The sequence below is a fragment of the Brachyistius frenatus genome, unplaced genomic scaffold, assembly GCF_029030835.1.
Source record: "Brachyistius frenatus isolate BFR_SWC_R1_liver_20210118 unplaced genomic scaffold, ASM2903083v1 Contig_24, whole genome shotgun sequence".
NCBI lineage: Eukaryota > Metazoa > Chordata > Actinopteri > Embiotocidae > Brachyistius > Brachyistius frenatus.
The window spans coordinates 3321614-3465792 of record NW_027210623.1 but is presented as its reverse complement, the minus strand read 5'-3'; the positions used below and the strand labels follow the sequence as shown (position 1 = coordinate 3465792).

At 39.4% G+C, this 144179-nt stretch overlaps 1 protein-coding gene across 2 annotated transcripts; it reads right to left on the bottom strand.

The window, feature by feature from the left end:
* Positions 1 to 47593: 47593 nt before the first annotated feature.
* Positions 47594 to 107850, bottom strand: pcdh17 (protocadherin 17). 2 transcript variants are annotated; one of them, XM_069697794.1, is made up of 5 exons: positions 107146 to 107850; positions 103565 to 106360; positions 84103 to 84161; positions 83457 to 83629; positions 47594 to 54483 (listed from the first exon to the last, which is right to left on the bottom strand). In XM_069697794.1, exons 2-5 carry the CDS (start codon positions 106058 to 106060, stop codon positions 53786 to 53788), a joined length of 3426 nt encoding a protein of 1141 aa, XP_069553895.1. In that variant the 5' UTR covers positions 106061 to 106360; positions 107146 to 107850; the 3' UTR covers positions 47594 to 53785. The 2 variants fall into 2 exon arrangements, with proteins under 2 accessions (XP_069553895.1, XP_069553897.1); XM_069697796.1 differs by having other exon boundaries at positions 103775 to 106360.
* Positions 107851 to 144179: the final 36329 nt, after the last annotated feature.

The window sequence follows — 144179 nt, the reverse complement described above, 5'->3', positions numbered from 1 at the left end:
CTGAGGCAGCACTGTTGTACTGTACAATAAAAACATCTAGGCAAATCAAACTTCAGAAAAACTGGCAGTGACAAATTTTATTTTTAAACTCTGACACCAAATTTTAACTTCCCAATTGAATTGTGTCACAAAACAGGGCTTGCTGAGATGGGACTTTTCTCCCCTGGATGACGACAGCTGTTAACCAGTCAGACATCTCGGCTACGAGTTTCTGAGATGACCTACTGTGCTCTCCCAGCAGGTGAGTCCTCACATCTCCTAAACACTGAAGCAATTTTTGAATTGCCATTAGTTTGGATAAACTAAGCACATATTCAAAATCTAAATGTTTACTTTCTGACTTTTCATAACAGAAGTCCTAGAACAAAAATTATATAACAGCTTTAAATATGGGGTCAAATCTCAGACATTACTGCAAGTTGGTAGAAAATGCAGTCTTGATACTTAGCTCGCCCAAGTCCACACAAGTCAGCCATCAAAACATTCTCAGTAAAACAGGTGAAGCAAAAACACTTCTGGTCATCTGGTCTGTATTTGGCTAAGGGCAAACTTTAAATTGGAACAGTACTTACCTCTATACTGATGTTTTACAAGTCTCCAAGAACAAAAGTACAAAATCATTGTCAGTGCAACAAACTACTGATCCGGCCAGGCCTAATGCTCCCAACATGCTCCACCATAGCTACAAGTTGTTAAATACAAGAAGTCTTCTCACTAAAAAAAAAAACTGTTTTTATTTTATGTGCACTGGAGGCTTTGAGCTTTAAATCAAACTTGTATAAGATGCATATTGGACCACAGTTGGCTTTCAAACTGTAATTTCACAAAATCATACTGATGCATATATATAAATAATAACTAGACCCTCAAATTCTGCTCTTTTAATTCAATTCAATTTCAATTCAATTTTATTTATATAGCACCAAATCACAACATAGGTTATTTCATGTCACTTAACACATTAAAGTCCTTGCAGCAGTACTTTACAACATTATACAGAGAAACCCAACAATTCAACAATTCCCACATAAGCTAGGATGGAAAAAAACTCCTCTTTAAGGGAGAAAGACCTCCAACAGAGGGAAGAAAAAACTCCCTCTGAACAGGAAGAAACCTCCAACAGAACCAGGCTCAGAGGTGGGCGGCCATTTGCCTCCACCGGCTGGGGTGAGAGGAGAGCAGAGAAAGAAAAGGACATAATAGAAATCCAAAACATGAACTGTTGGTGGAGATGACAATCACAGAGCAGAGACGTGCAGCTCAATGGCCGGGACATCTGCAAAAGAAAGAACAGAAACTAACGGAGCCAGGGAACTGAATGGAGAGGCAATAGACAAAAGCAAAAACTATGGGAGAGTATATTTGTGAGTTAAAGAGTGAGGAAAGAAGTTCAGTGCATAACGAGGTCCCCCAGCAGCCTTGGCCTATAACAACATAACTAAGGGATGGTTCAGGTCCACCTGAGCAGTTCTAACTATAAGCTTTATCAAAAAGGAAAGTTTTCAGTCTAATCTTAAAGCTAGAGAGGGTTTCTGCTCCTGAACACAAACTGGGAGCTGCTTCCACAGGAGAGGAGCCTGAAAACTGAAGACTCAGCCTCCCATTCTACTTTTGGAAACTCTGGAAACCACAGGCATTCTGAGAGAGAAGATCTCTGTTTCAGGATGATTTGGTTTTATAAGATCTGTCAGGATGATGTGGTTCTATAAGATCTCTGAGATATGATGGAGCCTGGTCATGAAGAGCTTTGTAAATCAGCAGGAGAATTTTAAATTCTATTCTTGATTTAACAGGAAGCCAATGAAAAGAAGCTAAAACAGGAGAAATATGATCTCTCTTGCTAAATCCCGTCAGTACTCTTTCTACAGCATTTTGGATCAACTGAAGGGTTTTTAACAAGTAATTTGGACATCCTAACAACAAGGAATTACAATAATCCAGCCTGGAAGTAACAAATGCATGAATAAACTTTTCTGCATCACGCTGAGGAAGGATTTTCCTGATTTTATTGATATTATTTAGATGGAAGAAGGCGGTCCTGGAGACTTGCTTTATATTGTGTTAAAAGGATAAAGTCTCATCAAAGATGACTCCAAGGTTCCTCACAGTGGTGCTGGAGGCCAAGGTTCCTCACAGTGGTGCTGGAAGCCAAGAACAATGTCATCTAGAGTGCAGCATTCGACACGGTCAACCATGACATACTACTAGACAGACTAAAAATCTGGGTGGGACTTTCTGGCACAGCACTAAACTAGTTTGAATCCTACTTGAAGGACCGATAATATTTTGTGTCTGTAGCTAATTACACATCAGAGCGGACTAAAATGGCATGTGGTGTTCCCCAAGGTTCAATTCTGGGGCCTCTTCTGTTCAACATCTACATGCTTCCACTAGCGCAGATTATGGAAAGAAACAAAGTGTGTTATCATAATTATGTAGATGACACAAATCTACATAACTATATCGCCAGGGGACTATAATCCCATATAAGGGCTGTAAATGCATTGAACAAATCAACAACTGGATGTGCCAGAAGTTCCGTCAACTAAAAAAAGATAAAACAGAAGTAATTGTTTTTGGGGCCAAGGATGAAATATTGAAAGTCAGCGCTCAGCATCAATCGCTGATGTTAAAAACCACAAACCAAGCCAGAAATCTAGTTGTAGTTATGGATTCAGACCTCAATCTGAACAGACATATCAAGACAATTACAAAATCAGCCTACTATCACCTGAAGAATATATCAAGGATTAGAGGATTTATGTCTCAACAGGATTTGGAAAAACTTGTCCATGCATTCATCTTCAGTAGACTGGACTACTGTAACGGTGTGTTCACAGGTCTCTGTAAAAAGTCAGTCAGACAGCTGCAGCTGATTCAGAATGCTGCAGCTTGAGTCCTCACTAAGACCAAGAAAGTGGATCACATCACTCCAGTTCTGAAGTCTTTACTCTGGCTTCCTGTCCAACAAAGAATCCACTTTAAAATCCTGCTGTTGGATAATAAAGCACTGAATGGTTTAGGACCAAAATACACTTCTGATCTGCTGCGACCTTATGAACCCTCCAGACCCCTCAGGTCGTCTGGGACGGGTCTCCTTTCTGTCCCCAGAGTCAGAACTAAACATGGAGAAGCAGTGTTCAGTTTTTATGCTCCACATATCTGGAACAAAGTCCCAGAAAGCTGCAGGTCTGCTGAGACTCTCAGCTGCTTCAAATCAAGATTGAAGACTTTTCTGTTTGCTGCTGCCTTTAATTGAACCAGACTCAAGGATGTTGATCAATTTCCTGCATTGTATTACTGTATTTTATTTATTAAACTGCTCTGCAACTTTTATTCTATTTTTAACTTGTTTAATATTTTAATGACTGTTTTTATTGTTTTAATCACCGTTCTTAATTGTTTTTAAATGTCCTTTTCTTTTGCCTTATGTTTTGATGCTTTTAATGGTTTTATGCAAAGCACCTTGAATTGCCTTGTTGTTGAAATGTGCTATACAAATAAACTTGCCTTGCCTAGAGTAACTATGTGATTAGAGAAAGAGTTTCTGAGGTGTTTAGAACCAAGTACAATAACTTCCATTTTGTCTGAATTTAGAAGCAGAAAATTGTTGGTCATCCAGGTCTTTATGTCTTTTAGACATTCTTTGAGTTTTATTAACTGATTTGTTTCGTATGGTTTTATAGAAAGATATAGCTGCGTGTCATCTGCATAACAATGGAAGTTGATGCAGTGCTTCCTGATGATATCTCCTTATGGAAGAATGTACAAAGTGAAAATAATTTTGCCGAACACTGAGCTTTGTGGAACTCCATAGCTAACTTATGTTTGTCTGGAAGACTCATTGTTGATATGAACAAACTGAAATCAATCTGATAAGTACGATTTGAACCAGTCTAATACAGGTCCTGTGATCCTCACAACACCTTCCAGTCTCTGTAATAATGTATTGTGTAACCTAGTTTGGCTATACTATGCCAAAATCTCCCGACCAGCCCAGTGCCCTTCCTGTTGGTCTGTCCTGTGTCCGCTGACCCTGTGTGTGAAAACACTATCCAGCCACAAGGTCCCACCTCGGACAGTTGTTGCTCCCTCACTCCTCTGTTGTATGCTGCTGTTAGTCAACTACTGAAGGGAAAAATGTCTCTGTGCTCTTCTCGAAGGTCAACTAAACCGTCAAATTCAACTAGAACTCTGTGTAGCTACGCATACATCATTCTGCTCAGCAAGGTTGAACATCTAACTGAGTTAACTAAGGAAAAACACATTTTGAGAGGAGGGGGACTTCAAAATACTACTCATTAAAACTTATATCAGTGTAAAATAGGTTTTGAAAATAAAATGAATTGACAATAACGATTAGATATTAGAAAGAAATAGCGCATAACTTGATTTGCAAATTTAGCTCTGTAGTGTGAGAATCTCTTAGCAGCACCTATTTTCGATGAGTATGTCTGTCAATCTATCCATCCATCAGTAACAGCCACATGTGTGAGTACATTCTGGTGACTTTTTTAAACCAAACCATCAGTAGTCTTCACATTATTCTGACACCGTTGGAGCCACATGCTGTCTACTAATCAAAGACAACAAAGACAGATGGCAGGTGGAAGGAAGCCCCAGGGAAAAGGCCTTATGTCTCAGTTTCACTGCAACAATGGAGCACGTGCTCTCGGTGTTGTTGCTATTGTTCGCTCACACAGTGTGCATCAGCTGACCAGAAAACTACATCACATCCTGCCTCAGAGCCATTGCTCTTGAGTTACAGGGCCTCACAGTATTTTAACGGATGAAGGGATTTCCCTGGCAGTCATCTGCTGTGAGAGGGGCCCCAGCAACCCAGGCATCTGGCAGCTGCATCATTCAAACAGAAACAGGAAAGTGATGCTTGCCTTTCCACCAATCGCATCATGACATTTCACAGTATTTTGCTGTTTCAGCCAATCAGATATCTGTGCATCAATTAACTTAGATTTTTTTTTTCCTCCCTTTCTTTTTTCCCTTAATGACATACAACCCTTTCTATCGTTAACTGCCTGAAAATGATGCTTTTAGGAAATAACGTTGAAATGGAGGGGGAGATGGGATGAGGTGGGACGGTAGGTGATTTGTAGTGAAATTTGATTAAAGAGAATTCTCCAACAAACGGGAAATACACAGCCTATATTTACACACACACACACACACACACACACACACACACACACACACACACACACACACACACACACACACACACACACACACACACACACACACACACACACACACACACACACACACACACACACAAAAGCCTACATGTTGCTTCACTAAATTGAAAATGTCATCTATCAAAGCATCAAAATCTCAGTATAAAGCATTAATTTGACCAAGGCTGCTTGTTTGCATTTCAAAATCTAGTTTTCATTTATAATACTCGCTCCCCTCTTTTTGATGTCTTAGGTGATGGTCAAGGCAGTTAGTTTTTAATTTCTCAATTGAAATTGTATAGGTGGTTTCAAAAGGCAGACAGCTGAGTTAAATAACAAAAAAGAAGTAGCTTGGGTATTGAGGAAGCTAATGAAGGAACTCCCTCTGAATAGGAGGGGTTGGACAGACTTCTGGAGTGTTGTTCAAACAAAAACACAGGCACGGGCCAGAGGGTGGTGTCAATAGACTTATTGGGGGATGGGCCGTTTCCACTCTTACATTTTCAACGGCAATTACTTTCTGAAAGGGTTGTCACATGTACTTCTTTCAAAGAGGGGGTTGGGTGTTCATTAAATTGAGTTAATTTCCGTTGGTTGAAGGGAAAGTTTCATTGGAATTTGACATGTGGGCTGAAAATCTTTTTGGAACAACAAATAACAATGAACAGTGGAATTTGGATTTCACCTCGAATATGGGGAAAAACTAACATGTTGTATTTGTCATAAGTCCAAAAACAGTAACAGTCCAACAAAATGACTGAGCAGCTGTGTGTGTGTGTGTCTGTCTGTAAATAAATACATCTGTCTGTGAAGTATTTAACAACTTTCTTTTCAAAAAGATTTCTGTTTAAAATGTAATATTTGTGACTAATAAATCTAAGGTATCAAAAGTCGATAGTAACACTAACAAAAGGCCATCCAAAATGCATTCGATTTGAATTCAAATAATGCTAGATCCTGATTGGTGCTCGGAAGTTACATCACCTTTCCCCCTACTGAGGACCACCTACTTCAAACGAATGAGACCAAGCACAAAGCTCTCCCACACTGTTAGTGTAGCACCATCCTCAGGAGCTGTGTTAGACAAGCCCACTGAATGACCCATCCGAGATATAGGTGCCCATTCCCTTTAGCCATAAATACATACATATATACATACACACATACACACATCAGTGTACTTAAAGTGCCTTCCACATCAAGGCAGTTAGCTGATTGCACTCGCAATGTTCCAAAAAGACATGCACATGTTTAGAATGGACTTGATGGCTTTTCTTGGGAACCAAAAATTAGAAGAGAGCCTTTTCTTCCTGTGCCCATCAGGAACTACTGAACATGTTGACTTGAATCCAGAAAGATTCAGAAACTGCAGCTCTTCTCCACAGTGGAGTCAGGTCAATCAGCCTCGTTCATGCAACAGAGTGCCTGTCAATGTTTTAACCAGTTAACTGTATTTGTAGCCAACATTACTATGTATAACTGACCTAGCGAGCAGCACAACAGTTCGCTGGGACAATAACGACTGATATGCTTAGAGCGTAATATTTGGAAATATATTATTTGTTATATTATTGTATATTTGGAAAGAAGTGAGTGATTTAAGCCACATGTTTCAGTATGGATTGTTTTTATTATAGCCATATGCAGTCATAATTCTGGTGTAATTCTGGATCACTCAGGAGTCCAGAGCTGCCACAACCCATGGCACCCCCTGGAATTTAGCGGTGCTCCTGCCTGGAGTTGTTTGTTGTTCTTGAAAGAAAAGAGAATTGTAATGTCTGCAGGAGGGCTTTAGAGGCAACACAATGGCAAAATGTATGTCCACCAAAATACTTCGAATAAAATGATTTCACTTCATCGTGAATTGCATCAAACATAAATTGAAGAGCTTGTGGTGGAGAAGCTGTTTGGGGATTCTGTCCTTGTGTCCGTGCGATGGCGTTTACTTGTTGCTTTGGATGTCTGTTTTCATGGGGGAATAAAATGAACATCTGAGTGTGTTATGCCCTTCAAGTGAAGGTTCTTGCTGGCAGGAGAAATGGAGCAGCTGGCAGCATAATGCACATCAGAGAACATACTGTATCCTATATTCCAGCTGCAGTGAAGAACTGAACACTTCAAAAGTATAATTAAAGTGGAGGGTAAATCAATGAAATGAATATCTTTAATTGAATTGTGTGAACAGTGCTCACTGCCATGTTGACTGGCCTTCACAGGAAACTTTTTTTTTTTTTTTTTTTTTTTTATGAGAAACTAATAACTAATGATACAATTTGTTTGTGTTGGTTACATTTGGTTTCATTTTTTAAAAAGGTGTTGTAAGCAATACATTTTTGTTGAAGTTTTAAATAGCTTTCCATTTCGACAGCCTTCACTGAGATAATATTTGGTTAGGAACACTGGTCTTCCAGTCACTCCCCTTTGCAGTGAACAGAATAAAATGTTCTGGTATTCTGTTCACACTTTATCCAATCAGGACAGATAAAAGTCCTCTTTTCATGTTCTCGTACAAGTGTCAGAATTTCAATGTGTACTAACCATGGCGGAACAAGGGAAGCTGCTTATTCCACAGCTCCAATGAACGGCTTATGAAACCAAATACACAAAGCAAATGAAGACGGCTAGATAAAAAAAGAGTCATGCAAGACTAGCAATTATGTTGGTGCAACCTTCGATTGGTGGAAAAGCCAAAAAGTTATGAAAGGTTTGAAAAGCATCCAAAACTAGCATTTCTGCTTACGGACAGGTAAAAGCTGAATAATAGTCAAATAGTTCTGAGTGATTACTGAACAGTATTTTTGCTTGAAATGCCCATTGCTAGTAGAAAGGGTCAGTCTTGGTTTTATAACATCCATGTAAGTACTGTCCTGCTCCTACTAATGAGAGCTGATAACTGCGGCTTATCAAGGACAGATGACTGCAGCTGCACCGCTCTCTGTAGGCTGATATTTCGAGCATGTTCCAGTTCTGGACACACCCGAATCAGTGATGTCAAAGCTGTTAAAAGCTGATTGAAAACACCTGCATGCATTATCAGCCATTATGCTAGTGGGCTTGCGCACTAAATGGGCTGAATCTGAGGCTATTGCAATAGGCTAATTGTTATTATACAAATTTCTCTGCAAAATTCAGATGGCCAAGTAAACCAGGAGCAACCCAGTAGATTTCAAAGCCATTAGCCACCCTGCTCAATAATCAGCTTCATTTGCTAAGAAAACAAACTGGTGCCAGATGGCGGAGCTGATGAGTGTTCATCGATCTGGGCTCCCTCTTGCATACTTGCTTAATTTTGGAAATGGAGGGGATGGACCTCTGAAGGGTGAGGAGAGAAACTCTGGGGCAGATGTGACTTCCCTCCTCAATGAGCACAACACTCAATATGTGAGTGCTATAAGAGCTTTCGAGCAGTCCTTGAAGTTTTAAACAGATCAACAAGTGAGCCTAAGTTCACTTATAACTATCTTGTTGTTTTTTTTACCCGCTGCCAGTTGGATGGCTAAGTCGGTGTGAAATAAGACTTCTTATCAGAATATGAAATGAACATTTTAAGAATAACCTATGCTTTAGTGCACTTTGAGATTATTAAAACATTATGTTTTAATAGTCTCAATGACATATTTGATAAGGCACACCTGCTAATTAAAATAGTGTTTGATGAGCTCTTATATTTTAGGTAGAGGAGACTGATCCTTCATCTAATCTGATAGTGTGATCATTCAAGTAACATTTAACCTACAGTTTGTGGTAATCTTACCCCTGGAACTCTAATGTTTGCATTTTATAAAATAAATGTGCAGCCTGTTAAATAGTGTTAAAAGTAAATATTTCAACCCTAATACAAGTTTAATTTGAGCAAAAAGTGTGTTTCATAATATAGTCATTACCTTGGTACTGTAATACCACAGAAAAGGTCTTAATATTTAAATCTTTTTTTTCCCCTTTCATGTTTCAATAGATACTGAAGATTTCCGAATTAAAAGTGAGCAGCAATTTCATCTGAATTTGACCTATGTGACCCTCCTACTTAGGCTGAGATATTAGTCCCACATTCTTGAGAGAGGCAGCTTATTAAAAACAACCCTTCATTACCATAAGACATAGCAAAGCAGTTGGCTTGCTAATCTTTGGAAGCTCCAGATGAATATCTTTCCATGACCCAAAAGCTGTTATGGACAGTGAGGCAGAATGCAGCATTTGCCTGACAGAAAAAAACTGGTGGTTGCTGTTGATTTTTAGCTGTTGTGGCCAAATAGCTGTTGTCTCTGTGAAATCTTGTTTAGTCATGCTATCATTGTCCCTTATTGGCAGGGACATGGTTGTTGCATATTGGTGACTGTGAGTGGAAGAGGCAAAGCAGAAAGCGGAGACAAACAGATGGCGGCAGGATCAGGAATGCACACATTTAGTTCAAGTTAACACAGACACTAGCACAGAAATGCTTTGGAGACAGAGGAGGGAACATTAAGTTGTTCCTTAAGCTAATTTTAAAGGATGAAACAGATATTAAGAATCTGATTATGACCAGATGACCAAATGACCAAGGGCAAGGGAGAAGCTGAATCAATGCCAGGGTTTGACAAATGCAGGAAGGCAATGGGAGATGCTTGGTGGAATACTAATTGATCTGGATACAATGATGGCGAGTGCCATCTAGAAAAGCTGGCAAGCGTGGCCTCAACTCTACCGGTAGCAAAGGACTATGAAATAGATTGAGATCATTATGCTGCTGATTATGTCAGCAGGAAAAGAGACAAGCAGCACTGATGGCAATAGAGGGAGACAACTGACTTATGTCATAACTAAATCCAATGCTTGTCCAGAAAAGGAGTCTGAAATCTGATTATGCACCTCATTTAATTTTGGTAAAATAACAGACTAAACATTGTGGATTAATCTGAGGATATTGTTTTATATATTTTCACACTTATATTTTTTCATATATTGTGATATATATATTCTACCTTGTTGCTTTTGTAAACTTTTTTTTAATATACCATGGAACAATTTATTTACACTAACCCCCACCCAACTATATTTTGCTATTTATTTGTTGTTTTTCAATTATCTATAGACACCACTTTGTACTTTCAAGTATTGATCTCAACATATCCTGTAATGTGAGATTTACGTATAATTTGCAATGTGATACAGAATAGCCACTGAGTCATTAAAGATAGCCTGACGCCAAAAGTACATCAGCCAGCAAAAATGACAGTCTTAAAAAGTCATTGAGTTGTGGTCTTTGCAAATGGGGTGTGTAGGCCAACTCGGTTTTAGTGTTAAAAGCTCATGTCTTTTAATAGTTAGGTGCAATTTTCTTCTAAATTAACAGATTTATCACTAAGCACAAACATAATCCTTGCCATCAAGTCTTCCATTCACAAGCACATAACTATGAGGGTAAAGTAGCATAAAGAAGCCTATTCATTCTTTTATGTGTCTTCATTAATCTACCAGTGGCGCCAAATAAAACCAAACACAATGTAAGTATCCATTAACTGCATGCTGCATAACTACAAAGACAACGTGTGCATACTGTGGGTGTATAAATATATTTGAAAAACATTTGGTAATTGTCTAAAACAAATAATTTGAGAAATGCGAATTATTTCAGGGTTCCAATGAATAAAATGATGGAATTAAATAAGTTGCATTATGATCCTGTGTCTCCATAGAACCAATATATCCATTTCAGTGTAAAGCAGTCCAATGAACAGTTCAATTTGGCATCTTAGTGTCATCATTCTGCAGTAACACTGGGTGAACAGAAGTCACAAGGCTCTTTTTTTCCCCTCCAAACATTTTGTTTTGAATTGATTTGATGAGCCTTTGTCACACTGCAGAACACCTCAAAGTAGTATGAAAGACTTTCATTAAGTAAAGAAGAGAGGAGAAGTCATCTGAGCAATGTTGGCCTGGTATTTTTTTTTTTTTTCAATGGATTCAGTCATTTACAGCTAGTCTTTTGTATACCACAGCAGACCGTCTTTTGAGGGGAAACTGAATTGTTCCTGTGACAGTTTTCTGCTGTATTGAATGTTTTCAGGCAGACTTTCCTTATCTCCCCATCACTTCACAATTTGGCAGTAGATTAAGATAACTGGCAAATCTGTTCAATTTATATTTATCATAAAATGCACCTACACCTACTACAGCCCACCCATGAGTGAGTTTCTGAAAAAGAAACACTTATGAAATTGCTTGGTTTCCCTTACAGAGCTGTTACAGAGAACTGAAATGGGGTTATTTTGCCAAGTTTTCCTGAATGTAAATGATGTGGAAATTTAGCTTCATGAAATTGTGTTGACAATGTCTTTGAGAAGGAGACTGTTCAGAAGCACATGCTCTAATGAGATGCTGTTTTGCTTTCTTTAAAGTCCTCAACAATGTCAACCTGACTACATTCGGATTATGATCAGAGTTAATGTGAAATATACACATCTATTTGTAGTTTCAGCTTCATCAATTTGCATTAAAAACAAAATGGATACGCCGAACACTGAGTGAACAAAGCTCCGACATCTGGCCTTGTGTGAAGGGGGGGAAACAAAAACAATGCCTCCCATTTCACAGTCTTGTTTTCTTGTGTTCAGTCTCTCTTTACACAGAGCACAGTATGTAAGTTGGCCACCATACGAGTTGTGAGCTGCTTTTAATCCATTTCTTCTAGGTGTGCTGGTGTGGATTGCTGCTAAATCAGAGGTGGGCAATAGAAAGGCTAAGGCTTCAACAGAGAACACAGGGTTTTTCCTGTTCTTCTTCTCCCAGCATTAATGGCTGGAGCATTCCTATTACCTGCTCTCAGCCCTGAAGATGGGATTCCTGTGGCGCAGGCCGGGAGCTGCTCTGCTGCACTGCATTGTGATGAGTTCTCCACTGATGTTTTCCTGCTCTCACTCCTTTCAACTCTGCCAGTTCTACTTTTCTCTCCTACCTGTCTTCAACCATGGTGTAGTTTCTCAATATGTCTAGTCCTTTTGTGCTTCTTTTTTTCTCTCCTCTTGCTGAATTTATGTGCACTCTTTTTGTACTTCTTTTCTTACTATGCTGCATCTGATCTTACTGTTCCTGTGACCAAGCTCTGGATGTCAGTATAATAATATCACATTTACCATTTTCAGGTGGCCTATGAATACAGGTAACATGTTTTAGGGTGTCAACCTCTGATCTGGCCAAAAAACAGACATAATGTAATCATTACAATCAAGACATCATGTAATTTATGGTAACAACTTAATCTTTGTTGTACAATTTGATAATATAATGTATCTAATTTAATTTGAAACTATATACAGAATAATGTAATATAATTATTTCTTAGTAAAAAGTATATGACCTGCTAGTGGCTATTAAGCTATCCGTTGTCATTGACTTCTTAGAAAAAAAGGACTAATATTTATTTTTCTGCATGTTTTATTTAAATGTATCCCTGTGTACATATGTATAATCTCCAAAAGCAGATGCAAAATATTCCTATTTTAAGATGAACCACAGCTTTAGGATCATCCGTGGTCCTGCATTTTATTCAGCTGGTTAACAATCTCATTTTCTGTATCGATATTCAATGTAACCAATAATGTAATACTAATACCTTGCAGCAGACTCTGTCTGCAAAAGTTCAATCTTAAATATGTAAAATGCCTCATGGATTTTTTTTGTTTTTGTTTTTTAACAGTTGAATTCTAAGTTCATATTTAAACCCAACCCAAGCCAGTGCCAGCTTCAATTGTATAAACTGTATCATCAAAGAAAGAAATGATAAGTAACATTGTTTCTCTTAATAAGGGGATATTTTATAATGATGGATTATGCTTTAAATCAGCAGACTATTTGAAGCAAATTTACAGTCATTATGTAGCTAAAAGCAACAGAAGATATAAATCCATACATTATATTTGCCACATGTGCAGTGACAAAGATGGTGATTTTATTCTCAGAGAAAGGGACAGAAATTGCAGTCTCTTCGGCACATACTGTCAGTTTCTTGCCTTATTTGAAACTTCTGTCCTCTTCCCCATTTCCCTCTTTCTACTAATGCTTCTCTGTGTTGTCACTTCACGTCCTGCTATCAGACACCATCATTGTCTCATCTGTTCATACTCTCTTGGGAGCCCTGTTTGTCTCCTTATTCCCTCTACATCCTCCTCTTCTACCCTCCTACTTTCTCTTTCTTCCCCAGGAGTCTCTTGTCACTTTCTGTGCTCCCAATGGTACATCTTGGAACAAACAATCCAGAGACAGAAATGTAATATGGACAGAGTTAAAAGGAATATAGACACTGGAGGATCAAGAAATGTTGCATTGACAATGAAGTGCTTCAGTAGTATGTGCAGGGATGCATCTCCAATACTCTTCTAATTAAAACCCAGTGCAGTAGCAACGAGGAACATGCACGTACACGCTTGTGTGTGTCTGAATGTGTCTCTGCGCATTTAAAATATCTGTTCACAGATGGACTTGATAAAGCAGATATGAAATTTATAATCCCCCGACAACCTCTCACCATTTCTCCAGGCTCCTGCCCCTCCTACTTCCCCACCCGTCTTCAGGGTAGTTCTGACATGGGACCCCCTTTTGCTATGGGGTTGACAGGAACCAACATCTTCCCCATCTGAGCCTGCACAAAGTCTGGGTCTCTCGTCACAGAACTGGCTGCCTGACAGCTCATCCATTCAGCCCGGCCCCACTAGGCTTTGCCCCAGTGCGCACTGCTTTGACTGGGGCTCCATAACAAACCTCTTCGCCGTGTGAACGGTGGAACGCATAGGGCCATGGAGCTGAAACTGGGCAGCCCGTATGGTGCTCAGGTCTCAGGGGCTGTGAGGTGGTTGAAATGGAAGGGGTGGAGGAAGAAGGGCTCAGGGAGGGACACAAGTAAAATTAAGTAAGGCAGAATGAAGAGAGATGTTACAGTCAATAAGTAACTTAATACAGCAGTGGTGGGCAGACCAGGCATTTCTCTCCTCAGTCCCTTGTGGTTAGCAATGTGAGCAATTTTTCAAGTTAAAAGAAGGATTTGGGTTAGATGGGAAGGCCCAAGAGAGTCAATGTGGCATTTGCACTATGTATTGGGTACCAGCTGAAGGAACACTGTAGAGCAAATAACAATTTGTCAGTGTTCTGGACAGAACAAGACAACAACAAAAATCCCCAAAAGAAAACCTCTTTAATGAGTGAAAATAGTTTTTAGAGTTTCATAAAAGACAAAAGAATGTCAAGTAACAATTTAAAAACACCTTCATTGAGAAGAATATGGGCGTATGCCACTGTTTTAATCACTTAGACCTAGATACTGAAGAGCTCAACCAAAATAGCTCTGTGTTCCGCCCCGCTTATTCCCTCACGTCTGAGTGGGTGCACCATTGCTGAATAACCTCCTCCACACTCTGATGGTGGCCAGCTTCTACTACAGATGGAGGGAAATTGGATGGATAGAAAAAGAAATAGAAATAGGACAAGCTAAGCCTGAAGCAAATAAAACAGAAGTGAGTATCAATTTTATCATCCAATTATCATTTTGGCATGACCCCTGTGCACTCAATATTACTAGTTTCAGTAATGGATTTAAAAGTGCTTTATCTAGTTTTTAATTAGAGTTAGTATATAAAGTACAGATGGACATCTTATTAAGTCACTGAACATTACGCTGCATGTGTTTATAAAGGTTGTCACATACTGAAATTGGACGCACACATATCCACATGTTCATGAAAGTTAATATTAACAGTAATTCTTTTTTTAACCGCTCAGAATCTACATATTTTATTTCTTAAAAATGAAATATAACAACGAACTCAACGTAAAGCCAACCAGTGAGCCAGAATTATTAATCACGCTGAGAAATTGTTCAACTGTCCTTGGCTACTGTTGGGAAAGATTTATTTTGTCTGAATGTGCAGACAGTATCGTGCCAAAAGAGTTGATCTTCACACAGCAATTTGCATAACGTGTTAGTTTAAATGCTACCTGACATCATAGAGCATCCCCAGCTAGATATTTCCATTTGACTTATTTTAATCTCTAGATGCAAGAAGTGATTAGGGGGGAAATGTAGGGTAGCATTTATCAAACTGTCAGAGAATCAAACTTTAAAAAAATAATTTGGAGAAGTGCTGGCACAGCTTCACAAGTCCAATAGGAATTAATTGTACAGATATAACTAATGTAGTATATGTTCTTGGTGGGCATAAGTTACGTGAAATGATATAATATTTTCCAGGTTTAAATCAAATCAGTGACAATAGATAGTATTTTATGCATATTTCCCTGTTATCTGATATGGGTGCAGCTTTGCAGTTTGGGCTGTTAATTTGACACCTTCCTCCTTTTTAATGTGTTGGCAAATTCCTAAAAAGAATTAGCTAATACAATCATTTGATTGGGGTCATTTTAGCATATTGATACTTACTAGATATTTAAACATGTTCTTTAAACTGCTAAGGACAACAACAATATAGGTAAACTCTTCTGTTTATGATTTGTTGCATTGTTTTGGTGAGCAACTGCATGTGAAAAATGCATGCTGAAGATATTAGTATGGTTTTGGTATATACTGTGAGGTGTCGTTTCAATGCTTTTATAATTTCTTATCACCAATAATGGAAAGTTTCCACACAATTTATTCATCTTTTTTGTTTTTTACTGCAGGCTTTCTTCTTGACAGTGGCTTGTTGCCAGATTGTCATAGGTAAACACTAAGGGATACTGGATTCTTCATGAGTATATTAATCGTCACAGCTTATAGTTAACTATAAATATTACTTCATTCTAGAGTTAAGATAATTTTAACCGTTATAGGAGGTTAGAATTAAATGGACACTTTATTTTGTGATGGCAGTCCGACATCAAATTTGCAGATACTTTAACTAGTCATTAACTAATCAGAAACAAACTCCAACCACACAAATATATATATTGTATTTCAGTATTATATTTTCCATCAGGGATTTTGAGAAAACAGGAGTAGAGGCAAGACAGAGGAAAACTTTCACATCCCCCCAAAAAAAAAAATCCCTCAGAGGACATTTAAAACAACAGATATATACAAAAGTACTTCAGTTCCCTGTAGCAGAATGTGCAGACACCAAGCGTATTTGTTGAAAAGCACGAGTCACTGACCTTTAGCCCATATGAACTATTGGGTGCTGTGAAGGCCTGTTTATGTGCCCTGTGTTTGCGTCCATCACCCCTGCACACTCCAGTGGCAGCCAACAATGACCTCTGCCAGCATGTCACAGACCTGAGCTGCTCTCGGGATAATAGACAAATTATGCAAGGAGCTGAACAAATAGAATGAACAATAAGCCTCTTCTTAGCCCATACTTTGCCCCATTCACGTTGCAGATGTTATTCCAGTTCAAAACTGAGAAAATGTGACTTTTCGAATTTTAAGTCTCATGTCTGTATTTCTCATACAAGAGTTTAAATTTGGAAAATGGCACTTTGATTAAATGCATATTAAGACCTTTAGTGCGTCGAAGGGTGAACTCAACCCTCTAGTCTCAAACTTCTGAGACATGCAAAGCAAAGCATGCTTACAGTGCAAACACCATAGCAATGAGACCCATCACTATATGAACAATGTTGTAAGATACATTTTATTATCACCCACTCAATCAGAAGAAGAAAACGTAAAGTCATGCATTTACAGACCGTAAAGTTGAATCCAAATGCACTTTGTATTTTTACTGATACAATGTGTCATTATCAAACAACTGCATGAAGAAATAAATATGGCCATGAAAGAAATCCTAACATGAAAGACACAACAAATATAATTGTAATAATGAGTCTATTTAGTTCAATAAACTGTTTTATTTTGTAACAAAAAATAAAATAAAAAAGGTTATTTCTTTCTAAGGACTTTAATTTTATAATTCCATATTTCATTATTTTGGGGGACTTTTATTTCATAATGCCCCCATTTATTGCCCCATTATTTCCTTATGTCCGTCTGTTATTTTCAAATGTGTAGGAAAATAAGAAGAAAAGGAAAATAAGAAAATAAAGAGCTGGGACATATGTATATGTAGAGTCCCCTGAAATAAATCAAAGTAGCGATACTTGTACCTCTCGGATGGCATTTATTAATTTAGCTAAATTGATTATAGTCGAGGCCCTCAAGTAAATAAGGGACTCTCAGCCACTTCTTTTACTTATATTGGATATATTGCATCTGTTTGTTTCGATGGTGACATTGCCACTACTAAAATTGATGTAATTATCTTAAGTGTGCCAGAGGAGACACTGTGCACAGATGCAGGCCAACATAATGTGGCTGAGGTTAGTAATAAAACTCAAAGTAATTGCAGTAGTTGCCGTAGAGACTGATAGTAATCCGTATGGGAACCTTGCAGAGATTAAAGCTTTTGACCTTAAGGCCAACAAAGTTTAATTTAGCTGGATAAATGACACTGGAAAGAAGCTGATTCAACTAAAAGTGATGTCTCACTTAAAAAGACAAAAAAAAAAGAAGAAAAAAGCCACCTTATTTTTGCAAAGAATGGATTCATTGTGCTTGAGATTGTTTGAGATGCTTGTCTCAAGATGTCTACTTCTGAAAAAGTCCCTCAATGCACGGAAGGCTTCGTGTTTTTGTTCCATAATACACTTAAGGTGACTAGACTAGAAGATAACTTTGGCCAAGTACAGTCGAACATGTTGGTCAGTTAAAGAAAACAGCAAACAAAAAACCAACTGATGTGTTGCGAAGGCCAAACATTCTGCAACATTCTGGAGGCCAAATCACGCAGGCGCCAAGCTGCACCACATGGCATGTGTCAAAACAGGCGCTCATATTATTCTCTATCTGAATCCCCACACCAGCAGCAGCTACACGCGTGATGCCCAGCGAAACCAGGGGGCTTTTTTTTTTGTACTCCGGGGCCCCCACAGCATTTCATCTTCACTACAAATCTTCTGATACATGCAACTATTGCTCTGCAGCTGGGCTGCTTCCGTATCAGTTTATCTTCTACTCTGTTCCTGTTGCAGCTTGATTTCCTCAACTGTCTCTGTTGCAGTCTCACAGTGGATGATGTGAGAAGAGTTAAAAAGGTTGAGAAATACGTACATACGACCTGCAATGCGGCCGTTATCATGACAACGGGCAATTTATCCATCATATTGAGCCTCATTCACTAACAAATCTATGCTTAAACCGTGCGTATGAACATTTGATGCACAAATCTGGGATCCATCAATATTTTCGCAGAGTGTGAACAAGTTCAGGATGACTTCAGACCATGCGTACAAACAAATGATGACTGCCTGGCTGTCTTAGAAAATGAAAACACACACCTTTTAGCATATCAAAACTTCATTCATTAAAAAATGATTTAATAAATGACAATATTGAAAACCATTAATTTATTAATGCACTGACCAAATGGATTAAATAGGCTAACTATTAAATTGACGGCGTTTAATCTGTATCAATTATTCTCTTAATTACAATATTCATATAATCACAGATAATTGCAAATATCCTATTCATTCTGAAATAAATTACCTGTGGCTACTCTTGCTGGATGTCATCACTTTCACCCTCATTTCTCGGACATATTCCACTTATGTTGGATGTTAATATAATGTTTAATGATTGCTGCCACTGTCTCATCCTGGTCCGTCAGATCAAGTGGTTCTGGTCCTGCACCTGTTTTTTTCTTTTGGTCTGTGATGCATGTCTTTGCGTCAACTACTTTTTCAGGGTAATTGCACTACCTTCACTTTTAAGCTCATCTATTGGTCATTGTTGGGGCTAATCATTCAGCATACGCTCCTGTGATATTGGCTAATACATCAGTTGTAGTGTAGGGCCATGAATACGTTGTTATTATTATTTTCTTTCAGACAAAGTGGGATGTAATTTCAGCCCTACGCTATATCGGATATCAGCTTTATCTCTCAATGATGAATACTCGCTGTGCTATTGCATTCTCCGGGTTCTTCGGCTTCACCTGTGCCACGATGCACACAGAGGGCACAGCAGCCTCAGTAACAGCAGCCTACGCCTCATTTTTTTTTTTTTTTTTTTAACCAGTTACTCTTGAGGAAACACTTTTGAAACGCGTGCCTCTTCTCTCTTCCATCTCAGAAACTATTGTTTCAATTTCCGCTGTTGTGGAATTTTTAAACTTTTTAATTTTTGTTGCCATCTCTGTCAACTTCTCTTCACTCACTTCACCGCTTTCTTCATGAAGCTACAGACAAACCGGTGTCCTTATATGGAGAAATGGGGGCGTGTCAGTACGCTAATTGAAGAGTGCGGACACTCGGCTGTCAATTTAGAAGGATTGTGATTCACTAACGTACGCAAGGTGATGAGAACAAAATTGGCCGGTACGCACGTGTCGTGAATCACACGATTTTGCGTGCGCTCTAAATTTGTGCGCAAAGTAAGAACATTTCTACGCACATATTAGTGAATGAGGCCTAATGTTTCTTCTGTGCTGTATGTGGCTCTCATGCGTTGCTGCATGCTGCATCCTTTTAGTGCGAGCGGTGGCAGTTAACGTGCGACGCTGCTGCGCCTGTGTGTTTTAAGCTTGACTTTCCCACGTTGGATTTTTTTTTTTACCTTTATTTTCCAACATTTTCCACCTGTGCACCAGAGGCTCTTCTCCTTCCAGGCCTGTTTACCTGACTCCTTACAAATTGCTTGCTCACCTGTTTCTCATTCCGCTCTCAGCTTCACCACTGCTCTCCCTCACCCCCTCTCTCTTTGTAGGATTGTCTTGTTTGCCATGTTGCCTTTGTTTTGTTCTTGAGCTCTCAACATCCTGTCAGCTATTTGTTCCCATGTCCTTGTATGTGCCTGCCTGCTGTCATTTTCATCTAACCTAAGAGACAAAGGCTGCGTCCTAAATCGTGTACTCACCCTTGCAATTCTCGATGCATTTAAGTGTGTGCATGCTGTCAAGATTGGAAACCTGCCGTGTACTATGAGGACCCAGATGGTACGCATACTGGTCCAAAAACGTGAAGGAAAAAAAAAGGGAAACGGTGGACACTGTTCACCCTTAATGGTCACATCATAATTTATAGCTGAAAGGGAAGGGCAAACCTATGTTTAAACTGTGGCAGCGGAACGCTGCACTATATAAATTAAATTGTACTATGAAAGAACAAACAAATAAAGTGCCACAAACTATTGAAATGCATCAGAGTCAGTGAGGTGGTTGGGGTGGATGGTGGGCATACAATGCTCTCACAGACTGAAGTTAATCCAGACTTTCATTTGTGGTTAGGTTTAGGCAACAAAATAACTTTCACTAAGTTTAGGAAAATATTTTCATATATATTAAAGGTAATTTGATGTTTTCACAAGCCAACTGTCTTTTTTTTTTTTTTTTTTTTTTTTTTAAGATGCCAAAAGCTTTCTCTAACCTGTTAGTAGTTTCAGTGCTTCAAGCAAAACCATGAATTCTAGATTAGTTGATTTGACAGATTATGTCACTCAGAGGCTGATCCCTAGAAACTGTTTTTTACCATCTAGATCACCGCTTCATTTTTCCTTTTTGACATGCATGAATTGTCTTAATGAATTCTTGAGTAATGGCCATTTCTTTTTGTGAGGTCACAGTAACTTTGACCTTTGACCGCCAAATTTTAAAATCAGTTCAGTTTTAGTCCAAGCGAAAACGTCTGTGCCACATTTGAAGAAAATCCCTCATGGGGTTCCTAAAATGCCGTATCGACAAGAATTGAAAAGATGAACGTAAATTTGGAAATTAAAAACACAAAACAATCCCCCCCACCACACCACACACATACTCCTATATGTTCTTTTGCAAATAGGAGTACATACTTTGCTATTTTAGAAAAATTAATATACATGCACAATACACTTGTGCTTGATTACTTAATGTTGTGTAAATGTTTGTGTGTAAATATCAGTCCGGTCATCTGGCACTTGAAATAGCCAGAAAGTGGTCAACTCAAAGAAAGCCAATATATAAAGAGACCAAGAAACAGGGAGAGATTGATAGACAGAGCAAGTGCAGCATGCATCCATCACTCCAGACAAAAAGATAATGTCTGAGACAATAAATATACCCTTTCCAACTGAGGAACATGCTCTGGAAGTCCACACAATTCTTATTTAGTGACATCATTTTTGATGCAGAATTTTTGTGTTCTGCATCAAAGAAATATTAATTCATATTTACACCAGAAGTAAGTACCTAAAAAAAAAATCCTACTATGGTATGGCAGCAAATATCAACATATAGAATCCGGGAGGGGGGGGGGGCACAGACTGCACTGCCGATATGTCTTCAGTCAGTGAGTGCTAATTGATTCATTCAATGGCTCTGAACCCATTTTGTTTACGCTCAAGATACTAAAGTCCGGCAGCAGCGCTCACGACCCAGTCTGATGTCTTGATGACAGAGTTTTCAGTCCCCAGTATAAAACAATCACTCCCACACAGGTTCTGCCGGGAAACTTGAGGTAAGGCCTCGTGAGTGAAAAGAGAAATTGAAAAAAGAAGCAGAAATAACATTTCCAACCTTTGACAGGCTGAGATGTAGTTTTGCATTCATAATTAACAGCAGGATTTCTTTTGAGTTCACAAAAGGGACTTAAATGTCAAGAAATTACTCCTTTGATATGTGGTTCTTTTTTGTAAAGTTTTGAAGGATTTACTGTTAAAGACCTGTCTTTTTGTTACTGTATCACAATAGTGAAAGAATAATTTTAGCTGAGACGGGTCTGAAATAAAAACCTTGGGAAGAATTTTTATTTTGTTCATTTTCAATGTTCCTCTTACAACAAAATGTTTTTCCTAAGTGTTTTGTGCAAAAATGTTGTAGTGCAGTAATAGGAAATTAAAACATTGCCTCAGAGCATGGAGATGAGTAAGAATTCCTGTTTGAAGTTTCTGTTTCAAGGATGAGAGCAGTTGTGTATTATATAGTGAGCTCCAAAAATATTTAAACGGTGATGCACTTAAACTCCATACTCATATTTTAAGTGTGAAACAAAGAAAACAGTATTAGGGTGCTTTTTATGTGTTGTCACAACCTGGCTCAAGACTAGACAAATAAGGGAAACCCACACACGAGTTGTTACTAGAAGGGAAATAAACATGCAGCCAACCTAAACACAACCAAACATGGCAGAAACCAGTGGAGAGAGTAGGACTGGCTCACTGCCAGCGCTCTTTTGGAGCCAGACTAGGTGAACTAAATCTCCCTGATGACCCAGCTCCGCTCACCAGGCTCCTGCAGGGAGATGCTTGCTTTATTGAAACAGTGTCAATCAGCAAATATATAACTCAAAAGAATTATCATTTTAATATGTTGCTAATCCCAAATGATGAAATGAATGATCTCAAATCAAATTGTGTAAAGTTTGAGAATTAGTTACCAAAATTGCCAGTGTATTCAATCTGATTTTAAACATGTTTCAATCTTATAAAACATTAAATTATTAATCATCAACCGACTGTTGGTGTAGACAGGCTTTGAACTTTTGGAAGAAATGTGGCTCAGCATGGCAAAACAATGACCCTGGCATAACCAGAATGAAAAAAGCTTGAAGGTGAGAAAACATTATCAGCACACAGATTTAGAGAGGTTCAGTAATGGCCCATCACACATGCTCCTCCTAAAAGAGTCAGACAATTTCTAATGGGCATGAAAAATAGTCTTGGCCAGCTTCTTGTGAAATAAAACTAAGCTAACAAGGCACGAAGATACAAGTCTTCAAAATGTTGCCAGGGGCAGATGAGGTCCTTTTTCAAGCCAAATTTATGAGCTCTGCTCTAACCCCCTGTTACTATGATGCCTGTGTTTAATCTGTATTTTAAAGCACCCTTGCTTTTAGTTTTAAAATCAGAATTGTGTAGCTTTGTATTAGAGGTTAAACAACACAGAAATGTAACATGGGTTCAGTTATATGAATGGCCCATACAGTAACCAACATAATCTAAATCATTTCTCTAGGCAAAGGTAAAATGCGTCCAGTAACAGAGTGCTGTCTCCCTTTCCCTCTACTACACTTAATACCAGTGTGAGCATTATATCACTTTCCTCTTGGTCAATTCCAGGCATTGACGGGAGATCAATAAGACATGCTGTTCTCCTCTCATGGTGTTTGGAGATCATGTCAGGGTGGAGTGATGAATGGCAGAAGAACACGCTCAGCAGTGGAGAAAAATGAGCTGGACAGGGAACAAGGGGTCAAGCAGGTTAATGATGTTGGCCGTGATTATTTGCAGGTGTGAATGATCTGAGATTAATCATTTAGGAGAAAAGCATGAATGACAGGAGATGAGAAATATCAGTGAGGTTGAACAACAAGATGAAGCAAGGGCAAATAATGCAGCTGTCCACTCTCCGCTGTGTTTGTCAGGACAAATGCTGAAGTCCGGGACACATACTGTCGAATGTCTATCGTAGCTTAACATAGCACACACAAATAGCCCTGAAATCTGTCAGAAATAATGTCAAACATAAATGTTTTGTAGTGACTAAGAGTTGTCGTCTAGAGTAGTGGTCTCCAACCTTTTTTCCTCTGAGAGCTACTTTGACAAAATGAATAAGGACTCAAAAACGGGTGCTACACTAAACGCGAGCTACATGTTTGAGACCCTTGGTCTGGAGAGTATTGGTTGTGAACAAAAAGCAATTCAATTGTGTCTGTAACACAGGTCACAACATTATTTGACGTCAGTACCCCTGTAGTTGCAAAACAAGGAACTACCTAAGATTTACATTAGAATTTGTAATAACCAACAATATCTTTGAAATTCTTTGCATCCACTAGCCGGTGGTTTATCCAAAAAAACACGTTACAATTCCTCCATTTTATTTGTAACAGATCTACTGCATGCAAAATTATGATTTACAATTTTTTTTTACAATGAACCAAAGACATGACTTTCAGGGGCATTTGTTGAGCCAGTTTCATGGCACAAACAGATGTATCCGCATATTTTCCATGCCCCCAAATACACTGACACACATCAGCTGCAGTCACACGGCACTACACTCTCAGTAACATGTCAAACACGTGCTCAATTGCCAGCCCGGACCAAAGCAGATTACCTGAGGCTCTGTCAAGAGGAGATACATATATGTTTTTAAGACACACTTGAGAGCCCCAGAAAGCAGCTGATATAGATTTATTTGCTCTGTTTAAAATGCATCGGCACGTACATCTACACCAGCTGTCTGTGTGGTGCAATCAGCAGCACAGTTCTGGGAATACTGTTGCAACAAGGAGAATGTGTGGGTACAGTTCCAGAAGGGAAGACTCTGATATTGCAATATATATCTGAATATGTATATTTATATAATAAATGTGTGAGTGTCAATGCTCTTTTTGCATTTCTCTATTTGACAACACTAAAGTTGAAACACTGAGAGAAAGGACATGTTAGGAAAAACAGCACTTGAGTTTAAATTATCTCTTTAAAAGTTGTCACTTTCACAGTTTCATGTGCTCTGGACCAAGGAAGACAATAAAGACACATGGTTGCCTTTTTTATTCTGATCCATTTTATGCTCACATTGTTTAATTAGGATAAATATTTATTGATAAGGGATGTCAGTGGTTTTTTTAGTATCAAAATACAATCATTGAAGTGCATGTAAACAGCAAGAGAAGGAAGAAGGTCAGAGATTGAGTGTTTATGTAAGGAAACAAGCATGTATACACACCCACTCATATGTAGAACCATATGGTATGCTGCCATAATTTGAACATGCGCAAACATACATGTTTCCCATAATAGCACTTGAAAGTTGCGTTGTAATATGCTGTGTAAAGCAACATCTGGCATTTAATCTAATGGAGATTATTCACGACTAGTGGACCAAAAGTCCATTACAGTCAAAAGGTAAGTATGTATACTACTTAAGCAATACATTCATTTTGCTAGACTTATTTATTTATTTTTTTAAATAACACAATTTGTCACGAGTATTGTAGGTGGTCTTCTACTGTGCAGAAAGAGAGGCATACTTTTTCTGCCAATACCCTGTCAATGGGGTAGAAGCACACAGCATGAGTCTTGAACTAATCAATGAAGTGACCTCCCACTGAGCTGTTTATGTCTTACGCATCTGACACATAATCGATTGATAAAAGTGGAATTATGAAGTTAAACCAGTCAAATGTTTCATTCAGAGTCGCGAGCAGTTCCTACATGAGCTGCATGACTGAGCAACATACTGGTGGGTAGGAAACTGAATCAGGTGACAGCATGAAGGCCACATCCAGTTTAAAGCTGTGAAGGCACTGGTGTACATGTAGACATGTAAATGTTGGAGATGAAGAAATTATTCACTAACTATAACAGTATTAAATGGCTCTCATCATATATTATTTCATAGACAGTCTAGACGTAATGTTTTGGTCTCAATGGCAATGTTGAATTGATTGGCTAGTTGTTAATCTCCACAGTTTGGACACTGAGCTTCACTGACTCATGGCATTTAGGAAACCGGTAGCATTGATAAATAGAACTTTAAGCAGTGGTTTAGTATATCGTTAAAAGTGTGGCTGGGCTCAGACGACCTCTGACAGTGCCCACTGCCAGGATGTGATCCAACAGTGGACAGTTGTCTGCAACAAAATGTTCATCTCATTCCTGATGATGATAAGGTGTCAGAGTTTAGATTACTTTCCCACTTGATTTGTCAGTGCAGCTGAAATTAACGAGGTGACATTCTGAATATAACACTTTTTTTTTTACACTGTAACAAAGTATGTTCATACTGTAGATGACATTTCAATAATAATAATAATAATAATAATAATAATAAAAAAACATACACACTGCTTATTAGATCAAAGCACTTTATAACTGGAAAATCAATCCATATAGCCCTTATCAGTTATGTCTAGATAGAGATAGATAGATAGATAGATAGATAGATAGATAGATAGATAGATAGATAGATAGATAGATAGATAGATAGATAGATAGATAGATAGATAGATAGATAGATAGATAGATAGATAGATAGATAGATAGATAGATAGATAGATAGATAGATAGATAGATAGATAGATAGATAGATAGACAGACAGACAGACAGACAGACAGACAGACAGATAGATAGATAGATAGATAGATAGATAGATAGATAGATAGATAGATAGATCGATAGATTCATTAATTGATAGATACTTTATTAATCCCGCAAGAGGACATTTTTTTAATGTCTCCATCCTATGTCTACAGTCCATCAGAGAAGTGCCTGATGTGGTCTGGTCTATAAACATTGACTTTTTATGATGGAATCCTAAAAAATATGACAGAGACTTGTGTGCTGTCATGGTTCTGCCTTTTAGTTTTTTGTATTGTGTTGTGGTTCACTTAATTTCCTGCCCTCATGTGTTTCCCACTTGTGTAATTGTCTGCTCCGCCCTGATTGGGTTTATCTGTGCCTCGTTGTTGTCCTCTCCTTGATGTATTTAGTATGTGTTCCCTTCTTTTGTTGTCAGTTTATCTGGTCAGTCTCCTCATCCATGTCTGCTCACTTGTCTGTTCCTGTGCCGTTTCAGTCCCAAACTTGTTTTTGAGCTTTGCTCCTGCTTCGAGTATTTTCTCTCCTCCATTTTTGGACATGCTTGTAATTAATCCTGTTCCAGTGTTTTGATTGAGCAGAGCATCTAAATTAGCCTGTTTTGCCACCCTGCTTCAGTTCTTTCATGAAGGCTTTTGTTTGGTTAACACCTCCTTTCTCCATTTGTGTTGCATGCCGTTCCCCTCACTGTGTTCTCTGTTGCCTCTGAATAGTAAAATACTGTATGCTTTCGACTCATACAACCCTGTTACCAAAAAAAGTTCCAACCAAGCAGCAACTAACAGTGATGTCCCCCATTGGTTTGTGGAAGGTCGTTATGAAGCCTCAAGTTCGGATTTTGGCCGGCGCCATCTTGCTGAGTTCGAGTGGTCTGGAAAACGTATAAACTGGAGTGTCCTTAGCTACCAAAACTGAAGTAACTCGTGGAAATTTATTTTTAAAATGGAGCCGGTGGCTTTTTGGAGCCAACCTCCAGTGGCACCCGGTGGTATTGCAGCTTAAGGCATTCCTGCATCTGCCTAATTTTTCAGACCTGGAAGCTACGTCCACTTTTATATACAGTCAATGGTTGGGACACTGTAAAATGTAAATAAAAACTGAATGTGATGATTGGCAATTCATTTGAACCAGAGTTTAATTGAAAATAAAACAAAAAAGAACATTGTAATATTCAGAGTATTCATTTAAATATTGAAACTGCAAAATTGAATACATGCTCATTTTGAAATTGATGCTGGTAACGCATTTCAAAAAAGTTGGGACAGGGGTAGCAAAAGACTAGAAAAGTTATGTAATGCTAAAAAAAAAAAAAACACCTGGTGGAATGTCTCAACTAATTCGGCTAATTGGCATCAGATCAGTATGATGATAATGGAGAGGGGTTCACCAGCACTTCTGAAAACAATTTTCTGTGAACACAGTTCGTCTCTGCTTTCACAAATGCAGGTCAAAACCCTACCTCGCAAACAACACACCATATACATAAACATGATCCAGAAATGCAGCCGCCTTCTCTGGGCATGAGTTAATTTAAGATGGACTGAGGTAAAGTGGAAAACTGTCCTGTTGTCTGCTCCATAAAATTTTGAAATTCTTTTCGGAAATCATGGGTGTTGTGTCCTCCAGGCTAAAGATGAGAGGGACCGTCCAGCTTTCAATCAGCACAGAGTTCAAAGGACATCATCCGTGATGGTATAGGGATGCATTAGTGCACATGGTGTGGGTACTTTGCACATCTGAGAAGGCACCATTAATGCTGAACAATACAGGGTTTGGAGCAACATATGCTGCTATCCAGATTACATATTTTTCAGGGAAGGCCTTGCTTATTTCAGCAAAACAATGCCAAACCACATTCTGCACGTATCACAAAAGCATGGCTCGGTAGAAGAAGAGACCGGGTGCAAAACTGGCCTGCCTGCACTCCAGACCTGTCACCCATTTAACAAATTTGGCATATTATGAAATAAAAGATTTGACAAGGAAGATCCCAAACTGTCTAGCAGCTAAAATCCTATATCTAACAATAATCTTCTGAGTTCCCAGATGTTTATAGAGTTGTTTTAAATAAAGAAATGCTAAACTTGTGTTGCTGGCATCAAATTGAAAATAAGCATACATTTTCCCCAAAAACAAGAACATTCAAAATGTTCAACATCTGATATATTTTCTTATTTTCTAGTTTCAATTTAATGTGGGTTTAAATGATGTGCAAATTTTTTTTTTTTTTTTTTTTTTACACTGTGCCAACTTTTAAAATAAAACGGGGTTCTACAATTGACCTTTTATATAAATCATAAGTTGCATAACACTTGTGATGACTATTAGAGAGCCCTTCTAGTTTTAAAATAGATTCCGGTCTGAAAGCTTCAACCCCCAAAATGTAAAAGCATCATCACCCACACACCCATGGCTTTGGTTTGAAACAATATTGAGGTAACAGGTAGTCTCATTAATTTCAGTGCAGGTTACATGTGCTTTGAAACACTACATCCCTCAGAGGACCAGAGATATTTCAGAACTGTACTGAGACAAGGTCAAAAAGTTATCTTGTGAAATGAGAACTGGCTTCTTTGAAAATGCATCTGTCCTGAGAATCCAACATCTCAGGTATCGGTTGCCCTGAATAAATTTTGCAGGCAGATGCACACTGGTTGTGTTTCTGAGAGTTCCAGGATCAGAGGCACAGTTTAACACTGGGTGGAGATTAGGAGGAATACATTATTAGTGGGTGTAGAAGACTGACATCAGCATTCACCTAATTCACCTGTTTTCATTCCCAATGAAATCAGAGAGCAGAGTGATTCCATTACAGACGGTTTTCTCAATACATGTGAACATGCCCTGACTGAATATACTGCAACTTGATTAATGAGCTTGCAAGGGTGACCACGCATTTGGTTCATCTGTTTATATTGTCCATAGTGAAGCCTATCTCGAACACTGTTTACTGCTGTGAAGTGGCTCTAAAGTAATGATTGGCACTAGCCTGCTGAACATTTTGTTCCATCAGAGCACACCACAAGTAGAAGTGAATGAGGGTTGATGCAAAAACAATTTGGAGCTGCATGAGACAAACCATCGTCCAATTAATGGCAAAGTAAAAAAAACTAAAAACAAACAGGATGTCTATGTGCAAGGGGTCGTGTCTGCACGCTCCACATTTTTCATCTCCTGTTTCATTTGATGCATTCATTCATTTATCTCCTTCTGTCTCTTCCATAATCTCTGTGTCTGAAACGCCCCAACACAGACTTCCTCAAATGGCCACTTGAGATTGGCTCCAGAAGTGAGTGAATATTTATAGACCCACATGTTAAAAAGCCAAGTTTACAGACTGGTACAAAACATGGTTTTAGTCTCCTCAGTTTATCTATCCCTTCATGACAACTGTAGATGAGGTTAATTTTTATATTATTTAATATTTACTTTATTAAGGCTTGAAGTTATCCATAGTTAGGGGCTATGCTGCTTTTAGTGACAGGATGGTGCTGTGACAGTTGGCGAGCTGCCTGCAGGTTTCAGCAACCAGGCTTCATTCGGCCGTCTCAGCTCCGCCCACGTAGCATGTTTTTGCCCATTTTATGATTAGCCGGGAGCAAGGCAGAGTCAGGCAGTGCCAAGACGATGGCCAGAGCCCCTGGAATTGAGCTTTAAAACTACTTATTAGGAAACCTCCGTGTGACATGAAGGAGGCTACACCCATTTTATTTTATATCCACTCTATGGTCATTTCACAGTCCGCAGTTCCTACCTTTTGTGTATTTCCCACCATTGTGATTGCCTGCCACGCCCTGATTTGTTCCACTGTTGTTACATTGGCTCTCCTCCTTCAGTGTATTTAGTCTCAAACTGATTCTTAGTGTTGGACTTCATAGTTGTTTTTATTTGTTTTATTTTCCTGCTCAGTTTCCCTGGATTTGGCCTCTGCCTGTTCTTTTTTGGATTGTTTGCTTGTCGCTGCCTCAAGACCTGTGCATTGAACTCATCAATAAAGACTACTGTTTTATGTGGCCTCTCTGCTTTCCAGTCATGTAGTCCAGTCAGTTCCTCTACCCTTGTCACATTTACAAAGCCTCCACTTCATCAAAAAACGCTTATAGGTAAACAATTAAACTGTTGGTTTGATTCATTAGTCCCAGGAAAAGAGCTTCAGTCAAGGAAGTTAAGCCTCTGTACCTGTCTCTGAAACAAACAAACAAACAAAAAAAACAACAAAAATCAAAAAAGATATACAGTCTGTGATGGTACGGTATAAATGGTGAACAACATCAATCCTAACATGTCAGGACAAATTGTTTTTGTGTTATTTGGTTTGTCAAATGCTCTTAAGTAGCAGATACACACTACAAAATGTTTCTGAGTAATTATTATGGTGCAAAACAGGACACTGTTGTTTTTGTATTATGCTTTCTTTATCTTAAATTCTTAAAGCTAAAATTGGCTATCACACAAAACCTTGTATAACAAATATATTAAAAAGCCATTTTTCTTTTCAGATATTACGTAAAGTGCATCATGCTCAGAAAATTATAATAACATTGCTCATAATTATAATTGGTCTAAATTCTAAAAGACAATTCAAGTGATTTGTGGAAAAATAAACACTCCACACAAAGCTCCAAAGAGCTGCTATCAATTAGTGTTTGTTCAATCTCTTTTTGGCTTACCAACAAAGTCCTTGATACCAAACAATCCGAATGGTTTCTGTGCTACCTTTTGGGACTTTGGTTATCCCACACTGAGAGAGAAATAAAAGTAAATTGTTGAAAAAGATGGTGCAACCAACCAACCAAACTGGTTCTGAATGAAAATAGAATGTGCTCCTGAAATGGTAAAAACAGTACATGTTAAGTTCATAAATCAACGATAAGCTGAAAAACCAAAAAATGCTACTGTGGTTTTCTGCAGTTGTTGAAAATGACTTGAAATGTCTTCCTGCCTTGGTGTCACCAGCTGAATTAGTAAAGATAAACCCTGACCTCTCACCTAACTTGAATCCTCTCCTCTCATAGTCACCACTTCCTCCTATTGTACAAAACTGAGACATTTTGGCCTTACTTCAGGGGAGCTGTCATGACTTCCGTCTTTATATATAGTCTATGGTTCTTCTGTGTAATTAAATGTAAAGCTAATGGTAACAAAACCCAATCCTTGCAAATTTGAATACTCTTGCAGACTATACATCTCCTTGACAACAAGCTTCACACAAATACTTTATAAAGCTTTAGCAAAAGATGATAACATTTGTTGCAGCGTGGGTATTCCTAAGATCTCTTTCCTCCTGAATAGCTTTAAAGGTATACAATTTCCAGACTGATGTTTTGTTTTTAGCAGAGCTCTTTGACAAATCATGAAAAGTTTTCCATAAGAAAGCTTTCATAAAATGGTAAGTGCCCTTTGCTCCCACAGAATAGAGATAAACAATTTTCTAAAGTGCTCTTTTAAAGGCTATTTAGCACAGAACAAAAATGGACAGTAACAGAATGAAAGTTTGCCCAGCTGGTCTCAAAGAAGAAGCTTTGAGAACAGGCAAGTCGCAAGGACATTTTCCAAAGGACAAACAATTGAACGTTCCTCAATAATGTTCAGTATGAATAACAATGAGGCTGATTGATGGACATTTAAAAAGTCTGAAAACCTCTACATCTGTCCATGAAAATCTGGCGGTCATGGAAGCTCTAAAATAAAATATTACCTTAAGGAGCAACACAATATAAAACCTACTAATTCATTCCAGAGGGAGTGCCAGGGTTATGGGCAGGCTCACACTCCCTCCCCTCCTCCTCCCCACTCTAACTAATGAGAAGCTGTAAATGAGGAGGTTTGGATAGTGTTTATCTATGTGGCACTGAGGGGGCCAAGGTGCCCTCACACACAGCAGTGTGTAGAGAGGGCGACTGCTGGGCATAATACTTCACACATCAGCTGCCTCTCACATATGGCTGTCCTCGTCTGGCCCTGGCTCCTGCCCCATCTGGCCTCCCACCTCAGTCCCCAAAGTTTGTTTTTCCAACCAAGTGATTGGCTGCCTCTGAGTCCTTATTGTGTTGCCACATCGCCCCTGAAGCCAGACGTTGTAGATTTCAGTGCCCTCTTCTTGACTGTCAAGTGCACATAACAAATTTGCCCTTCTCCACTCAACAAAAGCCCATGTTACCCTCCTACCTCTATAACCTTCCCTCCATCCATCCCCTTCCTGAATCAACGCCTTCATCCTGCCAAGCTTGGCGCAGAGTCACATCTGGAATGGATAATTATTGCCGCCCCATCCCGGCCCTCCCTTCCATCTACTCACAGATGGCCTGTTGATTTTAAGTTCTCTACTGTACAGTGACCGCAGCATGTTGGCATACAGATGATGAGTAATGTGGAGGGAAGCCTGTTGAGGACTGCAATGCTTAAGTTGTTTGTGAAAAACAGATGCAGGGATTAACACCAAACATTTCACACTTGCAATTTAGACCAAATTAATGACGTGCTTAGATGGCCATGGGAAGTGGCCTGGTGCTTAGTGAGGCCAGGCAGTAACACGCTGATATGTTAGATAACTGAACAGGACCAATCTACGATGGTTTGGACTGAAGCAGAATACAACCTGTTACAGCAGAGCTGCATGAGTTTAAACCCGTTGACTTTCTCAAATAATAATGATTCACTGCAATTTACTTTGAATACTTATGAAAATGTTTATTTGGATTTTCACATTGCACTGTACAGAAGTAGCTATCTTTAAATTAGGTGTTGTATAACAGAAATGCGGCATTGATCCCCATATGTTACTCTGCAGTTAATGTTGACTGTGGTATGGAATAAATACTACTTATACAAATGAACGTATGCACCAGTAGTGTTTGCAGATAATCTCTGCACTAAAGGGTGGGGGACGTTATCAATTAATCTACAGGGTTTTGTGTAAATGCTCATGTAAATATTGTTTTACATTCATTATCTGCGCTAAATTAATGTAAACAGTGTATTCTATCAATTCTGTTAGTTTTGCCTTTATGTTGAAAGACCCCGGGGCTGTTATTTTGAAGCCAGTCATGTGCACAGTAATCTATGAACAGCTGCTGGATGCGTTCAGTTGAGGAAGGTGTTGGTGTGTACACTGGTGTGGTATTTGATTAAAAACAAAAGCCACAAGTAGATTGGTATCTTTGTTTCATGCCTCTTTAACAGTGGATTTTCATTTACTAAAGATTAGATTAGACACTGATTCTATTATTTAAAATATCAGCGTTTCTGATACAATTTATAAAAAGAGTTTAATTGTGTTTGCAATCAATAGTTATGTATTATACTTTACTGTACAAATGTTCTAGGAGAGAAAACAGCATTTGTCTTTGTTATTTGATATGTTCTGTATTTTTTTTTTTAATAGAAATTATAGATTTTCCAACATTCCTTTGACAAACTGGGAATATTCCAGAGAGACATTTGTATGCTGTTAAAGAAAGTAACAGAGCAATTTTCAAATACAAAATTTTAGGAATTCAGGAATGTAGCCCAGTGAATGAGTAAACACTTTGACCTAACAGATGCCAATGCACAACAGAAATGCTGTGGTACGCCAAGGAAACTGAGTGCAGTAGATAAAACACACACACACACACACACACACACACACACACACACACACACACACACACACACACACACACACACACACACACACACACACACACACACAAATAGTATACCTACAGTCTGGCCAAGCCGGGTAAAAAAAACCAAAAAGGCATTTCTGGAAAACTTGCAGGCAAAAAGCCATCTCTCCCAAAACAAGAAATAGGATGCAGGAAAATGTCTGCAGGCGCTCTGGAATCATGCGTTACAATTTGAAATATTTGGCTTCAACAGTGCAGTTTTTTCACTGAAGGGTTGGATCGGACTACCACTATTAGCTTCTGCAGGCAACAGTGATTCATGGCACACGTGCCTCACAGGTTTGTGCAAAAAGAGATGCAAATTTAGTCATAATTAAGGGTTTCCTCAATTCTGAGAGGTACAGACAGATTCTTGTCCATCCGGCAGTACCACAAGGGAGGCATCTGTTATCTGATTGGTCTGGTTGTTTACTGAACATAATGTTCTGAAGTTAATTGATTAATACAATCTATTGATGGATGGATTTTCAGATGGATAAAACTGGGAAACGAAACACAATATTGTTTTTCTTGCTATAGTTTTAAAATATGATATTACAATATCCAAAGCATGTGTGAAGTATTATTTTACAGAATATACATTTTAACAGTTTGTGTTTATTATACAGTGCTGTTGTGCTATATGCTCCTCATAAATTGCAACATAAATGTTATTTAGGATTTTGACATAATTTGTCATTGTCTTGCTGTGGCATGTGCCCATAAATATGAGAGAAATCCATCTGAAAATGTACCTGCACCATATGCCCCTTTACACATCTGTAGCCAAAAACCTATTACTTTGAAACGTCTTACAGCTGTTCTTTCTCAGGAGTTTGGCAAATGCACCCTGTCAACACCAACACACCATCTAAACCCAGAGGGGTAATAGTGAAGCCAAATAATCACTTCCAAAATTTGGGCAGTCTTTCTATCAGCTCCTTATCTGCTTGGCCAACACAGTAAAGGAAGATTTCTTTATCTGAGAGAACTCCAACTTTCACAAAGTGATAGACTATCGCTGTTCAGCCAAATAAACAAACCAAAGTCACTGCTGTGACGTAAACTGGGCGACACAGTTTGTCAATCTGGAAATATTAATTGCAGATCTAGAAGTTGAATACAGACAACAAATATATTCAGCGCAACCTCCATTAATAGGCTTGATGAATAATATAATCCTAAACAATATAAGTCTGCTCCAATACTAATCTCTTGTGATGCTGATAATTCAAACTATGTAATGTGTACCATCATACCATTATCCAGATTGAAAGAAAGAACAGCTTGTTGTCTGTCAGCATTACAAGGTTGTCTTATGTTTCAGCACAGCTTGGTTTTACTTAACATAACTATGTCACTTGCTGTGCTTTCCCACAGAGACCGGCAACATTGTCCTCATGCTAGTTAAAAACACAGTTAGTTCAGTATTGTGTAATGACTTTGTAGATTCAGACTTAAAGTAGAACATGGGAACGCTGGGAATAAGCCTCAACAACAAAGGTAAAAATACAGTTATACAAGGAATGTTGGTTGTTTATAGTGTTAAAATAGTAAAAAAAAAAAAAAAAAAAAAAAAAATCATACATGGACACAAAGAGACAGGCTAGTTATTCTGTTACTTCCCATCCAAACAGAGGCAACGTGGCACACAGGAGGTACAGTACATTAATAATAGATTTAAAAACACAAGATGTCAAATGAAGGGAAATATTGCAAAGTGGAGGGCAGTTCAGCGTTTCCATTAAGCCATTGCAACTTGATTCATCTGCTGCAGCCTTTTGTGCACTTTAAATCCAAACAGTTGGCCTAGTGTATTTCCGTCTGAAATCGCATTTGGCAAGCTTCCCTTAAACACCTCTTTCCCCTGATAGCTCTCTGCTGGTAGAAACAGCACAAATCTATCTATATTTAGCATCAGTGATTATCTTAGTATTACCGGCAGATGCTTTATGATGCAACATGTGTAATATATTCAAAAGATACGAAAATAGAGGGTAATCTTTTAACATTGACTTGTACCTTGTTTTGCCCTCCCATCAGGCTTAGTTAACTGCAGTGCAGATGGTAGAAGGTGATTATAATGGCAAACATGCAGGTTTATGGCAAACATGCAGGTTTATGGTGACTCCTATTCGTATACTTAGACTGACTGTATACAATCTCAAAAGTGGAATATTTATTCAATCTCCATCCAATACGATCTTATTTTTTGTCATTTTTGTCATATTTTACGAATGTCAGAGAGAAGAGAAAATCTTTTTTTCCCTGTTTTTCTGCTTTAGGCGTGTCAGAGGAGCCGGTATGGTCTTTGAGCATGACACCATAGTACCTCAAAGACGTTTAAACAAGTTGGATTTGAGTGGCTTCCAGTCACAGGGTCCTGAAACTAGGCCCTGCAGTTGAAGGATGGTGTCCCCGCTTACCCCAGCCTGCTGCTTATTTAATGGGATCTACTGACAGGGAAGGCAGCAGTGTGCTGTGTTTGTCATGTTTTGGGGCCCATTCCTGACCAGACGTAGCCTTGTGGTATGTGACATTATCATGCTATAAAAATGAGAGATGGATTCATTACTGCAGTTAAGGAATGCACCAGCATGGCAGTGATTGCAATCCCTGCTTACCACAGTCACCATAGAGACCTTAGCCTGGACTCAATGGAACTATTTTAGGATCTCCATCCTTTTCTCCTCTAAAACAAATCAGCCGCAAATTGTTTTATAAAATGATTATTTATATGGATTTAAATGAAATAAATACAATAATATTGCCTTTCAATCTTAAAATGACATGGCTTGAAGTACAATCAGTTGTTCTTTCAGATTCTTCCTTAGTTATCATTTCACTGTCAGTTACAGGCAGTATATTGTAAGCTGTCCTTGTTTCACAAAGACCCCATTTCCTGCAAATGGCTGTGGTTGTTGTATTCTGCAGCAGGAAGCGTTTTGAGTGGGCACATGAAATTTTGGCGTTAAACAACTAAAAAATTTATTTTTATTTACGTTTATTTTTAACAGCTAATTGGAAAAAAAATTGAAATTGTAAAAGTAGGACTCTGTTTGATTCCCAGAGGAATTTTCTCTGTTTGATGATTGATATTCTTTAAAGAATTTAATAATTTATATGTCATTATAAATTGTTAATATTAGGAAGGTTGCAAATGTTTGCAGACGCCAGTGCTGCTGAAACATTAGAGACTAAAATGGGCCTTTTGTTTCAGTGATTTTTCACAGCCCTGCTTGACAGACAAGTCAGTCTGGGAGGATGTTGCAGGGGAAACATGTGACAAGAATAGAAGCACAAGAGGAAAAAAAATCTAATTATATCAAATGCAATAACAATACGGTGCCAGCGAACAGATCTGTTGGGCAGGGTTTCTCTACACCAGCAGTGGGTGAACTAATCTGGCATTACTCTGCATCCTGCCTCCAAACAAAGGGAAACATTTTCAAAACAGGCTTTGATGGTTTTCTAGGATTGTGCACACTTGACTCCTGTCGTAGTCTAGAGGTTAGAGAAGCAGCATTCTGACAGAAAATTTGCCAGATCTGGACCGACTACAAATAACTGAGTGAATACCACTCTTACACTCAACAGCTACCATCAAAGTGCAGTTGAGCAAGGCACTGAATCATCAGTTGTTCCAGGGATGCTGCACAGTTGCCAAACGAGAAAAAAAAAAACCATGATGATCCTGGGCAAGTGTGAGAGTAAAACCCTGAGTGGGTGTCAGGCTCTCCATCTTTTAGCTGCCTGCTGTAGCAGTTACATCAACTTCAAATCAGTTAAACAAAACAACAACACTATGCTCTCCTTAGGTAATACACTGTATGAAAGTACATTTTATTATTCATAGCATCACCTCTCCTGATTTATTTTTTTTGCATCATTGTGAGAATGGCAGAAGATGTGAGCAGACTACTGATTTGCCTTCATTTTGCATTTGAAAGTCACAGCGATTTGTGTTATTACTGACTCTGTCAGGCTGATGGAGGCGGGATTGATGGGACCGCTGAGCTGTTGCCGAATGCTCATACGAGAATAGAGGTTACAGTCTTTTTCTCATCAACACCTATGACACTGTGATGAGTGGAGGCTTGTAGTTTTGACTGACAACTAAATACGGAGGCCTGCTACATACTTATATTTGGATAAGAGGCAGCATGTGACTGTAATTTCAGCAAAACACTGCAATACGTGGAGCACAGCAAGATGTGGCTATGGAGTTGTATGAAGAAGAGAAATATGAAGGAAGAGGGAGGTGAGAGAAATAAGAGAGGAGTGAAAAGTTCACAGGAGTTTCAAATCAAGAGGGGTAGAGGAAAAGATAATGAAAAGGGGAGCAAAAATAGGAAGGAAGGAAACTGGGATCTGCTTGTAGCATCAGCAGTATGGCGCATAACTTTATTAGCTTACTGGTGTATGGCCTGCCTCATTTCATACAACAGCAGCCAGAGGTCTAGACAGAGACAAACAAAAACCTGTTCGGCAAAAGCAGGCACGGAAAAACGCTCATAAAACTCGTAGGATTGACCCTAAACAATAGAAGAGGTGAACAAAACCAGGTGCAGGAAAAGGTTTTGTCTGTAAGAACTGAGAAGTGACGACTGGCACAGCAGTTGGCACCAGGTAGGGGAAATTGGACTTTAGCTGCACAAAGGGGAGCTTAATTTGGTCCAAGTACAGAACCAGAGGTTGTTTTTCCTGTTTTTCCTTTCTCCTACAGACAAAAAAGAAAACATTCAATCTACAAATAAAAACAATAATGACAAATTACAATGTAAATCACTACATTGGCAGTTAGCCTTGCTGGTCAAAAGTTATTGCCAAAAAGGGGCCAACATAAATTGACCTATTGAATGTCATGTTGTTCATCTGCTCTAGCATCTGTTCATGAGCAAAACAACAAATAGAGGAACAAGAATTAGGACTTGCGAGGATGACTGGTTGATTATCTGCCATCTCTCTCCTTCCCCCGCCGCTTGGTTTACATGGTGGGTTCATGCTGACCTCTAGGATTTTGGTAGAGTGATAAGCTCCTGGCTAGAGGCAGAGGTTACAACAAAAGGCGAGAGGACATATGGTCAACATGATCCTGCCATACATCTCCCCCCTTTAATCCCTTTGCCCATCTCTCATTCGAGTTCAGTCTCTTTTGCATGAGTGCGTGTATCACAGATCCCAGTGCCATCTAAAGCAGACGTCAGTGGGTAGTTTATCTAACTACTTCTTCACAACAGACTTCCAGCTGTCACAGTAGCATCCATCCAGCCAGCACACTGAGGGGAGAAGAGCTGGAGTCCAACAGCGCTGCGCAGGTTCCTCTCCAACATATCAAGCCCTTCTAGGAAGTAGGAACCAGGAGCAAAGGGAGCTTTTTCTCTGTCCTGTGGCTCACAGTGTGCTAAGATAGTTATTATCAGTAGGAGGAGGCGAGGGAGCACCTTATGAGGCAATGAGGTGCTGAATGGATGGATCTCTTTCTTCTTTTTTCCTTTGTATCTACTCAGCGCTGCTTCTTCCTTGCTGTGCTGCTCTTTCACCTTTCCTCTCCCCAGGCTCCTGTGCTGTTCCTATTCCTCACTACTGACACCAACACAGGTAATTCTGACTAATGTGACAAATAAACTCTTCTAATCTTAACAAAGCGGCTGTTGCGTTCTCCTGTGCATTCATCTGTGTTAAATCAAAGGTTTTATGCAAATAAAGGTTTTTATGGGGAACTTTTCTTCCACATAAGCAGCTATATCAGGTTGTAAGCTGGACAGGTTTGAATTTACTCTGTAAACAAGTGTCAGGCTTCGTGCTGAAATGCAAACCTCCCCAACATTCACCTGTCAAAAGCAGAGTTTTTTTCCCCCCTAAATTACACCTTTTCTAACGAAGAAACATCTCCTGCAGAGAGGTTTAAGTTTTTAATCAGGTGTGTCTGGTGTGTGATTCACCTTCTCTGCAATTTGAAACTGCTGTGACCTTAAAGAGCTTAGCACAACATCACCACGTCCACCACAGAGCCGCACTGTATATGCAAAGCTTTACACTGTCAGCTGTGCAAACTAGATAAATAATGTCGGTAAATGCTGCAATTCCCCAAGTAAAGACGTCAGATTTGTAGGTCTGTGCAGTCTGATCAGTCACATTCCAACTTGTATCTCCAAAAGCTTCATCCACCCAATTTCTTTTTCATTTCTACATCTCATGCTTGTAGGGAAGTACATTACTGTGTTTTTCTTTTTTTTTTCTTGCCACGGCAGTAAAAGCATTTAAACATTAACAACAATACATCAGAAATATATGGGAGCTGTCAGGCTGTATGCCGTGTATGGCTGGGAAGCGCATTGCCAAAGCACAGCTGCCTTGTAAGTAAGGGTAGGTTCAGTGCAGCAGAAAGACAAAGTGTCACCCTGCAGTATTTATGAACAGTTTTTAGGGGGAGGTGCTGAGTGCTCTCCTTTGTACTCGCCAGTCTACATATCCTGGCCCGCATAGCCTATGTGTGACAACAAGCAGTCGTCTGTTAAGTGCTGTCTGCTCTCCAAGGGAAAGCCTTGTGTTCCTCACACACTTGTACCCTGTTTAACGTGCCAAACAACCAATTCTTTGGAATACAGGTGCAAGCGGCGACTAATGTCAGCTCACCTGCATCACAAATAAACATATTTCTCCACCTTTTCCAAATGCTATCTAGCCATGCAGATAGTTGTGGCTGTGTTTGCCAAGTCTTTGTGATCTCTGCCAGGTCGAATTATGCTGTCAACCCAAAACAATTGAGGTCAGTGGGATTTTGTTTTAGCTCAAAACACTGGGAGTTAACATTTCAAAAAATAAACAAGCACATGGCTTTCCAGACAGCGAAGATTTTTCTAAGTAGCGATGTATGTCTGACTGATGTGTTTATGCTGTTCTTAAGTACCACAGTAGGATGTTTATACACTCTACTGAACGTACAGATGCATATATAAACAGTAGAATATCCGACTTCTAACATAACATTGAGCCAAATTAGGTTTACTGCATGTCTTGCAATATTCTTGGATTTACAAAATAATAATAATAATACAAATTAAATTACTTTCCTTTCTGTTAGACATTTTGTGGGTATAGGACGGTTCTTCTGTTTACTCTGTCAGTCGTCATTGGGCATCAATCTGTGCCCCTGTGGTCCTGGAAGATGCCATCAGGAATGGATGTGGTCTGGATACCACACAGGCTTCTCAGTACCATGCCAGATGCAGCTTGGCCACCCGTGGCACCATCTCAACCTTTTGAAATTTAACGGTTCATATACGTCGGGCTGAACCATCTGGCCCTCCAAAGCGGTTTTGCATGTCAAAATGACTTTGGAGGGGATGAATGGACAACCTGATATGTGCAAAATATGTAATTTTTTTCACTTATATTTTATGCTATGTAACCAGATGGTTAGGTTTGTTTAGTCATACACTTCAAGACCATTTACAACTCGTTCTCATTACAGTGTCTCAAATATTACCGTTTTGTCACAGCTCATTGGCACAAAATGCCTTCGGGTTATTTACCAAAACCACAAAAATCATCATGTTTGGGTTGAAATAAGCAGTTATTGTACATAAGAAATGTTATATACATCGCTTTAGTCGCATTAATCACATTACGTTAAATACATAAAGTTACGTAAGAACCCTAGTTACACTACTTAAAAAAAAAAAACACGTGTTGACTTTTGTTTTCTGACACATACACTATCCACTTTCTCTCAAATGTGTAATGTGTATTCCATCCAATACATCAATCAATTGAGATCTACACATGTATTCCAGAAATGAATTCAATCATTTGATCAGATTAATTTGCCAAAGTTCACATCCTTTGATGTGCAATGTGAAACCTTATTACAAACTAGTGTCAGGTACATTGTATTACACTGTGGATTTGAGACAGCACTGTCACTGTCCTTCTGCCACTCAACTGCCACTTGGAAACAGGGTGTTCAGATGTGCACTGGGCTGTGATCTGAGCTGTAATACTAGCCCAGCTGCACGACACATGCAGTTACACACCCACGTCACTCGCTGTGATAGCCTGGGTGGTCCGGAGGAAGAGACAGACAAAAGAGAAAAAGAGCACTATATCTGAACGGTGAAACATTAGAAGGGCATCTCTAATGTTTTCCATTAAGGTAACGGAGATGTGATGCCAGGGATGTTTGACCAGATAAGAACAGAAAGAGACATAAATGGAAATGGACCGCTGTTGTTTCCTGGATAATTTAAGGCTAGCATGATTTAACTGTGACTCCAAATGCTTATCCTGTAGCAGCGCGTCAGTTCTCTTTCAACATAAAGTTATATTACTGCCTCCGATACAGGTAAACTATGCAAATGTGCATAATGTGCAGTGTATTCTAACTGAATATATGCAGCACAGATCTGTGCATTGGCACCTCAAATAGAGACGGGCAGTTGGAAGCTGCAACCATTGTTGAGCCCAAATGACAATCCTTAAAGATAATTTCCCTGCAGTTGGCTAAGTAAATGTCAGATAGCATTCAAACAAATCAAACACCAAAAACCAGGGAGTCTTTGTGTTATGTGGCACACATCTCTAGGGACTGCCTGTTATTTACACCCTCTCATCCTGTCTAGGTCGGCGCTGTGTGGATGCATCACATTCTCACTTTGTTGTAGATCAGCTTTAGACTGCTTTAACTGTCAGCCGCAGCCCTTTAAATCCCTCAAGGCCCATTCTATTTGCACTAGCCATTAGCCGAGGAAAAGGCCTCTGTCTGTCGCCCCGCTTATTTAGCAACTCTTTGTTTGTTTTTCCCTTGCTTATTAGTATTTGATCATTCCATTCCTCACTCCTCATTGATGCGGACTGCGTATTCATTGTGTTTCAGTATATACGTTTGGGGAATATTTGGGGGTGGGGGTTCAAAGCTCCAAAGGACGGTCTAATCATATGCAGGCACACTGTCAGAGACTTTAATCGCCTTTGTCAGCCGTGTCTCTGAGTTCAGACAGGGGGCCGACGTCCCTGCATGATACCCACTGCTGTGTTCGTACTGGAGATTCATAAACTTTGAAAACAAAGGGAGGAAGGCAGAGGCTCAGGGCTTTGATCCGACAAACACTTTCCAGTTGCCATTGTTTTACATACTATACCAAACTAAAGCCAGTAGTTTGACTAAAACGGAGCGTTTGAGAAGGTGCCAGCAGACAAATGTCTCACAGATTTTCACTCGTCAACCGAGTCTCAACGCCAAAGTCTTCAGCAATCAAAGAGAACTATTTCCATGCAAGTAGAGTCTCTGCCTCCCAACGTCACTACTGTTGTCAACAAAAAATGTCTTACACAATAATATTACACTTTTTTGAGATTATACACCATTATTCTAGCCTGGCTCTGGCAGAATATTACTCACAGCTTTAGTTTTCTTCACTGTGATTATAGTCTGGAAACGCAGCTCGGATTAACGTTCGCTCAGCCACTCTGAAGCGACCAGTGTCATTTCACCCAAGGTCTACGTCCATTAGGATGCAACAACTGCAAACGATTCCCTGCTGAGCGTAACCAGTCACACATATTCACACAGTGAATTTTGCTCTGGTAACACCAGGCTAGCATAATCTATCTGTTTTTGTCAGAGTAGCAACTGTTTTCTGTAAATATATTTGTGTCGTAAAGGAAATACAATTCTGAAATTTACGACCACGAGAGAATCTCTGGATCTCTTTAATGTTGAGATGTCTTTCTCTACCACAGTGGACATAAGCTGTTTGAGGACAGCAGAACTACTGATGAGAAATACAGAACAGACAGAACTCTTGGCATAGAATCGCATAATTGCTTGGAAATATCACTTATGTTCTTATTTTAACAAAGAGAGTCAATATGGCAGATAAAGAGCGCAAGCTATTAAGGTAAATTTAATTATCTGCGCCACTAATTTATTTTTCCTATCATGAAATTCATCATGCAGCAAAATAAATTGGTGAGTGTGAGGGTATGTTTCTGTATGTCTGTGTCTCTGTATGCATGTCTGCATGCATACTTATTTGAGTGATATCTCAGGTTGTACATATTCTGTTTATTGGGTTGTATTGACCTCAGATTGGATAGTGACTCATCTCTTTAAAGTGTTCTAACTGGAAAATCTCATTCAAAAGCAAAGATCACACTTTCACACACTTCTCTTTTCAAAGAGCATTTAAGTATAGACAAAGTGGGTAGTTCAGGATATATCCAAGAAGAACAATGTCAAAATGACATTGTGGTAAAGTTCAGTTAATGATGCCATAGCTAATTGATATTGGAGCAAAGGATCAATGGTGCAGTGCTGCCAAAGGAGAACAGCATCAGTAGTAAGAAGTTTGTCCCCAAGGTCATATTCTATTACTGTAATATTGACCTTCCTGTTCCCTCCTGACATTCTGTCCAAATCACATCCTGTTGTTATCGTCCAGCCATTTAGGTATCTGTCTTCTCTTTCATCCAATACATCCTTTCTGTGATGACTTCTGTGACAAGCTATCTACAAGGTCTAGCAACAAACTTATGTAAGTATTAACTGTTAAAATAACTGATTCAGGCATATTGCACTTAAGAACAAAAAACAAAACATTTGCATTTTGCTCCCAGATTTACAAATAATGAGTAATACCATTGTGTTTCAGCAGGATTTGTTGCTTTTTATTTGTACAAACATTAAAAAAATTACATGTTTAAACATTTGTATTACGAAACCATTGAATTTGGTAATGAACCTGCTAACGCCTGTGGAAATGTATGAAAAGATGTGAATAATAGGGAAATAACCTTGATGAAGCACTACAATGGTAAGAAACTCAAAGACCTGAGTCTTCAACTTCACTAGACGCACGAAATGTGAAAAAAAAAATGACCAATGACAGGAAACAAAACAGGTGAATGGAATTGCTTTAAAAGTCTAGGTGGCATTTAGTGAAAGGTCCTCTTAGCACTCGAGTGTCTTACACACAAGACATTGGATATTTATGAATTGATTCAGCAGTGTCAGTCAGTCCTGCACTTTGCCAGGGGCGCTAATCCATGTGATGGAATTCATATGTCTACTTCATATTAAGTTTCCCGTGTTGCTTATTGACCTTTTCATCTAGCATTTTCCTTCACTGATGTGAGCTGGCCCCTTCACAGAAGCTGTCTAGAGCCATTATTTTGCTGCTTTCAATTTTGCTTCGGGTGAGAAATACTTGAACACTTACCGCACTGAGGAGGAGGGCTTGAATGTGAAAGAGAACCAGCAGTCCGAGGTGCTGCAGTCCCAAGTTTCTTGAATGTCTGGAAGTGGTAAACACGTGTTAATTGCTGTTTCTGTGTTTTAGCTCTGAATCCATTCGAGAGCAAAAAAAAAATTAAGGAAACAAGTTGTCATTTTCTATAGGTTTCTCTGTCGATCCTGAGCCGTGAAAGTATTTATAGAGTTTGTATTTAGCAGCATCCCAGATGATGGGAGGATATGCCTGGCATGGGTGACATTCTCAGCATTACAGTTGTCACATAGCATATAAACATCACAAAATGACGTTTATATCACACACACATACACACATACATCACTATTTAGTGTCAATATCTGGTGTTGAGTAACATTTGTCCATGAACGCATGATATATGCAAATATTGGAGTTTCTATTTGACTCAGGATAAAGGGAGGTTCTCTTTCATAAAGGACGAATTTCAATAGCGTCCGCATGCACATTTAAGGTGGCTACAGGATATTTGGGCAATTTTTCGGCCTAATTTACCTGTTTTAAAAATTGCATGGTAGATTTTTCAGACTGAATATGGCACTCCATGATTTTGAACTTTGAAATCTGTGAAAGCAAAAGCAAAGGCATATTAAGCCGAAACCCGCTATAGCCAATGAAAGCGCACTGACCAGGAAGCGTCACCAACCGCAAACAACTAGAAGACAGTAACATTGAAATGGACGGCATCTCAATGTCACGGGAGGGTCATATGATTTATATATATTCTAATGATGACAGGTTTCACACTCCCCCCTTTCTGTGTACAAATAAGAAAATTTGTATTGTATTCAACATTAATTTGTAGTAGTAGCTAGCCAAATAGGAAATAATAATACTAAATTTCTACTCACCTCGAGCTCATGCAGTAAAATCTATAAGCCAGGCTGAATTAATCTTTTCTGTCATGACTTCACTTTATTCTCCTATTTTGTTTCCTGGTTCAAAACACAACACATTCAAGTGCAAACAGCTAATGAGGACAGTCCAAGTAGGTGGATCCGTGGACCCAAAGAACAACACGACACGCCTCCTACATGACACACCCACTAGTGGTCTGAGGCTGTTAGAGGGTGATTGTATAGGTAAGTGGGTGTGTTATTAAATCGAGTGGGTGTGCCGTGTAGTCTCTAAGACTGCAAATAGACCCTTCTCTGACAATCCCCCTCCATGTTTGTTCTGAAGTCACATTTGATCCTGTGCATGGATGTGAACCCCAGTTACTGCTCTGCACACCCATCATCCACCCAGACCTCCTCTGACTGATCCTAATGTAATTCAAAGTTTTAAATTGGGAAAACTGTTAAGTTATGCAGGGACATAATGTCCAGGAGACAGGGTTGTGATATGAGACGTACATTCATATCCCCGATGTTCCTCACATCTCTTTTACCTAACTCATCCACATTCACTCTCCCTGTCACACGCACATGCACGTACTTCAATTTGCAGTATTTCCTGAACACTACCACAAATGAAAGGAGCACCCTTGTCCTTTAACAATAGAATATGATGAATACCTTCTCTTCTTCATGTTGAAAATATCTTCTCTCCATTTGCCCTTTTAGCCAGCTCAATGCAGAACAGTACTTGATTAAATCCCATCAGCACTACTATTTGGATCGAGGACTTTGATTAAAATGCAGAAATATGAGGTTCCTTTCTAGTGTTTGGCTTCAACCTCTAACTAAATTTGCCTGAGACTAAACAACTAGATGAGTAGTAGACTTATTTAGTTGTTTATCCACCAAAAATTATGTAGATTTCCTTGCTTTATGAATTTAACAAATTTAAATGAATGTTGTCATTATCATAATTATTACATATTTTCGGTTGCATGCAATTATTTTTAACTGATGCATGCTATGAAATATATGTCAGACATTAAAATCAACTTTTTGCTCAGGCATTGTCACAGTATACACTTGTTTTCAACCCCCCGCACACACTTCACCTTATCATTATTACTTCACACTTTGTTGTTCAGTTTCAATAACGAGTTATGTGATCTGTAAAGTTTTGAAAAATTATGATTGAAGGTCACTGGCAGGTATAAGAAGTCAACATGGCATTTGCTTGAATAAAATTCTTGCTACTGGGCCAATCAAGACGGCCCTGCATGTAGCCACTGCAGTCGTAGAAATGATGTTTTTAAGTTAGAGTGCCTCGTCTATCTTTTTAATTAATATCTGCCCGGAGGCGACTAGTTAGATACAAACAGAAAAAGTCTTGATGCATACCAATGGTCTGTAAATCCAGTATGGGGGAAAACATTCTCTCTGTGGTCAAAATGAAAATGAATTTGATCGAGTCCTCTTGAAATAATGAATAATTATATAAATAATTTATCTTGATGTATTTGAATGAGTTCTTTGGGCACTGCGTTTTAGAACACATAAAGCATTAACATTACTGTTGTAGTTCCTTTTAATGATGGTTCTTGAGACAACTACAAACATTATTTATCCATTCATCTAGCACAAACATCTATCAACAAAAATGAATATCAACAACAGTTTATTCATATTTATTCTCTTCAGCACCAAGAAAATATCCTTTTGCAGGTTGTGGGAGGTCTTTGCGTCAATATTTGATATTCCTGTGTTTTTAAAGGGACTGCATTCTGGGAAATTACTAATTTCAATCCTTAGGCAGCAGTATGCTGATTGATGCATGGAGTCACAAAATGAAACAACCACATGTAGCCTATTCTGCAATTAAACAGTGATGATGGAATAGTTTCCTTACATAAATATAACGGTAGCTTAGATGGTCTGTCATGTTGTATTAGGAAACATTGAAAAATACATTAAAAACCCATTTCAAAGCACTAATATTTTAAGCACAAGTCAACGTTAAAAGTTTGTCTGCTCTTCTTCTTTGGAAACTAAACACTCTGAGGAAGGACACACCTGCCAGTATGTTCCATGCTGAGCATCTACTACCTAATAGCCAGAAATTAAAGTACATCTTTTGGCTTTGATTAAACCCCTAAAAACTCGTCTCTAATCATCAAATTAACATATTCAGAAGTTTGGTCAAAGAAAAAAAAATCCCATAATGTCATAAAGTAGCTTAGACCCATCCAGTGCATGCTGATCTATGATTATGCAAATAATGCCCACTTCTATCTCAGCCCACCCCTTCGCCACTTGCTTGAAGCTTTAGCTGGCAGCAAGTTGAAATGGAAAGCATCACCCCACTATTTAAGGGGGTTGGGTTTTTTAGGTGTGTGACGTATGAAATCCTGGCTGTATGAATTTGTGGTTTGGAGACTGTCGGCCCTGGTACCTAACCAAATTCTGCCTAAACCTAAGGTAAGGTAAGGTACCTTTTATGGCTAGAAAAGGCAAAACATGACACCGACGGGGTTTCCCCTCGTGGACAGATTGACGTATTACCCAGAGATTTTAGCGGTCATGGGTGTCACATCACATGCGTGATGCTGTTTTGTTCCGTCCTGTTTCGTCCTTTATTCCCCATCGGAAGGATTTCAGAAGCAAAGCGATTTGTTGATTTGGTAAATTTTTCTTGTTTTTTGTGCTTCCAATGTGGAAAAGTAGCTGTCTTATTAAATGGTTTCTTTTTTTTTGTTTTGTTTTGTGGGGTACATGCTGATGCAGTGATTTTTAAATATGATCAAGACGCTGAACAGGGTTTTAAATTCTGAAAATTGACTGCATTCTCTATGCCGTCCCTGTGTCGGACTTCCTGTGCGGCTGAAATGCTCTGTGCAATTTGATTCTGGTTTCTGACTAAGCACGTATTTCTAGCAAAGCGGAGGGACGAGCTGCTTCTAGGATGCTGCACACTTGCCTTGCGCCACGTCTGGTGGAATCATACGCATTGTCTTCAACAGCGGAGATCATCTCCGGTGGCAGACGGAAGGCAATACAGCCGGTTCCAGCCCTCACATGCTTTGGCATGATACCAGGCTGGACGGTCACACTCACTGCAGTTCCAAAGTGGAAATACTCAGCCACGGTGTTTACTGCTTATTTTGCTCATGATATGTCTGCTAACAAGGATAAAATTTGATTTTCATTGGGGGTTCTTCAGATTTGAGCGAATAGGAAGCGTACAGTATATCTCTATTACCACAGGCCAGTGTTGAAGACACTTCAAATTGGCCTCTGAAAGAAAATCTAGCTCAAGGGTGGAATGCAAAATCTTATCTGAAAGCATTAGTACACATAATTTCAAGCACCAATTTATTTGCCTCTGAGCAATTAGCAAAATGAGCAGTAATCTTTTGTGCGGCGAAAATGTGAACTAATGTGATGAATGGAGAATCGTTTGCCCGAAGCATATGCGTGTGTGTGTGTGTGTGTGTTTATGTATGCTTTGATAGGAGGTACTTGCATATGTGTATTTACTACCAAAGAATTGAAAATATTCAGAACTTATTTTTATCTTTTCCAAAGTAGGCTGGTACTCGAAAAGTAAACAATGCAATCCCATTTGACAAGAAAAAATTGGCCGTGTAGATGCTCGAGAGAACAAAAATACGGGGTGTGCGAGGTTATCTCTTGGGAGAAGAGAAATTAAATCAAAGCCATGACTAACCATTCCCCAACCAACTCACACAAGGACAGGAGCAAATATTATTAGTAATTGCTTTTTTTATTTGATCTTTTCATCTTTTCTTTTTTTTTTCAGATAGATCACAATGAACACAGCCTTTAGACAATAGCAGTTGAAATAATCCATACAAATGAATGTCTCTGGCCTTTTCACCAGCTGCCCATTGTAGCATGGAGCCCTATGCTATCAGTGTGGGCCTGGGGGTGAGGGAACAAAACTGACAAACATTGGGTGCCTGTTTTAACTAACGAAAAAGACGTGTTGTCTCTTATGCGTGTGTGAAGCAGTGGCTCCGTGTGCACCTGTGAGTCAGAGACCAGAGGCGGTTAGCCACATCCACAAAGGCCCCGTCCTAATCGCGCGGTAAAACCAACAGTCTTAAGTGGGCAAAAATAACCCACTCTAGATTTGGGTAATACACTGCCAACAGTGTGTGATGCCAACAGTGTGTAATTAGACAATAATGAGAGGTCTTACATTATGCTCAAGCTCCAACTATGTGTTGACCTCAACAGCAACAGCAAATAGCCTGAGAGAGGGGCCATGGCTTTAAAGAATACCTTCTGTGCACTGGACCCAGCAGATTTCCTCACCCTCAGCTTGGGAGTGTGCAGGCACCGGCCGAGCCCGGCAAACACCATTAGAGGGGACAGCACTTTAAACGTGCCTCAATTGTAACAGTGACTGTTCTCGGCAGCCAGGCTCTGAGTGGGGGAAAAAAACAAAACAAAACGGAATCTTGGGATGACCTCTGCACTTTGTTTTAATTAATGTCTAAATAAAAGAAAGACCACAGCAATGGAGGTTTAATGTGAGTTGGAATTAAATCTATTGAACAGAGGTAATAGAAATGAAAGGAATTGTTTTGCCAAACAATGAGGGCATGAAAGCGAATCAGGCAAATGCGCGCACACACACACACACACATGGTGTAGAGAATGCTAGTTCTAGCATGAAGACTGAGCACAATGAGATGAAAAGAACATAAATCGTGAAGACAAGTGTGGAAGTGTAACATTTGTCTGGGTAGTATTTGCCCCCTTTTTCAGCCTTTACTTTACATTTAAGGGGCTAAGCATGTAAATGAAAGGCAGTGCTTTGCTGAAGTGCCTTGGTGTTTATGTGTGTAACAGCATTTTTGTTAGGATCATAGTAGTAGTATGCACTTCGAACAGCACACTTTAACTGTTTGTATGATGTGAATGTCAGACTTCCTTTATTTATCCAGATATTTGAGAGAGATAACAAAAGAAAATATTTGTTCAAAAGAGCCATACATATTTTCCTCCTCCGTCAAAACCTCCAAGCCATCTCTAAAAACAGCCTCTGCCATCTCCCAGGAAAAGCGCAAGGGTAAGCCGAAACCAAACACTTTACAGACGAAAGAGAGGAGAAAAGGCAACAGGTACTCTGCTCCTCAGAGGCGAGGAAGCAAATGGCTGAAGAGGTGGAAGTAAATGAAATAGTAAAATACAAGAAAAGATGGCAAGCAGGCAAAATGGCAGATTGACAGGAGGATGTCCAAACATGCACCACAATTCAGAAAAGAAGCGAGAACAGAAATACCAAAACACTCAGATGTGATATGTCTACAGGACAGAATGTGTTATATCTGCTGTTTAGATTCCAATTCAGCTCAGATACACTTTCTACAGTAAACACACCCGGAGCCATTTGGATGTAAGTCACTGTTCCCTCTTATGGCTGCATCTTACAAACATTTGGTGATTGTGGTCACATTTTCCAAAACACATATAGTCTAGTAGCCTACTGTTCTGCGTATTTTACTCTCAGACAATATTAGAAAAAGCACCTCCTACTATTATTTCAGAGAGTGGCCGAAATGTGCCAAAATTTTCAAAAATAAATGTCTGTATCATTATTTTTTTTAAGAAAGCCTGAATGTGAAGACACCTGGTTATATAAACCATGTACCTAAACAGCTAAGACATCAAATCCAAAGTAACTTCAGATAGAATTTCAGATGTCAAGTTTCTCTGCAAAGTATGAGAATTCTAACATGTATTGAGAAGGAGTACATACATAAACAACACAGACTGCTGAAAAAGAACCTTTTTTGGTCCTTTATAGAAAATGCACATTCTGGTGGACCAGGGCTTTATAAGCAGTCACAAGCTCCACAGATACAACAAGCTCTCTGCAGAGACAGTAAGGCAGTTTTATGATCACCAAGGAAACCACTCCACTTTCCATATGGCAGGTTTCTTTTTTGGAAAGAAAGTAAAAACATAATGAACATAAAGTACGCATACTAGTTATTGTTAAAGAAAATAGCTGCCCTGTAAAAATCTGGTCAGTAAAAATATTCAAACTGTTATCTTGTGGTTGTTGCTTTTTGTTGTTGGTTTGAATTGTATTCTAGATCAGCTGGCTCATGAAGCTTTCAACAGTTATTGTATTTGATCCAGCTGGATCTCAGGGTAAAAAGAGGCGACATCTCAAAAGCACTGAAGCCAGCCTGCAAAGATGCAGAATAGAGATGAAAACAAAACACCAACCAAAACCCAAACTAAAGCAAACTCACAGAGTTCGACAGCTACTAAGGCAACTTTTGCCAAATACAATATAAGCCCATGTATATTGCAACACAACTATATATTAATTTAATAAAATACACAATATAGCTTTTGTACACATAACAATTTGGCTCAAATGCACAGAAATTGCAGTAAAATCAATAAAAAATATGTCAATTTTTTGATGTAAACACATCTAAATTGGATACATTTACACATATAATGATATTATGTATAGTGATAATGTGAAGGGACATTTTCTTGTTTATTCATATTTTTGGATATTCGTCTTCGAAACAATGGCAGTGTCCTTCGCAGTTCTTTGAGTTATTACTCCACTCTTGACCTCAACTCCAGGACACTCTTTGTTGAGATTCCTCATTTCTTTTTTTTCTTATAAAATGTATAAATATTTTGTTAATATTTGGACACTATACATGGATTCATACATACAGTCATCTATATATTCATATAGATATCATCTTTTCACAGTTGAGGAAAAATGTCCCTTTTTATACAACTTGTGATTGCCTTAAGGCAGAGTCACACACATGATAATTCACTGTACACAAGGGACTGAAAGCTGATGATGTACATGTATAAGACAATTCCACAGATGGACAGTTGTGTTTAAGCATTATTGTGTGTTTGTGTGCGTGTTGTGGGCCATCAGTGCGTGTCAGTGTGTCAGCGTATGTATGCGCAAAGTGTAGTGCACATGTGTAAAATTGGTGCGTGCAGCTTCACCGGTCAGCAACATGAACATTTAAATAGAGGTGTGAGACAGACACAGCTTACACATGTAGCTACAAATGACAGGTGAAACATGGTTACACTGTTAATAATTCTCCTTCGGTGGAGCATTTAAGCCGCTCTAACCCCAAGTCCATCACAAACCCCTGGGAACACACCCCTGATTAACAAATCTCTTCACGTTCAGATAGACGATCCATCCAAGATAAGGTTGTTTTGTGTATTTGCGGTCTTACACTGTCCCGAGTAGATCAGAAATTGTTTCTCTGTTTCTGCATCGATTGTCATGTCTGACCATAAATAGTCCTTTTTCATTCAGTTTTTATGTCCATCACACGTAACAGAAATCCACCTACACACACTTAGATATGTAGGATTTCACGAGAGACCATGAACAACACACTTATGAGCTGGTGGGCACTTAGATAATAGCTTGCGAGGTGTCAGAGGCATAAACTTCTGCAATTTGCTTAAGAATCCAAAACAAAGAGTTTATAAATTCAGCAGAATTCAGACGTTTGTTACCCAGTTCCTTTTTTATCGGTCGGGATCTTAACACCAGAACAGGTGCTAAGTGACTGAAATGTTTGTCTGTCCAGTGTTGGTATTTTTCTACAACAAATACAGTGAAAAGAGCTCCTATCATAAGAGCCATTTAACCTTTTCAATTTGTTTTGGTGACAGTTTTGGCTCGAGAGTTTTTGGAATAGCATCCTACTCCTCTCTCTGCCTTCCGACTTGTTTTTGCTGCAGTCCTTTGTGTCACTTCCTGAGTGTGCCAGTGGCCTCACTTCCTCTGCAGTCCTGCAATAGTTTGTCGATGTCTCTGACCACCTGGTCAGCATCCATTCCGTCACGGTTCCCGTCTGGCTCCACCTGCTCCAGGACACACTCCATTTCACCTGCTGCCTCTTGGCTGATCCTGGAGCGGGCCTCTGCGAGCACCTTGGCCACCGGGTCTGAGGGAGGCAAGGATGGGTAGACCCCCTGTTCTCTGGTTTGTTTGGTTGGTGACAGGTACTGACCATCAGGAGGCCCGTAGTGGCCAGAGCAGGTGGCAGGAGGAGGTTTACCTTCAGCCCCGTCAGCTGGGCTTTTGACTGAGGAGCAGGGAGACATGGTGGAGCAGCCCTTAGTGGGACTGCTAGAAGCCGAGGGTACCTCTTGGAGAAGTGGGCTGAGAGCACGTTTCGCCTTTAAGTAGGGCTTGACGTTGGCAACCAAGATGGTGTGGTCACGCCTCTCTTTGCCAAAAGTACAGAACGTTTTCTTGCCATTGGGGTTGACAGTCTCGTAGGATTCTGTCTCAGGCACAGTCTCCATGCCGGCTGGCACAAACATATTGTTGCGGTAGTCAACGCCCTCAGCCTGGTTTCCTCCAGCAGGGAACTGGGGCATCCAGCAGCGGTCAGAGTGACCCAGTACTCGGCACTCCTCTGTACAATTCACACAATCCTCATCTGCAGACAAAAAAAAAAAAAAAAAAAAAGGGGGGGGGGGGTTTGGATGGAGAAGAAAGTGATATTCACATCAGTAGTGTGCATAGAACAGAGTAAAACCACACAGTGGGATGATAATAAAATCACAGTGCCATTATGCAACTGAATGGAACTGTACAATGAGTTGGAGCCATAACTTAGGGAAGTAGAGCCCAACATAATGAAATGACGTAAAAAGAGGAAGTGCCCTGCGAAGGATGTCCCATCCCAAACACACACATAAATACATGCACATGTTGCCACACGCACACGTTCATGCACCCGGCTTTCCAAGGGGACACCTGCTCACATTTTCCAAAGCTCTGATCAAGGGGATGGCAGAGCACACAGAAAGGATGGAGAGGGAGCGAGAGAAAAACAACAACAGTTGAGGTTTGGCAAAGGCATAGTGCCGTTATCATAAATTCATGTCAGTGGGCTTTGAAGCCCTCCCTAGACAGAGAGACTGTGCCAAATGGCTTGTGCTTCTTCCCTGTGTGTTTGTGCCTGTTTATTTGTATGCTCCTTGTTGTTGCCGTGTGTGTACGCATGTGTGTATAAGTGTGAATGTGTGTTCCCGTCTTTCATCTCTATTCAGAAGGATGCACACTCTGGCCGATTATGGGAGTGTTCATGCCTGTGTTAAACGGATCTAGAACTTGCTTAAAAAAAATACTAAATAATAATAATAATAATAATAATAATACAAAAATAAGAGAGAGAAGCACTTTTTTTTTTCTCCTCTTGGGTGTGAGGTGAAAAATAGTGGAGAAAAAAACAACAACTGAGCATCTGTTCCACAAATTGAATTTTTCCATTGGCTGGGTGGGATTAAATCAAGAGAAAACATACAAACAGGATTTTACCAGTTGACATAATACAAATGAAATTATTATGACTTTCGTTCCTTGTTTATCATATCTTTCGCTGCTATAGTTCATCATTCCATTATTTGAACTTTACATCGTACATGTTAGGCACACGTATAAGAGCTCTCCACTAAAATCTAAAGAATGTTTGAACAGGCTTCTGTAGCTCAGGCTAATTTGCATATTGTTTTTGAGATAAGTGATGCATTTCTGTCTTTGTTTGTGGAACCAAATGCTACAGACAGCATTCTTTGAATTTCTTATGGAAATGAAACACTGCTGACTCTTTTACTGGGCTATACAAACAGAAATCAGACAGCAATATTTGAACCAAAACCTGGTCATATCCATATATCATATATCATATCCTATCCTATCCTGTTCATTATGGCTTGTTAGCACCGCTTTCACCTCTCCTGCTGAATGTTGGTGGTTTACACCCTGATTCTGCATTAGAAAGCTACATGTTTGTAAACTGAATGTACGGCCAAATCACATTTTGAATCAGAGTAATTTATCTTCCTGTAACAAGCCTGTTGTGGTTTGAACTTTTGCAACTGTTTTCAGAGGCTTTGTTTTAAAGGCAACATTTAATGGAGTTAGAATGAGGCTACTCAGAGCAGCATTTCCACGATTATTCTCAACTAAATGTGAGAAGACCATCACTGTTAGGAGTTGTAAAGTTACCCTATCCGTTCCATTATGCAATGCATGAACTTCTACACGTTGGTTAAAGTGCTGCTTTGAAGACCACAAACTTGGGACTAATACAATCTTTCGTTGATGCGAATGAGCGGGCAGAGTGGATGTGCTTGAGTGCACTTGGCTAGGCTGTCTTTGCTGTGATGCGGGTCAGCAGCCTAGATTGCTGAGAGACTGCCCTCCTAAGCTGTAGAGATGAGCTTAACACTTCACAAATGTTTGAAGAAGCCAAACAGCCCGGGCCTGGAGAGCCTGACATTTCCCATGTCGAGGCAGTCATCTGAAGAAGGTGAGCTGGAAAGCAGACCAGTATGAGATGGACTACATTTAAATGCTGTGGGGCTGAGGGAACGCATCTGCCCACACTCAGAAATATACAGTATGCGTGTGAGCGCCTGTGTCTCTGCAAACGTGATTTGAGATTTGAGAAAGAAAATATGAACAGCATGTCAAAGCGCAAAGATGGATGATTTGGTTGAAAGCTTGCACATTACTGTAATCCATCACCAGGCCCAAAAAAAATACATGTAACCACGCTTACCGGTTGACAACCACTGCCTTTCACAGCTTGCCTGAATTCCAGACACAAACAATTAACTTGGCTCCGACGATGTCTTCATGCTCTCAGAGGTGACTGTCCATTCACCATGTGCACATTAAAGCCTAAATAATCCATGTCCCTCTATTTAGTTGTAGAAAGCCTCAGATAGAGTATTCATGTCTCAGCTGCACGTTCAACCTTGAGGCATTCTCCGCATATCTATGGCTAACGATATGACATACGAGAGCAGGGGTGACATTCATCTCTCTCTTTCTCTCCCTCCCTCTGTGTGTCTTCAACATGGCTACACCAGCTCTCTGGGATGGGTAAGATATGCTTCCACCGAGGACACATTTTGCCTGTGATGATTTGGCTACCAGGGCATGCTCAGCCTCTCCCTCTCCAATTGGTCTCTCAGCACTGTGCATGGTCCAAGATAAATTACTCTGATAGATGCACTGAAACATGCAATCATTTTTCACAATTTGATTCACCTGCGAGCCAAAAATCTGAAATAGTTCAATGAAGAAACAGAATAGTAATCAGCAGAATTTAAGATTTTTCAATATACAGTGAACCCTCGCTATAACGCGGTTCACTTTTCGCGGTCTCGCTGCTTCACGGATTTGCATCGTGCATTGTGTTCTGCATTCTGATTGGCTAAACAGTCTCTCCGCTTCTTCTCTACCTGTTTGTCAATAACGTTGCGGTTTAATATGTACACGTACGTAAAACAGCTTGCCAAATTAAAAATAATCGATGGTGGCATGTCGGTTTATAAGAATCTTTTTGCCCAGAAGAAAAAAGAGCGACAACAACTACCGATAACTATGTTCTTCTCTCGAAAACCACACCTGCACCGCCGGCTTTAGAAGAAAGAACCGCTGCAGAGCGGAGTCAGGATGCAGCGGCTCAGTCAGAAGAGCCGTGAAATACACGTGAGTCACTATTTGTCCGACTGTACTTTGTACTTTGTATTTGTTTTCATAATCATTTTTCATTTCCTCCCGTTCTAATCCAATGACTCGGGTCGCAGTGGGGTGGTGCCGATCTCAGCAATTTGAAGCCTTCAGTTCGTATTGATGATTAAAATTATTATTTTACAGTACAGTAGTTATTTGTTAAAAAAAACACATTTATACAGTACTTTTATTTGTTAAACAAATGCTTGGGCTTGTAAAAAGGTTTTGTTCTTTGGTTTCAATGTATTATGGAGTATTTCATTGTATAATAATTGTAAAAAAAATAAAGGTTACTACTTCACGGATTTCACCTATCGCGGTCTCTATTTGGAACGTAACCCCCGCGATAAACGAGGGTTCACTGTATAGCAATTAATTTAGAGAATCATATTTTAGCTTCATTAGTTTTACACCACTTACACATGCTTATGCCTTTTTTAGTTTGTAGACATTTTATAAACTAATTTGTGCTTTTATTTTTTTCAACTGAAGTTTGAAGTATTTGTTGTAATATAAACCCTGAAGATGGCTTGAAACTGAAGTTATCAATCTATGCTTACACGCTTCTTTATCTTTCGGCGTTCATTCATTTGTCAATTGTAAAGTATAGATGCAACGAAATGCAGCAAAAATGTTAGATTGCTCAGATTATGGCAAGACCAAAACATTTTAGACATCAGAAAGAAGAGAAGACGCAAGAGTCAACTTCAGCTTCAAGGAAATCGTGCCACTGAAACTCTGAAGGAAAGAGTGAGGCACAGTTGTTTTGTATCTTTGCAGCCCTATTGTAGACACTTGACCTGAATTCCTGATTGAAATCTGATATTTATTACACCTCTATTGCCAGCAAAAAGCTTTAATTAACTCCACATACTCTTTTGTACTTGTGGATGCTTTATTAACAGGAAGCAGAAGAGCTATCTTACTACCAGTGGCAGGGTTAATTGCCTTGCTTTAGGGCAGAATTTCTTGATGGGGTAACAATGACTTAGATAGGACAGCTCTGTGGCTGCTAGTTATCTTTAATGCTAAAAGCACATGAAACAGATATAAAAGTAGGCAGAGCTGCGCCAAGAAATCTTTGAGCAACAGCAAAAGGACACCGTGTCAAAGAAACCTCTAAAACCCTTAATTCTACAACACGACGAAGCAAGACGGAAAATAAGTAAATGATCCTGGTTCGCGGTGTAATTTTTTGACATCAGACATTGCTGTGCCTTGTAACAACACTCAGGGTGACAGAGGCCAGTGAAAGTGAAAAGATAGATGAATGAAGGTTAATTACTTTCTGAACCAATGAAGTGCAAATACAAAAATGCAAATATGGGTCCCTACATGTATCCCTTTAAACTGACTTTTTAGTGGCAGACAGATCTTACAGAATAAATTCTGAATAATCTGAGTAAATTATTTAAACTATGGATTTGACCAAAGTAGTGGAGTAGAGCATTTAAAACATGGTGACTGCCCGATGCATCAACAATAGAAGACGGAGAGGAACAAACATCTATCGTGTATTAAAATTGCATGTTACATGCATGTCTGGATGCATGATAATGAACATTCATGTATCAGTTAATGCTTCTCACCTATAAATCAAACCAAAGAAACAACTCTAACAGCATGATTCACAATTCATCTGTGACCACTCAGTATTTTTATACGTTTGAGTTAAAATGTTGTTCTTTCCGCTCTCAGTTAGCTCAATGACCATGTCTCAAGGACCAAGAGCACCGAGCCTTTGTCGTGTAGTTACGGTGGATTCACAAAAACGGGAAACTATTTTCGCTATCTCATTTTATAATACACCTTGACGAGCACCATGCAGGAGCAGATGTGATGGAAATGACACAACAAAAAACTGAGGGTAGAGGTGCATATACACACTCACACATAATCACAATATCTATTATCACAACTCCACTTGATATGATTCACAACCAAGTGTCCAGTGTAAAATGTCAAGACGGAATAAAAAAAGGATGAAAAGTTAAAAGTAAAATTGTGTGTCAAGCTGTCGTTTAGCAAGTAATCATCTACAACCAGCCACGTCTTACTGTATCACCCTCTCACATATTGAGTTATCAGCACAAAAACCTCCAGCAGCCATCTCAGCATCACGGCAACAATGAAGTTGTTTCTTCTATGGAGCTGTAAAATGCCTTTCATTTCTTTCAAAATTATAGTAATAAGAAAAGCCACTTTTTTTCCTTTCTAAAAAATGATTTTACTAAATTAACACTTCATTAACAAGGGCCAGTCCACATGACATCACACATAAGTAGCTAAGGAGGCACAGTGCTGACTAACAGAAAGCAACTGGTGACATTTCTTGGATTTCGGAGTCGTTCTCCTCGCATTGATTTAATTTTTCAAGCTTTCAGGGCAGAAACCTTCAGTACAGTGTGTGAATGGTGTGCACCTGAACCTGTGAGTGGAAAAATGTGCTTGTGTATCTGTGTGTGTCATAAAGCATGGTGTGATTTCCCTAAACAGCCTTTTCTCCCTCCAGACGCCTGCCCCCCTGGCCCAACATGCCCATCCCTCCTCGCTTTATTACCCAGCCCTGTGATTAATGTCCCTCTGTCACAGGCTGTGGTTCCCAGGGAGGGAGGGAGGAACCGAGAGAGAGAGCTGTATTCACAGGCTACTGCGAGCAAAGCAGCAGCAAGTTGAACATTGGTCAAATCCATCGGAAAGTGTTCAACAAGTTCAAAAACAAGGTTTAAAAAAATATCCCAACACAAAGGTGTGATGGTGAATCATTTTACCATCATTCATACCTGGGTAGTCATGAGCTCCATGAGTGGCCTATGAGACTGAAGAATTGTCTGTGATAATGTGTGTGTGTGTGTGTGTGTGTGTGTGTGTGTGTGTGTGTGTGTGTGTGTGTGTGTGTGTGTGTGTGTGTGTGTGTGTGTGTGTGTGTGTGTGTGTGTGTGTTGAGGTTGTGTTCTGGTGAATATACCCCAACCCACCTGAGGTGGACAGGAGGAATGGCAGCTGACGAATCGCGCAGAGCATCTGTGACAGAGCATGACTGCACCTGTTCACCTGAGGGAGCTCACAGTGTGCGTTTGTGCGTGCATGTGTGTGCGTGTTATTTTGTTTTTAATCTCCTCGCTGACTGCTATCTCGCCCAGCTGATCCATGCAGCCTCCCTCCCCGCTGTTCGCAGCCAATCAGGGTGACTAAATATTTGAACTGCACAGATGAGAGAGTCTCCACATTGACTGTGCCTAATGTTTAGTAAATATCTTATGACTTCTTCGGTCGCCAGTCTACCAAACAACAGAAGTTCAAGAGAGGATTTCAAACTTCGGGTCTCAGTGGGCAGACTGTGAACCAGAAGTTTTAAATTTAGTTTTATTAGAAAAGGTAAGGCTGGATGGCTGATTTTTGCTTAGGTTACATAAGAAAAAAAATTGAAATAATATCCATTGTTAAGGTTACTGCTGACACTTTTCGAATATGTGAAAATCTAAATCTAAATACATAAAAAAGGTTTTTATTATGAAACTCCCTCCCTGTTATTTAATCTGCTATGAATTTGCTTTTACCTTTACACAGATCCAAAGAAGCCAGACTATTACATTTCACATTACTTTAGATAAAAAAGTTAGTATATATTTCTTTCTCTTTATGCAGCATTGTTGTGGTGAAACTGAGAACAAACTGCATCTGATATTGTTATTATTCTAAAACAGAGCTGCGGCAGGAAAAGGCGGTTGTTTTCTACAGTTGGCCTGTCTGTTTTGCCAACATTATTTCGAGAGGTTGGAATACAATAGTATTTCCATGAAACTGCTGTTTTAGTGTATTCATCACAGTTTGCTGTGGGACCTGCATTTTATGCTGGTCTGCTGCTCAGCTTGAAACCTATAAACTATGGTTAATTGTGCCTGTGATGTGATTTGAAATGGGAATTTGAAGTATATAGTGGTTTAAAATACACATTTTTCCTTTTTTTGGTAAAGCTCCCATTATTTGTATTACTGTTCCATAAAAATCAACAATCTATATTATATAAAACATATCTATACATTCATTCAAAGTTCTGCTGTGAGTGTGGTTGTGTGTTGAGGGAGTAGTCTCGGTTGCTTTGTGCAGTGGGTGGCTAAGCACAATAAGAGGGATACTTCTCTCCTGTGTAATAGATTTTATCTCAGTGGGAGGCAAGAGAATACCGATGCATAGATGGAAATGCACGGCAGCAGCAGTGGGGAGCATCGGTGGCTGGCAAAGCAGAGACGGAATCAAGGACGCATATCTTAGGATCAAACACGTCCTCTCTTCAGGCGTTTCCTCACAAACTGCAGGCCGTCTCTGTCAGCTAATGCCTGGCTAAGTTGTTCAAAGAACACCCCGAGGAGAGAGTATTTATGCATAGGAGAGAGAGGGATAAAAACCCAAGAGGCGGAGGAAGAGGAGCATAAGCACATATTCAAACAAAAACAAACACACGAAGCCTAATCAATGATGAGCAAGCAGAGCTGTGTGCTGTGGGAGGCAAGGAGGGTCTGTGGGCTGTAGAGATGAGGAGCATCTGTGCAGCCAGGTTAATGTTCTCGAACAGCACTTTCCCGTTCACACACAGAAGCAAAGAAGGCTCTAAAACGTAGGATGTGATCCTTATAGATACAAATTTGTTCGCAAATGACCTACCTGGTTATAGAAAGGCTGCCGCATGTGAGTGCATGTGAGTGCATGTGTGTGTGTGTGTGTGTGTGTGTGTGTGTGTGTGTGTGTGTGTGTGTGTGTGTGTGTGTGTGTGTGTGATGGGTTTGAGTGTCTGAGTGTAATGCGCACTTAGACTTTTCCTGTGTCAGTGTGTTTGAAACTTCAGGGCATATTGATTATTTTTTAATGAACCTATTTTAAACATACTCTATTCAAATACAGCTTCAGTGGGTTTCGCTACATGCTTTATACTTATCATTCACAGCTAAGCCCATAGCTTGCCGCTACAATCTTAATCATCACAGATTTCTACCAGCTTTGAGTGTTAGTAAAGGTTGGCCTTGAGACGACTGTGTGAAAAAAAAGGGGTTTGGGCGAAAGATCCGTTGATAATCAGATTTCAGACGAGAAAAAATAACACCAATCTCAACAAACAGGTTGAACAGTAATGAACGGCCATGGGAACCTTTCCAAGGCCAAAAAGTGCTGAGAACAGGCAAACTGGTGTTAATCTGTAACCACATCTGTGACGTGTGACAGCGTTCGTCAGAAAGTTCCCACTGCTGTTTTGAGCTGCGTTTTCAGACAAGTTTGAAGTGGTTTTCATTGAGGTTTTGTCATTTCTGGTGACATAATAAAAGAGGAAAAAGAAAAGCAACTGCAGAATAAACAAAGAAAAACATCCTCTCTTTCTTATTGTGCACATAGCAGCTCTGAGCCTTCGCTGTTTCCAGCCGTCAGCGGCACTCAATGAATATTGCAAGGTCAGTCAAGGAAGATCCTTGCTTTAGCCAATCAAAAGCCTGAGCCTCTTTTCCAACCTGTGACTTAAGACCTTGTATAATTCACATTTCCTCTGGCTATAGATCGCTCCTCTTTCTTTCAACCTTTAAGTGTTTTAATGGTGGAGCAATCACAGGAGAGCAGCCACAGGCAAGCTATTAGATATAGATGTCTAAGAAGAACAACCCTTACATTATTCCTGCTGTCATCAAGCTATTTATACTGAGCTAACAATTAACAGGAAAAAGCTATAACATTGAAGCGAAATAGGTATCCATAGTTTAGCAATATATATGGTAATGCAGCATTATGACAACTGTGCACTTACCAGCTACGATTGATGTTGTGTAATATATATCATACGCTACATTTTGCTGCAAAGCTAAATTTAACATGCACATTAAACCCAGTTTAATTTAAATAACTGTTTGTCAATTTAACAAAGGCCAAAATATAAGACAAATTATTCTGGCACCTGTAACAAAACAACAACTCATTTACATATGATGCCTAAAACTAATTTTACAAAACAGATATTGTTTACTATTCATATACATATTTTAAAAACTAAAAAATTCAAACACAGCACAATCTACTTACATGTAAAGTCCCTCCTTTTATCCAAAATCTGTTTTTACGTGTGTTATACTGAAAGCATGGAAGGTCTATATACATTTTAATTTATGTCCACCATCTTGGAGAACTTGCCACAGTTCTGTTCATTTAGTTTTAGTCTGGGATTAAAGACACAGAAGTAACTGAGACTTACATCATAATCAGGGGAGTCATACCATCTGTTTCATTACATTACATTTCATTTAGCTGACACTTTTATCCAAAGCGACTCACAATAAGTGCATTTCAACCATGAGGGTACATGTTTCAGGACTTCTTGTTCTTCTAGTTGCTGAAGATAGTTTGTTGTGACTCTGGCTTTATCTTTGGGGTAATTAACATGTTGCCTCTCTGGTGGTATTGCACAATGGATAAGAATGGAAACAAAAATGTGGCTAAAACGTCTGCCCAGCACTGTAAATAAAGCTGTTTTGCTATAAATCAAATATGCAGTATTGTGTATGTTGTGTATTCACTGATGAATAGATGGACTTCAGGAGGTACATTTATCAAAAGCTGTTCAACAACAGGCAACAAATAAAAAAAATCATATGTTTACCCTATATGATAAAAATTGTACACAGTAATACACAAAACAAAGAATGTACACATAAGAATATGATCTTATGTGTTACTGATGTACACCATCCACATACTGAATGGAAAATGATTAGAAAAGCTAACAAAACAAGACTGCTGCACAGCCTAGTTTTAAAATGGGATTAGGTGTTTACTGAGGCAGGCATGTCAGCAAGAAGGAACAAAGACAGACAGAAAGTCACAGGTCAATAGTATCTTGCTACCTTTACCTGGAGAGAGACATGGAGGGTGGCACAAAGGGTGGCAAGGAGACAAGAAGGGGACTTATTAGAAGATGAGGCGAGAAGCGTAGTGAATCAGTGGCTAATCCTCCGTTTCCTCTAAGCCGGTGTAATTAGGACATGGGGGATTGCACCGTGACAGGGGATGCTTCTGGACCGCCTTGCTTTTTTCCCCCCTCTCTTTTGTTTATTTCTTCCCCCTTTAGCCTGGGTTTATGGCAGTTTGTCATCTAAATATAGCGAGCTTGTGTGCGCCTTGCCTTTATTGTGTGTGCATCACAGCATGTTCACTCATAAGTAACACAAATAGAAACAGCACGTCTGTGCTATTTTGTTTTTGTTTCCACTCACTACTACTTCATGTTTGCAGATGTGAAGAGAGTGCACTCCTTTTTTTAACGCTTGGGTCGCTGCTTGACACTCTTGCATTGTATTTTGGGCATATTTGTGGGAATCACATGGTCTGTTTCAGTCGAGCAGCACTTTTTCCATGACACACAACACCTGTGTGAAGGGTGTCTATAGCAGAAGAGCTTGAGGAGAAAGCGAGTACAGTATGGACCATAAACCAGAAAGGTTAAACAGCATCCTTCTTCCTGTTAATACCCTTAATCTAGTTCTTTCTCCCAGTAGATGGCAAAGAAAGTTGCCTTGGCCCATTTAGAGAGACAGCACAAGAAAGAAAGTGAGCAAGACAGAGAGAGAGAGAGAGAGAGAGAGAGAAATAAGGGGAAGAAAGAAAAGGAGGGGGCAGGGAATTAAAAAAAATTAAGCCGAGAGAATCTATGACTCACCAGCTCATTACAGAAATCCTGTTTCTATCCAAGGAGAAAACAGGTTTAAAACACCCTATTAAAGAAAGAATGAAGGGAACCCTTTTGTTGCTAATTCACAGAGGGTCGTCTTTTGAAGTGCTTCACTCCACCATATTCTTACATTTTAACCATGCTACTTTAATGATGCTGTTTCCAATGCTCTAGAATTGAGGAATATTTTCTTAAACTGACTGAATTTAGTGCATAGAAATAAGATGCTGTGGCCCTGTCCTGATAACTGGCCTAAAACAGCAAGGATGGTGGAGAACGATGACAACTGTGGCGGCTCTATTCAGACAATCTATACAATAAAAATATCCACCAGACATACAATACTTTCACATTTGCAGAATTAAATCACTTTCTTTTATTGTACCCGTCTCTCTGTCTGCCTCTCTCTGTTTGTCACTCTTTTTTTGAACAAAAGGGTTTGAACAACTCAGGGTGTCATGGCTTTGTGCAAGTAATCGTTCCCATGTGTACTGCTTTAGCAGGATTAGGAAAAGTGCCTCTGATTCTCCGTCTCAACAGAACTATCACTGTAATACAACAACACATGCAACATACTGTAGAATAACATTGTCTTTACAATTGCAAAAAGGTTGTGCTGTATCAAATGACCTTGATCATTTTTAGCATTGAGGTTTTGTATGCTGTATGAAACCAAGCTAAATTGCAATGGCAAAATTCATCAAAGTTGTACAAAAGGGAAAAACCAAAGTTCTTTTCACCCTATCCATATTTGTGATGCCCTGTTCATGCTGCCAAACATAATACCTTCGCCTCGGTGGCTAAAACGGGTCAAACTCAATGAAAACAAGGCAGGTAGGTGATACATGAGGAGAAGCTTGACAACCGAGCATAATGCAATCCAAGGAGCGGAAAAAAACGAGATGAATGAATTGGTCATGGCTGGTGCTGACTTGGGGTTGTGAGAAACTGTTTCAGATGTCAAACACGTGACAAAAAACCCATCAGAAATGCATGTTTTCATATAACTGAACACCTGGTATGATCTGGAAATTAATGCATAATGGAGAAAAACAAAAGCATATAAATGTCAAATTCATAATCCCAGTTCACGCTAAAACACACTTTGAAAATTTCCCAGCTGAGTGATTTGTTTTGTCTTTTATTTTTATTCAGATTAATTTATCGACGACTCTTGTAAGGATCTGCTGTGTACTTATCGTACATTAATTCAGCTAAACTTGCAGAAATCTACAGCTGTGTACAAATATTGTGAATTTAGGCACGTACCTAATATGACACCAGTTAAATGTTTTCAAACAGCCTAATCTGACAGACCAGGCCTGCTTACTAATGTGTGCATCATATTTTCATTTTCCTTCCACTTTGACTCACTAGAGCACATAAAGTCAGGCGTTTTCTCTGCATATATTATTTGTGTGTTATTACAGTTTGTCTAAATTCATTCAGAATTGTGTACTATTTACATGTAATTTTGCCATGTCAACGCTTGAACAAGTTTCTGGCTAAATCAATGAAGACACCATCACCAATATATAATATACAGTAAAGTTCAGATGACTGCCATGTATCAGACTATCAAATCAAATTAAAACAAATAGGATCACTCTCAGCTTGACTGCCTGATAAAGTGTGATGCAGCTGCCACAGGAGAGACCTGCGATGGCACACCACCTGTAAAGCTGCCTGCTATGCCGCATACCACCACACTACTCCAAATTTGTCCCCCAGCTCATGTACTCATGAGACTAATATGTGCAATAAGAAAACTGTACACTGTAGCATGTAGGCATTTGATCAATTGTGCCAATGAACAGCAGTGTAACTCCCCAAAGGATATTGGCAGGTGTTGAACAGAGGCTAAGTGGAAAGGTGGAGAGAGGTAGGTTGAGTCGATGGTGTTGGCTTTCTCAGCCCCGGGGCCTAACACATTTAGAGAGCTAACTGACACACTTTGGATGTATTAGCCACAGTGAGCTCTGCCAACCTCTCCTCTATTTCTGCTGCACCACCTCCTCCTCCTCCTATCGCCGTCAGTCTGTCATTACAATCTCCTCTCTGTGCAAAGCCGAGGATCATGCCTAGTGTTTCAGCAACATCGCTTTAGCATTGATGTTCCTCTGTGCCCCAGCCAAATTGGTGTTTGCCGTCTAGACACTGGTTGCTTATGTCTCTGTATGGGTAAATATAAGCACACACTAAAGCTCTCACTCATCTGTTTATAAGTGTGATTAGATTAAAAGAAACTGACGGAAATGCAATAACAGTCTATTAGTATACCCGTCAGGGGGGATAATCATTTCAAATAGAAATGTGTTTTCCATGCCACTATCTAATACATACTTTCTTTGCCTCTCCATCTGTTTCACTCCTGAGACTGCTGGGTTATGAGCGGCAGGCTTTAAAATAGGTTGGGTTCAAGCCCAGGCCATTGCAATAAAACAGAAATAAATATAAATATATAGCAATAAATACCTTTCAGACTCAACTCGCAAGAAAGAAAACCCAAAGGCTTGAGGACCCCAGCTCTCTCTGAGAAATGTATGCATTGAATTTGAAGGTGAGAAAAACAACTCTCCTCAATCCACACGGCCCGATTCTATGTGGTGGTTTAAGATTAGGGTCAAAGATTAGAAGGCTTACACGAGATAAGAATGGGATTAAAAGAGCTCAGAGATGTAAAATTACATATCAGAGAACTGGCGAAAACACACCTGAATTGTAAACAAAATCATAACACGGCAGCCACCTGTCCTGCCGGACAAAACCGGCATCATGGGGGGGGGCAAAACAATGTATTCCTGATGAGAGAAAGGGAAGTGAATATTATGGAAGTAGCATCCAATATTCCAGAGAGGGATTCAGCACACATCAAAGGCTGCCTCTGCAGTAAGTCTGTTAGATTTGGGATTAATGGACTCCAGAGGGGCCTGGACACACACGCAGGCGCACGTACTCACAAACACACACACACACACACACACACACACACACACACACACACACACACACACACACACACACACACACACACACACACACACACACACACACACACACACACACACACACACACACACAATCCACTACCACAACTCTGCCTGATAAGATTCACAGCCCAAGCTAGCAAAGCACTGCAGTGCAGTGAGTATCTATCCTAGTAACTCTCCACAGTAGGCTCTCTACTGCAGTACAATACAAGGTTACAACATGTTATAAGTCAGTGAAGGCAGGATGTGTCATTTCTTACACACATTTCTTGTGTCACGATTTCCATGAATGCCGTGTAGGTTCTTCCAGCCATGTTTGTTAGATTGTTTGGACTCCTTCTTTATTTTGCTTGTCAAATTACAAAGCACATGCCCAGGCACAGACGCATGCCTGCACACAACCGTAAGTGTGCCTCCGAGCTCCAATGACTTCATGCAAATTACAAAATGCAAATACGGGTGGGAAGGCTCAGCTGTCCTCTGATGCATTTTGAGGAAAACACAACAAAATGGAAAAAACTCTCAATGAAACTATTTCTTTTAATCTCGACAGACGGAATGACAGCCTAATCCCAACTCTGACTGCCTTTCCACCCCAGTGCCCAGCCTTTCCCCACTCTGCCACCCCCCCTCCTGCACCCCGTGCCCTCTGGGCTAAAACCACAGGTGCAGGCAAATGCAAACCACTGGGTGGAAAATGCTCGTTGACAGCATTCTGGTGTGCTTGTGATTGGTCAGTGAACAATGAGGGAGTTTCCTGAACCACTTGTCGTGCTGATGGAACAGCTGGACACCAACACCAGACACGGATCAGGGTGGGAAGAGACCATGCGGAACAACAGGGAATTTAAGACTAAAATGAGATTCAGTAAAGCTTAAGCTCACTGTCATTTCAACTGTTTGTGAGTTGCAACGAATGGAAAAATACACAGAGGACAAACAAATCTATGTCAGTTATTTACCAGAAATGTTGTGTTTTGATCACGTTTGAGGCTGATAACTTTTCTGGTAAACAAGGTGTACTAAATGAAGTACAGTACATCTCATGGAAATTGTTGACTTTTTTTTAACTTATTTTTAAAAGTAAACACTTCGGCCGCTTTAAAACAGTGATTATTGATAAAGCTGAAACTTTATACACAAAGAAATGGCAGAGAATATTAAAATGTGTTGGTTATTTTCATAATCTAAAAAGTAAAATAAATGAATGGATAGGTTACATGGTAAACATAAATACAGCCCAACATTTAATTACATCTTCAGATCCATAAAATTAGAATCAGGGGTTAGGTGCCAATGATTAGAGGCCCCTAAGGGAACCTGTCTTAGTTAAACGATTCTGACATCTGTGCTCTGGTATTTTATCTTCATGCCAAGATCTGAAGAGCTCTCTGAGGCCTTGAGAGAAACAGTTGAGGATGCTTATAAGTCTGGCAAGGGATTTAAAAATACATATTTCTAAACCATGAAAAATAAATCATTCCACTATAATTCCACTATGGAATTATAGTGGAATCATAATGATTCATCTTCAAGTGGTGAAGATTTCAGCTGCAGCCAGTTTGTCCAGGACTGGCAGCTCTGGTGAATTCAGTACAATAAGAGCGGACCATTTGACGTAAAATAAAAGTCTCCAGGCACCCCAACATTTCAACACAAGATGTGCAAGTAACTCTTGCAGCTGTTACTGTCAAAGTGCATGTGTCTTCAATCAAAAAGAGACTGAACAAATTTCGACCTGCACGGTCTGCCAGGAAAAAGCCTTTGCTGTCCAAAAAGAACATTAGAGCAAAAGGCCTTTTGGAATAATGTGCTCTGGACAGACTAATCAAAGATACAGTTGTTTGGCCACAGTATCAGTAGAAATGTTTGGCGCAGACCAAAGGCAGCTTTTAAGAGAAGGACCTCAAACCAACAGTGGAGAATTGTGGTGGCTTGATTCAACTGTGAATTCTGCATCATGTCAAAGAGTGCTTGAAGAGGATCTGAGGCCATCTGTCTGATGGTTCCATCAGGATAATGATACAATTGGGAGTATTTTTGCTCAAACAATGACTGAAAAGGCAAATCTTTGCAGGTTTTTTTTTTTTTTTTTTATGTCAACTACCTTTGTTTGTGGGCACTGTATTAGTGACAATCAGATGTTTGTTTGTCCAAATATGTCAAGAAAGTCAAACATTTCCATGGGAATTGCTTATTTTTATAGTAGGATTTGTTCTTTTACATCAATCAATATTTGCATTAGAAGTACTCACAATTTATCAACTAAAAGCTGAAAAAGGAAGATGGTGGCAATCACCTGTCATTCAATGTCTGGAATTCTGATGTGGTTGCCTGGATACAGCAAGAGTGTGTATCTTCCATCAGCCTATGAGTACTAATTCACAGGCTCACTCTGCTATTGTGTGCCTATTCTCTTTTGAGCACTGACACACAGGAACACCAGTTCATGCAAGCACAAACCCACAGCCATGAGCACGCCCAAACCCGCTCTCATCCACATGATCATCCTGAGCAGCATTATCACAATCTAGGGAACTAGATTATCCCCAGGCTCTAAACTTCATCCTCTTTGATCCTCACTTGGGAGGGGATGAGAGGAAGCACAGGGGACCATTACCCAGATTTGCCACTTGTTAATCAAGGCAGATTTTGATCACCTTCAGGGACAGATGGACAAGTATTTTCAAAACACCATTACAGAATGGACACTACGCTATCAAGGAAACATCCTCCAGCAACTCCACGAGGCATCTAAGATCCCATTAGACTTCTGAAAAGAGCTTTTTTTGTAAAACTACATTAGTTACAGTATTAGACATTATATAATTTATGATACACTGTGTGGCGACTTTGAAAAAAGTATTCCTTTCTACTTAAAATGTAATAGCATTCGGTTAGAATACATAGTGTCTTGGTGCACTCCATACTTTAGTATTTTAACTTGCCATACTTTATTCCAATTATGGAAACTGTATACATCAGCAAATCTGGTGCAAACCGGTGGGAGTAACATGTATAGGTTGATGAGACAAGTAGAGTTCTTTGTGAAACCCTTTACAGAAAAACCCACACATCCGTCTACCTTATCATGGTATGAATTTCAATGAAGTGTGTGTAAACCATGATGTGCGTAAACCAAAAGAGGAGGTGCAAACCCCCATAAACACCGTAGGAAGATCCATCCCACTTAGTTGTTTACACTGCAAGCTTTCTAAATCTCCATAAGAGATCTTTGTTGTGGTTTGAGGTGGGCTGGTGAGGTCAGCTGTTAATTGGCTGCTGGTAATTACAGATGCATCTTAAGCTTGCTGACATTGTCCATGGGGCTTTGGAGACCCTTGTAACTAATGCACCGCAGAGACAACCGCAATATGCAGAAAATTACACAACTCTCATTCATGCATACTAAGGCAGCAATTAAAATTCCACATGTTAAGTCTAATTTGATGTTTACCCTGTCACGGAGTAACTCGGTTTTAGATATTATTTATATAATGTATTTAGTGACTTGAATTATGTTTAGGTTGAGAAGGGTACAGTTTCTTACACATATAACATCAGGTCAATCCATATTTGCCCCAACCTTCTTCATTTAAATCTCTATGCATGTCATTCTTCAGCTCTTCTTCATCCCTTGCCAGTAGCCATGGGGGTGTTTTTCCCCCTCATGGCTACTGGGGCTGCTTCCCGAAGAACGGAGGCAACGTAGGGACAATAGCAGCCACCCAATTAAAGCTGTGTTGGCCTCACAATTCCTCAAGGTATTGCCATGTGACAGTTTAATTAACCAAGCCCCTTATCTTAATTTAGCAGAATCAAAAAGTAACAAACTGAGGTTATCAGAGAAAAACACTCCCAGTCGGCATTCTCGCACATTCACGAAGGCACACATACGCATGCTCTAAATCTCTGTCTGTGTGGGAAAGCTATAGTACAGTGTCACACATGCAAGAGTTATTTGATGAAATTCATACAGCTACTTTGTATTGCTATCCACATAGATACCACAAAGCACTATTTATGGTTCCAATGCTTTAACACATATTTATTACATCTGCAGGGGTTGGCCTGATGACAGTCTTTTTATTGCACCATGGTGCATGCCAGTATGCCGTTGAGTGTATGTACATGTGACAGGGTTCAGGTGTGTCTTCGCAGGGTATGTGTTTACTTTGACAGGTTTTTCTTTGAATTTGAACTGATGGCTCAGTGACTGCAGGGAGCCAGGCACCATGCTACTTAAGCCAATCTCCCACAAAGCCTGCCTGCTGTCCCGCCCCTCTTCATCTATCCGTCTATCCATCCATCCATCCATCCATCCGTCCAGCCATCCCCCCGTGAGCTCTTTTTTTTCATCATCTAATCACTTACCAACTGGTTGCCATGTTGTCCTTCCTTTATTGCTGTTTCTTGGATATTTATATGTTTGCATATATTCCCTACATTTAAAACTCACAGTTGTTGCTCTACATACTCTTTCAAATATCCCTTTTTTCCCTCCTCTCACATTTCTGATCATCCCATACACTGTCATCCTGTAAACCACATCTCTTTTTGTTTTAATGTTCCTCTTCTTCAAATACTCCATTACCTATAGCACTGCAGGCAATGGATGAAAGGACATTACTAGTTATGGTTGAACAGAGAAGAAGTCCTGATGCCTTGGACAGGATGGACCTATTTATCTCTCTGGTTCCTGATGCAGTGTAACATGGGGAAACAATGCCCCAGGGCACCACAAATATTCATTCACATCAGCCAAGAAAACAGCCTCGACGGAGGGGCCCTTCGCTGGAATCTTAGAGATTCGGAGCAAGTTATGCTGAATTCCTTGTCTGGAGGAAAATTTCAGCCAGCATTTCATTTTCACATAATCGAAGCTGAATAATATCCCCTGTTTGAAAATGACTGCACAGAATTGATCAAACAATCTGTCAGTTGGTGTTTTTGTAATTAACAATGTTACTCCATTCGATGTAGTATAACTGAGAACAACATAAGTCAAACTGTGCTGTTTGATCCATATATCAGAAAATAATATATTAACTACTCAGCTGGCTGTAGCTGTCCCATCAAATCCATACAAAACAATATTAATATAACAGCATGCCACCTCTGAGCTGGGTCTATGCCACTTCTAATGTTTGTGCATTGAAAATGCTTCACAGCTGTGCGTTACACAACAAATGAAAAGTGTGCCAACCAGTTTGCTAATTCAAATGAGCAATACAGGTATTGGAATTGTGTAATTCACTCTTCAGCTGTTCGTTTTCATCAAAATCTTTTTTGGTATCCCACATAAGCTGAAAAACTGCAGCACTATCTGCTCTCTGTGAATACAGTACCTTAAATGACAGAATAATGCATTAACAAGCAGTGGATTTGAAAGTGAAATGCATATAGTGAGTTCAAAAACAAAGCCATGTGAAAAAAAAAAAGATCTCTGCAACCCATGACATCACCACCCACAATATCGTTACCAGCTGGCAAAACAATGAACTTCTCTACTGGTGTGAACTGGCAACAGGTTTGAATTTTTCATACGTAATTCATCACTGCTGGAAAATAAAAGCCTTGCTTTTTATAGCCATTATATTGCTTTTATATAATAAAGTAACATTTTGTGGGTGATTCATTTGATGTTTTTAGGTATAAAGTTAGATTAGGAGTAAAGCATAAAATAACCCTCTGCCCATTACAAATACAGAATATACCCAAATCTGGAGAGTTAGAAAGTTCCTTTTTTCAGTATTTCCTGACAGACAAGAACATGTAAAAACAAAAATGATGAATTCATTAATTCTAATTTATCATTCAGTGCATGTACAATGCACTTAACATTACCTGAAGGTACTGCTGCGGGTCACAGAGTCTGATGAGTCACAGAGTGTGGTGTGACGCCGGGAATAAGTTGAGCTGGTGCACTCGTCCTAGTTAAGTTATCGAAAGAATTTGTATTGTTATTGTTGCAAATATTTCATTTAGTTCAAATGCATCCACACGCGCCACTCTCATCCACCACTCCGTTGCTCGTCGGCAGTTTGAGCTGGCAGCTCTATGATATGGAAAGCCTTCCTCACCAGGATGCCGGGATTGGTTGCTTCCATATGTGAGGTTTGAAACCTTGACTGTCTGAATCTGTCTTTTTGAGATTGTCCGACTGTCACTGCAGGTCCAAAGTGGACATTGACTGCTTATTTCGCTCTTCAGATGTCTTGTAGCATAAGTTTATGTGAAGTTGCATGTACATAACCATTTCTTTTTTTCTTACTTGCAGATGCCTGTCGCCTCAGAAAGAGGCAGAAGAAGCAGTCATAATGAATGAATGATTTGATGAGGGATTTTATGGCCACAGTGTTTAACAAATCTGGATATTTTACCAAGATTAAACGGCAAATAAAATGGCACTAGCTATCAAAACCCTCTCCCTAAACTGAAAAGAAAAAAACATGACCGATGGCAGTACTGCTGTGTGCTACAGAGGGAAATCTAGAAGACGGTGAAGCTGCAACGACTGTTTATCAATATTTTGTTAATCTTCCATCTATAAAACATTGCAAATGATGACATATGCCAATTAACCTTTCTCATTTGTATCATTGTCTAAAGATAGAAGAGGAGCAATGCAAGCAGGTCTTTGTTTATAAGCAGGAACTTGTATTGTTGCTGTTACTCGTACTTTTTCTTAATAAATTGCTCTCATACATCAAATCTGAGACCAAGACACATGAGTAAGTGCTGAAAGAGGAGAATGATGACGTATATGACTGAAAAATGATAGGGAGGAAGTAAAAGAGGCTATCAAAGCATATGTAAAAGAGTGTGGTTAATGTCTAGAATTACATCTGACACTCGCACACACTGATACGTACACAAATATACAAATGCACAAATGCCCAGCTGCCCATGGACAGAGGACAGATGGCGGCGGAGTGGCTCTGGTCCAGGGAGTGACGATGTTCTGTATCATTATAATCTGCTCCGTAGTATCCTCCCTACCGCTGTGCTGGACAACATGTTTCACCCACTGAGAGCAGATACTGGAACAATTCTGCTGCTGCTCTGCAACACATACTCCTAGAGAGGTGCTGTGACAACAAACCAACATGTATTGTGACAGCTCCTTTGTTTAACACTTAGAAAGTTGAGGCCCATAAAATAATCAATTACTTTTATAATTCAAAGAAAGACATTAGGATTGTCCATATGTTACACATGTTTTGAAGCCCATCTGCTCAGCCTTTTACAAATCAGCATTTCTAAGAGTTATTGCTGGCATTCAGTGTGTGTATCTAACAGACACATATACGAGCACAAGGCTGCAGGCCACTGTTTCCGACTGACCATTCAGTTTGTTTATGGTTTCCAGTAAAGGCTCACTTGGTACCACCCACAAGCTGAAAAAACTGCAGCAATATCTTCCCACTGAATTCAGCACCACAGCCTGTTCAAATATCTTCGCATCAAAAGTTGTGATAACATCCTAATTGTTTGTGCTGTAATCACAAATTTGACTAAGCTTTGCAGTAAGAGGTTAATGCCTTTAAAAAAAAAAAAAAAAAAAATGTAGGCTGCACTGCCATGGGGCTGAGGCACACAAGTTAATTAATTTCATTTATAGCACAGACACCACATCTACAAGGTTGTTGTTCATGTGATTACAAAGAGAACAACTGGGAGCAGAAACATGTCTGTCTAGATGATGGAGCTGATAAATACACTGGATTGTCTCTCTTGCTGCTGCTGTTTAAGTGTGTGTGGTAAAAACAAGTTTGGCAGAGGCATTTTTTTTTTTCAGTTAACTCACAGTACTGTGAAAGCATACACTCTGTAGGATAATAGGTTACCGGTGTGTTTACTGCAAGCAAGTCTGTGTGCATGTATAAACTGTAAACATGAAATATGCAAACTAATCAAACCACCTTGACTCACTATCTAAGTTCTATTACACACAAATGAGGCATTAAAACAAACACATTCAAAATCATCCAGCAGGTGAAGACTCTGACAAGAACAATGACAAAAAGCTACTCTGGCGAAACAGTTCAGCATAAATATTGGGGGTTTAATACTGTGAATGTAAAATATATTTACTGAAAAGCTGAGTATGACTGATGAAAAAAAAAAAAACTATAACATTAATATCACTGAGGTTTAACTTGACCTGACAGTGGATGAAGCTTTAACAATATGGTTAAAGAGTGATTACCTTTAAATCTCCATGACTCTGGACTAATCCTTATAGTCAGTGCACCTACATTTTTTAATGCGCTTTGAATAACATTTAATGGCTTTGTGTGTGTGTGTGTGTGTGTGTGTGTTTTTGATCTACTATGAGTGAGCACACACTTAGATTAATACCCAGTCATGAACTCATTACAGAGGGGTGTGAGGAGAGGGGTTGGGCATCTGTAAGCATTTAGGGTCAGCAGCCCTTACTGCAGGTGCAAGAGAGAGCATTCTCAATGGGATCTTACGCAGACTTTTTAAATATGAGAAGTCTAATCATGCTACGTTGAGAGGCTATAATGGTGCTTAGAATGAAATAAGACATGTTCTTTACTCACTGCTTCCATAAACATGCCATAATTATTCATTGCGGCTACCAGGGTGAAGGGATAATGTCAGAGATTTACAGCCCAAGTGGTAAGAGTCGGAGATATTCATCAATCCTCTCCAACACTGTGGTGCCACAGTGCTTGAGATAGGCTTCAATAGCTGAATGAGGATCAGGGGGTGATCCGCCATGCAGGCGGGCTGAGGTTTAGAGGTGGAAATCACACCCCACAGCCGGCCCAGCCCCAAACCACACACACTCAGGACGAGAGGAAGGACATAAGAATGGACATTAACCTTCATGAACCACAATCATAAGAATGGAATTTAATAAAACTTTGTGTATTAAAGAAAATAGACTAATCCCTTTAAATCGTCCATAATGAGAGAGAAGAAATCCTAAGACTGTGATATTTCCCCTCCCTTCACCCCACAAGATTTTAGGCTTTCCGCAGGATTCTACTAGCTTAGCTGCAAATCGCCTCACTGCTGTGCAATGCCGCCACATCCTCTAAGAATGGGGTGAGCACATGATCTGGCACATGTGTATGGGCACACAAACACTCACAAATCTTATTTGACTTTGAGCTATGCATCCTGGAGAAGTCCAGATTGCCGATGGTCCTTATTTTCGCCACCAGGAAAGTAGCTGGCGATGTTGCCACGAATCAGGCTATCAGCCCAGCCAGGGACAGGCCAAGGAAGGCTGAGGAGATGAGGAGCCGGGGAAGATGAAAGTCTCAGAGACAAATCCGCTCTGCCCAGCGGCTCGCACATGCAGTAGGAAGAAACAGGAGCATCTGGCTGCGTGTTTGTCTAAACTACTCCCCAAGGCCATACTACAGACTTTCAGATAGATTCTTTAGTGGTTTGATATTAAAACATGACAGATACTTCGCACGGAGAAGCTAAAGCTGATCTTGATTGTGAAATTAATGATTACTGATGAAAAGAGCTAACAGGCAAAGAAGAGCTGTAGCACATGAAGTCCCGCTCGTGCTGCTATGAGGGTTCACTGGAATGAAGCACATACATGCCGGTCTCCATCAGAACAATGGTTGTAAACACAGCCTGATGGCCTCAATTAATCATGTTTAAACAGACAGATGTGATAGCATCACATGAAAGCATGACTCTTCCATATGCTACCTGTTTAGAATAATGTTTGCAAACTGGCTAATTACGATGCTCTCAGATGAAACTTCCCACTCGGCAGATGTTTGGCCATTAACCTGCAGAACAATTATTTTACCATCATGTGGAAAATCTCACATTAGCAATGCCCTCTCTACAGTGGAGAGGCCACCCCGACACAGGCTTCAAACAGCTTTGGTGGGCTGACTTGCTAACAGGAAAACAACAAATGATTTGCTTTTAGCTTTGAAAAACTTGCTGTCTATTCAAGAATAAAGCTTTGTTTGTCAGTCACTTGTATGTATGCATTTACTACAGAGTGGAGGTCATCTATGTAAAATGGCTTGATCACATGACCAAAATGTTATGAAAAATATGAGCATCATAATATCGTAGAGCTGCAACATTTAGTTGATCAATCGATTAGCTGATTGACAGAAAATACATTTTCGGTTGTTTTGATAAACGATCGTTTTGCGTAAAAGACCAAACAGTGAATCGATTAATCAAAAAAAAATGCTCAATAGATTAACGATAATGATGAATTATTATTTACAGCCATATGATATCATACAAACTGCACACAAATATCAAAATGTAAAGGCTATATTAATGGTAATAGTATAGGTATTAGTAGGAACTGTCTTTTTGCCATAACAGCAGCAACAACATAAGTTTTCTTTTCATTTTCATCTGATGAATAAATGTCTAAAAGTCATCTTCCCTTCCACATGATACGACTGAATCAAGTTCTGGCTGTTACGTGGTTCCATCACAACTCCACTTTGGATTCAATACCCATTGGAAATGTTTCAGAAGAAGTGCGTGTTGAAGCAGCCTGTCTTTCAGCAGACAGATTTTGTGTTTCTTTGTTCATTTGTTTTTTGAGATTCACTTGCATAGTGTCTGAACTGTTTTTTTTTTTTTCTCTTTCTCTCTCAGACTGTCTGTCTTTCTCTAGCTTCAACTTAAAACTTTCTTTTTTTATGAACAATAATTTGACTCTGGAAGGGAACCCACAGTAAAATGACTAATTATACTAAAACAAAGAAAGATCTATCAGACTATGAAAAATAATTGTATCCAAATATATAAAAACTCATGCTCTATATAAAATGCTAACTACAAAGACTAAGAATAAAAGGGTCTCAGTAATATGTGTTGACCCACAATAACAGCACGTTTTCCCTTGAAGTGGAATTCTAGATGTAAATATCTCCCAATTACATAAAGTATACATACATTTTTAATTGCAACCGATATTGTGATACATAATGGACTGAGTGCTCTGTTTGTATCAAAAATGAACATGTCAATGATAAACTCTGAACATGTTGATTGTGCTGCATTTTAAATGCAAATACAGAAGCATTCAAATTACAGATATAACATGCATCTACCCACCCAATGAAAAACACGTCTGCATTTATCTGTCCATGAAATGTGAATGATTTGAATGGAATGCCCTTTTCCAAGAGTCAGATAAAGGTTTATTGAAGACCAGAGTGAGCAGGATAGAGGTTGCCATGGCTACAAGTGTGAAAAGGGCATCTGATCTGACTTCTGACCAGTCAATTAAGCTTGGAATTGCATTTTTTTTTTATTTTTTTTATCAAAGTTTCTGTCGTGTTTCAAAATTAATTGCTCTGAATAAAAAGAAAAAAAAAGGAAAGACTGAGATTGTGGGAAATCAAAATGCTTTGGGAAAGAATAGTAATGCCAGAGTCTTAAGATTAAGACTGCCACAAGGGAAGATGGATGAATATTTAAGATGGATTAAAGTCTGAATATTTAGTTTGTTTGGTCTCAGTGTGGAGTGGAAAAGAAAAACTATTATTCAACAAAATAACTTATAAAGACCTATTTTCTCGTGATTTTACACATGATAAAATGTAAAGTCCTGCCCACTTTTAGCTTCAAAGTGTCAATATGCCATAATGAGGGCTTAAAAACTCACTGCATGAAATCCATTTTTAAAATATGTATCCTATTGTGGTTGTTGTTTAAGCTTGTTGTATTCAGTGGAAAATGCTTATGATGAAAATCCAGTGGTATCTAAAGGTATAAATGGGATATAAATGGCATATTTAGATGCCTTGAACTTAGATATGTGTTCATTTGTTTTTTGGGATTCACTCGTGTAGTGATATTACCATACTGTACGTAGACATACAGATTTACTGTAAACATATCTGTGTGTGCATTTAGGTCATTATTTCAGTGTGGTTGCACCAATAGTTTGTGTGAGAACAACTAAAGAAATAGGATATTTCCCTTATTTAAACTATTCACAAGCTGAGGGACGATGTGGGGGTGGGGATTTCTATCACGCTGCCACAAATAAGAGAGAAAAGTCAATTTCATCGCCTTCTACCGTGCTGCCATTGGAACACATCTCATGCTGTCTCTGCGCACTGTATCTACACTGTCCTTGTAGTATCACATCCTCCTCGCACCCCCGTTCCCCCCTCTTCTGTCCCACTCCTGCCTCCCCTTTTTAAAACAAGGGAGGCGGTTTGATTATCATAATCCAGTCGCAGCTAATTAGGATAGGTCAGCTGGTACAGTCTAACTGTATCCGTCCCTCTCCGTGCTCTTCCTCCTCTCCCCCCATCAGCTCCCTCTCTCCATTTGCTCGGACAGCCCTATCAGTGGGCAACATCTCCCTACACCACTGCCGCCTGTCTGTTCGTGATAGCGACTATGGCAGTCATCTCCACAGAGGCGAGCGATGTGCTGCCAGCCACTCCGCCAGAGCCAGACAAGCCCGTATTAGTGTCTGCTGCAGGCGCATTGGAGCATCAATTAATCGCTGTTTAAAACTGGCAAAAAATGCATTTGATATACTTAAGCTTAATTAATACATTGCTACCAATTTTGCAGGGCTAATTAATCAATTTGAGACTGATCTGTGGTGCGAAGATGTCCTGATTATGTTGTCCAGAAGGAAACTGTACTGAAATCAGAGAAGAGAAATTACAAGCATCGTATAAGGGAGTTGTATGTCTGTTCTACTAATGCCTTTAACCAGAGGAGAGCACAAACAGAGAAAGTGAGGGAAGAAGAAGTACAGTATATTAAGATAGAAAAAAAACAGGATGGCAAAATTAGCAACAAAAAAGAGAAACACAGTTGTGTATACACTGTAGGCTACAACCTAGTGACCATAAAGGCTAAGAACTCAAACAGGGTTGGGGATTGATTGTGACTTGAACTACATGCTTGTAGTTCTGTTTATACTGAGCCAGTGAATGAGGCCGGAGTGTTCTGGCAGGAAAGCAGAGAGCGCTACAGAGAGTAATTGGGAGGACTATGCTTAGAGGGAACCAGAGGACTTAAGATGGGATGAAAGAGGGAAAGAGGGGGGACAGAGAGACCTATGAAGTAGACTCTTAAGTGCTGAGATGTGAAGAAAATAAGCCTGCAGGAAAATGACCCCGGGGACAGTGACCAATGACAAGCTCTTCTTTTCTTTTTCTTTTATTAGATAGACATACCTGAGCGCAATCATGAATGCATCACATGCTGCTTTGTTTAAAGCGGAGATAGTGATACCTGAATGTCGAGCAGCCCATTACGACATATTATTTTTATAGGTCATGTTTCAGCTTCCTCTATTTGCTTTATTATTTTAAGTAAATAATTAGCTATAAAATTACTAAATGACCTGAACATGAGTGGGTCAGCTTCAAAAGTAGCAGGTGGGTCTATCTTAAAGCCCATCTTAAACAGCAGGAGTACATAAAACATAAAAGTAGAGCGTTCCAACATTTGAGCAAAGGAAGATCACATTATAGTATTGTATTTTCAGTCTAAATCTAACTCAGTTTGAGGCTATTAAGAATTCAACTGGTATTTTTGCAAGTTAATAAAGATGCATTGGAACGGTGCCAGAGTGATGTTCACCACCCCTCACTCTTCATCACTGCTCTTGCACCGGGCCTTGGCCTCCTGCCCTTGCCCTCCCTCACAGCTTAGCTAAACCCACATGTTATTGGCTAAACACAGCCAGCTGCAGCCAGTTAACTGTCTAATCTCACATCAATCGATTTCCCCAAACAAGGAGAGGTAGAGAAGTGGAACGAAAGTCATGGAGCGGGAGGGAAAACACAGCAGAGGGTGAGAATAAAATGGGAGGGCAGCTATGAACGAGAAACAGGTAGGCAGGTTACAGCTTTTCAACGAGTTTGCAGCAACTCTGGATTCGTGTGTGTGTGGGTGTGTGTGTGTGTAGCTACGGTGTGAGAATCTCACTGAAGACCAATACTGATCGAAGACGACACACAGAAAGGTGGATGGACAGACTGCCGTTCACACATCCCCCGACAATGTCGTATTGGAACAGGTTTTTCTGACTGACTGCTACCCAACACACTCTTAACTCCGTTTGCCATGAGTCTTATGCGTATAAATGTGATCTTCCCGGTCCCTCATGGACAATTAAATGAGAACATTTTCAAAATGAGAAACATATGGGGCACTTTAATTGGCCAATTTCTCTTGCCAACGTGTGTGGCTTTTTTCATTGTGAAAACCAATGAAAAGGAAAAAAAAAAAAAAAAAAGCTATCTACTCAGACATGCATATTGCAGCACAGAGTGTTGCACAAATTGTCATTGTCCTTCCGCAAGGAGTAAAACAGCCCTTCTGTTCCCTGGATTAATGGCTCCATTACAGAGAATCCATGTTCGGTATACAGGACTGTACTTCCGGATCCAGTCAGTGCAATACATACTTCTCGCTGTACAGACTTTAGTAAATTCGTATTTCTGTGGTAATATATGTTTTGCCAAGCAGGTAATGGCGCACACTGATGTACATGACAGTGTGAAGCTGCAGTGAGAAATATAGCATATCTCCTATCCCCTTTCTTTTCTCTGAACCTATGTATAATCTTGACTTTCTTGCTTCCTCTGATCCGGCACTAATCATGCGAGGTGGCTCGGGTGAGGGGACTGCAACAACTCATATCTGGGGAGTTATTGTTCTACACATGTCATGTGTAATCTGCCCGACCCACAGCGCTTAGAATAATTATTCATATTTAATCACCACACTACGAAGCTACATCGCTGCCGCTCAGTAAGTCATTTTCCATGTTCCATTATCAAAGTTTCAGAGACGGGTGCTCAGGGATGAGGGACTAAATGGAGAGGCTGAAGTAGTTGGGCTTATAAAAACATAATGGGCTTGTCTGCTTTGATAAACTGAGGACGTGTACAGAATGCACACTTGCTCACACCCCTCCAATACACAGACATACACAAACCACATGGACTTCAAATGAGAAAAGTGCAGAGAACAAAGTAGAGAAGAATAAAGTAGCCAAGTAGAAGTTCAGATTGTGAGCGTTGAGGCAAGTCCAAAGCTCAATCATTAGTACAAATAACTGCAGCACAGAAAAACAGACTGACAGGCTCTTGGTTCGAGTGTGTTTGCTTCCGTGGCGTCTTTCACTTCTCATGCAGTCACATTTGCCAATGAGGGGATTACCTTGTTCCAAAGGTGGTGGTTTGACGCCAGCAGCCTTCAACTTAAGGGCCTCTTTTGCTGACATATCACAGCAGGAGCCTTTGTTGGTGTCCTGATCACTGTCAGCCTGGTCGCTGTCGCCATGACCACTGTCTCTGAGGCTGGCTCGCTCTGGGTCTTTGAACGTTGAACTACTACATAAATGAAAAAACAATAAAGACAAGAGTCAGAGAATGAATAAACAGTGTATGGCTGAGAATTTGTCCTGGATTTAAAAAAAAAAAAAAAAAAAATGTTTTACAATCAGTAGATGTTTAGAGACAGAATTAAATATTGGTGTGCTTCCTTGAATACTAAACAAGAAAAATTATAATAACAGCATTTAAGATTTAATAAAATGCTTCTAAAAATACTGTGCTGGCCTCAGTGTCTGCTAAAGACGGAAAAAGAAAGGATTGTGTGTGTGATTATATTGTTTGTATTATAAAGAAAACTGTTAGAGACCACTTTTTAACCTAATTTAATATAAATGCTCTTCCCCTCTGCTATTACTCAGTACAATTAATTATCAGCACAGTTACTGTTGTTATAGTACTGTGCAGGGACTATTGGTGAGTAGAAAACAAAGGGCTGAGATGTAGTGATGGTTATAGATCCCAACTCTTACCTTTGAACAAACTGTTGTCTGCTACCCATATAATTAGGCTCAGTGGGGAAATTGTCCGTCTGTGGAGAAGAGAGGGAGAAGAAAGTATGTAGTAAGCTCTACAGCAATGAGTCCTGCTGTGAAACAAGATTTCCGAGTGACATATGATTAATTATGCAGAAAAAATTAGGCAGAAGACAGAGTAGGGGCAAAAGAAAGTACTGGAAATGTAAGCTCTATACCACCCAAGTCTGAGCATTTGATTAATCACAAGAAACAGGCCAATTAGCCAATGGAGAGTAAAGCATGGAGCTGAACATCAAATCTAGCGGACATGATAAAATCAATAACTGCTCGGGACTACAGACTTGATGAAAATGAAAAACTTTAGTTTCTGTGTTGAAGTGTTGGCCTGACATCTAATAACCAAATTACAGCACAATGTATGCAGAAATTAAAATGCAATTCGCTCCTTTTTTTTTTTTTTTAAACAACATTTCTGTTAGAAACTGTTGACTCGTTGTGACTTTACACTTTTATTTTTCCCATTTTTACACAGAGAGAAATTGTTTTTCAGGAACCGGAGCTTGTATGTGTTGAAAACTATGTGGTGTTTATTTGATATGGGATACCTAATCATACACAGGGGGCTTCAAGCTATGTGGATCGATGAGTGGGTGCGGGGCAGGGGGGGGGGGACCCACCCCACACGTGCTTGTACACATGCACAAAGATGCACTAACTTATGGCTTAACTTAGGCTTATATATACAGTCACACAAAAAAACAGTATGACATTCATGACAAACTATACAAGTATAATGGAATACTGACACAAACCCGACAGCATAAGCGACACAAACAGTCAGTCCTCAGAGCTGTATGCAGCCCTGCCTTACAAACCGGATCAATCACATTGGCACTGGAAAGCATTCGGTCTCTTCCCCCATTTGATCTCACTCTAATGGAAATTAAATCAACATACAAGTATATTAAGTTTTTTAATCATGTCAAAGGAGATAAAAGGTCACAAAGATCATCATGTGCTTTCTGGCATGTAGGGAAAATAACAACTTTACTGATAATGAAAATAACTTCAAATTTGTAGACTCGAGAGAAAACAGTGTTTATATTTAGTTAAAATTATTACAGGAATAATATCACAGTCCAAAGTCTCTGTTCGGCAGAGGGAGGAATGATGGAAAGCAAATGTCTACAAGCGAAATAGCTTCCATACTGTTATAGCAGTGTTACAGTAACACAAATAATCACCCTATGTTGTGCACAACTCTTTGTCTTGAGTTCATAGCGGCAAAATGTCATGTTTAGTGAGTAATGTCTCCATGTGCCAGGGTTTTTCACATGCACAGCTTGACTCACAGTCGATAGAGTATTTCAATGTCATCCGGGCTCTGCGGTGGCTCGGTATGAAAAAGGGTGTGTGAAGGTCAGACAGGCCACCTCAGTACTCTGACCTTCCATGCTTTTGCCAACACCTTTATCTCTACCTAAACACTTTATTCCACCTCAGCCTTCACCAATATTAAAAGAAAAACACCCACAGAATATATAAAAGGCTGGAATCTGACCACAAAGTGAGAAAAGAATGAATGTTTGAAATCGTTTGGCATTGAAATGATAACAGCCAGCATTTTTCAAAAAGGGTAGATGGAGGTCTTTATATTGATGTGGACCTTCTGTACTTTTATGACCAGGGAATCAACCTTGGAGATACTTTTCAATCAGCTTGGCCCTGTTAGCACTGAATCGAATCAGGAGGAAAGAGCATTAAGGGAAAATGGTTTTCGTGATTGTTATATGGTTTAATTTACTTCCCGCACCTATGCACAAAGATCAAATGATATCCATCTGTACAGAATTTGTTTTTCTTTATTACAATACTTAAAAAATGCAATTGTTTGTCATTTATGGAATAACTATAAAATGGCAATGGTGTACTGTACATATGGTGTACATAGCATTAAAAGGAAATATACAATCCCTGAGCATTTCATTCAGGATTCTAGTTTTTTTTCTTATCACAAAGACAAAAATGCATGTAGCATTTAAAGTAGCATACGCTCCACCCACAACAAGCCAATAAAAAGCACATTATGCCACTTCATAGAAACCTCTTTCCTGCCAATTAGAGTCCAGGCTGATCTTAAGCCTCCATCTCTTCCTGTCTGTCTATAATGCCCAGCCCTTTCACTACAATGGGCCACTTTCCAATTAATGGGTCGATAACGGCCAGTATGGGCTGCTTTGTACCGAGCCAGTCAGAGCCCACGATGAATATAGCATAATTTGAGCGGGCGTGATAAATAGTAGATAGATGTCTGGTGTTTATATTATTTTTTATTAGAGACGGTCTTACAGTATATAAATGCACTTAGCATTCCAAGTGTCATCCAGAATTCCATGTTTTCTTCATATGGCACTTAAAAATGCAGTCCCACTTATTGACCTTAAGCATGAGCCTTTGACCTCAAAGGTTCAGAGAAGCAGTGAACCTATTCAGTACAAGATTAATCCAGCAGTTATGGGTCAATCTACTTCGTGTAAAAATCAGCAGAGGTTAGGTTGTTGGTTAGCGTGGCTTACAATTGCAAAAGCATGTTCTTAAATTGTGGTGAATGCGATGTATCTAGCCCATGGAGCAAGGCCACAAAGGTCAGAGATACTGAGTACAGTGAGGCTGAGTAAGTGTAAAAAGCTGCACTCTATTCTGTATTCCCATTGAGGCCCTAAGACTGACCGCTCAGACAGCAGGCCGATTGAGACAAATGGGACGAGCATATTGGAGTGCTATTCTACTCTCAGGGCATGTTGGTGCATTTTGGGGCACTGTTCTTCTCTATGGGACTATGTTTGTGTATATCTGTCTTTGTGTGTGTGTGTGTGTGTGTGTGCGTGTTTGTGTGTGTATTTGATATCTTACGTAGGGTTGGTGAACGAGGACAAATTGCAGCTTCTCTTTCACAGATCATTGGACAGCTCTCTTTTATTCACAGGAACAAGAGTACACCCCCTCCCTCTACCTACCCTGCTAGGTATGATACATGCATTTGTCCTTTACTGTCTTCTACAAAACACATATAACTCTCAATCTGAGTGTATGCGTGTGAGTTCATGCATTTCTTTAGGTCAGACGGTGTGTGCACTTCCTAATCTACCCTTGTCAGTAAGCCGAAAAGATCTAGACTGCAGTTTTGCATTTGATCAACTTTGTATCTCTCTTGTGTTTGTATGTGAGTGACATTAGCACCAAGGGAGATCTAGTTTATTCCTTTTGGAAAACTCTTAAAGTAGTTCAGCAACAGCCAAAAAGGAACAAAGAATAAAACAGAGAGAACTGACTTTAGAGGACAGAAAATAAGTTGGCGGAGAAAAGTGGTTTGCAAAAAAAGAACAGAAACAAGAAAGCAAAACAGCAAAGTAAGAGGATGATAAAGGAAGTAAGGAAAAAGGGGCGGAGAAACAAGACAATAATTAGACTGCATTGATTATCTAGTGGCTGAGGAGCAATTGTAAGTGATCAGATCTAATTAGCATCGAAACATCTTCCTGGAGATAACAGACTAATCAATGAATGGGCTTAAGTGAACTTAAAGCCATCACAGTCTACTGCCTGCTAAGTATCCTCCACTATCTTCCAAATAACTTAGAGGAGGTCTGGTCCAAATGACTTCCAGACAAGTAAGGCAGTGCTGCTGATGCCAGCAAACGGACATGGAACTGATTTCAACCATACTGTGGTGTTACAGGTCCAGATGGACACCTAAACGAATGATTCTGGACAGTACTTAATGATGAAATAGTCTTTGAAAAAATATGTTTCACATTCAAGGACAATTTTGGATTTCAAGTTCTGTATTGTTTGGACATAGTTTACAGTGAACCCTCGCTATAACGCGGTTCACCTTTCACGGTCTCGCTGCTTCACGGATTTGCATCGTGCATTGAAATCACATTACGACTATATGTAACGTAGATATATTTAATGTCCAGTTCTATCTATTTCAATTGTAAAATAAAGGTTACTACTTCACGGATTTCGCCTATCACGGTTTCTATTTGGAACGTAACCCCCGCGAAAAACGAGGGTTCACTGTATATCTGGAAGGCAAGTTATGCAGCCCGATAATATGCAGCCACAGCCTTTCCTATATTCCACCATCAGGCAGCAGTGGTTTCTTTTTGACATTTTGATAGTGTACTGCACATGGACTTATATGATTCTTGTCTTCAACCCTAAATTACTTTAAAAATGCCAGTAATTAGGCTGCGACTCACTTGGAGGGTAAATTATTTGGCTAAATTTTGATCATTCACGCACCACGAACTATCCCACAAAGAAAGCCTTGGTAAAACAGGTACCAAAAAAAAGCGCATCTTGTGCAATAATTCTTACAACAAATTATTTTGAAGCATGTCTTCCAAAGAATAACAAGCAAAAAAGAAAAATGAGCTGCTATATTGTCTGCTAGTTGCAACTCCACTACATGTCAGAAACACTCAAACAAAAGCTTCAGCATAATTCCAAGGTTCCCAGGTGAGCTGTTGTTGTTGACAGAGGTTCAAAATAGTAGTTAAACTGGTATCTCCTAAGTGTAAACTGTATGCGACTGTATAAATGGCATGAGGCACAGCTAAAAATCAAGCATGCATGCTGAGCACACCTCCGGATGAATTTAAGACTAAATTAAATTTCTTTTTGCAGGGCAGCCAGTCACCAGTGAGGGGGCATTCACACCCAGTCTGCTGGGTTATTCATCTGAACAACACCACTTGTACTGTGATCCTTTAGATCTGCTAGTTTTAGCTGGAAAAAATATAGTCTATCCTTTTTATTTTACAGTTTTAAAGTGGGTTTTACAGCCCATGAGTTAGGTTGAGTGTTTTTTTAAGATAAATTTATACAAATTCTGCATTTTTCTTCTTCAAATGTAAATTTTGTGTTGAGTTACAGTCCTTATTATTTGAGTATGTTGAGATGCAGAATGCCTCAACTCCCGCTGCTTGGTATCTGTGAAGTAACGTTCAGTGGCAGTCTTGACTGACTTCATATGCTTTTTGCCGGTCAGGCCACAGTACGAGATAAGCAAGCCCTTTCAGCAGGGTTTTGTGCAGAATGATTACCGACAGTGAGTCACCTGCATAAAGTCAGTTGATTTTCTTCTAAACCACAATGTTTGTCACTGTCATGTGAACATTTGAGATTATATAAGCTCCATGTAACCTGGGTTTAAACAAACTTGATGCATGTACAATAATGTGTCCTTTTTATGCATGTATCCTGAACAGGTTTCAGTTTTTTATGGACAGCTGACACTGATCATTATGCAGCAAGGATTATTTCAGAAATGTCTGCAGGAGAGGAAGGAGCTGTCTCACTAACAAGAGAAAATGCTATGAAATCAGTGCCAGGGTAAAGATAGCATATCACCAGAGACTCTATCAGAATATATTGATTATTTGTCCCATCCCTATAGCGATTAGTCATTTAAAGTATCTCTCTTACTGACAGTTTATCCTCCCCTCCCCATCTCTAATTGTAATGATCTCAACTTCAGTCCAACAAATCTGACACAACTCAAGGTGCATAAAGTCACCCACATGCATGTGTTAGTTGAAGCAACATTGACAAATTTTGACTTTGTTTTTTTTAATAGAACTACTATAGGGCTTTTTGTAAAACTGATGGTTTATTATGAAGCTGGAGATTCAGTCTAACACCTCTAATCAAACTCAATAGTCTCATCGTGTTAATCATAGTTTGCCCGTAATTCATAATTCATAACAGAACTGCATTTCTTTTTAGTCTTTGTGTCAGTGTGTGTTCACATTCATTTGGAGGGAATGAGGCTTATTCCTTCATTAAATAGGGCTAAGTAGCACTTTGGAGGCAGTTGCATAAACAGCATGATCTCTTCCTTGCATATTCATGGCTAACAAGCAAACATACAATATTCATAATTAATATGCAACCACTCTCATTGATTGTCTATTATTTTGGTTGACCATAGAGTGTCATTAGAGATACCTATAGGAGCCCAGTGGAAAGTATCAGGTTGCTTTAGTGGCACAACATATTTCATCATCAGTTTCAAAAAAGAAACACATTAAATATAAAGAAAAGAGAACAGAAAGCAATGGAAAGAGTTAACTTCTTATTCAAACTTCATACTGAGCAGACAACTAAAGTCAACGGCAGGTGAAAAGGGAAAAGGAAAAATAGCCTGATACTGTTCATTCATTATTCCTTTTGAAGACGAGCCTGAGCTAGCATACATATAATTTTCCCTTCTGTCTACAAATGAGCACTTCGGTCACATTTCTGAGTTGCCTTATGCACAACTGGGTTTGCTGCATTTGCCTTAAAGAGCTACAGCTACGAAAGAGTCCATCATTTGTAAGAGCTGCTTTTTTGAAACACATTCGTCCATTTATAGTAATGTTTGTCATTTCATTTTGGAGACGAAATTACCTTTAAAGAGCATGAAAAGAACACTCCGAGGGATAAATAGAGCCTGAGTCTGAGAGATGGTCAACAAAGCATTGTTAAACTTACTCTGCAGCCTGTCATTATCATCTTGCGAATCAACTTATATAATTATAATAATAATTATAATAAAATGCAAACCTAGGCAGTGAGTGCATATCCTTGAACTTGTTTGTCTCTCTCTCTCACTTACGCACACATTCCACACACATACTATTACAGGTGCTGGAAATCAAAACGCACTAGCGTATAGTGCATGAAAAAAAAAAAATGATGGGGCAAGCTAAATCCTGCATAAACAAAATGTCTCAGAAAGCTTGCCTTAATAAGCATGTAGTAATACAGAATAATCTGTTTACCACAAAAAAGAAATATAATGATCTGTTTTTAACTCCTTTGCATGTAATTGATTTATTAATAGGCTGATTAATCTGTTATTGAATGAATCATCCTAATCTAACTGAAAAGAACATTACCCATAAACTATTATAGTGTTGACCAACATCCCCCCAGGTGAAGATTACAATAAGCTGCCACATTGGAAACACATAACTGAGGCTCTACACTATGGCAAACTGTCAACATCTTTTGTTGCTACATGGAAGTAAATAAAAAACAATTTGATTGTGACCCATTTTACAACCCACCTGTCGTATGAAATCAAATAAATGGAATTCAAGATGAGTGTTTCAGTCGAAAAACCAATACCTCTGTAACAGAATAAAATGACCATATTTTGTAGACAAGCAGACTGATTATACACAGTCATCCAGATCGAGGGAAATGCAAATAAGTATTCATGAATATTGATTGTATAATAAAAAAAAATTGTGTTTCAATATGTTTGAGACACTCCGAAGCTGATATATACTTCAAGGCTCTTTTACTTCCCTGTTTAAACATGTGTACTGTAACAGTTTTGTATTTGCAGGAGGGAGTAGAGTTGTGGTGTTTGTGACATTGCCACTTTCTCTCCACCCGTACAGAATATAGTGTTTATTGAGGGGTGACAGGACAGTTTTGATATTTCTTTCAACCATGCAAATGACTTTCTTTTGATGCAAATTATATCTAAATAATTAGTTTTTCATTAAATGTGTGTAGTATTGTTTTTAGTCATCTATTCACGTGTCTTTTTAAAAAATAAACATAACATTTAATCCTCTGATTCTTCCCATAAAACACAAATTATAAGCTCTAGGAATACAATGGTGTAAATGTACAGTGCCTGCTCTTACCAGCTGCTGTACATTTGTCTTTAGGCAAGCTGGATGTGAGACCCCCTAAAATGCTATGGGAGTGGGATATTCAAAAAGCAAAATAAATTCTAGTTTCATAAGGGTGGCATTGGCACAATTCATATCGTAACAGGCTGCAAACTAAATTCAAATTGAGTCAGTTCATAGGACTGACCCTGGGGTTTTGGAACTGAGTGAGAAGTCAGCCATAATCCTCTTCTACCACCCCAGGGAATTGGTGTCTACATGTGTGAGGTTATGTGTAAGTATGTGTGTGTGTGTGTGTGCGTGCATGTGTGTGTATACTTGTATTATTCATGTTGTGGGGACAAAAATCTGTTTACAGTCACAGTGAGTGGACCCACCTCTCTTATGGGCCCAAAAGCAAGTTTAAATAACATCATATAAATCATAAAATTTTAGGGTAAAGACTTTGTTAAAGGCTAAGGTAAGTTTATAAATGTAATACATATACATAATACATATAAATGTAAGTCAGTGTAATGCCCCCTGAAGTGATGAATGTGTGTGTGTGTGTGTGTGTGTGTGTGTGTGTGTGTGTGTGTGTGTGTGTGTGTGTGTGTGTGGTCCCAGTGAAGAGATGCACTTATTAACTAGCAAGTGAGTCACTTGAATCAACTGAAAGGATGTTATTGTCTTTTGTAATGGCATTCCAAAAAAGCCAAATTACTATACCAGCACCCCATATATTTTCACGGGGAGAGCAGAGTGGAATATAGCATGTATATTTAATTACATAAACATAGAGTACATTAATGAACTGGTAGGCTGAGAATGTGTGTGTGTGTGTGTGTGTGTGTGTGTGTGTGTGTGTGTGTGTGTGTGTGTGTGTGTGTGTGTGTGTGTGTGTGTGTGTGTGTGTGTGTGTGTGTGTGTGTGTGTGTGTGTGTGTGTGTGTGTGTGTGTGTGTGTGTGTGTGTTATTCTCGAGCAAGTATAATGAAGTGCAGTCATACCTGTGTGCAGAGCAATATAATGAGGCAGTCTGTTCTGGCGTTGGCAGTCAACATGGCACCAAACCAAAAAATAATTAAATGGGACCCAGACATGAAACAAAATTGCTCTAAATCACATAGCCTCTAGAAAAAAAGAGTCTGACTGGAAGAGGTTGTGACCCTATTTCTATTTTCAAACAAACCAAAAAACAGTTTTTTGGACAAATGTTAAAAGAGCAAGAAGCATTCCTCATTCTAATATTGCTTAAGAATTACAGAGCTTTTTAAATTTGCAATTATTTTCTGCCATATCATTACTGTATGCCTGCGATTCCTACCAGCATTATCTTTTATAAATATAACAACAGTGACAACAGTTGAGCAGCCAATTCGGTCTCAGCTGCCATCCCTGAAGCTCAGAGGAAACTTTGCTGCTCAGGAAAGGAGGGGCGATACTGTTTGTACTCCTATCAATACAATCCACATCTGTGGCAGTTTAGCCCCAGGAGTAAATGATAAATGTAGCTTTTGGCATAGATATTTTTTCCAACATACAAAAATCCCTAATGCAGCAGTTTGCCAGCTCTCTAAAATAGCAGTGTTGTTGTCCCTCACTACTTGAGACATTTTGTGTCGACACATCGAAGTAGCTGGTCTGGGCAGCTTACAGCTGGGACCAGTCTTATGATTATTGATAAAGGAAAATATGAAAACTTTGGGGGAAAACATTAATGAGCAATGGGAGATAGAGGACTTCACTTGATGTTAAATTTTGTACACACCTTTGAAACTGTGAGGAAAAGCATAAAAAAAGAAAAGAAAGGGTGCAGTATGTGATCTTGGTGTGTAAGCTACAAATCATTCAGTACTGGCTCATCAATAGGTACAATGGCGTTGCGGTTAACTGAAGTCTTGAGTCAGCACTGACCTTCCGTCACCCTCATTAATCCAAAGCCAACTCAGCCCAAAAATCCAAAGCTGTTACACAGGTGAGATCGCGCATGTAACTCTGAATAAGAAAAAACACGAATGTAGTATAGCAGTTGAACAACAGTTTAGAATAATTCACTTTGAAGCAATGATTTTGACAGTTTGGTAAATTGTTCGATTTCTTTCCGAGTTAGGTCAGAAGATTGGTTCCACTTTAACATCTGTACACTAAATATGGACCTTGTGCTGACAACAATATTCCAGTGCCAATCCACATAACAGTCACTATTTCAGTCATGAAATAGTTCAGCACATGAACCCTAGTAAAACTCGTTTTACAATTTAGTTTGTTTTTTGGGATATGACAATTTACTGATTCTGCTTAAAACATGACAATACATGGATTTTGTTATATTTGGACCGAGCCAGGCCAGTTACTTCCACCTGTTTCAGTCTTTATTGTAAGCTAATCTAACAGATTGCTGGCTGTAGCTTCATATTTACCATCCAGACATGAGAGTGGTATCAATCTTCTCTTCAAACTCATGGCAAGAAAACAAATAAGCATCTTTTCCTAAATGTTAACAAAACTATAATCGCCTATTATGATATATTATAAAAAGATGGATTGTTAGTTTGTCGTACTAAAGGCAACTTTATGGTTAACAAGAGGCTTCTTATTTTTTTTTGTTCAAGTATGTTTTACTTTGCACAAAATCAAAAGAAGACATGACTTAATGCTTTAGTAATTTGGTTTCAGTTATTGCAGCAGTTATGCAAAATTTACTTTAAAGGAAAAAAAAAATCCAATGCTTTTGTTATATCTTTAATGTTTTCCATCTTCAGATGATGGGGATTCATACATTAGAAATAATCAGAGATCGGAAAATAATGATTAAATAAACTAAAATACAAAAATCCATCACCCAAAAGTCTGTATCCACCAGTGTTTGGAGGAATAACTAAATCATCATGCTTGTGATTTATAGTAAGCCAGTCTTTGACTTTACCTTCACCATAGCATTTTCAAACAACTATTGATAAGGCCTCTTATCTTGTACTTGTATCAAATAACGAATAAATAAAACAAGTTTTTTTCAAATTTAGCATTGAAACAAACCATACACAAATTGTGGTCTAGGTTGTGGGTTAACAAGACAGAAGCTGAGAGCTTGTGAACAAAGACATTAAAGAACAAAATTATTCCGTTTGAATTGATGTTGGAAGAGCCATTCAGTGGATGAAAGGGATTTGATATTTCCCCAAAGCCCAGAGCAGAGACCAGATATATAAACACACAAATACAGAAGAGGATGCACGCATATGTCTAACATTAATACATGCACGAGTGCGCACACGCACACACACACACACACACACACACACCTGGGTTCTCCCTCTCTGCACAAACGCGCGCACGCACACACACACACACACACACACACACACACACACACACACACACACACACACACACACACACACACACACACACACACACACACACACACACACACACACACACACACACACACACACACACACACACACACACACACACACACACACACACACACACACACACACACACAGCAGATGGACTGTGTTTCACTTCAAGGTGACCTATCTACTGTATATGTATCAGGTCAGGGAGGTATCTTTGCAAAGCATGAGCCAGACAAAGAGGGAATTGAAGACTGGGCGAATACTGTCCATACACCTGGGTAAAAGCTGACAGAAAAGGCTTTAGGATAATGCTTTGTTGTTAGAAGTGTTGGACGCCAGTTCCTCTCTGTCTCTTTTAAGTGTGTCTATGGTGCATTAGGAATCTGTCAGACCAGCTTTAGCATTAATCAGCTAGCCCACAGAAGAAACAATCACACATAATCTCAGGCTCTAAACCCTGCTGACCTTCTCTTCAAATGCATACATAAACTCCCCTTCAAACCTCAGTCATTTAAAGACACACACACAGGCCCTGGCTCCGGCGCTGGTAATTTGTTTCCTCCGCACTCTCTCTCCCTGGCAGTCTATCTGATTGGTTCCTCCCACAGCAGCACCCATGTCTCTCCACCTGGGAGTACATCGACTCAGCATGTCAACGTGACCTCAAAGAGGACACATTTCAGACAACGTGCAGGAGAGAAGAGGAGAGGAGAGGAGAGGAGAGGAGAGGAGAGGAGAGGAGAGGAGAGGAGAGGAGAGGAGAGGAGAGGAGAGGAGAGGAGAGGAGAGGAGAGGAGAGGAGAGGAGAGGAGAGGAGAGGAGAGAGGGGCAGCAGAAAAGGAAAAAGTTCCATTCATCATCTCAGTGGTGTTGAGAGTGTATAAATAGCAAGATCTGTTCAGAGTTATCATTGAACCAACGCTTCCATCGTGGTACTTCATTTATTAGGCCTGTGCGCAGATCAATACAGGAGACATATACACCCTGTACTGTTGACAAGATAATCTCATCATTATGAATTTGGCTTGGGTCGTCAGTAGCATGAGCAATTGCAACACTTATCTGAGATGACAAGAGCAGAGAGAAAGACGGGGGAATCCAAAACGGAGAGTCAGAGCAAGAGCCGGGGAAAGTCGGGAAGAGGGAGCAAGCACTAGTTCTTTTTTTTTTAACTAAACAATGCTCAGAGCACTAGATAATGAAAAACAGTATTTCAGGACCAAACAGAGCAAAAATCAATACGAAACGGAGCAAACCAGCAATTGATCTGAATGCTAAAGGCCCCAAAAAGATTTCTTGCTAAGGCATAAACCCGGTGAGGGGCCAATTGAGTACATCGGTGTGGTATAATAGAAAAAGATGAGACCAGTCAGATATAGCATTTTCGATACACCATTAGCACTCTGTGTCGCCAGTGCTACCCCAAAGAGCCGACACAGTCGACATTTGACGACAAATCTTGTGTGCCCACCACTTAGTGGGCCTTTTGTTTAGGCAATAGCATGTGAGAGTGCCGACTCATTCACTCATGTTGCCACAAACACACGAGAGCCACAGCAAAACACAGTGGCTGTCAATTCTCTTCAGACACACACAGGGCTTTTGGACATGGGAGTCCGATTTCAAACTGTGCTTCCAACACCAGCGGGGACAGTGGGATCTCACCCATTAGAGTGTCAGAGTTTCTCGTACCATGTGCACACAAACATACACAGGCAGGGTTACACTGTTTAGAAAAATACTACTCAAATTGCAGGGCAATTGTAATTTCTTGAATGGGCGAATGTAATGCACTCTGGTGATTGTACGAGGGAGAAGAAGTTGTTTTATAACAGCTTGTTTTGACATGTAGTTAGGTGAAATTAAAGCAAATGAGATGGTATTCATCGTATATCCTCCAATCAATTAATCACATTACTGATGTAGCTGAGGAAGTGCTGAACTGTAAAAGGCAAGGACAAGGAGAGAGAGATTCAGGCAGAGAGGGATAAATCATTTCTCTTATACTAATGAGATAGAAGGTGAGAACAGATTCACATAACTCATTCTTTGAGCTGCGTGTTGTTTCTACAGCACATGCCTAGGGGGCACAGTGAAGGAAGATGTGGCAGAAATAAAAGCTCTCTAAGGTTGGACCGTAGCCAAGACACAGCAGAGCCGGTTCTACTTTGTTTGACTTTGAAAGTGTTTGATTTACAGCAAGGAGACCCAGCTGCTGGCAGTTCAAAGAATACATTGCCATGCCATGTATACATTTGCCGGCTTCTGTCTGCTGTGCATTTTGCTGCACGTTACTGTGTGGTCACTCCTATCTATACCTATCTGTTGATGCTGAGGCACCCTGCTGCATAAAACGTTAAGTCCACAGAGCCCAGGAGAGATCTAAGAGCCTTCAGGGGGCAGGCGGCCCCTACGGGGAGGCCCATTTCAATCTGAGGGAACCAGCAAGACGGGTGCTTCAGAGTGCAGTTGGTGGTAGCTCACGTGCATGTGCTCGTGCACATACGTACACGCGCGTGCACACACACACGGCAGCAGAATCTTGGATTCCTCCACTGTGAAGGTTACGTTTTGTTCTCGTGTTTTTGTGACTTCTGTTGATGCTATGTTTGCTCCTTGTGCCTGACTTGTTTTAGCACAATGCCAGCAGCATCAATGTAACTGGGGGATGTCCAGATATTATTTGTTTTTGTTTTTGTCATGTTCTTCTTTTTACTATATGAAATATCATGAATTGAAGAGCTTGATATTTAAAACAGGATACATCTACATAACAGTTGAAGGACTGTCCTAAAACAAACACAAAAATCCATCCGGAGTAGGCATGCACCTGCAGTGCAATAGAAATAGGCCATCGGAGAGGGGTCAGGTAAACAAAACACACCGTCATACAAGAAAACAGCCTCAAAGTTGCATAGGAATTGGTAGACTGCCTATGAAAAGTGAAGCAAGTAAATCAACAGCACTTACTGCTCAACAGAATGACCCAATAGTCAGAATCTCCGGTGTCAGTGACTTAGGTAAAAGAGTCCTGATCATCCAACGTCCCCTTTATCTCACACAGACTCAGGCATACGCAAACACACAATAACTTGAGAGCGAATGTCTACTGACAAGCCACAGTCTTATTATCATGCCTATGTCATCTCAAATAGGCTGCTTCCTACTGAACCAAGCAAATTGGTTTAATATGTCCGGCCAATCTGGCCATCATAGAGGTTAACTTGTGTTCTCATATCCTGCCTCGTTTTTCTACACTTTCAAAAACTAAAATTCCTTTGTTGCCCTGCATTAACAGCTGGGGAGGTCTGTTCAGATAATGAAGTTATGCAGCACAGATTAATGCCGTGTCCATCTGAATGCTCAACAGCTGGCTGACAGCCTATTTAGTGGCTGACCAATAAGACCAATGTACTGTTTACGCATATCATTGTCTTCTAAATATTTATTTCTGTCTGCAGTTTGATTCCACTGGAGTTTGTCTTAAGTTACAAGGGGAAATTGTGGGTAGTGGTGAGCGTAGTCAGGGGCCTATATTTCAATTATTAAGCAGGGTTACGTGGATTTTTGAAAACTTGCAATAAATAAAACATTCACTTCCATAGCTGCCTTAAACCTCAAGCACATTTCCTGGGTACTCATAATATCTATATATGTAATGAACACGTTATTGCGTAACAATTGCAAAGTACAGTTTTTAGCCTCAGTCTATTGGAAATATTAGTCAAAGAAAACATTCAAAGTGAGTGGGAAGATTAAGACATTACTACCAGATGACATGTTCTCAGTTTTTATCTTTTAAAAAACGTGAAAATGTCATTGCCACACAGGAGAGTGAAAAACAACAACATATATGAGGTCACTACCGTCATCTCTACTTTCTTTCAGGAAAGGAAAAGACCCAAGAAAAGTTAATGAATGTTAAAATTCTGCTCATATCAGAAAGTAACTAACGCCTGTTTCCCAATTACCTTGTGTTCTGCCCTCCTCTTCCACCATGTTCACAAATTTGTAGCCAGAGACCTCCGATGTTTATCGTGACATCTTCCGCTTCCCTTTGATTTGTTAAACATAATGATTTATTAATGAAAGAAGATGCAAATATAGCTGCTGTTTTGTGCTGCGCTTTAGAGAGCTGCTACAGCTTCAAGACATTGTGATGCATGTGTTTTGAAGAAGCAACTCTGCAAATGAAATAGATGAAATAGCAGTCATGGCTGCTAAACATTCAGTGACAAAATTTCTATATTTGGGTTAAATAGAAATAACATAATTTTATCTTGTTCCCTCGAGCAAAACTCTGTGGTCTGACTGCACTTCCTCTCAATTGTATCTATCATGAGCTTTGGGGGAGAGGAAGAAAAATAAAACTGCCTATTAATAATTCAGAATTTCAGCATGTAGTGTTATGTACAGTAGCAGCAGGTTTATTTGAGGAAATGTGAAGATATACCCTGAGGCAAGCTGATATTATTTTATGTTCTGGTAACCTCAAATAAAACAAAATCTGGCCTAGTGACTCACAAGCTCAACTCAGGGACAAATGTACACAAATTACAAATGGTTTCTTGAACTGTTGCTTATTCCTATAAATGCGTATTTGTGCATCTAGCTGGTGAGTTGTTCTATCCTGTCTGCATGCAGGTCTCAATATGTACTGGTTTACCAAACTTGTTCCATAGAAAGCTCCAGAGGAAAGCAGTTATCTAAAGATGAAGGCAGAGAAATGAAATAAAGAGTGCTTTTCTATTCACGGCCTCAGTGGCCACTGAAGTGTGGGAGCAATTTCAATACAATATACAGTGGAGGCTTGGATAAGACTTTTCGATGGAATCCTCAAAAACAGCCCAAGTCCGGTTACATGTGCATCAGTGTGTTTGTGTGCACAAGTGAGTGTGTTTCTTGGAGGAAGGGTGTTTCAAGGTTCGGACAAATGCAAGATTGTCGCGCTCATAAAAGAGAGGGGCTCTGTCACGGAGCCTGCCAGCTAAAGGCTTAAATCACATGCCTGGAATACAAAATGACGTTACACCCACACGCGCATGCACACACAGACACACACGCATACACAATCTCCCTGAATTATGCAGAGTAAGACCATTCCTTGAAGCATCCATTTTCAACATCTGCTCTAGCTACATTGTTGGCATGCAAATGCTCAACCTAAACAGATCAAAGGAGGGAAAATTGTATCTCCTGTATAGTAGACACGTTGCTTAAATGATCACAGTCACATGTCTTAACAGCTTTTTTCACCCATCTTTAAATTCACTGAATAGCATTATGTCTCGACTCATTTTGACAAAACCATTTAGTTTACTATAAGTTGTTCTAATTTCATTTTCCGAACTTATATGTGGTAAAATTAAGCAAATTTCAAACATCATGGTTCCACTGTGGGTATAAATTCAGAGACAGTTATTCAAAACATTTGTAGTAAAATACTGTGAAACAGGCAAGTCCAGAAAATATAGTACAATATATATTATATATGCATGTCTGGCATTTTTGATTAGGGCAGTAGGAGACTTTCTTACCAAGTGACAATGTTAACTCAGCAGTGACTGGAGCCCCTTTTGTCCTTGCCACCCTCATCTCCGTGCCACACACAAGGCAGAATGCCGCCACCTAAAGGCAGTTTGCAGAGCCTTTCTGTCACCCCCTTTGCTTTTGTACCACTTGCGCTTTATTAACTTAGATTGTCTCCCACTGAGACAGGATTCTTTTTAATTATAGGTTGATGGCGAATCCAATTACTGTCAAAAACCTATCCAAACAAGTCAATATGATAAATTATGGGCCATTTAAAAGTAATAACATAGGAGACATTGAATGTTTGGCCGCAGTGAGGTTCAAAAAGGTAACAGAAACAACAGACTGACTGACTTGTGAACCAGTCAGTGGGCCACAACTTGGCACAGCTGCCGAAGCTAACCGCAATGTGCAACAAAATCCTAAAACATATTCAAGACAGAGTGGGCACGGGCGAACTCTGTGTAGCGAATTACTGCAATCCCTTCCTCCTGAGCACGGAGGAATTCTGCTGCCGATTGGTTTTAACCTTTATTCCACACTAAGTAATTCCCTTCAACGCCTTAAGCGGAATTAGGCATCATTACGTATCATCCATCTCCTTATCCCAGGAATTCTCTTCACAAATGAAATGAAGCTCTCCACTGGGCCGGGTGCTGGCACGGTGGTGACAATGATAAGGCCAGCAGAGCTCAGCTGATGTGTTCATATTATTCCCCTCTCCCAGCCTGTCTGCCTGTGCACCCCTATAAAACATCATTAGAGGCCAGCAGCAGTACGGGGGAAAGCCTGGAGGTTACAGACAGCTACAGTACAGTGGCTCTACTAGGTGCTGATGAAGACAACAGCACTAAGGTGCCCTTGTAAAACTGACTGAGCAGACAATATGCTCTCGCACTTTGTCCATCTCTTTATTTATTTTTCCTATTTAGCCTTTTGTCCGTGGCAACTGTAGTGACAGATGGGCTGAGAGGCCTTGGGATCGATGGAAGGGGAATTCTGTCTTTGTTTCCTGACATTTTTCCCATAGCCACTCTCCTGACTCAGGTTACTTACTGTCCACGAGAGCAGAGAGGAGGATGTAGTAGGGAGGAGGGAGGAAAGTGATACGCTCCTGTACAGCTTCTGAAGAAACTTAATGCCTCAGGCCATCTCCCTCTACACAGGTTTCTGTTGAATAATACAATAGAGCACCCTGCACGCCTGATGCATCGAGGGGACCCTCTGTAAACAAGACACTAAGGAATGTGTTGTTGCTGCTCCTGCTTGTTTTCCCTTTGACAGTCTGAAGGGAGAGAGAAAAGGAAGTTCACAAAATGGGAGTGCGACAGCCTCACGCAGTCCAATTCATCATCACTACATTAGCAGAGAAACAGACTGCAGAATGGACTAGCAATTATTCTGTCGCTGTGATTAGGAAGACTTAACGGTCTTTGTGCTGACCCTTGCCCTATGCAGCTGGTTCATAATAGAAGCTGGGCTGAGACTGAGTGAGAACAACAGACAGTGGCCTTCCTCCCTGGTGGGAACATGTCACATTTGATCACAGTCATCGTCACATCCACATCCACTGAAAAGAGTGGAATACAAAAGGCAGCAGAGAGCTTCATGTAGACACTAATAGGTAAAGTTCGTCAAAAGGTACTTGGGAATATTGTCACTCTATAATATTGCAGAATGGGTAGAACATAATAATAATAATAATAATAATAATAATAATAATAATAATAATAATAATAATAAACCTCACTGCAGTCATCATTTCTATCAAATTATAATACGAACATAATTTTTTTTGTCTGTTAATTCAATTCAATTTTATTTCTATGTTGCCAAATGAGGCACTTCACATAGCAAGGTCACAACATTACAGAACTATCAAGAGAAACCCAACAATTGCCCGATTAAGAAGCACTTTGCGGCAGTAAAAACTAACAGGCAGAAACATCGGACAGAACCAGAATCACGGTGGGCGGCCGTCTGCCTCGACCAAAACATTAGGTAAACACGGGAACAATGGTTAACTTTGTTACGACTGCCCATTATCCCCAGAGTTACATCCCACTGTCTTAAGCTGGCTTTAATCCTCGTCTGACACGACAGACTTTTAATGGGTTTATGGCTAAAGACACAGAGAAGTTATCACGTTAGAGGCTTATGCACCCAAGTACTCCACACAAAAACGTATAAAGTAGCCGTGAAAATAAGTACAATCTCGTAATCTCTAGGAATTAAAATCACTCGAATAAACCACGAGAGATATGGAATTTCATGACGCACCGAACATACCTCAGTCACTGCTTGCAGTAACTTTACACGCATAATAAGACCTCCCAGCTTTTACGATTACAGTGTAGATGTATATAAATACAATATACAGATAAGTAAATTAAAAAAAGAAACAATTTAAATCTAATTATTGGATTAATGCGAGAAGACGTTAATGCAATAATGGCGACGTTTAAACTGGCATTGGTCCTAAAAAGAACATATACTTGTTGTAACTCTGCGACAGGCTAAACTCTTTATTCCACAGGGATGAAATGACAGTGATTGAGTGATTAATGACAAATTTCTACATAAAAACGGATTTCAAAAGCCTGCCGTGACGGATTTCGAGCACAACTGATTTGTGTTGATGTTGCTGGCTCTGTTCTAAGAGAGCACCAGAATGACTGTTTAATCCTTCTAATGCTCAGCCCTCCCTTTCTTCTCTTTCTCTCAGTGCTCCTGGGCCTCTCTGCCTCTGCCTGTCCTTGTCTTCCTTGTCTTTCATTTTACAAAACAAGGGGCAAATACTGATATAGGAAATGGGAGCTTTTTTGTGACGTGGAAACGGTGGCACTACAGTGAGGGAGAAGAGTGCAATTTCTCTTACCTGTATGATGGACATGCGGTTAGTAGGTGTGTCTGTAGTGCTGGTGACTGGGCCTGTGAAGCTGGTGTGGCATCCCACGTGGCCTTGGGGCACGCTGAGGTTATTGGCAGTGGGCTTGAGGTACATGACCTCTGACCTTGGTGAGCTGAGTGGCAGGCGTGTCTGGTAGTCAAAGTACATGGGAGAGGTGGCCAAGGAAGGGCTGCTTACCACATTCATCACATTCATGGCATCCCGCTCCTCCACCTCGCTCTGCACCAGCATGATGTCGTTCTTGTTAATCTTCTTCTTCTTGCCTTTCCCCAGCTGAGGGTGCGAGTACTCTGCAATGCGACAATTATAAGTTCGGATCTCCTTGTTTTCCCGCTTGCACTTGATAGCTATGGTCACCATGGCAGCCAGAAGCATGATAGATATGATGCTTAGAGTCACAATAAGAGGCAGAGACATGTCCCAGTTCTGATTGTCTTTCATGTGCGGGAGTCCATCAGGAGGACGTCCGTTGGAGGCCTTGATGATGAGTCTGGCGGCAGCAGTTAGAGTTGGCTTGCCGTGGTCCGACACTCGGATGATCAGCTCCACAATGGGGCTCACGTCGTCCCAGAATGGGTGGGCTGTTCGCACCTCCCCAGTCACCGGATCGATCTCAAAGAGGTGCTCCTCATTGCCATCAGAGATCTCATATGTGAGCCTCCCACTCTCACCATAGTCATTGTCCACCGCCCTCACTGTGGTAACAATGTAGCCAACACCAACATTACGTGGAACATGGATTTCAGCCGTGTCATTTTGGAGAAGCGGCAAAACTATGACTGGGATGTTGTCGTTGACATCCAGAACACTGATCCGCACCGTAGCGTTGCTCTCTAGGTGTGGAGATCCTGCATCTTTAGCAAGAACCTTAAAGTCAAAGTACTTTATTTGCTCATAGTTAAACGATCTCACAGCATAGATGGCTCCATTAGCAGCATTCACGTTAACGTAGGTGTTGACATCGCCCCCACTCACATTGGAGTTGATTATGCTGTAGTACACTGTGCCATTCTGGCCAAGGTCTGGGTCGTGAGCCAGAACTGAGCCCAGGTACTCTCCAGGGATGTTGTTCTCAGGGATCTGAAGAAGGTAGACTGACTTTGTAAAGCGAGGAACATTGTCATTCTCGTCCAGAATCTTTACAGTGAAGGATTTTGTAGAATTCAGAGGAGGTATGCCATTATCTTTGGCCACAATGGTGACATTGAACTCATCCTGCATCTCCCTGTCCAAGGGCCTGTCTGTCACCACTGTGTAGAAGTTATCATAGTTCTCCTCAAGTTTAAAAGGGACATTACCCAGCACTCTGCACTGAAGCTGCCCGTTCCTGCCTGAGTCCTTGTCTGTGACACGGACAAGAGCAATGACAGTGCCTGGAGGCGCTGCCTCACTGATGGCTCCCTGTCGCACAGACACAAAGCCTATAGATGGCCAGTTATCATTCCTGTCAAGTACTTTAACAGTGACTTTACAATGGCCTGGGATTGGATTGGGACCCAGATCTTTTGCCTGGACGTCAATCTCAATAACTGGGCTCTCTTCGTAGTCAATTTCACCCTGAATCTTTATGACCCCTGTTCTAGAGTCTATGGAGAAGAGCTCCCGGATTCTCTCTGGGGCATAGCCACTAAAAGAATAGACTACTTGTCCATTGTTGCCCTCATCAGGATCGGTGGCGTTTAAATCAATCAAGACTTTACCAGGGGGTGAATTTTCAGGAATTTCCACAACATACGAGGGCTGATCAAACACAGGGCTGTTATCATTGGAATCGATGACTTTGACATTTATCTGCATGGTACCTGACCTAGGATATTCTCCCCCATCAGTCGCTGACAAAATAAGTGTGTGATGGCTTCGTTCTTCTCGGTCCAGTGGTCGTTGAATAACTAATTCTGGGAATTTAGTCCCGTCCCCACGGGATTTTACCTCCAAGGAAAAGAGATTGTAATCATCGCGTGTTATTTGATAGGTTTTCAGGCCGTTTTCCCCTGCGTCTGGGTCATGCGCACTGGTCAGGGGAAAGCGTGTCCCTGGCACTGCATTTTCAGAAATGTCAATATCAATCTGATCTGAAGGAAAAATAGGCGAGTTGTCATTAATGTCCTGAATATCTATTTTGATCATACAAATCTCCTTGTCATTGGCGAACACCTCCATGGAGAGTTGGCACTTGGGGTTTCTCTTACACAAGGTTTCCCTGTCGATGCGCTGCTTTGTGTACAGCAGTCCGCTTTGGGGATCCACGTCAATAAGATGCGGGGCAGAGTTCTCCAGCACCCTGAAGTTGGCTTTCTTACCCTGTCCTCCCGGCCCAATCTGTTCGAGACCAAGTCTGGCATCTTTGGCAATGTTCCCAATTACCGTCCCCGGACCCTGTTCCTCCGGGACAGAGTAATTCAAGTTTTTCAATGTCAGGGCTTGAGCCCACAATAGGAGGAAAAAGAAAATAGAAAGATACATCTCCACTCAGTAAAAGCTGCTATAATCTGTGTTGTGTTCACGCTTCCTTTGACCTGTTGATATTTTCTTCAAATTTGGTATTTCTATTATTCGAGATCAAAAAAAGAGTTCTGTTCATCATGTGAATCCTTGACATTTGTTTTTGTAGATTGTCTTTGCTCTGTCGCTCTCTTCCTCTGCGAGCAATCTGTGGTGCTGAACACCTAATTTATATTCAGCTGAGCACCCAGACTCATCTCAGCAATAATCGCGATCCAGTCTCCAAACAGAATTGTCATTGTAAGTGTTCACTCATTACACCTAAGAAGAAAAACAGAAAAAAAAATGTGTTATAAATATATGTGACTATTAATCACTCAAATAAGAAGCAGATCGAGCTACACTAACCATTCTGCCAGTAAGAAATCAGATCCACTGCCAAGCCAAAAATGAAACAGGACTCATGTGTAATTCATCTCCACAATTATGGGGGAAGCTTGTCAATTAGTTAACCTTGGGAAGACACTCGGCGCAGCCCAGATACACCGGCGAATAATGATTCCCCTTGTTGCTTATTTACTACGTGCATTATTATAAATACACGATTCTGAATGCAGTTTTTTAATCTATATCCAATGTGCAATGCCCTACCTGACCTTAACGGGATAATGGTCCATTCACACATTATGAGAATGCTGACTGAAACTGTAATAGGGCAACTTTAATAACGTGGTAACACTGCGGGCGTTCAACCGAAGATGGCCTATTGTGGCGGCTATTTGAATAAGTGTGTATAAAATGAGCCTCTTACACGCATTAACAAATCCGCATAATCCGGATATTTAAAATGAGCCTTATGAAAATTCAAAAATGAGCTGCCAACATCTCAGCACAGCCGTGTAATTCTCTCACTGATGCTCTCTGTCTCTCTGTAAGATTCAAACGGTGCCTGGGAGAAGCTGTTGCATCCGCATGCATAGGGATGGTTGTGAAATAAGAATCGTTTGGAAATGAGCAACAGCCAGGGTTTCAGATGGGACATTGCACAAACAGAAAAGCTTTTTTTTTTTTTTTTTTTTTTTTTAAAGTATAAAATGTAAACTTACCAAATGAAACTGCTCAAACGGTCCAAAAATATGTGTAAAAATCAAAACAGTCAGTTCCAGCAGGGTTCAGAGAGAGTTTTATCCCCTAACCACTTCAGCTGGTTCCACCCGTATCCTCCTTCCCCTCTCTGTGGAGGAGAAAAAGCCACAAGCCTCTGATGCACACGCAGGCTACAGTGCAGCGCAGTGGAAATAAAAAAAATAAAAAAAAGTGCTCCAGAAAAGTATGACTGTAATGTCAATGAGCTGAAGTCCTCTCCGCTGTCTGATTAGGATGCAGCGGCTCGCCTTCTGCCTGCAGTGAGTCACCGTTCTTCAGGAAGGAAAACTGTTCAGAGAAATACTCTATGGAGAGCAGACAAACAAAACAAACAAAACAAAAAAAAATCCAGATGTGTAGTAAGGTAGATCCAAAGTGGATATTTAAAAGGCTATCAGTGTTTTTCTCCCCCGTCCGAGACAGCGCGGAGTTACTGATTCCCGTAGTGGCATTTTGCCCTTGTCCGTCGTCCCCGTCAAAGTCCACACCGAGAGACAGATGCTGAGGAGGTGGTCAGCAACATCGCCGCATTCTGCCACAAGTCTCTCCGTAAACTGTCAGAAAATGGGTGGTTTTCTCTAATACACACGAACAGTCGTTATTTACTAGTTTGTGCACGTAGCACAGCCCCGAGCACATAGAGCGCTTCCTCTCACTGACTGAACTCCGGACACCGCATGGTGCATTAAACATTGTCGCTACTCCTCTGGCAGCCAATGAATTTGAAGAGGCGGGAAGAGAAGGAGGGATTCAAAAGCCGCTTTGGGTGCAGACTACAAATGATTGGTGGCTCGTAGTTCACCGGTGGCGGATCTGTTTTTTTTCAAACATCACACTTCATTGTTGTTTACAATGAAGCCAACAGATGTGTTGGGGGGCCAGGCCGAAGTGGTTTTGAAATTTCAGTTAGAGCAACGAAAACAGATGACAAATTTAAATTCAGTGGAAATGCATTCATTGATCGAACAACTGACTTTTGGATCTCCACCTTTTATTTTGAAAGCCATTGAAATGTGTTCAGAGCAGAGACAAAAACAGTCTAAAGTGATAAAAGAGGACAACTAGGTATATAACTGGAGTTAGATAATGACTGATTGGACAAAGTATGTTTTTAGCAAACATAATTTCGTGAGTTTTTCTCTTTCAGTGTTTCATTTAGTGGTGTTTGATTTTGGCACTTAGCAGCCAAGAATCGAGGTACTTTAGAAACTTCTATACAAACTAAAAGTTTACAGTTAAAATGTATTTATTTATCAGCAAAAAATTGAAATCAAATTCAATTTACCACTGCCTGGGTAAAGTACCTTCGAAACTATCCTCCAACAGCTTGTTTAAGAAGCAGTGTAATCTAATCTAATTGTGTTAAAAACACTTTTCTATGTCATTAGAAGTGCTAAATACTTTGGAAATTGTGTGATGGATAATTATGAGAGATATGGAATGGATGGATTTCATAGCACTAAAAAATTATAGTTTTAAAACTTTAACTGGACACTATTTGTGGTGTCTGCATTAAGAAGAGCATAAACTAAACCATAAAGAAAGTTATTTTTCATCTGAAATGTTCAGTCAATTGACAACTTTCTACCAATTTGGCAGCTGTCTTGATAATTTAGGGTTTTCAAAATATAGCCTCAGGCTTGGTATTTTCGGCTTTACTTTTCCTATGTAATATTAAATTGAATATATGAATGTTGAAATGTGTTTCACACAAAAAATAATTCAACTTTAAAAGTTGTGATGGACATTTCTTTGTTAACTGAGGCAATGTTCGAATTATTTAATAATAGAAATACTCTTTAATTGGGGGCCCATAGGAAAACTGACTGCAGAGACTGCCAGTGCATCACTGTCAATGAGAGAATATAGAAAATATGTATATTATTTAGTATTTAAAATCTGATTACACATAGAAATGCCCAATCACAAGCCCCGAAACGTTCCTGAAGTTATCGAGCTGCAGTTTTGTTTATACTGCAGTTTAACAAAACCTTTCATTTAGTGTTGCTATTTCTAGATGTCAGCTTTGTTCAGTATAATCATGTATAAACATGGGTCTCAACCTCTTTGACTTTCCCACTGACCTTTCTCTCTGACAAGAGGGAATGACAAGAGTGTCAGATTCGTTCAGTCAGATGGCGACCAAAGCTCATTATTAAACAGCAGGTTTGATGTACTAATGTCAAGATGTTGATAACTGATGAAGGTAAATGTCACATCACTGTCTCTATCTGTGCAGAGTGTGTGTGTGTGTGTGTGTGTGTGTGTGTGTGTGTGTGTGTGTGTGTGTGTGTGTGTGTGTGTGTGTGTGTGTGTGTGTGTGTGTGTGTGTGTGTGTGTGTGTGTGTGTGTGTGTGTCAATTTAAATGAGATGCAGATATTGTTCAGTCAGTGTACCTTCCTCCAAACTCTTGGTCATGAGGGTGTTCTCAAACTGACCAAGTGAAATGTTTTTTTTTTTTTTTAAAGGTGGTTTTCCAAGTAGGACACCTGAGAAAAAAAACATGAAAATAATTAAGTCTACTCTTGAATGAAGCAGAATTAGTCATTTTCTTCAAGACCAGAAATTGTTCCTGCCAACACTTTTTTATAATTTTCCCAAATAACATGTTTTTTGTTTTTTTCCCCTCTTCAACTATGAAATGCTACAAACTGGGCTTAAACAATGTGGGGGAAATCACCTGCCTTGATGAAATGTCACCAGTGCTGCCAGAGATAAACCCAGCCATTAGCAGCTTTCTTCATTAGCCCAATTAAATGGCCCTCAGGAAATGCACTGACAGAAAGCGTATTTGGAATGGGTTGCTGGTGAACAGCTACATTAAAACCCTATTTCGTAAATTAAATTTCAATCTAATGGCAATGGCCTTTCTTCAGGTGGTAATAAGAGAGAGAAGGCCTCTTCCTGCCTCCACTATTCAATCCATTTTTGAATTCTCTTTTCCTCCCTTTCTTGCACTGATTTCTCTCTTTTGTCCTCCCCCCCCCCCCCCCCCCGCAACAAAAATGTTTTACACTCTTCTACCACAAAGAAGTTTAAGAATGACAATGGAACATGAGGAGCCTGCAGTGTCCCTATTCTCTATATTAATGTCATAAAAAAATACAAAATAAGGGCTGACTATTATACATGGAGAGTTTTTTCCAGCAGCAAACCATCTCCTCTTTCACCACTATTTGCTTGTTTGTCTTACACGAGTTTTTCCTTATTGCCATCTGAATCTGTTCCTGCCTTCTTCTTTACACTGTTCAACTGATGTTAGAGGGAGCGGGGTGTAGTACCTTATTGTTTACTTCACCTTGCTGTGGTTCAGCAGTAGAGAAAAGCCTGTTTCCAATGCAGCACCTGCTTTTAATGTTATCTGCCCACTATAAATGGCTGAATTTTGGTATGAGTAACTCTGTCTTTGCTTGTGATTGTATGAAAACTGAGACCCTGGCACGGATGATATTTTTAATGAAACGTGACCCATTCTTCAAAGCTGTCTCTGCACTGTACATTATAGCTACAGCACTCACAACAGTATAATGCAGTCAAACTGCATGCTACTAATATTAATCTCTTTCCTACAGGTTACCTGCTCATGATCCGCTTTACTGAAAGTTGGTTCAAACTGCATTTTACCCTGTGAGCTGTATATTTTGCAGGTGAATCCCTGATTGTCCAAAAGGAACTGCTGAGGCTTTAGGCTCCTGCAATTTAATGGTAACCCATACAATAAATCTGAGATAAAAAAAAAATTAAAAAAATACATTACATAGAACAAGACCGAAATAAAGTTAACTTTAAGTTTATTTTGCTCTCTTTTAGCTGCTTATCGGGGCCTCCTCTCTTGACATCTCTTGTTTGAAACCTCCTTTTTACACCTGTCAAGACGTAAGTAAAGGTGAATGCTTCAAATGAATGAGTAAGTGTAAAGGCTAGTGTTGGCCACAATGAAAAAAGGAGTTACAAGTCCTTATCAAAGAAAAATACATCAGGAATGTCAAAATGTTCATGTCCGTGCACAGATTTCAAACAGTTTGTACACCACAGTAAATAAAAAGTTCATTTCAGGCACAAAATCTGAGCAGTTCCCAACATTCATTTAAACAACCAGGTCAGGAGGAGAGTTTGAAGCCAAGTCAGGTGTCAATGTATTGATCCATTCAGAAAGACCGCAGATGCAGGCTTAACCCACGGTTTGAGCAGTAGGAATCTATCCATCTGGTATATATGTTTACTATGCAGCTGCTTGTTTATTCTAGCAGTATTTGCAACAGAACAGCTCTCGACCTGTTGTTGCAGTGTCATCAAGACTCAAACAATGCAAGACAAGATAACTTTAAAAGGCTTTTATTTGTTTTGTAAGACGTTCATAAGTTGATTTGCTAGTAGACAGCATTGAAAATAATTAGTTAAGTCATTTTTCACAGGTAAATACTATGGGCAGCCTGAACTTTTGCATGTCTTAAATAACGTAGCTGACTTGCATGCATACTTTAATGCTCTTAGCATGAGCTTAAAAGAATAATGTTCTTGCCATCGGCCCAAAAATGCGATAGAAATTAATTGCATTTACCTCATATCTCTTCTTTGCATCACCTATTGCTCATTGAGCCAATTCATTCTTGGCCAGCTGAGACTGGACGAAATATATTGGTACAGTAATGAGAGACATGCCAACGGTAGGTACTGGATAACATCTTAAGAATGATTTTTATTCACCCTGAGATGCAAATAATTATCTCTCCTCTCACCTGCAGAGCCAGATACCATGCTGAGACAACGAGATGAGGCCAACCATGCCCCAGGCGCGCTTTTAAATGTTAGCCTAACATCAAATGATACAAGATCCATAACACCGTGTTTAATCTCCATCGACTGCATTAAAATTGTCCATCAATTGTGTCTTATCTTCAGGTGTCCTTCTGCCAGTAACAATCAGGCATCTTAAGAGTCCTGCATCTTTACATCTTTAGTTTCCAACATTATTATTTGTTTTATTAGATAATGCAGAAAGTTGCAAATATTTCATTTTTAATACAACACCTCGGTGAAGAAATAAAACTGGGTCATGATTAGTATTAACACAACAGCGTACACTTTCCCCTTGAAAGCTTTGTTTTGCTTATTAATATTACAGAGATTAATTAAAGCAACAAACAGGTGTTTATTAGACAGCATAAAAGAATTACCAAAGTGACAGAGGAGGCCCCTGAGTAACAATACACAGACAAAGGCTTTTCATCAATGCTTATTAACAGAATATTATGTGGGTTTTTTTTCTGAGGCTAACAATATTAAACTGTTCGGAGGTTAATTTTTTTCACGTTCTTTTTGCAGACATGCTTCTCACAATGTCTGAAGATAGTGATAACAACATGCATGACTTGAATGTTTCCAACTAATGGCCCGCTAAATAAAAGAATCTGACAAACAATATATAAAAATGGTCTCAACAGGGTGGTAAAACCTTAAACTTATTTAACAAAGACAACTTTAAGCTGAAGTAAAATCTGCTAATGATATCCATAGCCTTGTGCCAACCTCACACCCAAACCATAAAATGTCTCCAATGAAGCCCAAAACAACATATAAGACAATTTCCAGCGCCCTCTATAGTGCCAATATATACTCACGCCTAAAAAAGAACTGTTACGCAAGGTAACATACGTACATATTTTAACTTATGTACGTATCTAAGCCAGCGTTAATGTTTGCTCCCACATGGGACACAAACAGAAGTCTCCTCTGTGAAAGTCCTGTGTTTTATCCATCCAACCAGCCCGGACCTCCAACCTACATGGACTTTTCCTCTTTATGCGACATCCCTTCACTTCCTCTTTTGCTCCCGTCATAACTAACACTGCCAAAAGAGGTTACAATAATTGAAAATATGGGTCGTATTCAGCTGCTTGGGGGGAGAACGTCCTCACAGACCATGTCTCTCCCTACAGACAGACATTATCTCACTCTACCATCTGCCCCGTTCACAATGTGGATGAGTTCAAGCAGTGCAAGCACTCCAAAAATACTCAATATCAAACTAACAGTTATTCAAGGTGATCTTAAGATACATATTGGTGGCATTTAAATTTAGCTACGTGAATAAAACTTTTGGAGAACACATTAGTCCTTCAATAACATTTGAATGCCTCATTAAGATACGACGATGCACGTCTGTTTTCAGTATCATTGAATTAACAGATGATCTGCTCCACCACAAACACAGCTGAAACAAGCTTGTGCTCTGTTATTTGTATAACAGATTAGTTGTACTGAAACAGCAAACTGAAATGTGTGATTTAATACTTTAATAACATTTTCAATGTTGAAGAACTGGGCCCAATACAATTGAAAGAAGCAGTTATTTCACATTTGAAGGTGCAACACAAAGTTATCTTATGTTTAAAGCAACAAATAACCTCCAAATCTAACCTTAAAATAATTATTATTCTTACAATAACAACAACAATAATCCTCTTTTTGAATAGTGTCACTTTGGTAGACTCTTACATACAGTGAAAGTATCACAATCTTTTTTTGGAACGACAGTGAATAATGTCCACACTGTACAAGCATATGTCCAGACACGTTCCTCTTTTTCATCTAATTCATTTTAATGCTAAAGGACAGAAATAAGAACATGGACTACTTTACATCAAAATAGGTCAAAGTGATTTCCTACAGAGGAGAAAGAATCATATGGGTCACTGCATTATTTCTGGAAATTCAGAAAGAACAAGTGTTGTAGGATTGTTGAAAATTACCAACCAATTTTTATATAGGTGACCTAGTGGAGTGTCTATATTTGTCTAGCATTGGGTTTACTGTATGTGGAGGAAGTGGATTTGTCTCTCTCTGTACTTCACATCTCTTCTCACTTTATCAGGACTTTATAATCTTAGCTCTCTCCCGCTGTACACGGCTGCCAGTCTGTGTAGCTGCTGGTGTCAGTCAAAGCTGAACTGCTACAAATCCACTGTAAGTTTTAATTTTGAAAACAAGCTACATCTCATATTTTGATGTCATAGCTCAAGGTGATGAGTTTTGGGTATAATAATTCTCAATCGGGCCTGATATATTAAAACAAATCTAATATTAAGATTACCCCACAGATCTCAATTCTTCTATTTTATTCAACAACTCTTCGGAGCAGCATTGTCATCTTGATTTCAAGACATTGCAGATTTGAAAACAGTTTTCCTCTTTGATGTTTGTCTTGACTTGGACTCAACTAGGCCAGCTCAATTTGTCTTGTCTAAGGCGATTTTGACTCTAGGGCTGGTCACAGTCTCACCCTCTGTAGCTAAGCGTGTCTGTCTCTTCCTCTTTATCTCTCTGTCCCCTATTCCCAACTGCTATCTCCTTCTTTCTGTCTGTGCAGTCTACCAACCACTCCTCCTTCTCCTTCCCTCTCTGCGACCTCTGTCTCAGTCACCCTGTAGTGAACAGGTGTATCTGTCTCTCTCCTGATGAGTTTATTACTCTGAAGTGTCTCCATAGTCCCCGTGGACCCCCTGCTTCCTAATACGCTTAGCCCTCACAGCTTATGTCAGCCAGAGTGGGTGGTCTGATAACGCTCCACTTGATCAAGCCATCCACATCAGGGTCCATCTGGTCCACAGTCACTTCGGTCAGCTTGCGTGTCAGGAAGTTGACACACAGACAGACAAACACCCATACAAAGTAACCTTCTCCCACCCTTTTAAGGAGATGAGAGTGACACTGCAGTGTGGTATCAGTGACCAGCTTTCCAGACCTTGGGAACATTTCTAGACATCTTTTTTTGTCAGGGAACTGGTATGGAGATTAATGCAGAGTGACTCAGCTTGGTTCCTCCATCACACCGAGCTGCTGTGCACTCAAGAGGAATCAGAAAGAATTTCATTACATATAAAGCAGCTAAAGGAATACATTCTGAAGGAATTTGCTTATCAAATCAGTAGGGCAATTTCACGATTGTAAGACTTTTTGTCCAATTGGGTTGTTGTAAACACAATACTGATGTGTCAACCATTATTAAATTCAAAAGTCAAACTAACTTGTTTCGCAAATGTGTGCAAGTACGACTCATACCAGAACTGATACCTTAACTTCGATCCTGGCTCCTCAACTATGCTTATTTGATCCTAATTCCATAAAATGTATTTAAAAAAAAAAAAGAAATTACATTATACTTTCTGGAATAATTTTTTGTTTTCATATTTTCTGTAGCTACTATTTACATGAATATCTTAAACATCTCATGACTTAACACTATAATTAACTGGTGTTGCCGAAATGCCCTGCATACCAGCTATCGGGAGAAGCTATACTTTGCCAATGTTCCCAAATACCTCACGTGCTATCAATAAATGCTAGCTACCTGACTACGTACAGAGAAGCCTCCGGTCAACTCACTGACTTAAAGCGAAAAAACATTATTCGAAAGAATTCAATTCCATAAAAGTGCCATAAAACTTTCAAATTTAGCCAATCTCATTAATGAGACATCCCACAAATCCAGACCAACATCATAGTCATTTTGAGTTGTGTTTCTGGCCACGAGATGAATTCAAGTCCAATATTCACTCTGTTTTTCGTTCTTGTTTGGTCTCCACCAACTCCTTGGGGAAGGCAATGGCTCTTAGCTGCTAGACGCTTCCTTACATTGACAAGCTCTGACGTTTGGTGCGAGAGAGGCGTTAGTGTATAGTTAGTTTATTACAGCTGTTTCCTTATAAACCGCCACCTGCTCGCTGCATATGAACTGAGGGCCTGGAAGTAAAACAGTGAGTTGAAACATACTAAAATGCTGGGGGATCATTTTTGGGGGCTTCACTACAAGGGATTATTTTCACATTACCCAGAGCCTTTTGAAACATCGTTTATATAAAACCAATTGATTGTGACTATTTTGAACAAAAGGCAAATAGGAAAAAAAAAAACAATAGAAACAACGTGGCACAGGACAAACTACTGCACTGCAGCGATCAGGATTACATGTCACAAGAGGCTATTACAAGGTCTCAAGATTCATAATGTGGTTTCACTGGCAGAGTTAAATGTTCTGTATCTACAGTAATTGGGAGAAACAAGACTGCATCTTCTTTCATTCATGATCTCACCCTTCACTGTTTCTTATTCACAGCACAGTATATAAATAACAGCCAGCTGACACATGTACCAAGTAATCCATAGTGACTCCACACTATGATCCTGGACAGCAGAGGATAAACAGGAGGTAAATGTTTTGCTTCACATCAACAAACAAATGATGCCACCCTATCCCACCTTGTCTCCCTTGCTTTCTCTTTCGCTCTCTCACTTCTGTATTTTTTTTTTCTCCGTCTCCTACTTGCAAACGCCTGCCCCCCTACCTTCCCACCAGGCGATATCAAAGGGCTCGAAAGCAAAACAAAGACTCCAACCCATCCCCGTAGAGCAGTACAGTGCCTGCGCTTAGATGTGTATCATGCTGAAGTGAAAGTGCAACACCTGATTTCCTCAGAACTGCTGCAAATCTCTGTAGATTCTTAAGGCCTTCAAGTATGCATATGAGCTGTGTTCATCAGTACATGTAGAAGACAGCAGGAGACAACCTTTTGACTCTTTAAAGAGCCTACAGGTGTTACTCATCTGTCACATGCAAAATTGCCCAAGCTGCAGTGCGTACATTCAGAGCATTTCCCAAAAGCATCCGAGTTATTTACAGTGTGATTTGCTAAACCAAAGCTGCTTTGCACTCCCAGAAGATGAATGGACAGAGTAGCAACAGCTTATTTGCAGTGATATGTTGTATTCAATTCGTGCTGTTTGCATTATCCATTCACAGTGTTTTCTATATCCATACAACCCTTGTCAACTGGAGGGGGGGGGGTGCATTAACTTTGCACTTTAACTTTAATGTCTGGTTGTCCATAGCAACCACACACTCCCTTTTTGTCCTCCTTCTGTGATGCACACAGTTCATACATACCTTCAACTAAATATCTGTTTGTTCTTTTTCCAACACAGTAGGACATTCATCTAAGACATTTTAAATGACAATTTTGAAGTAATGTGTTTAACCTTTACAGCTCACGTGTTGCACATGGCATCCATACTGAGCTGGGAGGAATGGGGTGCAAACACATTACCACCATCTAGTGGTAAGTTTAGATGAGCCTCTGTTACATTGCAGGATCTGACATGTACAGTATACTATATACATCTTAGATTTACTTAAATGCCATAAATAATTCTATATCTATCTATCTATCTATCTATCTATCTATCTATCTATCTATCTATCTATCTATCTATCTATCTATCTATCTATCTATCTATCTATCTATCTATCTATCTATCTATCTATCTATCTATCTATCTATCTATCTATCTATCTATCTATCTATCTATCTATCTATCTATCTATCTATCTATCTATCTATCTATCTATCTATCTATCTATCTATCTATCTATCTATCTATCTATCTATCTATCCATGAAAATTAATTGAATTGTATATTCTGACACTTCCATCATGCCTTGCAGATCGAGTGCTCTGATTAAGAGAATTCTCAAACTGGAGCTAATTAGCCAGAAAATAAAGAATTCTGAATGTCAAGTAAATTATGAATTCACTTCCAGCCTGTTCAGGCAATTATCTTCAAATGTGTCCTTTTTAAAATCCCTCTCCCTCTTTACCTGTTTGAAACTGCCAGTACTCAATGTTTATATAATAGACCAACCCATTTGCCAGGGCATTTAGAGACTCCTAATAAGCTGTGCTCATAAATGTCACAAATCCATCTTCAAACCGTCAAAGGCATCAATGCGTATAACCAGCCTTTCTGTGCATATGCCATGGTATTCTCCCCCTGTGATTTGTAGGGATTTTCTGATTTGTGTCACTCATGATGATGTGGATATTTGTTTCTTTGTCTATAACGGGAGTCTAATTCCATTTGATGACACGATTTGTCCACGATTTAGCTTGGTTGTGTATCTGTGAAGGTTGGATGGTACCATTAGACTGAAGTTCAGCAAGGTAAACATTTAATCAGTCTGAGATCATTTTAAACCACAGTCTCCCTGTTTTTGCATTTCACTACACATGCAATGTGCACCTCACCCAGCAAAATTAGCACCTGTTAATTAAGGTAGAAGACTTAATGTCAAATCCAAATGAGGACTTCCTCATTTTAACAATAATGTGTCATTTATCTAAGAGAGTTAATTATTGTAGTCATAGTTTGATATGACTGAAACTTGTTATGGTATGCGGCTTTGTGCAATGAGATATTAACAATTATACATTTGAGATGAATACATTCTATTGTTTCATTATATATGTAATGCTCCAGGTTATTTTTCATAGTCTGGTCAGGGTTTAAGGAAGAGACATATACTTTAAAATATCAGGTAAATGTGCAGAATACCGTGCATCAGACTGAGTTGAATACGAGGGTGGATCAAAGAACTCCGGGACTGCTGCTGTTGGGCTTGAATGGAGTGCAGCACAATGATGTGCACCAAGCAGGGGAAATATGAGTGGACTGCTAGGCAAGTTACACTATAAGATATACCTTCCAATTTTACTGTTATTATACTTCTATTTAAAAATTATTCAGAGCAATAGGCAACTGAATGCAATGGGGCAAATTACCACCTGCTTAAAATGTTTTCAGCCCATTAAATGTCTGTTATCAGTTGTTATCTGGACCATAGATTTGGTTAGTAGGACCCTCCTTCAACGCCTAGTCGGCTCACAAGGCCAGTGTCAATGACATATATGTCAAGTATAAGCAATAGGGGTACACATGCCTTAAGTTGCAATACCACGAGTGCTGCTCGAGATTGGCTCCAAAAAGCCTCCGGCTCCACAGACCACGCAACCATTCTCATGGAATTTTAAGTCAATACAAATTTTCGATTTGTTTTGCCAGCTAAAGTCACTCCTTCTATTTAGTTTTCTGGCTCTCCATCTGACAACAGAAACCTAAGAAAGCATGTTTTTGTCGGCATGTCTGTTTCACCTGTGGTGCCTGTCAATCAAACGTATCTAACTTATGTTAGTTACGTCAGGTGATGTACGTTACAGAAGTTTAATATGTTTTGTAAGTTAAGGGCTGGTTACATTTTCATCGGGTGCACCCTCCAAACATTTTAGCATTATGTTGACGTTAGTGAATTGCCATCCTTGATACACCTCACGCCGTAAGAGTAATAATATAGCAAAATATCAGAACACTTTTTAGAAATTTGCTCAACAAATTCTTCTGTTCTCTATTTTAGTCGACCATATTTTCATCTTCAGTGCTCTAAGACTGGAGGTGAGCGCCATGCCAGAAGCCAGAGTACATAGCAATTTATGGTCACTGCATGTAATTGTAGTCTTTTGCGAGGCCACATGGTAGAAGGAGGGATGAAATCACAGCGTGACTTTTTGGGGTCTTATTATGGACACACATGGAGAAAGCAGGAGATAAAGGGAAACAGAGAAGAGAAGAACCATGACAAATAGTGAAGTATTGGAATATCCTTTTCTGCTGTATTCTGTTTTCATGGATTCAAAACGAAAAACACCTTCAAATACACTTTTGCAATTGCGTCAAAAATATATTCATATCTCCAGGGTATTACTTTCATATGTTTAAGAGCTGTTTTTGTATTTTTTTTTTTTATTACACTGTGATGGCAAATGTAATGACTGGCTGGATTATGTTTAGAGGCAACCTTTTTGGAATGAAGTGCTTCATTTTTAGCCATCAGAACCAAAGACTTCACTGAAGTAAGTCCAACATTTTGTCCATATTACACAATGAATCAGGAGATGATGCTTGGATAAAGGGGAGTCACCTAAATATTTTTTTTTTTAAAATACATTACTTCATTTGTGACTAGTTTATAATGATACCTTCATTTTAAATACAAAACTGTAGAATTCCCTTTCAAGTTTGTTAAATGTAATTCATAGTATGCCATTGTCTCTATTTACATTGTAGCTTGTGAACCTCGTGGGTTTACATTGACATTATGTCAGGACTGTGCACTGTAGCGCTCTCCATGGTGCTGATCTTGCAGGTAGGACCTGCTGCAATGCTATCCTGACTGCTCTCTCTCACCCCTTCCCACCGCTGTCTGGAAATTCCAGCCAATAACTTAATAACTTATCATGTCAAATTCCTGACTTCGCCTGTTGTGTTAGTGTTTCCCGGTTCTTGAGTCTTGCATTATTCTGCCAGAGAAACCCCTTCTTAGTTCTGTTGTTCTGAGTGCAGCCTTGTTATTCGTTACATTTTTGTTTTGCCAGGATGTGTTTTGTCTCCCATCTCTATCTGCACTTGAGTCCTCGCTGCATATTTGCTTGTCAGATGTGACTACTGGCTTTTTTCCATCTTTGCCAAGGTGTCAATTGAAAAATGGACACCTTGTACGTATCAGGAACACTACCACTATTCTCAATATAAAAATTCAAGTTTTGTGTTTTGTTCTAAAACAGAAACGAAATATGTTTATTATTGTGACAAATCGCCTCTTCATGCAAATTATGACTCCATTAATTAAATTAAGGAGTCCATAAGTGCTGCATTGTTGTTTTAAACCCAAAAATCCTCACAGAGAGAAATAAAAAAAACAACAACTGTGCATAACAGTAGTAGTTCAACATTGTTGTTGATGTTGTTTTTAATCGTAACCACAATCTTCTCTTAAAGTGGTTTTAGTTTGCTTAACCAAAGACATATACCATGCATTTTGGTGAGTTACAGTGAACATATTCAAAGGAGAGCTCTGTTTCATATGTCAAAGCAATTAGCACCAACGATCTTACAGTTTTACCAAACTGCCTCCAGATTGTTAAAGGCTCACTGTTTTGATTGTTACATTTCAAAGTGTAATTTAAACAACATTTATCAGTGTTTTTAATTGTGCTTCCATTTTACTTTTTCTCCTTGCTCTTCAAAACAAACCCACGACAGCACATGACGAGGGAGAAAAAAATAGCAACATCTTTACACATACATTTTTCTTTAAGTATTATTGACATTATATGGACAATAATTTATAACCAGTATTTTAATCATTATCTGTCTTTTGTGTATCCTGCTTGAAGTTACAGCACAACAATTACAGAAGAAGAAATCATTGTTCACATACCTCGTTTTCTCAATCTCTCCCTGTTTTTAATAAGTTTGACATGCTGACATTCATAGATGAACATTGGAACAATATTCAAAAATATCCACAGAATAATAAAAATAAGAAACTTCAAAAACATTGAGCATTAAAGAAGCAAATCATTGGAGACAAAACCAATGAGAATACATCTGTAGCAAATACAATTTCTAATTAATAATGTATAATTCTCCCATTCTATTCAAACTAAACAAAATGTCTTTGTCTTCTACATTTTATAAGACTGCTTATCGCAAAGTGATCAAATTAGAGTCAAATCATAAAATTTAAACAAAATAGGGAGAATAAATTATTGCTCCTTTGTGTCATGAAAAACTAAATTCTTTTGTAAAGAGTTTTAAGAATCCTCTTTGACTTTACAAAAAAAATCCTAAAATTTTTTTTTTTTTTAATTTTTTTATGTTGATCTTTCTCTCTGCTTCTGTTTATTCTGTCGGTCTGCCAGACAGTTCCTTAGCAACCAAAAACACACATTCTCCCTCGACAGTATCATCCCTGCACACTCCTACCCTGGTCCTCACAAAAACAGGCGCGTGCACCTCTTTAGCATCTGTTTTCTCAGGACTTCCACTAAAGAGCATAATGCAAATAGCACAGAGAACACTTTAGACCACAGTGGTAATAGAGAACAAAGCCCATAGAGGTGAGAAGGTGTGACCCTTGACTTTTTAATCCTCCTATGCCTTTCTTAACACCACCACCTACAATCACAAGCACTTCTCATTAAAGGGCACTTCCCATTAGAGTGAGTCAGTCCTTTAGAGTCTCTTGCTACAAAACCCGGGTTATTTCAATCCCACGCTGTGTTCATTAAGTCTTGTTTTTTCTTTTCTCTTTTCAGATTAATATTTCTGCCTAGCAAGCTTAAGCAAACCAGAAAACATGGGTTTATTTTACAAACAGCAACTATAGATATAGAGAAGACAAGTTGGGATGTGGGTCCAGCAAGGTAATCAGTGTGAAAGAGTTTGTGTATTAAATATATGCCAACATTAATTTTGTAAAAAATATGGGTTAAAAAAAAAAGATGTGAAGTGTCCTTTTTGTGTGAAAGTTTCATGCTGGTTGAATCAGAGAATGCACAGAAGCGTTTGAACATAAATTAAGGAGCAATCTGCACAGATGGTCTCAAAAGCAATTACAGGAAACTTTCAGGTAACTGTCAAAAACAACATTGTACTCATAGTGCAAAGTATATTTCCCAAGTGACTAATGTCTGGTGCAAACAAGAAGAGTTTCAAATCTTAACCAAGTTATAAAAAGTAGGAAACCACAGACCTAATGACATATTTAAATGATTTTTAATATTCCAATCATAAGAACACACACACCTTACGATTCAGTCAAAAAGCAATTCAGCAAACTCAGAGATACTCGTGTAATCAAACTTGACTTCCGAGCAAAACAAACATGGAGGCGGACCATTGCTGTTTGCACTTGTCCATGCTATGTTTTGCACCCAAACAGTAAATAGGAATAGCAAAACTGTGGATGACAGCAGTGCCAGCTGAACGTGAGTCGGAAGTAAAGTTAAGGATAGTCTCAAACGGGCCTAATGCAGCTGGAAGGGAGCCCCCTATTACATAATAAATATAGTCATTTTTACACATTTTCCGACCTTGCACTGACATGGAGATGCTGCTCCATATTCATATCTATTGTGCTCTGGGCTTGTACAAAGATCGTTGACATTCTGATTGGCTATTGGCTTTTATTGCTCAATATTCCCTTTGTTTCATTCATGCTAAAGCAGGGGTGTCAAACTCATTTTAGTTAAGGGGCCACATACTGCTCACTTTGATCTCAAGTGGGCCAGACCAGTAAAATCATAGCATAATAACGCATACATAACAACAATATTTATCTTTGTTTAAGTCATTGGTGAAGGTTTTTGGATGATAAACCCTATTTTAAGGTCTTTCTACAATAAACTAGAAACATAAAGACCAAAAACTCAGACATCATCCCACTGTTTATCTGCCCCGGCTCTCCTCTGCAGATTCCCTCGCTTTGTGACGCGCTTGACGTCAAACGCGTCACAAAGCGAGCAGCGAGCGCGGCTGCCTGTGGCACCGAGCGCTTCTTCCTCCGGAGCAGACGTTGCATTTACGCTGTTTTTGAAGCAATTACTGGATCGATTAAAAAAAACAAAAAAAACAAAAAACGTTTGTACTCATGAACCTCCATATTCTCATAGAAATGCAATTTATGTCTTTCTGTAATTTTCACACTTAGCAAAGTCATCCGGCGGGCCGAGCTGGGCCCGGGCCATATGTTTGACACCCCTGTGCTAAAGGATATCAATTTGAATTTGGGGAGACTCCGATCCGGTCAGTAACGTTAAGTTCAGGGGTCCCTTTTTGTCCACCTATGTGCTGCACAAGCACAGGTGGACTGCCAGCACAAGTAGGCATGGCCAACTTGTTTGGTATTTTGGTTGAACACAAACGCAGGCACGTGTGTGGCACAGTGTGGCAGTGTTGAAGTAGGAGGAAAAGATAATTAGAAGGTGTGTCACAGCCGACTTCAATGTTGGCCAATCAAATCAGCTCCTCTCATTCCCTTTAAAAGCACTCTGGTGCTGACGAAGCATCCTTTAAAGGAACCCACTGCTTATACCAAATATAATGCTGCTCAAAGAAAGTACAAAATAATTGCATTTCAAGGGTATGATTTGTGTTATTTGGCAATAAAATCTAAAATAGCTGAAGATACCATAACCATTGATGCTTTTGCCTCAGCTGTGCCACTTCTTGCTTATGTTGCTTCACCTAACAAGACTTATTTTCCTGGTAAGACAATCCACCTTAAAATCTTTGGCAGTCCACTTCAGTAGCTATACGGTATAACGTATTTAACTCATATCCAGAGACTACAACCTGCAGTCGGACGGTTGTCAGTCTTTGGTCTTTTGTGCAGAGGTTTTAACTGTACTCTATCTAGCTGTCATTTTTGTTGTTTTATATTTATGGTGTGTAAATCTTTATTATCTACCACAATTCCTGAGCATGTAGTCGACCAACACAGAAGACAATGGAACACACAAACAAACCTTCTTCTTTTTTAATCCATACTTAACAGGTTCAATACAAGTGCAAACTCAATACACCAATCTAAACTGGATGGGTGTATATGACAGAGATGAAAGCAAGGGAGCAGGGTAAATGGGGACCTCAGCTGATTTATAGCTTCTCTCCTTACAATGAGAGGCCAGGTGTTCGGATAGCAGTAATCTCCTGCAAAGATGGCCTCATAGCCACCTAGGCCCTTATTGGATTACCTTCGCTTTTAAAAAGTATTACAGGTGTTATCGGGTTTTGTGCCTATGTTGGTTTGTGATTCATTTTCTTGAACTTGTGACAACTTTACTTTGATCCTCCGTCTTACCAAGAACTCTGAACTAAAATTGGCTTGCATCCTGGAAGTGTTTGTTTTCAAAGGGTAGCTAAACGCATGAAATACTCCCCAGAGATCTTCAGGGAATAGAATAAAATCAATAGAGGACTATTTGACAATTTCAGTTCATGGTATCCATCAATGTGACAATATTGCTAGCTTTTGTTTTGGCAGATTGGTTTGGACATTGTTAAGGAAAAGGAACTCGTACAAGAAAAAAACGTAGAAAGACTTTCATCAAAAATCTTCCAAATTCTTTCAAAGGATTAGTTTGATTAAATCTGAGTGATATATTCCAAAAAAGATGGCAGCTCACAGGAAACGAGATGTTCTTGTAATCAGGGCAATCCACAGATTATGCCACCATGTAATTGAGGTCACACAATGTGTTGCTGTTTCCTAAGTAGCAACATCAATCTAAAGAAACTGATCCCAGTGAAGTCTTTATCGTGGTCCAACCTCTCCACATCTGGACTGAGAGCAACACACCAACATTTTGATTGCAATGCACCACAATTAGCCACTACTATAATCTGCAGTGCTGCAACCGTATCAGCAGGAGACCTGCTGCTCTGTCCGGTAAGACTAGCATGATGAGCAGCAGAACTTCTAATTGCTTTCTCACCACTGTCTGCAGATTCAGGCTGGATATATTTTTAAAAAAAAATATATTTTGGCTGGGTTGGGGTTGACATTTGTCGATAAATAAAACAATTTGGGGCTTTTTTACACTTTTACTTCACTGAGAGTAGTGTAACAATTAATTAGTTGCTCACTTCACCTGTCTCAGCTTTGCTCCGTGTGTGTGTGTGTAGTAGGGATTGAGCATGTGAAACACACAAACAGGGGAGAAACCAAGATTGTAAAATGAAACTCACACTGAGCTGAAATTAAAGGAGTGCACAGAAATTACAATATGGAATACCGGTAGCACAGATACAGTTAAGTAGGAAACCAATGACACATTGTCACATGAGAAGCACCTTAGACAGATGTGTTAATAGATGTGTTAAAAGGCTTAGCAGCAATGGTGTGACTCCCAGAAGGGGCGGTTCATCACTGACTTACTGAGTCCCGCTCCCACTTACTGTGAGTTGCTAACTGTTCAGTTAGGAGGCTTGTTATTGATTGCCAGGACATTTCTAATATTGGTAAGATTTATAAGGTGAAAGCAAGTTACAATTGCTTTGTTAATGTTGTAAAAAGCCTTATCTTTTCATGACCACTGTTGATCGTCACAATCATGCACAACTTGACTTGTCTTGCTCGACTTAGTGCTGAGACTTGTCTTGACTTGCTTGATTCTCACCACTGTAACTGTGGACTTGCTTCAGACTTGAAGGTTAACACTTGAGATTTACTTATGACTTGCAAATGTGTGACTTACTTTAACCTCTGCTCTTTATGTTTTCAAAGTGTGATGTTACTGGACACCGGTGCATTATGCATAGTGCATCATCATCATCATCCAGGTCCTACAGACCTTCCTAAATGGCAAAGGTCATGGCTTAAGTGTCACTTACTTAATGTATATGGGTCCTGGAAATTGTTTTGTCTCTAGTTTATGGTGTGTGGTGAGGTTTGCAGGTGCCTGGCTTTACACTCTTACTCCCATGGAGTCAGACACAGGATCAAATCTGCGTGACACAATATCAATTGTTTCAGCAATTTGAATGCTGAAATGCTTTAATTTTATGAGTACAGGTGGACCGCTCATGAATAAATTTCTTCCCATCAAGCTTCTGACTTTGTGGATGTCACAACAGAATACAATATCCATTTGTACAGCCTGGACCAACAGACTCCATATTAAACCTGCAAGTTAACAAAACCCAGAGATTGCATCAGTTATGCTCTTGTCAAAGCTTTTGTGAAACACTCATTATTACATGTTCAAAGTAAAGTTTTTTTACCAGCATCGATTTTTACCAGCTGCAGATTATGGCAGACAACTTAATTCTCAAGTGTTATAATTATCTTTAATTACTAATAAACAAATTCAGAAATCATTGCAGTTGGTTTTAGTCCAGCATCATCAAAAGAAAGACAGAAACAGAAAAAGTACTGCAATGTCTGACTAGCAGCTTGCAGTAGAGTCACAAAGTCCATGTAATGTGACTCCCTGTGGGTGGAGCAGTGCTTCTGAACACTATCACTTCTACATTTACCAGACATTTTATTAGAGGGAAAGGATACTGAAAACTGTGACACAAAATTCCCGGTAGGGTATCTAACAGAAAAGCATTCCGTCATAGCTCTGAGGCTGAATTAACTGTGACTCCAAAACTGCCTGTCATGTACTTAGCCAGGAAAAGATTTAAGGACCTTCACTAGCCTGTGGCCTGTGTAATGTGTAAGTCATATTGATAATCCTTGGTATTCAATAATTAATGTGAAATGAAGCTTATAATATGTGAAATTGATCATGGGAAAATGGCATCAATCTTTATGAATATTTGGTTAATTGAACTGAGCTGAAGTGATGTGTTTCCCTAATATATTACTAAAATACGTGTATACACACACACACATAACAACCTGCTTCTCTGAAAACTATATTTATTGATGAATAATAACTGAGTCTTTGTGTTGTCAAATTTTGAAAGAATCCCATCAAAGAAATATCCAACGTCACGCAACCTGTTGATGCCAGTGTGACTTGTACGACTATATAATTTAGGACTGTTAGGAGGGAAAAATAGTTGTATGCAAACATATAGTAAATACATATGAGGTGTCTTTTCAGTGACAAGTGAGAAAATTGTGTGGTTTTCTAAGACTACCTGCGATGCAGAGGGCCTGACTCTGCAAGGGCAAAGTCGGTAATCCTGTCACATCGCTGATTGGTTCGGATTCATTTGAATGACAGTTCTCACCTCATCAGGTGTGAGTTCATGTTTGCGTGCACTCCACTCGAGTCTGAGTTGCATTCTAAAGAAAGCTTGATGCTCGCATTAGCATCTCCCATGGATCCTCGGCAAAGGCATCCTGGTCATTTGCATGCAGCACTCACACTTACCTCCTGATTCTCAAACTGACTGACAAATATAAACAGGAAATCATTTCCATTGGCAAAACACTGTATACAAATTTACTTCTATCTCTTCAGTAACTCTGTGCTTAGGTAGCCCATTAGCAAGAGCATATATACTTTGCATACTTTTTATGGGGCATTAAATATTTCTCATAAATAACTTTCACTGATGTAAATATCCAGGAAAGCAGCGCTTCGTACAGTATCATCACTGCCACACACACAAACACAACACAAACACACAAGTGTAACTGATATGGCAAAAAGAAAGAAAAAGAATTAACTGAAATACATTGGTATTTAGAATTAATAGTACATTTTGACATGTCCATTACTGGCTGAAGTAGATCTGTTGCCTCTTTACCCTACTTGACTGAAGTGCCCTTCAACACCAGGTATATATGGTTAGTGTTTGTGTTATTGACAAGTGTGTTCAGGCAAAACACACAACCTGCTCCACAAAGGTACATTTTTGATGCATTTTTGATTCAACGCAAATTAAGGCAGGCACACATCCATTAGATTTGAACATGTTTTAACTTTACAAAAACAAAGCATGCTTATCCAGAGATGTTGAAAGCTTAAGTTGAAAGCTATCGCATTTATACTGTTGATAAATTGGCCCATTTGAAGCATAAAAACAAATAAACGGTCCAGTGGTCAAATTCACAAAAAAAGTGGTAGTTTAAATCCAGCATGTCATGTTAAGCCCCTGTCTAACAAGTCGTGACACAATCCTCGATAACACATTAATTCTTGTCAGTAACTTTTCTCTCCACCCTCTTCACCTGTCTGAGCCATGAATGAACAGGAATGTATACACAAATGTAGATGATTCACTCAGCAGCCTACACTTGAAACTAAGTTTATCCTGTATGACTCATTCTTCACGACACTGTGGCTTTACTTTAATTTGGTTTTGTGGTCAGTGTTACAACTCTTTGTCGTTACTATGATGATCTTTAGATAATCACTCAGGCTTGTGCGTCATGTTGCATTGGATATCTTGGAGTTCATAGTTGCTTGGAACAGCAAAGGGACATATTGATGACTGTGTTCAGTTGAGGCTATTGTAGCTGTTTGGGCTGAAATTGCTTGCCTGTTCATTAAATTAATATATTAATTTTCTCAGCCCAAACAAACATGGTCAGGTCTTCATTTCAAATCAAACTATTTATATAGCACCTTTCACGCAAAATTATAATTCAACACAACACAATGAAAATACAACAATACAAAAAAGATACACAGAGAAATGATAACATAAAAATAGATTAAAAAAGTGACTTGAGCATCCACTTTAACCTGTTTTTTTTTAGTTACATCTATACTCGTACATTTCTAAAGGGCTTGTAGTCCTGAATATGATTTCCATTGGAAAAAAATAATTTAGCTTTTTATAAAACAACAATGCAATCCGTTCTTGTCACTTCATGTTGTTAATGTAATTACTGATGGGTGAGTTGTCAACAGTGATAATATTTAACATTTTAATCATGTTTAAACTCCAAGGTAATATCTAGACAACATTATACATAATGCATATTGGAAGATTTTCGTCTTTAATTGGAACATATACTTTATATTAATTGTGTATTTCATTCAGATACAGTTAAAGTGCCTCATTTGCATTCCCTTACAGTAGTGCAAAAACACATGTAATCACATGTGACCACTTGACCACATGTGATTATGCACAGGGAAACTTAAAATGGGAAAACATGTTGACATCACATGTGAAGTATGTAGTGCACATGTGCTGCACCTGTGAAACACATGTTTTGTCCATGAGAAACATGTGGTTTTAGAATATTTTCATGGTGTAATGTGTGAAGCCCATGTATATTTCCATGTGTAACCTATGGGATAACATGTTGAAGACATGGCATGACATGTGACACCCATGTCTATTCTCATGTGACTGAAACTCTATGGGATACCCATGTTGAGTCCATGTAAAAATCATTAGGATTACATGTAAAACACATGTGATCATGCGTGAAACCCATGGGAATATATGTGAAACCCATGTATATTCCCGTGTGAAACATATGCAGTTATACTGTGTGAAACACATGTGCATTTCCATGTGAAAACCATCAAACTGCAAAAAAAAAAAGATAAAAGAAAATTGTGATACAAATCAAGTTATTATTTTCAAACATGCCAAGCAAATATTTTGACAAAACTGTCTGTAGCAAGGATCACAATGCGCCCAAAATTCTGATTTGAGTGGGCAAATAACTGTGGCACTTTTCCTTCAAGGTTCTGTCTTCTCTGCTGAACCTTTGTGTTTGTCAGTGCTCACATTTATGTCCTTGTTAAAATGTGTTGGTGAAAATGTGCAGTATTTGTGACAGATTATATGTGATAACATGTTTTCCACATGTGCCCCATGTGACATGTTGAAAACTTTTCCACATATTTCAATTAGTAAGAGGAAATAAAACAATAAAATACAGCAATATGTGATATATTGTGTAATAGGTATCGTCCTAGCATTTGGGTTGTTCATTTTATGTTAAAAAAAAAAAAAAAGAGAACATGTTCTCAAATATCACGTAATAATTCATCTGTTTTCTATGACAGGGTAATCTCATTCAGTTGCCAAACATATGCCTCTACAGTCACTTGCAGAAAAAAATGCATTAATTTCACAAATGCAAAAACTCATGTAATGAAACGTGACCACATGACACGCAATTGTGCACATGTGAAACATGCATTTTCCCCATTGGAAACGTGGTTTTCAAACATGTTCATGGTGTAATGTGTGAAGCCCATTTAGATCCCAATGCAAAATCTTCTCCACATTTTCCCCACATTATCATATTTTGCAACATGTGGTAAACATGTGATCACATGTCCCATGAGGAAAACATTGGAAGCTCATCTGTTTTTTCTGTAAGGGCAATTATAGGTTAAAAGAGAAAAAAGGAGTGAAAAAGGCTTATGTAAATCATCACTAATTTGTAATGCACCATAGGAGGACAGAAGATTGTTCAACAAAAATATTCAAAACGTTGTTATAACGACTCTTAATGAAATGCATGAATATACAAAACTACGGATAAATACACCATATACCTTATTTATTTAGCTTTTGTGTATCATATTAATGAATTTACATGGCAGTTAAGTTTTCATTAACATTTTATAGACACGATCTACCAAGATCCAATTTACCGCAATAGAAAGGCACTTGAAATGAATCACGCTCAAATGAAAAAAATCAGACCGCATTATCTTCTGCATCAAGAGGATTCCAGCACAAACATGAGCAAACAACTGTGGCTTGCTCATCCTCAAGTCTGTAAATACACACAGTATGAAATACAGAAATAATCCTCACCTCATCATCATTACTTCATTCTTCACAATCACACACTGTATTCTAGATCCTCAACCGTGATATACTGTAATTGCATTTCATTGGTATTTTTAGTTCGTATGTAACATTTAAAAGCAGTAAAAGTCCACACAGAGAGCCCATTTAGTTTAATTTGCCTTAGTACACTTGCATATTATGAGTATATTAATAATGTGACATATTATAATAAATAATGTGTGGTTAATAATATTTCAGTTCAGGCTAAAAATCTAAAACTGGTATTCATTTAGAATATATTGCATTTACTGTATAGTACTGCCCATATGGCAACACTTATGGTATATCTATCAACATAAAACACTGCAGTTTTGTTTTAATTTAGAGCCATGCATGTATGTTTAAAGACAGTGGTAATGAAAATCGTCAAATATGAAAATATGTAAATAGATTGGTCAAACTTGAAAGTGCAAAAGTGACAAAATGGATGAAGTGATGACTTAGCTCAATTAAATGCAGGTGATAATGTTACTGTAATCTATGGTCATTGGGATTATCAAATTTATATTACTAGACCTAAAAATGACTAATTGTTAAGTAATTTGTTTTGCTAAATTTGGGATCTTCTTTATTTGATTATTTATCAGTGAAATAATATTGTTTTGAGGGCGGCACATCCTGTCGCCTCACAGTGAGAGGGCTCTGGGTTCGAACCTCTCCGTGTGAAGTTTCCTGTGCCTGCGTGGATTCACTCCAAGTAGAAAGAGATTACACAATTTAAGAAGAGGTTTTCTTTAAAATGTACATCGCCTTGGAAAGTAAACAACAGATGTGGGGAGATGAGAGTCGAGAAATAGACGAGGGGAGAAAGTGAGTCAGAGCGTTCTCTACTCAGGTTGTATTGGAGATGACTAACAACGCTGATGTACCTGTTTATAAGTAACTGGTTTGACTCAGAAGAACATGTACAGACATCGCCACAAGCCCCTCCACCCCTTCCTGAAATTAATCCACTGAGCTTGTGCATGACTTGAATCACAACATTGTACAAGGTGCCTTTATTAAACAGCTTGTTACTCAGTCAAAACAATTAGGACTGTGCATTACAGAAGTGGTATCCTGGCAACTGGGTATGGCAATGCAGAAATAGAATGACACAGGGAGAAAGAGGCCCATACACACTGCCATAACTGATTTGTTAAATTTGACTTCATGACGGTTGAGCTGCTTATTTATTTGGTATCAATGCGGTCTGCAATGAGGTAAGGACGTAGCAAGTTTGTGCTGAGACGTTTGGTCCAAGTTTCAAGCAGAGCCACAACTGTGAGTCCAACCCACAGGCTCTTGATAGAGCCAAGCAGCGCTACAGGGACAGGGCGCTACAGAAGATAATTTTGACAGTAGCTCGAGGGCTTTTCGCTACAGTTATTTGTCATTCCCACCACACACAAGTGCACGTGCATGTGCTGTCCCGACTTCTCCCATCTCTCCCACACACGCTCGTGTGCACACACACGCACTGACACACAGCCACGTACATACACACATAAATACTCATAAACACGTAGGCTCACACTGACACTCTAAGTATCATCTCTCTATGCTTTCCAGGAGAAGAGATTGGTTTCTGTTTGATGTGAAATGTGCCTCTGACGATGTAGTGCAATTAGACTGCAGATTTTACAATTCCATTTGAATTTTCCTGGGCAGATAGGAGTTTACAAAACACACATGCTTGCAGATGATGCACAAACACATACAGTGGGTACGGAAAGTATTCAGACCCCTTTAAATTTGTCACTCTTTGTTTCATTGCAGCCATTTGCTAAAATCTAAAAAAGTTCATTTTATTTCTCATTAATGTACACTCAGCACCCCATCTTGACAGAAAAAAACAGAAATGTAGAAATTTGTGCAAATTTATTAAAAAAGAAAAACTGAAATATCACATGGTCATAAGTATTCAGACCCTTTGCTCAGTATTGAGTAGAAGCACCCTTTTGAGCTCGTACAGCCATGAGTCTTCTTGGGAATGATGCAACAAGCTTTTCACACCTGGATTTGGGGATCCTCTGCCATTCTTCCTTGCAGATCCTCTCCAGTTCCGTCAGGTTGGATGGTGAACGTTGGTGGACAGCCATTTTCAAGTCTCTCCAGAGATGCTTAATTGGGTTTAGGTCAGGGCTCTGGCTGGGCCAGTCAAGAATGGTCACAGAGTTGTTCCGAAGCCACTCCTTTGTTATTTTAGCTGTGTGCTTAGGGTCATTGTCTTGTTGGAAGGTGACCCTTCGGCCCAGTCTGAGGTCCAGAGCACTCTGGAAGAGGTTTTCTTCCAGGATATCTCTGTACTTGGCCGCATTCATCTTTCCTTCAATTGCAACCAGTCGTCCTGTCCCTGCAGCTGAAAAACACCCCCATAGCATGATGCTGCCACCACCATGTTTCACTGTTGGGATTGTATTGGGCAGGTGATGAGCAGTGCCTGGTTTTCTCCACACATACCGCTTAGAATTAATGCCAAAAAGTTCAATCTTGGTCTCATCAGACCAGAGAATCTTATTTCTCATAGTCTGGGAGTCCTTCATGTGTTTTTTGGCAAACTCTATGCGGGCTTTCATATGTCTTGCACTGAGGAGAAGCTTCCGTCGGGCCACTCTGCCATAAAGCCCCGACTGGTGGAGGGCTGCAGTGATAGTTGACTTTGTGGAACTTTCTCCCATCTCCCTACTGCATCTCTGGAGCTCAGCCACAGTGATCTTTGGGTTCTTCTTTACCTCTCTCACCAAGGCTCTTCTCCCACGATTGCTCAGTTTGGCTGGACGGCCAGGTCTAGGAAGAGTTCTGGTCGTCCCAAATCTCTTCCATTTAAGGATTATGGAGGCCACTGTGCTCTTAGGAACCTTGAGTGCTGCCGAAATTATTTTGTAACCTTGGCCAGATCTGTGCCTTGCCACAATTCTGTCTCTGAGCTCTTTGGACAGTTCCTTCGACCTCATGATTCTCATTTGCTCTGACATGCACTGTGAGCTGTAAGGTCTTATATAGACAGGTGTGTGCCTTTCCTAATCCAGTCCAATCAGTTTAATTAAACACAGCTGGACTCCAATGAAGGAGTAGAACCATCTCAAGGAGGATCAGAAGAAATGGACAGCATGTGAGTTAAATATGAGTGTCACAGCAAAGGGTCTGAATACTTATGACCATGTGCTATTTCAGTTTTTCTTTTTTAATACATTTGCACAAATTTCTACATTTCTGTTTTTTTCTGTCAAGATGGGGTGCTGAGTGTACATTAATGAGAAATAAAATGAACTTTTTTGATTTTAGCAAATGGCTGCAATGAAACAAAGAGTGAAACATTTAAAGGGGTCTGAATACTTTCCGTACCCACTGTATATGTATACATCTTTTGTGGAGATATTTTGGTAAATGACATGAAGTATCACGACATCTCATTTAAGACACAACAGATGAAGAGTAGCTGTACCAATTGTTTGGATCCTAACTTCACACAGAGAAAAAGTCTTGAGTTTTCATGAATAACTGTCCCTTAACATACACAACACTTACTCCTTTTGGCCAAAAAACACTATTTGTTCAGCATGAACATGTAATCTAATATGATTTACAGCATAAAGGGAAGGCATGCTCATGAAATGGAAGAAGAAGTGCATGCTAAACAACATTATTTGGTCATTATTTAGATTATTCTTGTGTTCTGACCTTTACCAAAGGGTTAAAATAGATTAAATTTATATTAGGAGGTTAATGGACAATGTCTTTATTGCTAAACTAAATGAAAACACATTAAAAATGACACCCACAGATGTAATGGCGCACAAGCACTCAACATGTGCACAGACACACACATAGACTCATACCCATGCCTCTTTTAGAAACACATCATTAGCCACAGCAGGTTTTAAAGTGGCAGTTTAGGATGACTTGTCACTCACTCTACTGCCTCCACCTTGCAACACTCAAGGCTGCCAGGCCAGTAACGACAGGAGCAGCGGCTCCCGGCACACTATGCTAACAGCTAAGCAGAACATAAGGTGACTTTGACACAGTCATTGCGCCAGCTCTGGTTCTGCCCATGACGTCAGTGTCCTTCGAGAGGGAGCACACAGGATGTGGGCTAGCTGAATCATGTGATCGGCCATCCCTGTCTCTATTTGTCAGATCCTCAGCTGTAACGCACCTACCTGTATACTGAGAAGCGGGGTTGATGCATTATGCACTGCGTACGACGAGTATCGTCCTGAGAGAGAACAAGTCACAGACAGACAGGAAGAGAGAAATGGAGAGTTGTTGTATGGACCGGAGTACTGTGGCTTTATGCCATCAGTCATGAAGCACCCATAAAACATGCAGAGATAAGGTTAAACAGCATTTAAAGCACATGGTTATAAATGGCTGACCATGACCTCAAAGTCTCAAGGGATGAGAGTAAAAACCAAAGAGGAAAGTAGGCAGAAAGGAACTGCGAGTAATGAATGTAGAAAGATATAAGGGACACGAAAAAATAGGAAATGAAGACGTGTGATATAAAAGGATGTTGACGACTTGCTGTCCAGGGTGAAGTGGAGTGATAAAGACAGAGGCAAATTGATAGTCGTGTCTCCAAAGAGGTTAATAAGAAGCAAGAGCAAAGGACAGAAAAAAGTAAATGAAAAGACAGTTTACAGTATATTTGATTCGTTGTTGTCGTCGGTGTTTCAGTGATATTGTCAAATAAATATTACAAGAATATGACCCTTTGACCTCAAACTTCTATCTATTGAACAAACATCACTGAATAAATCCAAATAAGAGTATTAAATATCATATAAATGTTTGCACAGGAGAAAAGGGAAATTATCCTGAAAGAATCTCGTGTCTGTGAAGGTTATAAACAAGAGAGCAATTATTCTGAATTTATATGACATTTTGTTTGTTTTCTATGACATTGAAATTATTTTAACACCGCCATCGTGACTCATTTCAAACAGCTGAATTCGTCCCTTCATCGCAGCATACCACTGCCTCCATTTTTACCTGCATCTCTTTGAGTCAAACACAATGGCAAATCTAATTGAGTTGCATAGCTGCTTTCACAAGCATTTGCGATTGGGGGCGGAGGCTGAGCTGCTACCATGCTTGTCAATAAAACCACATTAAAATCAGCACATCATAATTACTGCCTCTATTATCCTTCAAGATCTAGGACAGAGGCGCCCGCTTGTAATTAGCTGACTAACTACCCCATATGTGCATGGCCAATAGAAATAATTGTCCTTGTGTGTAGCCCTGACATGTTAACAGAGTCCTATCACAGCTTGTGACTGAAACAATCTCTTTCAAGTTGCTCCCAACCAACACAGGTAGTGCTTGTGGCAATTATTGGTTAAGTACACAGAATGGTGCAAACATGAATGGTAGAAACAGCACGACAATATTTATAGATTTATTACAGCGAAGATCGGTCAACAATTACACAAAAAACAGCCTCCCAAGATTCATTTTCTCTAACTGTGGAAAAGAAAGGCAGTAGCACCTGTCGTTTGTGTATAAGAGGGTTTGTCATTACACTAATAGCCTAGCAATGTGTAAACAATGACAGTTGTTTCATCTGTTCGGAACAAAGTACGCACAATAGCTATAAAACTTGATCCTTACATACATACATGTGATAAACAAGCAAAAGTGGACCTAGATATGGCATTCCCTGCAATCTCTCCACATCTATAAGCCGCTTGAGTGGATTTGATTTATTCACCATCTTAACTTCGCGAGTGGTTGTGGCTTAGTTTCAACACTCCTGTTGCCACACACACAAAAAAAGAAGAGATTAAGAGACTAATGCTTTTAGAACAAAGTGAGGCGGCCGGTCTGTTGTGAGCTTTGACACTCTGCTGTTTAAAATCTGCAGAAATGAAGAGCTTACAGAGGTAAGGATGTAGTAATTCTCTCATCTCCTAAAGGATTTAGCAGTCTTCATGATGAAGGGAAAAATGAATCTTTGATTAATAGTTTGGATAGGGCTATGCGCAGATGTAGATAACATCTTCTCTAATCTCTTCTTCTAATGTGTTACTCCCCCCACTTTTTCCTCACTTGTGTGTACAGAATAGCATGAAAAGGCAAGATGGATTGTCCAATGTTTGAAGATGGATTGTTTTGGAAGCCAGCTGTAAAACAGGGATGATGTCCTGAATAAGTTACATCCCAGAGCTTGCCAAAAAGCTGTGGTCCAATCCCTGTTCTTTTCCCGCTTCCAAAAATATTAAAGTTTCTTGATACTAAATGATCTATCCTTTCTTTCCTTTAAACTAAATCTTACTTTAAAGTTTTATCTTAAACCATTGACCTTTCCACCGCAGATTATTTTTGTTGCATTTCTGTTCTTCATTGTCCCCCTGCGTTGACCTACGGTAGGCCATGTCTTCAGAGTGTTTTCAGACAGTGATGTGTCATAAATGTGAAATCCTTGCTGAATATGCCTTCTAGTATGTGGAAGCTTTAGATAATCTTTTGATACAATCAAATAAAAGGGGAACTGACATTTCTGAAGATAATTTCTCATCCATGAAGGCTTTTGAAAACACATAAGTATCTGGAAGAATTTCTCATTTTGCTGAGGAATTACTATAATTGTGTCACACTGGTGCCAGCCGAGGGAGGTTTCAGTTGTCTGCTTTAAACTTTAACTTTGTGCAATTACGAAGCTCTACTTTCCTAGAAATGTCTCACAGCAAGGAATGACAGTAATCTTGTATTTCTTGCTGTTATTTTGATTATTGATTTGGTTTGGTCTGATTAAACTTGGATTAAACAAAAGATAGCCACACTGGTGTAAATGGAATGACTCATCAGTACTCACACTCATCAATAATTTTACTAACTATGCTTCCTCTTGTTCATTTGTTGTTATTCACTTTGCTCTCTCACTTGTTGTTTTTCTCTTTTCTCTCTTGACCTCTAGGCACTCTTCAGAACATGCCTATTATACTGAGATATCACACTGTGTGCAGCTTAAGGCTTTCCTGAGTTAGGTTTTGGGTAATGATCAAATTAATTACAGAACATAAACTGCATGGCATCAAATAAACATCTTAATTATTTATTTTTGCAGATAAAATGCGGGTACAGCTATATGCGGTTTCTGCTGACGGTCATTTTGTCGCAGGTGTGTAGTCTGTAATTTATCATTCATTATCTAAACATTGGCTTGAATCAAATGTTTTCAACATTGTGTGTGGTGATTACAGTATGTGTTTCATGAGAAAGCAGTGGGTGTGTACATACAGTAGCTCAGTAAATGGGTGGCCGGGTGATGGAAGCTCATCAACTGAGTGATAATCTAATTACCGCTGCAGACTAAGATAGATGGAGCCACGTAGAAAAAACACACATCTTTGTGAGATTTAATTTGGGGCTGTAAAAGCTACATAAATAATTTAGGCTCCTGCAAGAGATATGATTTTTGATGCATGTGTATTAGTTATCGCAGCTCTGAAATGGGGTCTGTTACATAACTTACAGCATGCCAGCCTGTTGACAAACTGAGAGTCTGTCGAAACAAACTGAGAGACAAATTGAGTGGCGCTACTGCAGGATGTGATTAAAAGGAAAAGAGTGACATTGTGAGAGTTATTGGTAAGTGGGGACAGATGAAATGGCTGCCAGCGACGGAGACCACTCCCTCACCTCTGCTTATATGTTCAGCCTAACTACATTTTTTATTCAGTCTCTTTCTATTTAAAAAGGATGCAACAATAAAAAGAGGTTTCACTAGGACTGAGGGAGACGGAGGTAAAATCCTATTTGTATTGCACGTACTGTGATGAGCAAATCACTGCTGGTTTTGGTGATTGCATAGAAATGATGGCGGTTTTGTTCAAGAGAGACGTTATTTTCATAACATCTGACCCCTGGAAAGAGATGTCTGTGTGTCTCCTTTCCCATATATGCATTGCTGACTAGCAATCTGACAGCTGAAGGCCTCAACGGTCTAATAATTGGATTTCTTTTTTCTTTTTTTCGAAGTAAATAGTAACCCAGTGAGGTCATTTTAATCAATTCTTGTAATTACAAATTACAAATCATTGTGTGCCACGGGAGCTTTGTGACATGACTGTTGTAAAATGGTTCCAAGGAAGTGCATCAGCTCCTCGCCTCCTTTCTCGCTGTGGTGGTGGAGTGATTTTCAGTCCTGAGTTTAATTTATGGGCTTCACTACTAAGGTCCTTTGCTTTGATTAATTAAATTAGACATGGCTTAAATGAGAATGTTAATATGTTGTAATATACTGATACAAGTTTTCTGGTGTGAAAGAGGAAGAAGCTTTTGATAAAACAACCATTGTGATCTCTACGGTCAGTTCTGCCTCCAATAAACATGTTTTTTTTTGTATTTCTATTGCCAGCCAAGTGTTCTGAAATAAATCATAATCTGTCCTAGACTATATAATACATTTCTAATATTATAAAAGCTATATGTTTAAACAAACTAATTCCACCTTTTTATTCCTTCTTGTTTTCATATAACTCTTACAGTACATGCTGTGATGTCCATCCATCCATCCACTATCTATACCCGCTTTATCCTGAACAGGGTCACGGGGGTGCTGGAGCCTATCCCAGCTCACATTGGGCAAAGGTGGGGTACACCCTGGACAGGTCGCCAGTCTATCACATGGCTGTGATGTATTCTTCAGTTTCACAGATATGAAACACTACATATTAACTCATTTACATTCAATTATTGGTCAATATTGTGCATGGATGTTAAAATATTACAAAATATAGCATATAGTCCAAATTGAAGACTTTATATTGTTGGAAAAGCCAGGCGAAAGAGCAGTGAAGTAAAAAAAAATAAAAAAATAAGGTAAATAAATTAGCAGACAACACTTAACAGTTGTGTTTACAAGCTGCACAAACTGGGAGATGTAGTAATTGCTTTTCAGTGCAAAACCCCCCCAAAAATGTTCAAATGATTTCTAGTTCACAAGGTAAAAGGTTCAAAGTAGGTCTTCCACACATCAGTCAAAAACTAGTGATTTTTTTTTTTTTTTTCCAAGGAAGTGTACGGCAGCTTTGTATTTAGAGTGCATGGTTACATGATAGACTATTTTAAGAGCAAAAACAGCTAAAATCTTTCCATGTTTCTGTATTTGAATCACATAGCACAATACTTTGCATTGCAGTATTACCTCTACTTGTAACGCTGATTCTATTTAGTTCATTAAAACTGTGCTTTTGCCATTAGGGCCCCTCGACTTTGGAACGACCTACCTGAGGAGATAAGGCTTGCAGAATCATTAACTTCTTTTAAATCACTTCTTAAAACCCATTTTTATAGAATTGCTTTTAAGTGATATCGTCCTTTTATGTCCTTTTACGCAGTTTTTTTCGTCCCCCTGTTTTTGTTTGTTTATTTTATTCATTTATTTATTTTCTATTCCATTTGCTCATTTTGGTTATTTTTTTAATTTTTTTTTCTTGTATTCATTATCTTAATGGTATGGTCTTTTTTGCCTCCTGTTTTCTTAAATGTTTACCGGTATTGACGTTATGTTTGACTATGCTTTGCTTCTCTGGAGAGCACTTTGTAAACTCTGTTTTTAAAGGTGCTATATAAATAAAGTTATTATTATTATAGTTATTATTATTATTAGTTACAGATACAACTGTGTCTGGTTTATTAACACAGGACTTGAAAACAGTGTGCAAAGATAAATGATTTGCAGTTTACATTGGAGATATTTTTACCTGACGCAGCACAACAAAAGTGTGCCACCACAGAAAAGGCTCCAATTGCTACCACAAATACAACAAGGAAGTAAAGTGGTAAGACATGCAGAGGTCAGGTGAGGATGGGATTGCCATGAACTCAAGGCCAACTGAAATTTGTTTTCCAGCTGTGTTTCAGTGCTCTCACTCGCTCTCTCAGTCTTTGGTTGAAGCTGTTATTTCTCCTCCAACAACTCTTTTCTTTAAATTTAGTCCGTTTTACACCTTAGTCTGTTTTTCAGTTGTACAGCTACCTACCTTTTTAATCCCTACGTTCGGTTCAACTGTATTTGAAGTGTGTTGCTGATAGGCTCAGAGAATAAGATTCTGCTGTGGAGACAACTGCTCATCTGTTGTCCTTCTCAAATCCTCTGCTTATCTCTCTCTCTACCTTCTCCTGCTGCTCCATCTCTTCTGTTTCTGTACTGACAGAAGCCTATTTTAGATGGAGTGTCCTTTTGCGTCACGTACCTTTCTCATCAGCGAGAATGAGTTTTTTTTTTTTTTTTTTTTCTCCCTCCACATATCCTACAAGGCCCTCTCACCCTCAGATTTATTGTCTGTGTGGAGGCTGGAGTTGACTGCTTCCTCCCTGTGATGTATTTTCATTGATGCCCTGACACTCTGGAGTGTAGAGATGAGCTTTTACCATCAATAAAACACTTTTGTTGGTGTAGACATACAGGTAGATCAGTGAAGGAAACAAGACGTGTGGAGAATTGAGTAAAGTGGTAAAGTTAGAAGACATTATTAGTTAAATCTGCCAGCTGATTGCAGAAGAAGTACATGATATTTACACTATATAGTGTTCTATCTCACTGTGGTTAATCTAAATGCCTTGCTACATGTTTCTTCTTGTAATATTTCAACATTTTCTTTCAAACCCTTGTCTCTTTCCCCTGCACTTTCACTGCTTCTACTCCTCCTCCTACAACACTTTACCCCCATCTCTCATCATATTCCACCTTTTTTCTGCCGTCTTCCTCGTAACCAATTGGATGGCTGTGTCCTTCACCTTGCCCTCATCTAGGGAGCAAATCAATAGAGGCTGAGCGAGGCCAAGCATCAGTCTTTCAATGATTGCCTCTTTCCCTTGGATTTGGTTGCAAGAGCATGTACAAATTCCTGCAGGTTGATATATTTGTCTGGCATTGTACTATGATCGAATTCAGGCTCAGAATAGCATTGTTTGTTTATTTTTTGTTTGTTTGCTTAAATTAAATGAATATTATAAATCAACTGGGTAAAATAGTATGTATATCATGATGTTTCTGACATTATGCAGGTTTTCTTTCCCTTTTAATTTTTTTTCTTCTTCTTTCAATCTGCCCGTGAACTATTTTCATCTTTCGGTTCAACAAAAACTTTTAATTGAAATTGAACTGAACTGAGACTACCTCATAGCTCTGCTGCCAAAGGGAAACACCCTACGGTGGCACACATTTATTACGCTCTGTTGTGTAGTTTGTTTTAATAATTATGTCAGTTTAAATGATTTAAAATGTTGCTCAGAAAAAATTGTTTTGCATCTTCCTGACCAATGGGCACTAATCAGCACTCTGTCATGAAAATCCTGCCCAAGTCTCCTGACACAATGCTACCCGAGTGAACGAAATTTTTGCAGTCGTGGACATTTATGATGTTAGTCATTTTGCAATGAGAATAATCAATCACACACAAAAGTGAACTGTGCTGCAGTAAATGGCCAGAAAAGCTTTCTAGAATCCTTGTCAGGTTGTTAACCTACTATGATACTATAGTCCTTAAAAGCTGTCTTGCATTTCAGATCATTCAGGAAGAACTGATCAGGTCTGGTCAGATACACATCGAACCCATCAGCAAAATATAATCACCTCTAAAAACTAGAAACAAGTGTTACACCAACCTCGGAGCATGGATGGAGCATTTCAGCAACTGTGTGGCCACATTTCTCAAATTTACTTGGAAACTGAAATTGTGGGAGCTTATTTATTTTCAGTTGATTAAGAAATTTTTGTCCACATCCACAAAAAGAGGAGCAAAACTGTAGAATGGCTCTAAATCATACATGTGCTTCTTACATGTACAGTGGTGTGAAAAAGTGTTTGCCCCCTTCCTGATTTCCAATTTTTTTGCACGTTTGTCACACTTAAATGTTTCAGATCATCAAACAAATTTAAATATTATTCAAAGATAACACAAGTAAACACAAAACGCAGTTTTTAAATGAAGGTTTTTATTATTAAGGGAGAAAAAAATCCAAACCCACCTGGCCCTGTGTGAAAAAGTGTTTGCCCCCTCCTGTTAAAACATAACTTAACTGTGGTTTATCACACCTGAGTTCAATTTCTCTAGCCACACCCAGGTCTAATTACTGCCACACCTGTTCTCAATCAAGAAATCACTTAAATAGGACCTGCCTGACAAAGTGAAGTAGACCGAAAGATCCTCAAAAGCTAGACATCATGCCGAGATCCAAAGAAATTCAGGAACAAATGAGAAAGAAAGTAATTGAGATGTATCAGTCTGGAAAAGGTTCTAAAGCCATTTCTAAAGCTTTGGGACTCCAGCGAACCACAGTGAGAGCCATTATCCACAAATGGAGAAAACATGGAACAGTGGTGAACCTTCCCAGGAGTGGTCGGCCGACCAAAATTACCCCAAGAGCGCAGCGACGACTCAGCCGAGAGGTCACAAAAGACCCCACAACAACATCCAAAGAACTGCAGGCCTCACTTGCCTCAGTTAAGGTCAGTGTTCATGACTCCACCATAAGAAAGAGACTGGGCAAAAATGGCCTGCATGGCAGAGTTCCAAGACCAAAACCACCTCTGAGCAAAAAGAACATTGAGGCTTGTCTCATTTTTGCCAGAAAACATCTTGATGATCCCCAAGACTTTTGGGAAAATACTCTGTGGACTGACGAGACAAAAGATGAACTTTTTGGAAAGTGTGTGTCCCGTTACATCTGGCGTAAAAGTAACACCGCATTTCAGAACAAGAACATCATACCAACAGTAAAATATGGTGGTGGTAGTAGTGTGATGGTCTGGGGTTGTTTTGCTGCTTCAGGACCTGGAAGACTTGCTGTGATAAATGGAACCATGAATTCTACTGTCTACCAAAAAATCCTGAAGGAGAATGTCTGGCCATCTGTTCGTGACCTCAAGCTGAAGCCAACTTGGGTTCTGCAGCAGGACAATGATCCAAAACACACCAGCAAGTCCACCTCTGAATGGCTGAAGAAAAACAAAATGAAGACTTTGGAGTAGCCTAGTCAAAGTCCTGACCTGAATCCTATTGAGATGCTGTGGCATGACCTTAAAAAGGCGAT

Bases quoted from the DNA above. Each gene is read 5' to 3' on its own strand.
- pcdh17 (XM_069697794.1), bottom strand. From the start codon at position 106,060: ATGTATCTTTCTATTTTCTTTTTCCTCCTATTGTGGGCTCAAGCCCTG. The intron at 84,162-103,564 runs GTAAGAGAAATT...TCTTCTCCACAG, and splicing joins ACCGCATGTCCATCATACAG to ACGGACAATTTCCCCACTGA. The intron at 83,630-84,102 runs GTAAGAGTTGGG...TCATTTATGTAG, and splicing joins AGACAACAGTTTGTTCAAAG to TAGTTCAACGTTCAAAGACC.